This window comes from Equus quagga, chromosome 5, assembly GCF_021613505.1.
Source record: "Equus quagga isolate Etosha38 chromosome 5, UCLA_HA_Equagga_1.0, whole genome shotgun sequence".
NCBI lineage: Eukaryota > Metazoa > Chordata > Mammalia > Perissodactyla > Equidae > Equus > Equus quagga.
The window spans coordinates 11,530,375-11,657,133 of record NC_060271.1 but is presented as its reverse complement, the minus strand read 5'-3'; the positions used below and the strand labels follow the sequence as shown (position 1 = coordinate 11,657,133).

At 41.2% G+C, this 126,759-nt stretch overlaps 1 protein-coding gene and 2 pseudogenes across 3 annotated transcripts; 1 reads left to right on the top strand and 2 right to left on the bottom strand.

Annotated features, from left to right (window-relative positions):
* Positions 1 to 19,128: 19,128 nt before the first annotated feature.
* On the top strand, positions 19,129 to 114,124 carry LOC124239207 (cytochrome P450 4B1-like; annotated as a pseudogene).
* LOC124239851 (cytochrome P450 4A11-like) lies at positions 25,301 to 38,649 on the bottom strand. Of its 3 annotated transcripts, none has more exons than XM_046662222.1 (13): positions 38,421 to 38,649; positions 36,460 to 36,593; positions 33,948 to 34,089; positions 33,230 to 33,274; positions 32,624 to 32,751; positions 31,514 to 31,638; positions 30,981 to 31,135; positions 30,422 to 30,528; positions 30,145 to 30,335; positions 29,912 to 30,045; positions 28,926 to 28,990; positions 28,704 to 28,780; positions 25,301 to 26,274 (listed from the first exon to the last, which is right to left on the bottom strand). In XM_046662222.1, exons 1-13 carry the CDS (start codon positions 38,635 to 38,637, stop codon positions 26,106 to 26,108), a joined length of 1,689 nt encoding a protein of 562 aa, XP_046518178.1. In that variant the 5' UTR covers positions 38,638 to 38,649; the 3' UTR covers positions 25,301 to 26,105. The 3 variants fall into 3 exon arrangements, with proteins under 3 accessions (XP_046518178.1, XP_046518180.1, XP_046518179.1); XM_046662224.1 differs by lacking the exon at positions 38,421 to 38,649 and adding an exon at positions 37,778 to 37,809 and having other exon boundaries at positions 25,302 to 26,274; XM_046662223.1 differs by lacking the exon at positions 36,460 to 36,593 and having other exon boundaries at positions 25,302 to 26,274.
* LOC124239853 (cytochrome P450 4A11-like) lies at positions 78,041 to 86,774 on the bottom strand (annotated as a pseudogene).
* Positions 114,125 to 126,759: the final 12,635 nt, after the last annotated feature.

Here is a 126,759-nt window from a genome sequence, read left to right as displayed (position 1 = left end):
TATACCAAAATCTCATTTTAATAATACTAACTTAACTTTAATAGTATATAAACATTGTGCCCCATACATCTCTATCCATCTCATTTATGTGATTATTTTCACAGATATCTTTATTATTCTATGCCCATTAAATTAGATATATAATATTAAGAAGTTTTCCTCTTAAATTAAAAAGGAAAGAAAGAGAAATTAAAAACCAATAGAAAAGTACATTAATACCAGCTTTTATGTTTACCTATGAAGTTATCTTTACTGAATTCTTTAAACAAATGTTTTATGTCTTCAAGTTAATGTCTAGTGTCCTTTTATTTGAGACTGAATGACTCTTTTTAGAGTTTCATGTATGGCAGGTGCACTGGTAATAAATTCCCTCAGCTTTTGTTTACCTTGAAATGTCTTAATTTCTTCTTCATTCTTGAAGATTAATTTTGCCAGATATGAAATTCTTGGTTGATATTTTTTAAGGACCTTAAATACGTCATCCCACTGCGTTCTGGCCTTCATGGTTTCTGATGAGAAATCAACTGTTAATCTCATTGAGGATTCCTTGTATGTGATGTCACTTCCCTCTTGCTGCTTTCAAAATTCTCTGTCTTTGGATTTTTATAATTTGACTATAGTATGTGTCAGTGTAGACTCTTTCAGTTTATCCTTCTTGGAGTTCATTGAGATTCTTGGATGTGTATATTCATATATTTCATCAGATTTGGGAAGTTTGGGGCATTATTTCTTCAAATAAATTTTCTGCCTCTTTATCTCTCTCTTTCTTCTCCTTCTGAAATTCCTATAATGCACATGTTGGTATGTTTGATGGTTCTTATAGATCTCAGGCTCTTTTTATTTTCATTCATTTTTATTTCTGCTGCTCAGACTAGATAATTTCAAATGTCTTATCTAAAATCTCACTTACTGTTTCTTCTACCTGATTATATCTGCTGTTGAATCCCTTCAGTGAGTTTTTCTTTTAAGTTGTACTTTTCAGCCACAGGATTTCTGTTTGCTTCCTTTTTTATAGTTTCTGTCTTTTTATTGATATTTTCATTGTGCTCAGACATCATTTTCCTCATTTCTTGTAGGTCTTTGTCCACAGTTTCCTTTAGCTCACTGAACATATTTAAGACAGTTGATTAACATCTTTGACTAATAATTCCTATGTCTGGGCTTCCTCATAGATGGTTCTGTCATATTCTTTATTTAGTGCGAGTGGACAATGTTTTCCTGTTTCTTTGCACATTATGCCAGTTTTTGTTAAGAACTGGACATGCTTATTATTATGTTTCAGTAACTTAGAAGTCTAGTTCTTTCACTCTTCATTAATTGCTTGTATTTTGCTTGTGGATGGGCTGGAAACTTCTTTTTGTAACTGTTCCAAACTGTTTTTGCAAAGTGTGCATTCTTTGTTGTGTGTGGTCAGCCAGTTGTTTTCCATTGTCTCTAGTTAGCCAGGTATCTGACAAGTATTTTTTTAAATGTCTGGCTCACAAGATGGGGAGAAATAGGTCTTCTCATTTAAATCCCCTCTTAGCTAGGAAGCCACTTCAGCCTGTGGGGCCAAAACACTTTGTGCTGGTCTCTCAGCATTCATCAGCAGCCAACAGTAACCCAAACACATAACTCCTAACCTGGGAGGACAGGCCTTATTTGCCTACCCTGGTTCCAGTAAGCTGCCCTTGGAACATGTGCACTGTCAACACAGCTGCCTCCCCTGTGGTTGAGGAAAGGGAGGTGGTAGCCACTTTTGCAGGAAAACTGAAACTGACTGAAATTTACCAGTCTCTTCATCAAGCTCTCCCCTGGATGCTGCATGTGTTCTACCAGACTCAGAGTTCCAAAGTACCTGCTTCAGACAGCTCTTGCCAGTTCAAGTGTTGTTTCAGTGGCAGTATGGATTCCTGGAGCTTAATACTGTGCCATCTTCCCTAATGTCACTCTGGCAGAAGGTCATCTAAGCCCAAATATTTTCCTGCTTTTCCCATCTGAGAGAAAGCACAAAGCTGCCAAATTTCTTTTCATTGTGGAGCTCTGCATATCACGACCACTTCCTATGTAAATAAGAGTCAGAGGAAAGTTCTGAGAATATGAGATTTCCTTTTCTCAGTGCCTAACATAGTACTCACACATAGTAGAGCTGCAAAAATAAATGTCTACACCACATTTTCCTAGTGCTTCACCTTTCCAAAGCACAATCACAGCTACTTCTTAATTTATGAGTAAGGTGTTATTAAGGTTATTTTACAGACAAGAAAACTAGGGCCCAGAGATATTAATTGACTTTCTTAAGGTCACAAAGCAAGTGAGTGTCAGAGTCAGGACCAACACCTCAGATTTCTAACTGAAGTTTTGTTACTACATACCTATCATTTATTTACCATAATAGTATGTTCTCAGCATTGTACTAAATTAGCTACCTTTATACTTATACTACCCTGCCAGGTGGATGCTGGGAACAAGACTTGTGAGGAAGCAAGGGTGGCAGGAGTTGGGCAGGGGGAGAATATGGACCATGATGCACTTGAGACAGTTTCCACAGGCAAACTCATGATAAGCACTGAATCTGGGGTGTCAGAGTTGTCCTGAAAGGAGGTGAGGGGAATACAATTTTCTTCCTCCACAAAGACCCATCATGGGTTGCAGGCTACCCCTAAAGGATGAGTGTAAACTTGAGCAAGGCCAGTTCGTGTGGCCTAGGGAACTTCCCAGAGAGGAACTCTAATGTGAGACATTGACAGCTAATACTGCTGGCAGTTGGAGGAATAAGTGCCTGAGTCCTGAAGGTGGCTCTCAATGGTGTGTCATAATATCCAGTATAATCTACTCTGTTCACTGCTGGGATCCACTTGCTTCATACAGTAAATTCCTTGGGAAATTTAGAAGAGGAAGGCTAATGAGATGATCACTGGGGCCTCAAGGCTACAAACGATACTCATTGTCTCCCTCCTCTGCTATTCCTTCTATATTTCACTCATCCTCAGGTAACATTCCTGCTTGTGCAAGTGGTGTGACCCAGCTCCTTATATCTGAGAGACTGAGCCCCTGATCCCATGGCCATCTCAGGATGCCCTTGTCTATCCACTGTCATAATTGGGCAAGGGAATACTGAAAGATTTCCTAGTGGATCATTTGGTGGCCAAATTATATTGCCCTGCTCCCATTGTGAATAGCAGCCATACCTCTTGCTAGTGATCAGGGTCAATTACCTTTATAGGATGAGACTCCTTTCCTTGCCTGCTCTTCTCTTAGTACAAGGAACCTGACATAACTGGGTGGAAGCCGTAGCCTAATGTTTAATGGGACTTTTGCCACACCCCCTGGAAGAAATCTCTCCCTCTTGGGAAACAAGTCTTTAGAATCACAGAGCCTATTGTTGGGGGGTATGGGGAGCACTAATTTCCCAAAGTGGATCACTGAGAATGACGGTGAGCAGAATTAATTTTCTTTCCACCCTTTGGTTTTAGACTCATGTAGTCTATCCATTGAGAACACAGAACCATTAGGTCAAGGAGTAAGTTGTATTTTACACCCTGGAGATGGAGACCCATCTTCACAAGGGATAGTTCCCAAGTTGGAGCCTCAGTTATGCCTTGAAAGTGCCATTCCATAACTTTTCAGGACAGAAACTTTTTGATGGACAGTGTGTGATGGGTTAGTGGACCCATGGTTATGTGGTCACTTCAACATCTCCTTTGCTGTAAAGTAGGTCCTGTGGTCCAAGGTGATTTTTAAATTTTTTATTTATATATTTTTTATTGCAGTATCATTGGTTTATAACATCACGTACATTTCAGATGTACATCATTATATGTTGATTTCTGTGTAGATTACGTCGTGTTCAAAGACTAATTACAATCCATCAACACACACATGTGCCTGATGACCCCTTTCATTGCCTCCCTCCCCCATTCCCCTCTAGAAACCACCAATCCAATCTCTGTTTCTATGTATTTGTTGTTTTTATCTTCTACTTATGAGTGAGATCATATGGTATTTGACGTTCTCCCTCTGACTTATTTCACTTAGCATAATACCCTCAACGTCTATCCATGTTGTCAGAGATGGTTGAATTTCATCCTTTCTTATGGCTGAGTAGTATTCCATTGTGTATATATACCACATCTTGTTTATCCATTTTTCCCTTGATGGACATCTAGGTTGCTTCCAAGTCTTGGCTATTGTGAATAATGCTGCAATGAACATAGTGGGACATGTGTCTTTATGCATTCTTGTTCTTTGGATAAATCCTCAGCAGTGGAATAGCTGGATCATATAATAGTTCTATTCTTAAATTTTTGAGGAATCTCCAGATTGTTTTCCACACTGGCTGCACCAGTTTGCACTCTTACCAACAGTGTAACAGAGTTCCCTTTTCTTCATATCTTCCCCAATATTTGTTTCCTGTCTTGTTAATTATAGCCATTCTGACAAGAGTGAGGTAATATCTCACTGTAGCTTTGATTTGCATTTCGCTGATAATTAGCGATGTTAAACATCTTTTCATGACCCTGTTGGCCATCTGTATATCTCCTTTGGAGAAATGTCTGTTCAGATCTTTTGCTCGTTTTTCAATTGGGTTGTTAGTTTTTTTGTTGTTGAGATGCATGAGTTCTTTATATATTTTGGATATTAACCCTTTATCAGATGTGTGCTTTGCAAATAAGTTCTTCCAATTGTTAGGTGGTCTTCTCATTTTGTTGATGGTTTCTTTTGCTGTGCAGAAGGTTTTTAGTTTGATGCAGTCACGTTTGTTTATGTTTTCTGTTGTTTCCTTCCCCGGTCAGATATGGTATTTTAAAATATGCTGCTGGGACTGTGTCAAAGAGCATACTGCCTATGTTTTCTTCTAGAAGTTTCATGGTTTCAGGTCTTACATTCAAATCTGTAATCTATTTTGAGTTAATTTTTGTGTATGGTGTATGATAATGGTCTATCTTAATTCTTTTGCATGTGGCTGTCCAGATTTCCCAACACTATTTATGGAAGAGACTTTCCTTTCTCCATTGTATGTTCTTGGCTCCTTTGTTGAAGATTAGCTGCCTATAGGTGTGTGGTTTTATTTCTGGGCTCTCAATTCTGTTCCATTAATCTCTGTGTCTGTTTTTGTACCAGTATCATGCTGTTGTGGTTACTATAGCTTTGTAGTATATTTTTAAATCAGGGAATGTGACACCTCCAGCTTTGTTCTTTGTTCTCAGGATTCCTTTGGCTATTCAGGGTCTTTTATTGTTTCATATAAATTTTAGGATTCTTTGTTTTATTTCTGTGTAAAAAGTTGTTGGAACTTTAATAAGGATTGTATTGACTCTGCAGGTTGCTTTTGGAAGTATGGACATTCTAACTCTCTTAATTCTTCCAATCCAAGAGCAGGAATATCTTTCCATTTCTTTGAGTCGTCTTTAATTTCTTTCAACAATATTTTATAGTTTTCAGTGTACAGATCTTTCACCTCTTTGGTTAAGCTTATACTTAGGTATTTTACTATTTTTGTTTCTATTGTAAATAGGATTGTATTCTTAATTTCTCTTTCTGCTACTTTGTTGTTACTGTATAGAAATGCAAGTGATTTTTGTATGCTGATTTTGCATCCTGCAACTTTACTGTTTTCATTTATTATTTCTAAGACTTTTTAGGTGGATTCTTTAGGGTTTTCTCTATATGAAATCATGTCATCTGCAACTAGCGACAGTTTCACTTCTTCCTTTCCACTTGGATCCCTTTTATTTCTTTTTCTTGCCTGATTGCTCTGGCTAGGGCTTCCAGTACTATGTTAAACAAGCGTGGTGAAAGTGGTCATCCTTTTCTGGTTCCTGTTCTTAAAGGGATAGCTTTCAGTTTTTCTCCATTGGAAACGATATTAGCTGTGGTTTTGTCATATGTGGGCTTTATTACATTGAGGTGTTTTCCTTCTATACTCATTTCACTCAGATTTTTTATCATAAATGGATGCTGTATCTTGTGAAATGCTTTCTCTGCATCTATTGAGATGATCATGTGATTTTTATGTTTCATTTTGTTAATGTGGTGCATCATGTTGATTGATTAGTGGATGTTAAACCATCCCTGCATCCCAAGAATAGATCCCACTTGATCATGATGTATGATCTTTTAATGTATTGTTGTATTCTATATGCTAGTATCTTTTATGAATTTTTGCATCAAGGTTCATTAGTGACATTAGCCTGTGATTTTCTTTATTTGTGTTACATCCTTGTCTGGTTTTGGCCTCAGGTTAATGGATTCGTAGAATGAGATAGGAAGTTTCCTCTCCTCTTCAATGTTTTGAAAGAGTTTGAGAAGGATAGGTATTAAGCCTTCTTTGAATGTTTGGTTGAATTCACCAGCGAAGCCACCTGGTCCTGAACTTTTATATTTTGGGAGGTTTCTGATTACTCTTTTGATCTCCTTATTGACGATTGTTCTATTCAAATTCTCTATTTCTTCTTGATTCAGTTTTGGAAGGTTGTGCAATTCTAAGAATGTATCCATTTCTTCTAGATTATCCAATTTGTTGGTGTATAGTTTCGCATAGTATTCTCTTATAATCTTTTGTGTTTCTGATGTGTCCATTGTAATTTCTCCTCTTTCATTTCTGATTTTATTTATTTGAACCTTCTCTCTATTTCCTTGGTGAGTCTACCTAAACGTTTGTCAATTTTCTTTATCTTTTCAAAGAACCAGCTCTTTGTTTCATTGATTTTTTCTATTGCTTTTAGTCTCTATTTCATTTATTTCTGCTCTGATTTTTATTATTTCCTTCCTTCTACTGATTTTGGGCTTTGCTTTTTCTTCTTTTTTCAGTTCCTTGGGTGCACTGTTAGATTGTTTTTTGTGACTTTTCTTATATGCTGAGATAGTCTTGTACTGGTATAAACTTCCCTCTTAGAACTGCTTTTGTTGTATCCCATAAATTTTGGCATGCCAAATTTTCATTTTCATTTTTCTCCAGATATTTTTTGATTTCTCTTTTGATTTCTTCATTGACCCAACAGTTGTTCAGTAGCATTTGGTTTAATCTCCACATATTTTTTCGTTTTCCAGTTTTCTTCCTGTAGTTGATTTCTAGTTTCATACCGTTGTGGTTGGAAAAGATGCTTGATATTATTTCACTCTTCTTAATTTATTGAGACAATTTATTGCCTAATATGTGATCTATCCTGGAGAATGTTCTATGTGCATTCAAAAAGAACGTGTATTCTGTGGTTTTTGGATGGAATGCTCTCTATATACCTACTAAGTCCATTGGGTCTAATGTGTTATTTAAGGCCTATGTTTTCCTATTGATCTTTTGTTTTGATGATCTATCCATTGTTGTAAGTGCAGTGTTAATGTCCCCTGCTATTATTGTGTCACTATCTATTTCTCCCTTTATGTCTGTTAATAATCGCTTTATATATTTAGGTGCTCCTTTGTTGGGTGCATAGATATTTAGAAGTGTTATAGCCTCTGTTGGATTGTTCCCCTTATCATTGGTAGTGCCCTTCTATGTTTCTTGTTACAGTTTTTGTTTTAATGTCTATTTTGTCTGATATAAGTATTGCTACCACAGCTTTCTTTTCATTGTCATTTGTCTGGAGTATCTTTTCCCATCTCTTCACTTTCAGTTTGTGAATGTGTTTAGTACTGAAGTGTGTCTCTTGTATGGAGCATATATGTGTCTTGTTCTTTTATCCAGTTGACCATCCTATGTCTTTTGACTGGAGCATTTAGCTCATTGACATTTAAAGTAGCTATTGATAAGAATGTACTTACTGCCTTTTGTTACCTTTTTTCTTGATGTTTTAGTAGTTCTTCTCTGTTCCTTTCTTATTCTCTTGTTCTCTTCCCTTGTGGTTTGACACTTTTCTTTAGTATTATGTTTCGGCTCCTTTCTCAATTTTTTGTGTATTATTATAGGTTTCTGGTTTGTGATTACCAGGAGGTTCATATATAATAACCTAAGTATATAGTAATCTATACTAAGTGTTAATTTAAAATAGAGAGTTAATACTTAATTAAGTTTGGCCTCTTGCTAAAAGATCTATTCTTTTATTCCTTTTCCCCTACATTCTTTTTTTATTATTTTTTTCTTTTTCTCCCCAAAGCACCCCCGGTACATAGTTGTGTATTCTTTGTTGTGGGTTCTTCTAGTTGTGGCATGTGGGACGCTGCCTCAGCGTGGTCTGATGAGCAGTGCCATGTCCGCGCCCAGGATTCGAACTAACGAAACACTGGGCCGCCTGCAGCGGAGCGCGCGAACTTAACCACTCGGCCACGGGGCCAGCCCCCTTTCCCCCTACATTTTATGTTTTTGATATCATGTTTAACTTTTTTCTTTGTGAGTGTGTATCCATTACCCTTTTATCATGGAAATAGATAATTTTAGTACTTTTGTCTTTCAACCTTCATATTAGCTTCATAGGTGGTCGATCTGCTATCTTTACTGTATATATAACTTTTCCAGTGAGTTTATTGTTTTCTTTAGTATTTTCTTATTCCTATTTCTGGTCTTTTCTTTTCCACTTAAGTCCATTTTGTTCTTCATGTAAGGCTGGTTTATTGGTGGTAAACTCCTTTAGTTTTTGCTTGTCTAGAAAACTCTTTATCTCTCCTTCCATTCTGAATGATAAGCTTTCCAGGTAGAGTATCCTTTGCTGTAGGTTTTTTCCTTTCAGCACTTTAAATATATTGTGGCTCTCCCATCTAGCCTGTAAAGTTTCTGCTGAGAAGCCTTATCAAGTTTCCTTTGTCTGTTAACTTGTTGCCCTTCTCTTGCAGCTTTTAGGATTCTCTTTATCCTTGATATTTTAATTATAGCATGTCTGGTATGGACCTCTTTGGGTTTATCTTGCTTGGTGCTCTCTGTGCTTCCTGTACCAGGATGGCTCTTTCCTTCCTTAGATTAGCAAAGTTTTCAGCTATTATTTCTTCAAATATATTCTGTGCCCCTTTGCCTCTCTTCTCCTTCTGGGACACCTATAATATGAATGCTAGAGCACTTGATGTTGTCCCAGAGGTACCTTAGCTTGTCATCATTCTTTTTAATTCTTTTTGCTTTTAACTTGTCAGCTTGGATGATTTCCTCTAGTCTTTCATCCAGCTCACTGATCCATTCTTCTGTATCATCTACTCTCCTATTGAGTCCCTCTGGTGAATTTTTGATTTCCATTATTGTATTCTTCATTCTGATTGGTTCTTTCTTATATTTTCCAATTCTTTGTTGAAGTTCTCACTCAAGTGATCCATTCTTCTCCCAAGATCAGTAAACATCCTTATGACTATTAGTTTGTACTCTTTGGCAAGTAGATTGTTTATTTCTGTTTCATTTAGTTCTTTACTGAGGGTTTGCCCTATTCCCTCATTTTGAACATATTCCCTTGTCTCCTCATTTTTCCTCTTTCTCTGTGCTTATATCTATATATTAGCTAGATCAGCTAGCCTCCCAATCTTGGAGAGGTGGCCTTATGTAAGTGATGCTTTATGAAGTCCAGCAGTGTACTTCCCTGTGTCACCAATTCCAAATGTTCCATGAGTGTCCCCTGTGTGGGCTATGTGTGTCCTTCTTTTGTGGCATGGTTGCTTTTGCTGTAGGAGCATGGGGGACCTAGGCTATCCCCTGGTCCGCAGGTTGTAAGGCTCAGCCATGTGAGGCTGCTATGTTCCCTTCAGTCACTTTATCAGGTCGTGGGAGCCCCAGCACAGTTGGCTGCAAGATCTAATAACACATTCATGCTTCAGTTTTTCTGTTAAGTAGTTTTTCTGAGTAGGCCTCCAATGTGGCTGGTTGCCAGCCTCAGGGGCCTACAATTCCTGCAGGCCCCTGTCCTGCAAGGCGGTTGTCAGCTTTTTCAGGAGTGCAGCTGTGCAGGGCCAGTCCCAGGCATAGCAGCACACAATTGTTTCAGGTATTGGGAGGTAGGGCCGATCTCCTATGTGGCTGTTTAAGAAGAACAAGTCCTCTGCAGCTGACAGGCCCCATGGCCCACAGGCCTACACACCCCATCAACACAGTCCTGCCCCCTGTACACACCCCAACCCACTGATGTGGACCCCTTCACCCCACTGCAGAGGCCCCACACACCCTACCAACATAGGCCCACCCCTTGCACATGCCATGCCACTCACGCATGCCCTGACTCACAGAGGAGGACCCACTCAGCCTGCTCCAGAGGTCCCACACAGAGAACCTGTTAATCTCAACTTCATGTGCCTGATGTGCAGTAAGCCAAACAGTGAGACAGTGGTGCTGGAGAAGGAGAAAGGTTTATTTGAATTGACGAAGATGAGAAGGCAGGAGGGAGTGTGGGTTCTATCAAACCCACCTTAACAAGGGCAGAAGTCTGGGGTTTTATAGAGCAAGAGGTGTGGCAGGAGGAATTTCAGAGAAACAAAGGGGTAATTTGTGTTTCTTTCACTCCCAGTAAGCACCTGGACAATCTGACTCCTGGGCATCAAGGGCAGCTGGGAGCTGGCCATCTGGTGATCCTTGAAGGCATTCTTTCTTCTGTAAAGCAAGCTCATAAATCCTTGTGACCCTTGAGTTACCCCTCAGGTTAAACAGGAAAACAGCAAATTGACAAGATTAACTTCTTTTCATAACAAGGTCCAAAGGTAATCTTATTGAATATTTACAGTAACCCTTAGGTACCTAGCTTCAGTAGGGAAGGAAGAAATTTTCCTCTACTCTTTTAGATTCTTCTGGCTGGTCTAAGAATTAAAGACTCATGAGACAGATTAGACAGATTAACAGGAGAAAATCAAACAACGCTTAACAGCATGTATACTCGAGAGAGACGCAGCAAAACTGAGTAACACCAAAATGGCCGAAGCCCTCACCTTAAATACCATCTTCAGGCAAAGACAAAAGAGGATGTTGGGGGTAGTGGTTTGGGACTTTCAAAGGGGAGAAATGCAATTCACTGGAAGATTAAAGACCAAATGTTTGCTAAATAAATGTTTGCCATGCCATCACTGACTAATTGCCATGAGGAACTCAGGGGAGGTTTTTGAAGCAAACTGTTTCTCCAAATTGTTTTTTCTTTTTGTTATATTAAGAGAAGTAATCACCAACCACTCTGAACTAGACCAAGCCCTACCACAACAGCAATGCCTATGACTTTGCCTCATTTTTACTGCTAAGAACTCCACTCTGGGAGGAGCTTAGGCCTTATTACCAGAACCTGCAGTGTGTGTGAAAACATGTTTTCCAACTAAGTCTGAGCAAGGGAATACCCACCTCTCCCTTTTGAATATTCATTCCCCTTCCGAAATAAAAGGCCCCTGCTTTTCCATGCTGGGGGCCAGCCACGACTTTGGAAGTGATTCCATGTGGCATCCTATTTGCTTCAAATAAGCTCTACTTTGTGTGAAAACTAGTTCTGGTTGTGAGTCTCATTTTAACTCACCAGGAGGTGACCCCAATTTTGGATTGGTTTGTCTCTGCATGGTAATAATGCTGTGCGGGGACAAGGGGACGTGGAGAGACTCTTATCTCTAGGCCCTGCCTAGTCTCTGCCACCACACTTAGCCCAGATTCTTCATATTTATCCCTGTTGGGGGCTCTGTTCCTATTACAGGAAATTTAACTAAATCCTTTTAGGGATTTAAGGGGGAGGTAAAAAGAAATTTTCTGTCTTTTGTCTCTTAAAAAGAATCAGGCTAAAATAATCCTTATGTTAAAGAGACGCATTTTGGGGTAGCGAATTATCTTCCTCATCACGAACTGTGGCAGCCCCCACACCTCTGCATTCCTCCAGGGTTTAGGGCTTGGCACTTCTGCTCTCGGTCAGAGCCACAACTGAGCCTGAGAAATGGGGATGGAGGAGAGAGATTATTTTTTCTAATGTGAAGACGAGGAAATTGAGGTTCAGAAAGGCCAACCATTTGCCTGTGTCCATGTGGCAGTTCAGGAACTGAGTCGAGACTGGGCCCAGGACTTGTGCCTTTTCATTCAGGACATGATCAGTCCATACTGAATGACTGACGTTTGATTTCTAAGCCTGGCAATGACAGGATAGGACGGGAAGGAGGAGGACTTGTGGTGGAAGGAAGGGCCCAGGGCTGGGAAGAGCTGTCCATCAGGATTAACTTCTCCCTTCTCATCTCCAATTATAGTCTAGAGGCCCTGGAAGCATCTACCTGTGATCCTCAATTCTCAGAATGTGTCCCCTTGAGGCAGATTCATGTCCTATTCTTCTAGGGTCCCCCTCATTCCACTCTGGGGCCCAGGGAGGACTTTGCACATAGGTGGTGCTCATCCATATTGTTGGCCTGAGGTTGGGGCCACTGTGAGGGGTCCATGTATCTGATCTGTGTGTGAGTCTGTGTGTGTGTGTGTTGGAAGTGGGGGTGGGAGGGGGAAGTCCAAATCCCAGCCCCGGAAAGATGTTCTCCTGAGACTGCATGGGCCTCTTCTCTGGCCCTACTCATTGCTGGGACCATTCCCTTGCCCTTGTGCTGTGTAGTGAAGAGCCCAGGTCTGGGGATCTGGCTCATTTTCACTCAGCAGTGTTGATCATGGGCCTTCACTGTGCCTCCTCTCTGGGCTTTCCCTTTCCTTGTCAATAACATGGAGACAAGCCTTTTTATCTCGCTGGGTTAGAAGAGGATCAGAAGAGATCAAGCACAGGTGCTTTGCAACCTGCTGGGCAGATGGATGTCAGGTGCTAAAGGATTGTAGAGGGTTTCTTTCTACAAAACACCCTGAGGCATTTGCTTCCTTCCTCTTCTTCCTTCCCCCCAAATCAACTCAGTCTTTGGGAGCCAGATGAGGTGTCTCTTTTCCCAATCAACTAGCATTATCTGATAAATAGCTCTGAGTCTGGCTCTATGCTGAGGCCAAAGGAGGAAGAAACGAGATTAGAGCTGGCCCTAGAGGACCCTGGTCTGTAGGAGAGAAATAACACAGCAAAATGTTCCAGATCCTTGAGCCCGGGGAGGGGACGCTGAGATGAGTCCTTTGAGATCTGGAAGTAGCAGTCTGTGGATGTGCAGAAGGAAGAGTGGAAGACATTACCTGTGCAAAGGCACAGAGGTTGGAAAGAGTGTTGTGTGTTTAGGAAATAAGTTTGTTCAACAAATACTTGTTTCTTGAGGTCTTGTATGTGCCTATGTTACCAGCTTTGCACAGCTAGAGTGATGAGAGGAAGACAGAATGGAGAGGATGAAGCTGGAAGGGGGTAGAAGCAGATCACAAAGGACCTTGTAGGCCCTGTCTGAAGGCTTTACTTTATTCTGAAAGCAATGGGGGACCATTGAAAGGATGCCAGCAGGGGAGTGACAAGCTCAAATTCATGTGGTAGAAAGATCACTTTGGCTTTGGGTGGTGACTAGATTGGCAGAGACTTCAGATGATTTAGGGAGATCAGGACGAGGTGGAGGCAGCGACCCGGGCAGATGTTGGAGGAGTGAGGCAGCGAGACAGAGAGAAGTGAGAGGTAGAGCGGCTGTCTTGGCACCATGGGCACGGGAAAGGGAGACATTAAGGCCCCACCACAGCCAGACGTGGGGTGTCAGTGAGGCCCCCTTCATGCGCTAGGAAAAAAGGGGGCACAGGATTGCCCTGGGAGCTTTGTTACACTGTGGCATCAACATAGCTGGATCAGAGCAGAGTTTGGCAAAGTCACCTAAAGAGAGAAAAGGACCCTTGAGCCACAAGACTGGGTTGTAAGCAGCAGAAATGAATTTCTATGTTTAGGTGTAAACATGTGAGGATCTGAGACCCAGAAAGAGGAGGCTGAGGGGCTGGTGGCAGCTGTCTATCTCCGGGCATAAGAATGTTAGGTTCTGGATTTGGAGAGTGTCATGGCAGGACCCTCCTCATGAGAGCTGCTCCATCTTGCTCTCTTAGTTCCCGTTTGTGGATTGCAATGTAAGAATCACTTGTGGACCTGCAGGTGAGAGGGGCAGGATCCACAGGGCATCCCCCTTGGTATTGCTATAAATTATGGGGAAAACTCCATTCCATGTTTCTGGCTGGTATCAGGGTGGATTGTGTTTCCATTCCTAGGTATGGGAAGAGGGGTGGATTTGGGGGACAAATGTGCTATGTTCATGTTTGGAGATGCTGTGTCTGAGGGGTCTGGAGGGGTCACGCAGAGATGTCCAGGGGTGGTTGGTCTTGTTTCTGGAGCTCAGGAGAAAGATAAGTTGGGAGTAGCTGTTGATTTAGGAACCAGTGTCAAGTGGATGGGAAAGGAAGCCACAAGAGCTTGTCAGAGCCTATGGGGAGAAGGTACAATGTGGGAAGAGGCCAAGGGCTGGATTTGGGGGAGCCACAGTCTTTCATTAATTGATGATCAATGAGGAGCTCCTAGAGGGGGCATCTGGAGAGGTGAGAGGACATCTAGGAAAGAGAGGAGAATTGACTGTGTCACCGCATCTGGAAATCTTCTGAGCTTACCACCAATGAGGACACTGGTCCCCTTAGCAAGAGCAGTGTCAGAGAGGTGGGAGCTGAGGTGGGAAGAAGTGGAAACAGTGGAATCAGCTCTTTTGAGAAGTTAGGTAATGAAGGGAGTGTAAGCTAGAAGAGGAAGTGGAACCAAGGGAGATTTTGTTTTGTTTTCTAAGTGAGAGAGACTTGAACCTGTTTTAAATGCAGACGGGCAGGAGCCAGTGGAGAGGGTGAGGTCTGTGATGTGGGAGAGAGAGGGGCTGATTGATGGGTGAGGTGCTTGAAGGGAAGTTTGGAATCCAAAGGGATTGGCCTTGGAGAGGCCCTGGACGCCTCCTCTATGGGAACGGAAGGGAAGGTGAGGAGGCTGGGTGAGGGCAGTTGGTTCTTCAGTTCTGACTTTTAGATATTTCTTATCCAATGGCTTCTCATCTGTGAAGTAGAGCAAGGCTAATTTTCTGGGAGCCAGGAGCAGAGGGGTGGTGGGGACAGTTGAGGAAAGAGAAGGTTTTGAGTAGACATTGGCCAGTGCTACAGGGTTTTCTAGAAGTTGTTTCTACTGATCTCTGCTCAAATGTCACCTCAGAGGGGCCTTCCCTGACCCTTGCAGCCTCCGTCTACAGTAGCAGCCCTGCCCTTATCCTGCTGTATTTTTCTTCCTTGAGTTTTCCTGCCTGAAATTATCTTACTGGTGTATTTGATTCTTGCTGATTTCCTTTCTCCCCACCTGGAATGTAAGCTCAGGAGGGCAGAGCTTGTGTTGTTCCCACTGTGTTCCCCAGATCTGGCACCATGCCTGGCATTGAGATTAGGTGCTCATGCCCTTTTCAATATGTGAATGAATCCCTGCCGGACCCAACTCATGGCAGTAAAGCCGCTCACACAGGGTGAGGACCAATGTCTGCAGCCCCCTGGACCCTTGGGCACTTCTTAGGCCTATGCCCTCCTGTCTTTTAGCTGTTTGGCTGCTTCCTTGTACTCCCTCTCCAACCGGTCATCGCTGGGACTGAGTTCATCTTTGGTGCTGAAGACAGGGAGGGTTGGGGCCAGAGCATTCACTTTGGAACTGAAAGACCTGGACTCAAAACCTCTGTGACTTTAGGCAAGGCCCACTGTCAATCTTCAAAGACAGCACCAGTTTAAGAGGGAAGAATCCATCATTATTGGTCTTCGTGGTCAAGATGTCTGTTTTCCTGTTAGTTTATGAAAAGTTGTTTGCAAGTCAATATTTGTTTGGCCCAGTCTAAAGGTCTGGCCCAGTCCAAACTGTCCAAAGTTTCAAGGAGTACGACGTGCAGGCAGTTCCTCTGAAGTGGCTGCTCTGGCTCTATTTTCAAACGGCTCCACTCTGTCAACTTTTCACACCACCATCACTTCTTAGCCAATATGTGTGCCTAGGGGAGTCATGGTGACTCATGTCAATCTCACCCAAAGTCCCTCTGCTCTTCCTATTGAGCCAGAGGTTCCTTCTGTGTGTTGCATGTTCACATGTACATATGCAGTAGCACACGTCTCTGAAAAAGAGGCTGGAAGATGAAGCCACCTATTGGTCACTCCACTGTGGGAGGAGTCACTTCTCTGCTCTTTGAGGCATGACACATTAGATCCCCTCCCTCTAGGTTCCCATGGCTCTCTGCTCAAGCCCATAGTTGAATCCCCAAAAGTTTGTGTAAATTGAGTGCATTTTTTTCATTGATTTTTATGGTTATTTCAGAGATGCTGCTATTCTCAATTTTAGTTGGTTCTTCTTGGCAGGTGCTGCTAACCCTTGAGCTTTGAATACATGGCCTTGCTGTCCTTGACACTGGCTGGGGCTCACACACATGCAAAGTGCTGACCAATCTTGTTGGGGGGACAGTGACTGTGTGGTGGGGGAGATGACTGGGACTAGAGCCCCCAAGGGCACCTGAGGATGTCCATCCTGGAGGAGAGCAGACCCAGGAGGACCTGGCCCCTGATCCCCAATCCCTGCAGGACGTCCTGGGCTGTGGGAGCCTGTGTGGCCCCAGAGACAGACGGGAGACTTATGGGGGCAGCCACAGGCCAGTAGCTTTCTGTTCAGTGACCAAGAATTCTTTTAAAGAATTAAGACAGTCAAAAGGTGGCTGGGCTGTTTCAAAAGCAGTTTCTTGTCACCAGAGATATGTGAGCTCTTGAGGCAGGATTCACACATAGTTGAGGTGCTGGTTCAGGCCACCCTGGGTGCTGGGATTGGAGATGAGCATGAGTTGCCTGGAGGGAGCCCCACCATGATGAGCAAGAGGAAAGCCCTGCACTCTCCCCTCACTATCCATCTTTTTTTCTGAACTCCCATCCCCATTTGGGGGGCAGGTTTATTTTTCTTCTCAAGCAGCTGCCTAGCAGAGCTGTGGCTGAACTGACTGGCTGAGCAGGCAGCTTGTTTCTTGAAGACTGGCCAACTGACCTCCAGGTCAACTGACTGCTGGCCTGGGCAGGCTTGCTAACAGGGGAGGCAGCAAAAGAGCCTCAGTCAGTTTCACAGTCTACCTGACTCATGTGGGACAGCTCCCTGTGGTCTGTGGGCTGCACTGTTCTCACTTATGAAGATGGAGTGTGGTCCCACTAGGTGATGTTGATGTCTCATTCAGATCTGATTCTCGGAGCAAAGCTTACTCTGACTGTGGGGGAGAGGAGAAGAGGATAGTCACTTATGTTTGCTCTTGCCAATGCCTCCTGTTGTATGTTCTTGGTAGGACAACAAGGAGTGCAACTGTGACAGTGAGGGGGTGTGACAGGGGAGCTGAGCTCAGTGAATTACCTCCATGATTTTCTCTTTCCCTACTTCCTTCTTCCTGGAGAAAAACAAGCTGCCCCAGATGTCAGATCACTGTAGGGGTCTCAGTCAGGGCATCTGAAGACAGGTCTGAGGTACCAAGTTGTGTAACCCTGAGGAGCTGGCCAGGCAGTCATATGTCCCCAAGAGAGGATGCCCAGTCCTCTTGGAGAGGCTGCAGCTCCACTAGTGGGGCCAGGTGTGGAGAGCTGTCCTCACTCCTACCAGGTTCCTGGGACAATAAGGGCACATAGGAGAAAGCTGGCACAGGGAGGCAGGGGCCAGCTCAGGCTGTGAACATGTGGTCAGCGTGACATCAGGGTCTCCAGTCCCTGGCAGAGATGCGTCAGAGAGTTACACTCATGGCTGATGAGGAGGGGAGTAGATCTCAGATGAACCAGATCCACCAAGAGCTCCTTCCAACCCTGAGATCCTGTGAGTCTGGCTTCCCTGTGACTTAAGCCTCTCATTGCTCTCTGTCCAGTTGGGCTTCCCGGACCTGGGAGGAATGGAGAGCAGGGGAACAGCCATGGTGATCAGAAAGTTGGCAAGGAAAACCCAGGATGGCAGTTGGAAAAACAAGAGAGACACAGAGGGAAGAAGACATTTCCAGGGACACGAGCCAGGAAGGAGGCAGGAAAGGGAAGAGGTTAGGGACACCAGAAGGTTCCCCCTTACCAGTGGATGAGGATGAGATTCATCACTCTGCCATTTTTGACAGCTGTGCACAAGGGTAGTGAAATCTTTACAACTCCCTTGGATTGAACTCAGGATGCTGAGTTCAGAGGCTGTAAGGGAGGGGATCCATGGGTAGATTACACTGGCCTCTGCAGAAGGCCTGGAGGAGAGGAACCCCAGAGAAGGCACAAATGGGTGGCTGGAGACCAAAGCAGCCAGGCCCAAACCGCAGGGGCCTTGGGGAGGTGGCTTAGGCCAGACAGGATCCCTGGGGGCTATATTATCAGATGCCCTGTGTCGTTCCTCAAGGCTGTTTCCTGGAAGATACAACATGGATTAGTTGAGTGGATGAGGACTATGAAAGGGTGCTTAACAGGGAGGAAAAGGAGGACAAGCACTTGTGCAGACCACATCATGAATGGCACACATTGGATTGTGCAGTGCACAATTTAGGCAACTGAACACAGCATCCCTGACAGACTTCAATGTACAGAAGAGAGTGTGGGGCTCTAACCTGAGTTAGAGCGCTACTAACCTACAAGCATTGGGCAAGTCAGTTCACATCTCTGAGCCTCAGTTTTCTCATCTGTAAAATGGGAGTAATTATCTGTTCCACATTAGGTGCGTGAGGCAGTCTGTGAACTCGCTCACATAGAACCCGGCATATAGTAGATACTCAACACAAATCTGTCCCCTTCCATTCTCTACGTGAAGAGACAGAAAGTGGAAACAAGAGGTGAAACTGGACACTAGCCAGAGCAGGCAGACTAGGGCCTGCAGCAAAAACAAATGGAAATCTGCACTGCTGCTCCCACACAGGAAGTGCTGGTGGGGCCACCACCTGGACTGTGTCTGAGGCCCTGTGCAGAGCTCCACGGTGACCTGGAGATGCCACAGTGTGATCTGTGCACTTGGACTCACAGCCCAGAGGTGGAGGCAGGGGTCCTCGATGTGAATCCCAGCTCCATGGCCAACGAACCATGTGACCGAGCTTCCTTTCCTCATCTGTGGAATGGGAATTATGGTCGTGCCCATTTTATAGAATTTTCTGAGAATTAAAGGAAAGAATTTAATAGCAGGATTAACACAGTGTCTGAACACATTAAATGGTCAATGAATGTCAATGTTAACAGTATTAATTTTGTTTTGTTCTGGATGCAAGCAATTGTAACACCAAGCACAATGTGGATAAGGTCCCAGCAGGGCTGAGAAGCCCAGAGGAGGTAGAGATTTCAGTCACGGAGGAATGGAGAGGTTTCCAGAGAAGGGCATTCAAGCTGGATGTCGAGCAATGGGTGGATTTTCAGCAGGCATCCTGGCCAGAGGGTGTACGAGGAGCAAGGAATGGTCTAAGCAAAGGCACAGAGGTGATGCCACACCCAAGGAGCCCATCTTAGCTCTAAACATTCACACTCACAAGGCTACCATGGGCACTGTTATCATCAGTCTACTCCGAGGATCCAGGCTGCTTGCCAGCAAGGCTGGGTCAGGAGTTCTTCACCACATCCACACAGACATGGGCGATCCACACCAGTGGGTGTGGGCCCATCCTGTCTGAGAATCCCCATTCCCCACAAAATTCCAGTGCCCACTAACAATCCCAGGGTTCCTGCAGGGGCCACACACATTACAGGAGTCACCAAACTCAGGGAAGTCCAAAGCATGGTGTCCCGCTTATAGTTCATTCATGGTTCTTCCCAGTTCTGAAGTTATTTACCAGCCCGTGTTCATTTTTGCCATAGCCAAGTTGCTGAGTGTCAACTTAAAAAGCGAAATTGCTTATTTTATTGTCAAAATGAGTTTATTCAGGAATAACCAAAAGAATTGAGATTTGGGATGTGCATGCTATGGCACCATAGGCAAATTGAGAAAGCAAAGGAGGGAGCTGCTTTTATAGAGAAAAAGGGGGAGAAGGGAGTGGCTGTTCTAATGGAAAGTCCATTGAGGGGAAGTAACAGTTCAGGGCGGCAACAGCTTCTCATTGGCTGGGCTGCAGCATTTCTCACTGGCTGGGCTGTTGCCAGGTGGGGAGAGAAATCTTCCTTCAGTAGTAAGGTAGTTTTAGTTCCTGTCCGAGATGCAAGCATCCCTCTCTTCCTGGTTGGCGTAAGTGACATATGGGGTATGTGTGAGTGTTTCCCCTCCAGGCCCTCCTGAAGCCAACGTAGTTAAGGTTTCTTTGATTAATTTCCACACTAGCAAAATCGTTAACATTCTCCAGTTATCAGGTTTCTTGGGAGACGGAGTTGGAGAGTGTAACCCAAGGTCAGCTTCCCAGGGGACGGCAACAAGGTTTGGTTAGTTCTTACCCACAGGTGGAAGGATCTCAGGGCGTGTTCAGAGCACGTTCTCTAGTACAGTTTGGGGGCGATCGGGAGTAGGATGTGGCGGCAGAGGCAGGGAGGAGACTTGGAGGAAGGTGTTGGGAAGGGGAGGCTTGCAGGGAGGGAAGTCGAGGCTTAGTCTGTGCGGGATCCAGCGCTAGGTGCCTCCAGGCGTTATGTCACTCAGGGGCCTGGAATGCCACATGACGGTTATGGACTAGTTTGAAAAGAGGGACAGATATGTTAAATGAAAAGCAGAAGGTTTCAGAAAAGTATTTATCACACACTCTATCTACACAAAACTCCTCTGGGTGAGTAGTTGAGCTATAAAACCCCCACAGAGCACACACCTCCCTCTGGATGGTCCCTCCAATCTCATCTCAGGCCACTGTCCCACCAAGTGGCAGCTCCTGGAAGACCCCACACTCTTTCCCACCCCAGAGCCTCTGTGCCTGCTGTTCTCTAACTGGAAAGCTTCTTCCCTTACTCTTCACCTGGCCAGCTCCTTGTCATCCTTTGGGTTCCACCTGAAATGTCATCTCCAACAGGAGCTGTCCTGGATCACTCCATCTAAGCAGGTCTCCCTGTTGGTCTGTCTCATAGCGCAGCGTTTATTTCCTTCTTCACAGTCACTACTGTCTGTAATCATTTTCCCTAATTGTTTCCTTACTTATTATCAGTCTTCCCCAAGAATGAAAGGGCAGGACCTTGTCTGCTTCATTCCCCTGAGACGTCTAGACAGTGTCCTGCACATGCCAGGTCCTCAATAAAAATGTGTCAAAGGACTTCACAGAGGTGGAAGCGAGGTGTTTCTGTATTGCACAAGCTGGTATAATCTTTCTAATGAAAAAGCTTTAGTGCTGAAGAGAAAGCTCTTTCTGGCTGCAGTTTGGACAGAGGGTTGGTGGCAGGCAGGAGATGGGAGCAGCTTGGCCAGTTTGGGGTTGTTGAGCCAAGCTAAGTGCAATAAGAGGGTGGCTTGGGCTTAAAGCTGTGGCTCTGGGGCTGGAGAGGTGCCTGAGCCCAGAGACAGATAGATCCCAGAGATGGACAGAAGAACTGGCTGGGAAGGTATCCAGGCGGAGGGAGAAATGCTCCCAGGGCCTGCTGGGAAGCCTCCTCTCTTCCCAGCCCAGGGTGTTGTGGCCTGGCTGGTGATGTTGGGTTCCTGAATGGCTTGGAACTCTGTTGCCATTTCAGATCCAGCAGATGGGGAGCCTGGACAAGGTGGTGTCCTGGGCCCACCAGTTCCCCTACGCCCACCCACTCTGGTATGGGCAGTTCGTTGGCTTCCTGAACATCTATGAGCCTGACTATGCCAAAGCTGTGTATAGCCGAGGGAGTCAGTGCTCCTGAGATAGGGTGGGGCTTCCTGAGAACAAAGGTCTTAGGGCACCATGTGGGGAGGAACCCAGGCCTGCCCCCTGAGTCTGGGCAGCTGAGGTCCCCATCCTATTTATCAGCAAGCCTCCTCTGGGATCCCCCAGTCCCCAGCTGGCCTGAATCTTCTCGTTTTGCTGCAGATCCTAAGGCACCGGATGTTTATGACTTCCTCCTTCAGTGGATTGGTGAGTGGGCAACTGCCCTCCCAGCCCAGACCTTTGGAGCTGGGTGACCAGGATCCTTCCCTGCTTTGTCCCTCCCTGCCCTGTCTACTTAGTCAGTTATCCCATTAACCAGACTACCAGGCTCCCAAGGGCCCCTCCTAAGCTCAGCTGCTCCGTGGGAGACAGGGAAGGAGGCAGGAGATCTCCTGGCTGGTGGGGAAATGGGGCTCAGGTACCTTCTCCTTTCAGGTGAGTCCTTCTCTCAGGCAGAGCCAGGGCTCTGAAAATGTGTGAGTGTGCAGAACAGCTTCCTGGAGGAGGTGGCACTAGGTTGGTCCTAGGAGATTTTATGGGTTTTGGTGTCCAGGGCCGGGCATGAGGAAAGGAGGGGTGGTAGGACCAATGCAGGTGTCACAGAGGCTGTGAGGCTGTCTGGGTGGCTGGAAGGCAGAGCTGGGTGGGGATATGAGGTTGGGCAGGCAGGACATGGGTGGGGTGAGGTGGGATGGGGTGTGCTTGTTCCTAGGTTGCCATGGGTGGGGCAGGATTGTGTGGACTGACGGGCACTCCCCCTCCCATCCTTTCCCCAGGGAAAGGCCTGCTGGTCCTTCATGGGCCCAAGTGGTTCCAGCACCGCAAGCTGCTCACGCCTGGCTTCCATTATGATGTACTGAAGTCCTACGTCGCCATGTTTGCTGTCTCCATGCATGCAATGCTGGTGAGCACCCTGCCAGGCTCCTGGTGGCTGTGGCTGCTGGCCAGACCCTCCCCACCCGGTTTTCCCTGGGGGAGGGCAGTGAGGAGAATCCCTGAGGCCCTGAGGCCCCATTCTGCCTGCCATAGCAGTGCTGAGCCTTCTCCACCTGCCACCTGCTGAGTGCAGGTGCTGACCAGGTGCTGAATGTCCCAGTGGCCAGGCAGCCCTGGCCCTCGTCTCCACCAGGAGACCCAGCCCTCCCTTGCAGACCAAAGGGCCTCCGTGGGGCTCCAAGAACGCTCCTACTGTAGCAGATTTGAGGGCTGCCTGTATGTGAGGATATTAGGAAGGTCTTTCACACCTAAAATGTGTCTCCTCCTCATTCTCTGTCCCCCTCAACTGCCTAAAACAATGCCATTAGTGCCTCATCTCTAAAAGGGATGCTGGGGTCAGGGGGCAGGCTCAGGGTCTCAGGGCTGATAATCCCCAGAGGTTACCAGGGCTAGGATCTTCCCTTTGCAACAACTCCTCCCCAGCATGACTGCAGGCCTGACTTACTCACAGACTGTGCTGGGGAGCTCACCACCCCTCGGGCCTCCTTTTCCTGTCTATGCAGGCTGCCCTCACTGGGAGGAAGTGTCCTTGTGCATGTGCAAAGCCTGCCTTCTGGTCCCACCCTCTGATTTGCAGCCCCTGCCCACCCCCACCCTGACATTCTGGCAGAATGGAGGCCAGGCCAGGGACTGGGGGTGCATGTGAAGAGGACCGGCTGTGGGTTCTGGAGGGCAGGGGTGGGACACTCAGTCCAGCTGGCCCCTCACATTACCTTCCATCTCTGTGCCCCAGGACAAGTGGGAGGAGAAGGCTCGTGAGGATAAGAGCTTTGACATCTTCTGTGATGTGGGCCACCTGGCGCTGGACACGTTCATGCACACTTTGCAACTTTGGCAAAGCAGACACTGGCCTGGGTCACAGGTCAGGGGGCACTTGGGGCTGACCACACTCTCCACCCAGACCAGCTCCGAGGGGAGACTTGGCAGGACTCCTGGGCCATGGTCTGAGAGAACATAGGGTCCTGCCCTAGGTATCTCCAGGTCAGGAGGAGCTGGGCCTTGCCCCTGATGTGGAGATGGAGTCTGTCTTTAGTGGGGAGACTTAAGGACAGGGAGAGGAAGGCAGAAAGCACTGCAGTTGGGGAGGATTCTGGAATGGAACTGCTTGGCTTCTGCTGGAGGTCAGTGTCTGAGAGACCCTCCCTTTCTCGGCTGTGCAGGGACAGTAGCTATTACCAGGTGGTCAGCGAGCTCACTCTGCTGACACAGCAGCGCATCGAGTCCTTCCAGTATCACAACGACTTCATCTACTCACTCATCCATCATGGCCGCCACTTCCTGCAGGCCTTCCAGGTGGCCCACGACCACACAGGTGGGCCTTTGCCGCAGGGCCCACCCACAGAAAGCCCAGCTTCTAGTCCAGCTCCTCTCAGCCCCTCCAGGGTCTGTCCCTTTGCAAGAGCTTGGTTCCCCTTAGAGCTGAGGTTGGGTCCCCAGCCAGTAACACCCTGTGCTCTGGCCCAGACCAGGTCATCAGGGAATGGAAGGCAGCCCTGCAGGATGAGAAAGAGCAGGAGAAGATCCAGAACCAGCACCTGGGCTTTCTGGACATTTGCCTGACGGCTCGGGTGATTGCGCGCCCAGCTGAGAACTGGTCCCAGAGGGCCTGCGCACCATCCTCTGGGATGGGGCTCACTGGATAGCAGCAGGGGCGCTTAACCATGGTTTCCCCGTTTCTCCTGCAAACATGACCTGTTCCTTGTCCTGTGACACATAGCAGCAAAGTCTCAGAGGTGGGATGATTTGGGTGCGGCTTGCCATAGCATCAGGGAGAGATGTCCTAACTGGGACGTTTGGTCACATGCTAGAAGGCCTGAAGACCAACACTAGACTTCTAAGACTGCAAAGAATCTTAGCACCCTAGAATCTTAGAACCTTAGACTTTCTTCATTCTTGCATTCATTCAGTTGATCTTTTATTTATTCACTCCATAAACTCACTGAGCCCTACCCCAGGTTAGTTCCTGTGCTAGGGATGCAGAAGATGACAAATACCTGGCTTTGCACCCTAGACCCTTATAGGCTGGAGGAGGAGACAAGAGGTGGACGTTGACAGAGATCCCTTCCTCCACCAGGTGGCATTCTGTGTGTCAAGTGAGCAGAACTGACAGTAAGGGCTTGGTAAAGTTACAGGTCAATTGGCCTGAGGGATCAGGGAAGGCTTCCTGGAGTAGGAGACCAGGAGACTGGGAGAGAGGTCCTGACTACAGGCACTGGCTGGGCGCAATCCCCTTCAGGGAGGCAGATTGTGGCATCATAGCACAGGCAGAGGGCTGTGGGATGTCTGTCTATAATATCAAGGACCCTGGGCTGGGAAAGGCAGGAGGTGGGAGGGGGAAGGAACTGTGTGAAGAACCACCAGGAGAGCAGGGCTGGGTTGAGAGAGGCTGGTGGAGGAGTGCAAAGGGGCCCGGTACAGGGTCAGGACCCAGGGACAGGAGGACCAGTCCCCACAAAGTCCCCAACTGTGACGGGCTTGAAGAAGACCCTCCTCCCTCAGAGTAGCCGACCAGAGATGCAGGGGACTGCCAAGAGGTTGTCCTGTGGGGGAGGTGTCACTGTTTACTGCTTGGGATGTGACGTCCTCTCCCACCAGCCCAGCCATCTGCCCAACTGGGCTTCTCCCAGTCCCTCCTGGACAGACGCCCACACCTTGCCCTCTGAGGCAATGCGATATGACTGGCTTTGCTGGGGTCCTGGCACCACAGAGCAGATAAAATCTCCCTTCCTTGTCTCCTCTGTCTTCCCTCCCCTTCTCTCGCTTGTCTTCCATCCATCTCCTTCAAAGGGAAGACAAAAACTCCATGCAACATTGTGAAATTTATTACAGAATGTGGGAAAGAAAGAGAAGGTGTGTGAATGACAAATGGGTAGACATCTAACAGACAGAAGAGATCAGTTATTGGGAGGACAGAGAGATGGTAGTTACACAGTGACTCTGCAGGCTGAATACTGGCTCCCTGTGGTGTCCACGTCCTAATCCCTGGACCTGTGACTACGTCCTGTCTTATTTGAGTGGGCTGTGACCACAAAGGTCCTCATAAACAAGAAGGCCCGGTGAAGACAGAACGGAGAGACACTTGAAGATGTTGCTGCATCTGAATATGGAGAAGGCTTCAGGAGCCAAGGAATGCAGCTCTAGATGCTGGGAAGGCAAAGATTTTCTCTCCTAGATCCTTGGAGGTTGGGTGGCCCTGCCAACACCTTGTTTGCGTTCCAGCAAAGATATTTCAGACTTCTGACTCCAGAACCATAAGAGAATAAACTTGCAGTAAATTATTATAGCAGCAAAGGAAACTAACATGGGGATAGACAGGCAGACAGGCTAGAGGACAGGCAGGTGAGGAGTTGGGTGACAGTCAGAGCTGCAGGTGAGTCCGAGACAGACACACAAACAGGTAGGAAGCCTGGAGAGAATGAGAGAGAGAAGGGCAACAGTGTGATGGGCAGGAGGCAGGAGATCAGGTAGGCTGACAGGTGGGCAGATAGAAAGTAGGCAGTGGGCAGACAGGCAGGGGCAGGAGAGAGCGACAGGAAGACAGGATGGTTACAGGGGTGACTCAGAGCCCATCACTGTCCCCACAAGGGTTAGAGCAGCTTCCTGAGATGCAGGTGGATCCCATTCTTGGACATCAACACAATTCTTGGAATGGGAACAGGGACTCTGGAGGGATCTGGTGACAGGTCAAAGCGGAGCAGAGTCAGGGCCACAGCCACCTTCAACTCCTTCATGGCAAACTGCTTCCCGATGCAGTTCCTGGGCCAGGGAGGGAAATCAAAATGAGAAGTGGCTTCCAACTTTGTTCTGAACTGGGCAGGAATTGACTACTAAGCCCCAGCCAGGAACAGGGCATTCAGGGCCCTCCTGCATGTGGCCCAGCCCCCATCCCATCCCTCCAGGTCACACACCTCTACCCCAAGCTTTGGTTTGCATTCTCCACTTGGCCTCTGTCAAAGCCTACCTCTCCCCAAGGACTAGCTCCTAGGCGCTACCTCTGCTCTCAGCAGGCCTGAAATCCCAGTAGGTGAGGGTCAGCGCTCTAGTCACCAGTCAAGTCAAGCGAATCACCAAAAATATTATTATTAGTTTGTTCACTCCCTCCACAAGCAGTTTCTGGTTTCACAACTTGGAGAATGGGTCAGGGGAAGGTAGGCGACAGGCTGGGCCAGACTCTCTGATCCTCTACCTCTATGGGGACACACAGAGACCCTGATCCTCAGAAAGAGGACAAGATGGAGTTGTATAAGGAAGGCCAAGTGGCAACAGGGAAGCTTCCTGGAGGGTCCAGAGGTTAGTGACCCTCAGCCTGTTATACTATATGCCTCCAAATCAGTGGTCTAGACCCCTGCCTCCCCCTCATCCCCTCAGTCAACCAGCTTCTGTAGCCTTCCAATATAGTCCAGGAATGTCCCTCCTTGTCATCCTTCAGTCTCATCATCTGGACTTTCTGTCTGCCTGCCTCCCCTCCCTCTACACCAAGCAACACCCCAGCTCCGACCCTCCTGTGCCTCCATCACAGGAAGGACTTGTCCAGATTCCTCAGCTGGCACCAAAGCCCTCTATGGGTTGTTGCCTCACTCACCTCTTACCTGTCCAGCTCCACTTCCTAGCTCAGCTCTTGTTGAGATCGCTGAGAATGCCTCCCTCCACCTCTGCCTGCCACATGCTCAAGGCTAAGTCCAATGACAGCCGCCCTCACCCCTCTGCTGGCTCTACCTTTTCTTCCTCAGCCCCCAAGTCACCATGAATATTTTACTCAAGGACACATCACTGTCCTGTGCCCAGGACAGTGCCAGGAACATGGAGCATCCAGCAATCTGCTCTATGAGTGAATGAGTGACTGAAAGAATGAATGAATGAATGATGTGTGTCTTGAGTAGAGGTATTTGTTTCTTGACTATGAAGTCTTGGAGGCAGGGACAGTATCTTTCATCTCTGTGTTCCCATCTGCCAGCACAGGACTTGGCACACAGAGTTGGGCTTAGTACATAGTTTTATAACTGAATGAAGTTAATTGAATTGACCAAGAAAAAAGACTGAAAGGGAATGTAGACATTAATTCTGACCTAGGAAATGAGCTTTCTAATACTTTCCCATCCTCTAGTGGCAGCCACAGCCTGCAGCCCAAGTCTATGAGGAAGGACCAAGTTCTAGGTGAAAGCAATTCCTAGAGCCCATTTCTGGAAGAACAGCTTGCTTAAAGCCTGTTCTGTGAAAGTTGCTTCACCATTTGAAGAATTCATAGAATTATGGATTCAGAAAAAACTTGTTTCTAGTAACAACTTACAATGTTTGCAGAAGTTCCTGTTTCACAGGACGATTTCAGCAGCCCTGGAGGATTTTCACAGCAGCCGCTCTGGAGTGGACTTGTCCAGCTCAACAGCTGTCTCGAGTGTGCTTTAGATTTTACACATCAGGAAGCTTTCAAAGCCATGTGTTATACACGGAATAGTGGATCTTCTCTCAAAAGCAGTTGATTGTCCTCATTGTTGTGCTTTATGCCAACATAGGACCAAGGAGTCTCTGGGACTATAGTATATAGATCCAGTGTCATAAAGAAATTTTTCCAACTGGAAAAGTTGTCATGGTTATGTAAATATTAATATGCAGTCAAATTTTATTGGGATAGACTGCAAAAATAGAGATGACACACACTGGTGTGAAATTTTCTTCCAATGGCTACTGTAACCTTCCGTATATGTGGCTGAACACTTAGGACAAGGAAGGGGCTGGTAAAGTCAGCACACACAAACATCACTGAGACAGCGAGTGGAGGATCAGAGAATTACGGAGAAAAGGCCCTGAGCCAGACAGCAAACTTGGGAAGAGAGACACCACCTGTTAAGATTACTGATAATGGAGAAATGCAGACATCTGAATTTTAATTTTCATGAAAATTCTAATTCTGAAAATTCATACTCCTAAAGTGTAGAAAACACCAGAATACATCGAACTTTGGAACAGCCACAGTCACTGATTGTGGCAGCCATTGGGAAAGTCAATGGGTCAAAGTCCCTGTGGGGTGCCCAGAAATGCCACCTTTCTTGTGTGCATAGAGACACACCCCTCCTTCCCAATGCACCAACACACAAGGACATAACTATAGACACAATATGAATATAGGAGGTCACAAACATCGGGTGTGCAGGCAGTGACACTCCTCTCCCAAGTACAGGATACCTCACCTTGATCCTCCTGAGAAGGGCAGGAAAGCATGGCTGTGTTGAGTAGAACCTGGTGCAAACCGGGAAGGATCAAACACCTGCAGAGAGAGCAACAGGACCAAGGCAGGTGGGGTCAGGTCCCTCCTTCCAATCCACGAGGGGATAAGATTGCCAAAGTTGGGAGTGGGAAGAGGTGTTGGTCTGGAGAGATCATCCCATCCCTTCCTCCCATGCCCATCATACCTCTGGGTTCGGCCACACCTCCGGGTTGTGGTGAAGGGCATAAAAGGAGAGCGCAATCATGATTCCTGTGGGGCAGAAGGAGAAGAGAACAGAGTGATCATATACATGGGGTGGGTCCCTGTCCCTGTGGCAGGAGGGGGCATGTGCATGCAGGAAAGACATGAAAGCCACTTCCCATCACTCTGAGTGGAATGAGCCTGCTGCAAGAGAGGTGGGGTGGACACGGCAAAGCTCATGTGCACAGATTAGGAGGAGATAACCAGGACCCAGGATTGAGAAGCAAGAAAGAACTGGAGGCTAACTTTTTGGAGCAACTCAAGTGAAAACTCACATTTGTCAGGTGCCATCCATGAGCTCTTGGGGGATATGCATTAACCCATTCAATACTCACATCCACCCTCCAGGAAAGGCTCTCATAACCCCATTGTTCATATGAGGCACCTGAGCCTCATAGAGACTGAGTGACTTCCCTATGATCACACAGAAGGATGTAGCAGGGCTGAGGTTCAAACCCAATGGAAGGTGAGGTAAGGGATGGCCTGAAACCATGGCAGAAGTTTCAGATGTGGTCATCAGCTACTCTCTGCCATCAACCTGAGGGGTCTTGTGACTGGACCATCTGATCCGTGGCAGTGGATTCCCTGATCTCCCTCATTTTCCTAGATCCCAAAAGGAAAGAACCACACCTCCCACTACCCCTGTCTCATTGTTTCTCCAGACCTCACATCTCAGGGAATTTGAATTTTAGGGATAATTTCTGAACCAACATTCAGAGGGTAGTATTTCTATACTGAGATTTTGTTGGTCTCAAGGTCTGTGCTAAGCATTTCATACATCTCATCTGAACTACAAAGTAAGTATTGATTTTCTAGAGAGGAAAACAAAACAGAGAAAGTGCAGAGCAGCTCTAGGACATGTGGTTTCTGATCTTCCTTGTTTACAAACTTGCAGAGTGCTGAGGTTAGTGAGTGTGATGGACTGCATACCTTTGGGTAAGGAGCGTCCATCAGGGAAGGTGATGGGCTTGGTGAGCTCTCTGCCGATGGCTGGTACTGGTGGATAGAGTCGCAGTGCCTCCTTGATGCACATGGTGGTGTAGGGCATCTGGTCCAGGTGGTCCCTGAAACCGAAGCCCATCCTGAAGGGCGGGCAGGGTCTGGGCAGACCAGGGCCTTCTCTAGCTGAGTGTGCAGGGCTCTCCCGTCTCTTGAGCACTCACCAGCTGATGGAGGCACCATCTCCCAGGAGGCCCTGGATCTCCTCCCGGCACCTCTGCTGATGCTCGGGGTGCATGGCCAGAGCGTAGAGGATCCAGGAGATGCCACTGGCTGTGGTGTCGTGGCCCTCAAACATGAATGTATCCACCTCGGCACGGAGGTCCTCATCAGACAAACTGCTCCCATTCTCCATCTGGAGAAGGCACCGCGAGAGTGCCGGGTTTGCCCCATCTTCTGCACTCCTGGGTAAAGCCTCAGCCCTCTCCTACACACACTCACTTTGGAAAAGAGGAGGATGTCCAGGAAATCCAAGTGCCTCTTCTTCCTGACCTTCTCCAGCTCTCCCTCCTTCTGCAGGTGAGCCTTCCTCAAGTTTATCACTCGTTCTGTGGCAGAACAGTGGTTCTAAGGAAGAGCTGAGAGCTCTGGGTTCCCAGATACAGCAACCCACAACAGCCCCATCTTCCTGCTGCCCCAATCTGGGTGCCAGGTGGATCAGGATGAATGTTGGAGTGTGTGTGCACGTAAGGGATGAGAGCTCTTGCACCATCTGATTGCAGGTCAAAAATCCCCATAATAGCACAGCTCATGGAAACTTGGCTTGAATGCTGCTGAGCAAAGGGTTCACTTAGTCATCACCCATGTGGTGCACAGCACCTGGAACCCTAACATCACCAGGTTGGTGCCCAAAGCCTGCATCAGGGAAGTACACAGCATGAGTGTGTCCCAGATCTTGGAGGGGAACCAGGGGGCCTGGATCTACTTGAGGAGTCAGACCAGTCCCTTTGAAATGTGCCTGATGAAGGAGGGGAGTAGCCCAGGGAGCAGGAGCCAAAACCTGTGTGTTGATGGGCAAGCTGGGATGCCCGGTGGTTCCAGCGGCCATCAGAGGTCAGTCTGTAGATGGTGTCATTGTGGTAGAAGATATTTCTTATGCGGAAAAAAAACAGATTCTTCAGGTCCTCAACAGCCTGCATGTAGGATTGGGAGTTCCTAAAGGGAGAAGACGCAGAAGAGACTGGAGTAGAGGGAGGCCTCTGACCTGAAGGTGGAGCGGGGCTCTGGGTGGAAGTTTCCTTAATCAGTGGGGACAGGACACTGAGGCATTGGTCATTGTCATCTCACAGCCCTTGAGACCCTCAGTCCCTCATTATAAGTGGTGTGGTCAGCCAGGCTTCTACCTGTGCCAGGGGTCAGCGATCCACGGTTGGGTCAAGGTTTGATCTGGCTGGAATTTGAACTTGTCTTGAACTGTGGGCAGAATCTTGCTTAGTGTAGAGGTGAACATCTAAGTTGTCCCACTTGCTACTCAGGTAAGTCCACACCAGTAGGTAAGAAAGAAGACCCTCCAGCTGAAGGGCAATCACTGACCTGTCTGTCTGCACGCTGCCCTGGTGGCTGAAGGCACACTTCATGATGGTGTCCAGGGTCATCAAGGAGACATGTCCAAAGATCTCCAGATGTGAGTCCTGGCTGATGAGCTCCTCCCATTTGTCCTGCGGTGGGAGGGAGACATTCACTCTACTCTCTCCCTTAGGAGACTCATGATGACAAGGCCACGCGCTCTCTCTCTCTCCAGATATCCTGTTTAGAATCCCTCACTTTCCAGAACAGATGCATTAGAGCAAATTAAGAATGTAAGGCAAATGTTTGTAACATGAGGCCTATTTTCTCATAAACTTTTATTATATAACTAAACATTTCTGTTATAATAGTCTGAGTTAGTTTTGAATTTTAAGAACAAGTTACCATGATAACCACTTTGGGCAGAGCAGAAAACCTTCTCTTTACGGAGACAAAGGGGAAAACTTCTCTGTCACGGGGCTCAGTTAGACCTGATGGACAGGAGAAGTCCAACTTTATGGAGCAAACATGTCAAGACAAGAAAAATCCTAAGGGGAGATTACTGGGGCTCCCATGGAAGGGGCATCAAGGACATCAATTCCTTTCATTCGTCAAATGTTAACTGAGAAGACTTGGTGATAAATCAGAGTCCTGATGGGAGGTGAGGTCATGGTAGGTCCTTGCTCTGAGAGTATAATCCTGGACTCCATTTCCCTCCATGGAGCAGCTCAAAACCATGTAGAAGCCCTCGGCCCCAGGTCAGGGCCCACCTGAGTGACATCCTGGCTTGTCCATCCCACCACTGAAGCTGCCACTGCTCAGGTTAACCATGGTCAGCTTGTCCTGTTGTCCACGAGAATGACCTTTGCTCTAGTCCACCAGGATGAATTCATGGAGGTGAGAGGAGAGCAGACCTTGTATCCACCATGCCCTGCCTTTACCTTAGTGATGAGCAAAGTGTGGTTTTAAGCTGGTACCTGGATACCGTCCTGTCCAATTCACTTTGGGAGCCCTGTCTCATAATGTTATTCTGGATGCCTATGTCTGATGGATGTCTGGGGGACACATGTGTCTGGACTTGCCTCTGTGAGTTTTGCTGTGTGTGAGCATGTGCTGCTGAGAGACGAATGGCCTTACCAGCATCGCTCGGACAGAGTCAGCCATGAGCCCTACATAGGGCTTCAGGATGTCGTAGTGGAAGGCTGGAGTCAGCATCCGCCGGTGCTGGAACCATGTCTGCCCATTCAAGAGGAGCAAACCATACCCTGGGCCAGAGATGGGTATGTGGGGGGTGGGAAATGGGATCAGAACAACAAGTGGAGACAATTTGGGAGGAACCAAGGGTGTCAGAAGAAGGCTCATCATGGACAAAGGCAGGAAAGTCCAGTACATTTCAGGACTGAGAGTTTCTCATAATGGCTGGTACATAGGAAGTGATTATGACAGCTGTGAGATAAAGCTTGAAAAAGAGTAGGGGCAGGTCATAGATGGACTTCAATAAAAGTCAGGCTGAGATCCTTGGCAAGGACTGAGAAGTAATGTGGAAGAAGCTGAGCTTCAGCAGGCCTTTCACCACCATTAGGAAGGGGGAGGGTCTTGTTGCAAGAAGAGAAATGAGGCTTGATCCAGAGACAAGTGTGGTGACTTGGTAGCCAGTCACCTGTTGTTCTCTTTGAGTCCAAGAGATAGCTCTTGGCAAACAGAGCTGGTGGGTGGACCGCAGTCCTAGTTTGACATACTTACCAATCCAAGGAGCCAGGAATCTGTAGGTATCAAGAGGTTTGGGGTCTGAAAGGTAAGGAAGGACATTACAACAAGGTGCAGAGGACCAAACAATACCAGCAGCTCTCAGGAGCCTGCTTTAGTCCAGATCATGGGCTGTGATCGCTTCCTGATGATTATCAACTGCCAGTTTATCTTAACCACTGCCCATCTGCCTCCGCTCCCTGACTCTCTGTCCTGATAGTCACTATGGACTCAGGAAGGCAGACTCAGTGTCCCAGCAGCAAGGCACCCACAGGACTAGGATGTTGAATCTGCAAGAAACACTAGCTCTGTCCTCAGTGCCAAAGAAAACACAGAAGGCTGATTTTTCTGCAATTGATGGTGGCTTAGCCATCCCATGAGCCAGGACAGGCAACAGTTAGAGATGCCAAACCCAAGTCAGGGTGCAAAGGAAATTGTCTTTCATTCTGGGGCAATTTACATAACAGATCATCTCCATTTGGTTAAAAAGGAAAGAAAGAAAGAAAGAAGAAATAAGAAATTCAGCCCCACACTGCTCCCTAAGCCTTCAGTTTATGTAAACAGTGTTGGTCTTAGACTGGCGTCTGGCTGGAGGGTAGTTGGAAGAGGGTCAGGTATTGATGGCTGAACTGCCAGTCTCTTCTGGAATTTCACAGACCCAGGAGCATGGACACAAGAGGGAAGAGCTGCCCCAGGGTGTGGGTTTTGCTCTCACCTGATCTCCCCAGGATCACCTTCATGTAGTCAGGGTCATAGACCGTGAAGAGAACCTTGCTTCCCCATAACCAGTGAGGAGAGGCACGTGGGAATTTCTCTACCCTTTTCAGAAGCTCTGGTAGGTCCTGGTCCTCTTGTAACTGTCACAAAGGAAAATATGAATCAATAAAACCTTTCTCTTTAGCTCCAACACTTGGAGTGTTGGTGAAGGGCAGAATGGCCACACAGAGATATTTTTAGACGTATCAGCAGTGATTAGGAGTTTGGAGCCATTTCTGAAGAGCTGGGATCTGATCTGGTGTCTTGTTCTCTCACCAAGACTTGGCCTCAGTAGTGGACTCCATGGTGTACAAAATTTTGCACAGACTTATATTAGAGCTATTGGTTGAATTGCGTCCCCGTCAAATTCGTAAGTTGAAGTCCTAACCCCCAGTATCTCAGAATATGATTTTATTTGGAGATAGGGTTTTTATAGGGTAATCTAGTTAAAGTGAGGCCATTAGGGTAGGCCTTTATCCAATAAGATTTGTGTCTTTATAAAAAGGGAGAAACTGGGACACAGAGACAGACAATCATTGAGAGAAGATGATGTGAAGAGATGTAGGGAAGATACTGATTTACTAGCTAAGGAGAGAGCCTGTAACAGATGCCTCCCTCAAAGCCTGCAGAAGGAAACAACCCTACCAATACCTTGATTTTGGACCTCTACTCTCCAGAACTGTGAGATACTACATTTCTATTGTTTCAGCCACCCAGTTTGTGGTACTTTGTAATGGCAGCCCTAGGAACCTAGAACAATTATGGACTGCTCAAGGCAAACCTGTGTGAGGGATGGATGATTATGTGACCCTGTGTCACTAAAGAATGAGGAAACCCAGGTTGAAGGATATGCCCAGGTGAGCTGCGTTTCAGTCCAACCCTGCTGACCTCAAGGTATCCTTCCCCCAGGTTCCCAAGGCTCCCTGGGTGTCTCCAGTATCATATTTCAACTCAATGTTCTCATTGCTGTGCACTGTGTTGGCAAACTTACCTTTAATACCTGTGATCTCTGTGTTCTTAGAGCAAGCATAGAGCATGGTTCATAGGAATTATGCCTTATTTTTCAAAGAAGGAATAAGTTCATGAGGGAATGAATGAATACATGTAGGAAAGTGAATGAGTGAGTCTTCATTAAAATTCTTGTTGCAAGTAACAGAATAATCTTGAGCTAATGTAAGACAAGGAAAAGGACAACAAAGAATGCCGAGGACCCAAGGGTGCCTCATGGAGCCCAAGGGCATCTCATGGAGCCCAAGGGCAGGAGGCAGCCAGAGCGTGGAAGGGGCAGATGCAGGGACTGGAGAGCTGTCAGCACTGAGTCTGTCATTCTTCCTCTCTGTACACGCATGCATTCACTCTCCCAACAAATGTTTATGAAGGCTCTACCTTGTACCAGACATGTTTCTAGAAGGTGGTGATAAAGCCACCAACAAACACAAAACGGTCCCTGACCTTGTGGAGCTGGGTCTCCATGGTGGAGAAGGGCATTTTTACCCTTCTGGGGTTGGGACATTACCATCTACCACATGTCATGTGTGAGCGGCTCTGGGAATCCTATTCTGAGAATCGGATTGTAATATCATGGCCAAGGGGTCCCTCTGCTACAGTCAACTGTGTCTACATTGAATAGGGCTTTCAGGGTCCCATCCTATGTGGGGGAAAAGATCTCAGAGCAGGTGAACTGAGCAGACATCCCAAAATGTTCCCACTACAGTGAATGAGCAAATACATGAATGGGTAGATGAGCAGATGGATTAGCTCCTTCATTTATTTGACAAATGTGTATTGAATACTTTCTTTGGGTCAATCGACAGCCTTGTTGCTGGAGATTCAGCAGTGAGCAACACATATCTCTGCTACCATGGAGCTTATGTTCTAGTGTGGATGGGGGTGGGGCAGACAATCCTGCCCTTAACTGAGAAGTGTCCTGCTTGAATAACTTCAGAAGGCCCCTCTTTGGTCCAGGTCATGTACATCCCTGGGGCTGCCCTTCTTCTTTGATCCAGTGTAGAGACTGACCATTGGGAGCCTCTTACTACCCTAGCTATGTTACCTGGGCCTCTAGGATCCCCTCATGCTGGCCCAGCAGAGGCCTGGAGGACTGTAGTTCAGCACAGCAGCATGCCTTCTTTCTGATTACTTAGTGCCCAAGCCAGTCAGCTTCATGAAAATCCTGCTTCTGGGTACTGTCACTAGTTCCCGTAGGGACCCCAAGAAGCTAAACTGTGTTCTGCGTGTCCATTCTCCTCTCTGGGCCATTCAGGTGCCTACTGATCTGTCAGCCCTCCTGTCAATGGCTGGGTCTGCCATCCTTCCCTGAGAATGTCTGGCTACAGCCAGTTGAGACTCTTGTATAGGAGATGGTGCCCATGGTGGCAGTGGTACTAATGCTGTAGGGAAACACCCAGTGCCCATGTGGGCTCCAGGCTGGGGCCACTCGGCAGGCAGTGCTCCACTATAGCTGTCCTCACCTGGCTGTTCCTGGGAACTGCAGCCACAAAGGAATTTCCCCAAAGGGAGACACAAGGAGAGTAGGTAGACAGGAAATAATGGGCCACACAGGCCATTGCCAAATGTGCGGGCTCTGCTGACGGGGAAGCTACACCTGCAATAGAAGGAAGGACACAGAGAAATATGGGGCTGTTGGGACTATGTGGATCCCAAAGTTGTGAGTCCCCTTTCATAGTTCCTGCTGGATTTCGTCCCTATTTAATGCAGTGAGTTTGTTAAGCCTACAAAATGCTTGTCCTTCACAGGCATTGATATTATTTTAAATCATAGAAATTAGAGTGAGTGTAACTGTGGCCCTTGTCTGTGCCAGGCCCAATTCTAAGATTATAATAAGTCATTTGAGTACTATTAGTATCATCATCCTCAATTTACAGATGAGGAAACTGAGGCATAAAGCGGGTATTCAAAGTATGAGGCAAAGCTGCGATGTGAATCTAGGTGGATTGACAACAGAGCCCATATGCTGAATTGCCCCAAATTGTCACTTGACATCTGACCTGAAAGATTAGTTTCAAACTAATTACATGTGGCATTCTAATTCCAGACTCAGAAATAACAGAGGTATTGAATAAATGAAAATCTCAGACAGTATTATAAGCAAAGAAAAACTTGGCTGCAATATCTGTCAGGCCAGCAGAAGGTGAGAGGTGATTCAGCACCAGGAGTGTGTTAGTTATGTAAATAGAAATGATCTACTTCCTGGGTCTACCTATCATCTAATGACCATCCGTGTCATGAGAATGTCACTGGAGGAAACTTTAGGGGCTCCTTTGTCAAATCCTAGCCCAGGAATTTGACAACTACGTCAACAAAAGGTCACAATTTCCCCAATTCAGGAAATAATCTAGAGTCATCAGTACAAATTGCCTGAACAGACTGGGCTTTGGGTGTCTCTCTGTGGCTGATATAACAATTCCCGTCTTGGCTACTCTGCTAATAATCACCTTTCCTCCTTCTCTGAAAAGAGAGGAAGCCTCAAGTCTCTCCAACACCCTGCCTCCTATGTTCTGCACCCTCTCCCCACAGCGATCAGTGCTAACAGAGCTGGCTGGGGAGGCACGGTCTCTCACTCAACCTGCAGGCTGCTCCTTCCTCTGTCACTTCACACACCTGGGTGAGGCATCCCTATGTGTCAGGCTCTGTGCTGGGTACTGGGACACAGGAAGGGGGATGACATCCTCAGCCCCAAGGAGCTCACAGTGCAGGGGTTTGGGGATGAGAGCTGGGAGGCAAACAGACTCTGTTCAGTGGCACAACTCAAATGTCAGTGCTCCTTACCTGGGGCCATCCTGGAAACCTTCTCACTCATGTGTGCCAGCAACCTGTCAGGGTTTTATGAATGAAATCACCAGTCTGGAAAATTGCTCAGTCTCATGCACATCGAGCTCATTGTCCCCCTACACTTGACATCAACCCTCAGATCAGCAAGTGAGCTCTTTTCCTGTGACATGACACCTTCTTAGATTTCTGATTATCTTCTCCACAGACTGTGAACCCCACAGGGCAGGGACACATAGAGTGATGTTTGTGTTCCCAGGAAGGCTCAGGGCCAGACAGAGGGGTTGGGGTTGAGTGACTGGGGCAAGGAGGCATCTAGAAGCCTTTTCTGTGAGAACAGCTGAGGCTGCTCAGCCTTGAGAGGGAGGAGATTCAGGAAGGAACAGTCATTGTCCTAAAGTGCAGGGCTGTCAGATCAGCCTGCAAATCTACCTAAGGAAGGGAAGAACACCGGCACAGGCTCCCTGTGAAGGAGTGAGCTCCCCAGACTGGGCTGAGGAGCAGAGACCTGAGAGGGAAACTGGGTTCTCCCAGGGGACACATGCTCATCATACAACACGGCTTTGTCAGATGGACGTGCTGACCAGGCTCTCAGAGCCCCAGCCCCCTCGACCCTCCCCAATCCTGTCCCACTCGTTCCTACCTCCCGGCTGTGCCCGTAGAGCCAGTGGGAAGGAGGGCACGGGAACTCCTGGAAGGCTTTGAGCAGCCACTGTCTGCGCAGGTAGAGCTGGGCAGCCTTGAGCAGCAGCAGAACCAGGCCGAGCAGGGAGGCCACTTGCAGGAACCCAGAGATACTGCCCAGGGGTCTGGGGGTGCTCAGCCCAGAGACACTCATGGTGCAGAGGCTTCTGGAGCATTGACTTGCCTGACTGTTGCAACCTCCCCTGATCAGCCCAGCCCAAGTCAGTCAGTTGAGAATTGCCCCACCCACCTGTGGTGAGGGCAAAGGGTGAGGGCAGAGCTTAGACTTGGCCACCAGAGTTGATTAACTGTGGAGGATCCACCTTGGGAAACAGTGGGAGAAAAGCTTTCTCAGCTGACAGTGATAATGGCCATGTCAACTTTCCGCTCATCAATTTCCTACTCAAACACTTAATGTGCACCTACTATTTGCCAGGCAGGATGCTAGGTGCTGGGACACAGCTGCAAGCAAAACAGACATGAATCCTGGCATCGAGGAATCCACAGTCCATTTTACAAATGTTCAGTAGGTGAAGTTGGTTTATTTATTATAACCATTTTAGAGATGAAAACTAGTTACAGAGAAGTAAAGTAATGTGGCTGTCGGAAAACACTCAGGCAGAGCCCCAGCTGGGATTAGAACACTTCTCTATTGGACTCACAAGTGGCCTGTCTCAGCTGACTGCAGTTTTCCCTGGGGTTTGTCCCACTCCACTCTTCAGTGGTGACACAGGGCGACTGTGCCAGTGGATAAAGCACTGGCGTTGGACTCAGGAGGCTCAGCCCCAGGTTAGGCTCACTACATGCAAGCCAGCAATGTAAATTCTCTGAGACTCAGTTTCTCCTTTTGTAAGGGGGGATAATAATCCCATTCCTAAGTACATCCTAGGAATACTCATTTGTTCAGTCATTCATTCACTCAGCAAATATTTCGTGAGCAAACAGTCTAGGTAAAGGCAGAAATCTAACTTAGAAGAATAAAATATGCAAGGCCTGTACCAGAGGAATGAATAGTATACTGAGTCCACCCAGGGAAGGACAAAACTAAAAACAAGAATGGGGTCTTGAAGGATGTATAGGCCTTCATTAAGCGCAGACTGATAGAGAGAGAGAGAGATGAGCCCTGAAAAAGTCATGGAGATTATATGCAAAAGAGCAAGGGATGGGGACAAGTGAATCTTCAAGTCTCTCACCCGCACATTTTTCATGACTCTCTCCTTCAAGGTCATATCCAAGGCCCATAATTCAGAAGGTAAAACACAATATATTTCAGGAAGAATTCCTTGAAGGTAGCCTTTCAAGGGGCCATTTCTTCCTGACCTGCTCCCTCACCCATCTAACCTCTTACTCCCAACACTCTTCCCCTTTGCTCTACCTGATGACAGGTGACTCATCACACAATCCATGGGGCCAGAGTTCTTTTCTTTCTCCTCTAAATTCTGGGATCCTGTCCAAACCCCAGGCCATATAACTGCTCATTTCCATTCCTGCCACCCTTCTTCTACTTCTGCAGTTACTTTCCATTCCTTTCTGCTTCCACTCCAGGGACTCTTGGACCCTGGCTCTTTCCCTTAGTTGGCTCAGCACCAGCTTTTCACCCACAGCACATGGGGAAGTGGTAGTTTTGGAGTCAGAGGGTCTGACTTTGAATTCTGGTTGTAACTCTTTCTTTCCCTTGCTGAGTCCTCAGTTTCTTCTCTATAGTTGGGCTCATAATGCTTGTTAATAGCCAACAATCACTGGGCACTTGCTATGTTCTAGGCACTAAGCAAAAGACTTTATATGTTTCTCCCATAACAACCCACATAATAGATTTTTTAAAGAAGCCCCAATTCTAGGTGAGGAAACCGAGGCACGAAGAGGTTCGCAGCTTGCTCAGGGTCACCCTGTTGGTAAGAGGTGGAGCCAGGATTCAAACCGAGGCAGTCTGACTCCAGAGACTTTGCTGTTAACCATTAACGTAAAGAGATGATTATTGGGTTGAGCCTCCAGTCCATACATGGCAGCCTCTGAAATTTCCAGAGGGCATTTCCTGTTTGATTTGTTTTATCCAGTGTTTCCAAGCAGCAGGAGAGTTTCAGGTTATCAGCTCCACCTGTTGGCATAAATGCAAGCCCCACTATCCAGGGCTCTTATGAGAAAGTGTTGGGTAAACCATGTGGCTAAATGTAGCATTTGTTGAAAAGATGTTTATAGAGGATTTTTAATGATGTGAGAGAAGCTTAAAACAAAGTGATCAAAACAGAACGTACAATTGTGTGTAGAGTATGAGCCGAACTCTTAGAAAGTTGTGCTGGCCATGGTCAACTGTTATTAACCAGTAAGTATCTTTTCCATTCATTTGCTGTCCACACACACAAACCAAGGACTCCTGGATGGTGGTAACTAGGTCTAATATGTCGTTATGCTCCCACAGCATGGAACACAGGACTGTGCCTACTGACGGTGCTGAGAAATACTGATCTGATGACTGAAGGAAGGAGGGAATGAGGAAGACTTTGGACTGGTTAGATCACCATCTCCAACAGGCCAAGGTCAGTTTTAATGCCACATTTTAAAGGAAATTAATAGTCTCAGTGCTGGAAGGTTCTTAGTTCAATTTATAGGCAACAGAAAGGCAGAGGAGGGGGGCAGTCAACCCCCAGACTGGCAGCTTGAAGCAATTACTCCTGTGGGTACATCACCCCAGGCACTTTTCTGGGTTTGGTAAAGTTCAGTTTGGTGCTGATGCAATTTATCACACTTTGTTTACTTTTACTCCTCTACATAGACTGCATCTTCCAGGTAGAAGGCTTTTTTGTTAAAAAAAAAAAAAAAAAACCAACAGCTTTATTGAGATATAGTTTATATAACATTCAGTTCACCCATTTATCATCAATGGTTTTTGGTATATTCCATTCTTATTTTGTTTCAACTAGTAAAACATATATAACATAAAATTTGCCACTTTATTTTTCAGTATACAGTCCAGTGACATTAATTACATTCATTTTGTACAGCCATCACCAATAACTATTTCCAATTTTTTTTTTCTTTTTTAAAGATTGGTACCTGAGCTAACAACTGTTGCCAATCTTTTTTTTTTCCTGCTATTTTCCCCCAAATCCCCCCAGTACATAGTTGTATATTTTAGTTGTGCTTCCTTCTAGTTGTGGCATGTGGGATGCCGCCTCAGCATGGCCTAATGAGTGGTGCCATGTCTGTGCCCAGGATCCAAACTGGTGAAACCCTGGGCCACTGACGCAGAGTGCGCGAACTTAACCACTCGGCCACAGGCCGGCCCCCCCCAAATTTTTGCATCACTGCAAACAGAAACTCTGTAACCATTAAGCATTAATTTCCCATTCGGCCTTCCCACAGTCCCTCGTAATCTCCAATCTACTTTCTGAATTTGCCTATTCTAAGTCCCACATATAAGTGGAATCATATATTATTTTTCCTCTTGTGGCTGGCTTCTTTCACTTAGCACGATGTTTTCAAGATTCATCCATGTGGTAGCATGTACCAGAACTTCATTCCTTTTTGTGACTGAACAATATGCTATTGTATGTACGTACATTTTGTGTATCTATTCACCTACTGATGGTCACTTGGGTTCTTTGTACCTTTGTCTATTGTGAGGATGGCGCAATGAACATTGCCCTCCAACTATCTGTTTGAGACCTTGCTTTGAATCCCTCTGGGTATATACCTAGAGCAAAATTACTGGATCACATGATAATTCTATGTTTAGCTTTTTCAGAAACTGCCAAACTGTTTTCCACAGTGGCTGCACCATTTCACACTCACCGGTAATGCAGCTGAGTCCCATTTTCCTCACATCCATCCAACGTTTGTTATTTTCCATTTGTTTTTTTTTAAAAAAAAACATTAAAGCCATCCTAAAGGATGTGAAGTGGTACTTCATTCTGGTTTTAATTTACATTTCCCTAATGACAAATGATGTTGTGCATCTTTTCATGTGCTTTTTTCCATTTGCCTATCTTCTTTGAAGATGTGTCTATTGAGGTCCCTTTCCCATATTTGAATGGGTCATTGATTTTCTGTTGTTCATTTGTAGGAGTTCTTTCTAATTTTGATATGATTTGCGAAAATTTTCTGCCATTTTGTGAGCTTTCAACTCTTTGATTGATTTTTGTGTTCTTTTTTGTATAGGACATAAGATAAGGCTCCAACTTCATTCTTATGCACGTGAATATTGAGTTTTCCAAAATTGTTTGTTGAAAAGACTCTTTTCCTCATTAGATTGTCTTGGCACCCTTGTTGAATATCAATTGAGCATACATCTGAGGGCTTATTTCTGGGTCCTCCATTGTTCCCTTTTGTCTGTATGTCTATCATTATTCCATTGTCACAGTAGTTTGATTACTGTAGCTTTTGTAGTAAGTTTTGAGATCAGAAAGTATGAGTCCTCCAATTTTGTTCTTTTCCAACTCAGTGTTGGTTCTTTAGAGTCTCTTGAGATTCCATGTAAGTTTGGGGATGGATTTTCTATTTCTGTAAAAAAAATCATTGGAGCTTTGATAGGGATTGTATTGAATCTGTTGATCACTTTTGGTTGTCTTGTCATCTTAATGATATAAAGAGTTTCAGTCCATTAACATTGGATGTCTTTCCATTTATTTGTGTCTTCTTTAATGTCTTTCAGCAATGTTTCATAGTTTTCAGTGGACAAATCTTTCACTTCTTTAAATTTATTTTTACATATTTTAATTTTTTGATTCTATGTAAATGAATTTTTTAAAATTTTCTTTTCAGATTGTTCATTGCAAGTATATGGAGATAAAACTGATTTTGTGTATTGGTTTTATATCGTGAAATTTTGCTGAATTTGTTTATTAGCTATAAAATTTCTTGCTAATTCTTTAGGGTTTTCTACATGTAAGATTATATCACCTGCAAACACAGATAATTTTACTTCTTCCTTTCCAATTTGGATGCTTTAAATTTCTTTTTCTTGCCTAATTGCTCTGGCTAGAACTTCCAGCACTATATTAAATAGAAGTGGTGAAAGCACAGTGTCCTTATTTTTCCCAAGGAAAACAAGCAGAAAAGCTTTCAGTCTTTCACCAATGAGTATGTTGTTAGTTGTGGGTTTTTAATAAAAAGCCTTTAGCATTTTGAGGAAGTTCCCATCTCTTTCTAGTTTATTGAATGTTGTTATCATGAAAGAGTGTTGAGGTTTGTAAAATGCTTTTCAGCACCAATTGAGATGACCCTGTTGTTTTTTCCCTTCATTCTATTTTTGTGGTGTATTACATTGATTGATTTTTGCACCTTGAGCCACACTTGCATTCTGGGAGTATATCCCACTTGGTCAAGAAGTATAATCCTCTTTATATGCTTCTGAATTTGGTTTGCTAGTATTTTGTCCAGGATTTTTGCACCTATATTCATAAGGAATATTGACCTGTAGCTTTCTTTCCTGTGGTGTCTTTGTCTGGTGTTGGCATCAATGTAATGTTGGCTTCATGGAATGAGTCAGGAAGTGTTCCTTATTCTAGAAAGTTTTTTGAAGTGTTTAAGAAGAACTGGTGTTAATTCTTCTTTAAATATTTGATAGAATTGACTAGTGAAGCCATCTGGCATTGGTTTTTCTTATTTGGGAGGTTTTTGGTTACGTATCCAATCTTATTACTAGTTACAGCTCTGTTCAGATTTTCTATTTCTTCTTAAGTCAGCTTACTAGATTGTGTTTCTAGGAATTTGGCAATTTCATCTAGGTTATCTAATTTTTTAGTATATAAGTATTCATAATATTCTCTTATAATCCTTTTTAGTTCTGTAAAATCAGTAGGAATGTCCCCACTTTCCTTTCTGATTTTTTAACTTCAGTCATCTCTTTTCTGTAAAAATTCATTTAGCTAAATGTTTGTCATCTTGTTGATTTTTTCAGAGCCAATTTTTGGGTTTGTTGCTTTTTCATTTATTATTTAATTTCCTTTTATAAATTAATTATTTTTTTGTTGCAGTAACATTGAATTATAACATATAGCTTTCAGATGTACATCATAATATATTTCTAATTCTGTGTAAATTACATCATGTTCACCACCCAAAAACTAATTATAGTCCATCACCTCACATGTGAGCCTAATCACCCCTTTTGCCCTCCCCCCTCACCCCTTTCCCTATGGTAACCACCAATCCAATCTCCAATGCTATGTGTTTGTTTGTTGTTGTTTTTATCTTCTGCTTATAAGTGAGATCATATGGTATTTGACTTTCTCCCTCTGACTTACTTCACTTAGCATAACACCCTCAAGGTCCATCCATGTTGTCACAAATGGCCAGATTTCATCATTTCTTATGGCTGAGTATTAGTCCATTGTGTATATACCACATTTTCTTTATCCATTTGTCCCTTGATGGGCACCTAGGTTGCTTCCAAGTCTTGGCTATTGTGTATAATGCTGCAATGAACATAGGGGTGCATGTATCTTTATGCCTTTGAGTTTTCAAGTTCTTTGGATAAATACCCAGCAGTGGAATAGCTGGATCATATGGTAGATCTATTCTTAATTTTCTGAGGATACTCCATACTGCTTTCCATAGTGGCTGTACCAGTTTACACTCGCACCAGCAGTGTACGAGGGTTCCCTTCTCTCCACATCCTCTCCAATACTTGCTGTTTTCTGTCTTGTTAATTATAGTCATTCTGACTGGAGTGAGGTGATACCTCATTGTAGTTTTGATTTGCATTTCCCTGATCTCTAATAATGTTGAACATATTTTCAAATGCCTGTTGGCTATCTGTATATCTTCTTTGGAGAAATCTCTGTTCAGATCTTTTGCCCATTTTTTAATCAGGTTGTTGGTTTTTTGTTGTTGAGATGTATGAGTCCTTGGTATATTTTGGATATTAATCTGATATATGGTTTGCAAATATCTTCTCCTAATTGTTAGGTTGTCTTTTTGTTTTGTTGATGGTTTCCTTTGCTGTGCAGAAGATTTTTAGTTTGATGTAGTCCCAGTTGTTCATTTTTTCTCTTGTTTCCCTTGCCCAGTCACACATAGTTCTTGAAAATATGCTGCTCAGACTGATGTCAAAGAATGTACTGCCTATGTTTTCTTCTAGAAGTTTCATGGTTTTGGGTCTTACAGTCAAGTCTTTAATTGATTTGCGTTGAGTTTTGTGCATGGTGTAAGGTAATGGTCTACTCTCGTTCTTTCACATGTGGCTGTCCAGTTTTCCCAACAACATTTATTGAAGAGACTCTCCTTTCTCCATCGTATGCTCTTGGCTCCCTTGTTGAATATTAGCTGTCCATAAACGTGTGGGCTTATTTCTGGGCTCTATTATGCTCCATTGATCTATGTGTCTGTTTTTATGCAAGTACCATGCTGTTTTGGTTACTATGGCTTTGTAGTATATTTTGAAATCAGGAATTGTGATACCTCCAGCTTTGTTCTTTTTTTCTCAGGAATCCTTTGGCTATTCGGGGTCTTTTGTTGTTCATATAAATTTTAGGATTCTTTCTTCTACTTCTGTGAAAGATGTTGTTGGAATTTTGATAGGGATTGCTTTGAATCTGTAGATTGCTTTAGGAAGCATGGACATTTTAACGATGTTAATTATTCCAATCCAAGAGCATGGAATATCTTTCCATTCCTTTGTGTCTCCTTCTATTTCTTTCAACAATGTCTTATAGTTTTCAGTGCACAGATCTTTCACCTCTTTTTTAAAGTTTATTCCTAGGTATTTTATTCTTTTTGTTGCAATTGTAAATGGGGTTGTATTCTTAATTTCTCTTTCTGCTACTTCACTGTTAGTGTATAGAAACGGAACCGATTTTTGTATGTTGATTTTGGATCCCATGACTTGACTGTATTCATTTATTTTTTCTAAAGATTTTTTAGTGGATTCTTTAGGGTTTTCTTTCTATAAAATCATGTCATCTGCAAAGAATAACTGTTTCACGCCTTTTTTTCCAATGTGGATCCCTTTTATTTCTTTTTCTTGCCTGATTGCTCTAGCTACGACTTACAATACTATGTTAAATAAGAGTGGTAGCAATAGGCATCCTTGTCTGGCTCCTATTCTTAGAGGGATAGCTTTCAGTTTTTGTCCATTGAGAATGATATTTGCTGTGGGTGAATCATATATGGCCTTTATTATGTTGAAGTATTTTCCTCCTATACACATTTTATTTAGAATTTTTATCATAAATGGATGCTGCATCGTTTCAAATGCTTTGTCTGCATCTATTGAGATGATCATCTGATTTTTATTCTTCATTTTGTTAATGTGGTGTATCACATTGATAGATTTGCAGATGTTGAACCATCCCTGCACCCCTGGAATGAAACCCACTTGATCATGATGTTTGATCTTTCTAATGTATAGTTGTATTCGATTTGCCGGCATTTTGTTGAGGATTTTTGCATCGATGTTCATCAGTGATATTGGCCTGTAATTTTCTTTTTTTGTGTTGTCCTTGTCTGGTTTTGGTATCAGGATGATGTTGGCTTTGTAGAAGGAGTTATGAAGCCTCCCCCCTCTTCAATTTTTTGGAGGAGTTTGAGAAGGATGGGTATTAAGTCTTCTTTGAATGTTTGATAGAATTCACCAGGGAAGCCATCTGGTCCTGGACTTCTATTTTTTGGGAGGTTTTTGATTGCTGTTTCGATCTCCTTAATGGTGATTGATCTATTCAAATTCTCTACTACTTCTTGGTCTAATTTTGGAAGGTTTTATGTTTCTAGGAATTTATCCATTTCTTCTAGATTATCCTGTTTGTGGGCGTGTAGCTCTTCATTGTATTCTCTTATTATTTTTTGTATTTCTGAGGTATTCGTTGTAATCTCTCCTCTTTCATTTCTGATTTTATTTATTTGGGCCTTCTGTCTTTTTCTCTTGCTGAGTCTAGCTAAGGGTTTGTCAATTTTGTTTATCTTTTCAAAGAACAAGCAATTGGTTTCATTAATTTTTTCTATTGATTTTTTAGTCTCTATTTCTTTTATTTCTGCTCTGATTTTTATTATTTCTTTCCTTCTGCTAATTTTGGGCTTTCTTTTTTGTTCTTTTTCCAGTACTTATAGATGTGCTTTTAGGTTGTTTATTTGGGATTTTTCTTCTTTGCTGAGGAAGGCCTGAATTTCTATAAACTTCCCTTTTGAACAGCTTTTGCTGTATGCCACAGATTTTGGCATGTTGTATTTTCATTTTCATTTGTCTCCAGGTATTTTTTCATTTCTCCTTTGATTTCCTCATTGACCCAATCATTGTTCAGTAGCATTTTGTTTAATCTCCACATTTTTGTAGCCTTTCTGGTTTTCTTCCTGTAGTTGATTTTTAGTTTCACACCTTTGTGGTCAGAAAAGATGCATTGTATTATTTCGATCTTCTTAAATTTATTGAGACTTGTTTTGTGGCCCAATATGTGATCAAGTCTGGAGAATGTTCCATGTGCATTTGTAAAGAATGTGCATTCTGTGGTTTGGGGATGGAATGTTCTATATATCTAAGTCCATCTGGTCTAACGTGTCATTTAAGGCCAGCGTTTCCTTATTGATCTTCTGTTTGGATGATTTATCCATTGGTGTAAGTGGAGTGTTATAGTCCCCTACTATTATTGTGTTACTGTTTATTTCTCCTTTTATGTCTGTTAATAATTGCTATATAATTTTAGGTGCTCCCATGTTGGATGCATAGATATTTACAAGTGTTATACCTTCTTCTTGGATTGTTCCCTTTATCATTATGTAGTGCCCTTTGTTTCTTCTTACACTTTTTGTTTTAAAGTGTATTTTGTCTGATATAAGTACTGTTGCCCTTGCTTTACTTTCTTTTTTTCCCCCAATTTCTTTTTTTTATTGAGTTAATGATAGGTTACAATCTTGTGTGATTTCAGTTGTACATTAATGTTTGTCATTCATGTTGTAGGTGCACCACTTCACCCTTTGTGCTGACCCCCCACCCCACCTTTCCCCTGGTAGCCACTAACCTGTTCTCTTTATCCACATTTTTAAATTCCTAATATGAGTGGAGTCATACAGAGATTATCCTTCTCTAACTGGCTTATTTCACTTAACATAATTCCCTCAAGGTCCATCCATGTTGTTGCAAATGGGATGATTTTGTTCTGTTTTGCAGCTGAGTAGTATTCATTGTGTATATATACCACAACTTCTTTATCCATTCATCTGTTGATAGACACTTAGGTTGCTTCCATGTCTTGGCTATTGTAAACAGTGCTGCAATAAACATTGGGGTGCCTCAGACTTTTGGAATTGCTGACTTCAAGCTCTTTGGACAGATACCCAGTAGTGGAATGGCTGGAACGTATGGTAGTTCTATTTTTAATTTTTTGAGGAATCTCCATACTGTTTTCCATAGTGGCTGCACTAGTTTGCATTCCCACCAGCAGTGTATGAGGGTTCCATTCTCTCCACAACCTCTCCAACATTTGTTACTAGTAAATTTAGATATTTTTGACATTCTAACGGGTGTAAGGTGATATCTTAGTGTAGTTTTGATTTGCATTTCCCTGTTGATCAGCGATGATGAGCATCTTTTCATGTGCCTATTGGCCATCCGTATATCTTCTTTGGAGAAATGTCTGTTCATGTCTCCAGCCCATTTTTTGATCGGGTTGTTTGATTTTTTGTTGTTGAGTTGTGAGAGTTCTTTATATATTATGGATGTTAAGCCTTTGTCAGATATATGACTTGCAAATATTTTTTCCAAGTTAGTGGGGTTTATTTTTGTTTCAATCCTGTTTTCATTTGCCTTGAAGAAGCTCTTTAGTCTGATGAAGTCCTATTTGTTTATTCTTTCTATTGTTTCTCTTCTCTGAGAAGACATGGTGTCCGAAAAGGTCCTTTTAATACTGATGCCAAAGAGTATACTGCCTACGTTTTCTTCTACAAGCCTTATGGTTTGAGGTCTCACCTTTAGGTCTTTGATCCATTTTGAGTTTATTTTGGTGAATGGTGAAAAAGAATGGTCAATTTTCATTCTTTTACATATGGCTTTCCAGTTTTCCCACCACCATTTCTTGAAAAGACTTTCTTTTCTCCATTGTATGCACTTTGCTCCTTTGTCGAAGATAAGCTGTCCATAGATGTGCGGTTTTATTTCTGGGCTTTCAATTCTGTTCCATTGATCTGTGCACCTGTTTTTGTACCAGTACCATGCTGTTTTGATTACTGTAGCTTTGTAGTAAGTTTTGAAGTCAGGGATTGTAATGTCTCCGGTTTTGTTCTTTTTTCTCAGGATTGCATTAGCAATTCGGGGTCTTTTGTTGCCCCATATGAATTTTAGGATTCTTTGTTCTAATTCCGTAAAGAATGTCATTGGGATTCTGATTGGGATAGCATTGAATCTGTAGATTGCTTTAGGTAGAATGGACATTTTGACTATGTTTATTCTTCCAATCCATGTACATGGAATGTCTTTCCATCTCCTTATGTCCTCATCCAATTCTCTCAGAAAGGCCTTGTAATTTTCATTATATAGGTCCTTCACTTCCTTAGTTAAATTTACCCCCAGGTATTTTATTCTTTTTGTTGCGATTGTGAATGGTATTGTGTTCTTGAGTTCTTTTTCTGTTGGTTCATTACTGGAGTATAGAAATGCTACTGATTTATGCAAATTGATTTTATACCCTGCACCTTTGCTGTAGTTGTTGATTACTTCTAACAGTTTTCCAATGGATTCTTTGGGGTTTTCTATATATAAGATCATGTCGTCTGCAAACAGCGAGAGTTTCACTTCTTCCCTCCCTATTTGGATTCCTTTTATTCCTTTTTCTTGCCCGATTGCTCTGGCCAGGACCTCCAGTACTATGTTAAATAAGAGTGGTGATAGAGGGCATCCTTGTCTCGTTCCTGTTTTTGGGGGGATGGCACTCAGTTTTTGCCCATTGAGTATGATGTTGGCTATGGGTTTGTCATATATGGCCTTTATTATGTTGAAGTAGTTCCCTTCTATGCCCATTTTGTTCAGAGTTTTTATCATAAATGGCTGTTGGATCTTGTCAAATGCTTTTTCTGCATCTATTGAAATGATCATGTGGTATTTATTCCTCAGTTTGTTGATGTGGTGTATCACGTTGATTGATTTGCAGATGTTGAACCATCCCTGTGTCCCTGGTATGAATCCCACTTGATCATGATGTATGATCCTTTTGATGAATTGCTGAATTCTGGTTGCCAAAATTTTGTTTAGAATTTTTGCATCTATGTTCCTCAGTGATATTGGCCTGTAGTTCTCTTTTTTCGTGGCTTCCTTGTCTGGCTTTGGTATCAGCATGATGGTGGCCTCATAGAATGTGTTAGGAAGTGCTCCATCCTCTCTAATTTTTTGGAATAGCTTGAAAAGGATAGATATTAAATCCTCTCTGAAAGTTTGGTAGAATTCCCCAGGAAAGACATCTGGTCCTGGGGTTTTATTCTTTGGGATGTTTTTGATTGCTGTTTCAATCTCTTTCCTTGTGATTGGTCTGTTCAAATTGTCTGCTTCTTCTTGAGTGAGCTTTTGGAGATTGTAGGAGTCCAAGAATTTATCCATTTCCTCTAGGTTATCCATTCTGTTGGCATATAGTTTTTTGTAGTATTCTCTTATAATCTGTTGTATTTCTGCAGAGTCTGTTGTTATTTCTCCTCTTTCATTTCTGATTTTGTTTCTTTGAGCTGTCTCCTTTTTTTTCTTTCTAAGTCTGGCTAGTGGTTTGTCAATTTTATTTATCTTCTCAAAGAACCAGCTCTTTGTTTCATTGATCCTTTCTACCACCTTTTTCGTTTCAATAGTATTTATTTCTGCTCTGATTTTTATTATTTCTCTCCTTCTGCTGACTTTGGGCTTTATTACTTCTTCTTTCTCTAGTTCAGTTAGGTGTAGCTTAAGATTGCTTATTTGGGATTTTTCTTGTTTGTTAAGATATGCCTGTATTGCAATGAATTTTCCTCTTAATACAGTTTTTGCTGTATCCCATATGAGTTGGTATGGTGTGTTATCATTTTCATTAGTTTCCAGGTATTTTTTGATTTCTTCTTTAATTTCTTCAATGATCCATTGCTTGTTCAGTAGTGTATTGTTTAGTCTCCACATCTTTGTGCCTTTCTCAGCTTTTTCTTGTAATTAATTTCTAGCCTTATAGGATTATGATCAGAGAAGATGCTTGTTATTATTTGAATTTTTTTTAATTTGTAGAGGCTTGCCTTGTTTCCCAACATATGGTCTATCCTTGAGAATGTTCCATGTGCACTTGAGAAGAATGTGTATTCTGCTTTTTTAGGGTGAAGTGATCTATATATTTCTATTAAGTCCAATTGTTTTAGTTTTTCGTTTAGCTCCACTATTTCCTTGTTGATTTTCTGTCTGGATGATCTGTCCATTGATGTGAGTGGGGTGTTGAGGTCCCCTACTATTATTGTATTGTTTTTAACATCTTCCTTTAGTCTGTTAATAGTTGCTTTATAAACCTTGGTGCTCCTATGTTGGGTGTATAAATATTTATAAGCATTATTTCTTCTTGATTGTGTCCCTTTGATCATTATATATTGTCCTTGTGTGTCTCTCTTTACCTGTCTTATTTTGAAATCCACTTTGTCTGATATAACAATTGCAACACCTGCTTTTTTTCCCTTGCTATTTGCTTGAAGTATTGTCCTCCACCCCTTCACTCTGAGCCTGTGTTTGTCCTTGGGGCTGAGGTGTGTTTCCTGGAGGCAACAAATTGTTGGATCTTGTTCTTTAATCCATTTTGCCAATCTGTGTCTTTTTATTGGAGAGTTCAATCCGTTTACATTGAGAGTGATTATTGATGCATGTGGACTTAAAGCTGTCAATCTGTTGCTTATTATCTGGCTTTCCTGCTTTTCTCTTCCTGTGTGCTTTATCATACCCATTTGATACTACAATTTCTTATGCTAAGTTTCTTAGATTTTTGCTTATTTATGTTTTGTGTCTCTGTTCTGTTGTTTAGTTTAGTGTCTACCCTGAAGTTTGTATTTAGAATCTCGTGTATAATATAGTCTATTCTCTGGTGGTCTCTTACTTACTTGGCCTAGAGTAATTTAGTCCCTTTGCTCTTCCCCTCCTAAATTATTATTTTCACTTCTTGTTCCAACTTGTGTTATGAGTTTGTAGTTAGAGTGATAAGATCGTCTTTGCTTTGGTAGTTTCCTTACCTTTATCCTAATGCTATAGTTGAATATTTGCTATCCTATTCTGGTTCTATTTATCTGTCTCCCTACTCTGTGGTTTGTGACCCCTTTCTCCCTTTTTTCTTTTTCCAGGTATGAGAGCCTTCTTGAGGATTTCTTGTAGTGGAGGACTTTCAGTTACAAATTCCTTTAACTTTTGTTTGCCTGGAAAAGACTTCATTTCTCCCTCATACCTGAAGGATATTCTTGCTGGATAGAGTATTCTTGGCTGAAGATTTTTATCTTTTAAAGCTTTGAATATGTCACTCCATTCTCTCCTAGCTTGTAAGGTTTCTGCAGAGAAATCTGCTGAAAGTCTGATAAGGGCTCCCTTCTAGGTAATTCTCTTATTTCATGCAGCCCTGAGCATTCTTTCTTTGTCATTCCTTTTTGCCATTTTTACTACTATATGCCTTGCAGTAGGTCTTTTTACATTGACAAATCTAGGAGATCTGAAAGCTTCCTCTACACACATTTCTCCCTCAATCCCTAGATTTGGGAAGTTCTCTTCTATAATTTCTTTAAGCACACTTTCTGCTCCATTTTCCTTTTCTACATTCTCGGGAATTCCTATGATCCTTAAATTCTTTCTCCTCATTGAATCTGCTATCTCTCTAATACTTTCCTCATTCCTTTTAATCCTTAGTTCTCTTCCTTCCTCTGTCTGGAGCATTTCAGCCTGTCTATCTTTAATTATGCTAATTTGCTCTTCTATGGAGTCTACCCGGGCATTCAGGGAATTTGTATTCTGTTTTATCTGGTCCATTGTGTTTTTCATCTCTAGTAATTCTGTTTGATTCTTCTTTATGATTTCAATCTCTTTCGTGAAGTAACTCCAGAACTTGGCTTGTTTCTCTATCTTTCTCTCTACCTCATTGAGTTTTTTGATTATAGCTGCTCTGAACTCATTTTCATTTAGTTTACCTAATTCCAAGTCCTCAGGACTTCATTCTATGTTTTTATTGTTTTCCTTCTCGTCCAGGGCTTTTATAAATTGCTGGATGGTAGAGGAGCAGTTTTTCACATGGTGGTAGAATTAGGTTGCAGTTACCGCCTGTCGCCACTAGATGGGGGTCGAGCGCCGCGTGTTCTGAGCTCGCAGCCTTTGGGCAAGCTGGCGGTGCCTAGTGTGCTTTGCCGGCGCGGGGGTGGGGTGGTTTCTCTCTCCCGCTGACCTGGATTCGATCAGTTCTGTTCTCTGGTCTCCCGCCCTGCTTTTATGGGGTCCCCGTGCACAGAAGCTTTCCCCCATCAGCGGGTTTCCACTGTACCAGCGGCGGGAGTCCTAGACGATCCCCTGGTCACGCGGCCCCTCCACCGCTCCTTCCCGGACCCGCACGGCAATCCCGTTTTCTAGGGGATGGAGCGATGTTCTCTCTTACCCTGTTCCAGCACCTCCGAGGTGGGCAGTAGGGGCTCCGTCTTCTGTCTTTTGATACTGTAGGTCTCTGAGTCCTGGCATTAGGTTCATTAGCTGAAATTCAGGTGTTTTTTTTTTTTCAGTCCTTTGTTGTACTTTGGAGGGGAGAGAGTCCCGGGTCAGCTCACCCCGCCATTTTGCTCCACCCTTGCTTTACTTTCTTTGCCTTTTTCATGGAATATCTTTTTCCATCCTTTCACTTTCAGTTCGTGAGTGTCTTAGGTCTGAAGTGTGTTTCTGTAGGCAGCATGTACATGGGTCTTGTTTTTTTATTCCACTGGCCACCTTATGCTTTTTTTTTTAGATTTTTAAAATTTTTCTCTTTTCATCCCCAAAGCCTCCTGATACATAGTTGTGTATTTTCAGTTGTGGGTCCTTCTAGTTGTGGCGTGTGGGACGCCGCCTCATCATGGCTTGATGAGCAATGCCATATTCGTGACCAGGATTTGATCTGGTGAATCCCTGGGCTGCTGCAGTGGAGCACGCAAATTTAACCACTTAGCCACAGGGCCGGCCCCCACCCTGTGCCTTTTGATTGAAGCATTTAGTCCATTGACATTTAAAGTAGCTATTGATAAATATGTATTTATTGCCATTTTGTTACTTTTTTTTCTGGGTGTTTTAGTAGTTCTTCTCTGTTCCTTTCTTCTTCTCTTGCTCTCTTTTCTTGTGGTTTGATGGCTTTCTTTAGTGATATGTTTAATTTCTTTTGTCTTACTTTTTTGTGTACTTATTACAGGTTTCTGATTTGTGATTACCATGAGGATCTTATATAATATTTTATGTATATAACAGTCTATATAGAATTGATAGACTCTTTAGCCTGACCTCTTTCTAAAAGCTCTACTTTTTCACTCCCCTCCTCTCATATTTTATTTTTTGAAATCATATGTAGTCTCTTGTTTAGTGCGTCTATCCATTACCCTCTGATCATTGAAATAGGTGATTTTAGTACATTTTTCTTTTAGCATTCATATTATCTTCACAAGTAGTTGATCTGCTACCTTTACTATATTTTTACCTTTACAAGTGATTTATTGCCTGGGGTTTTTTGGGGGGTTTTTTTTTGATAATTTTTTAAATCTCTATTTGTGGTCATTGCTTTCCCACTTGAGTAAGTCCCTTCAGCATTTCTGGTAGAACTGGTTTCTTGGTAATAAACTGCTTTTATTTTTGCTTGTCTGGGAAGCTCTTTATCTCTCCTTCTATTCTGAATGACAACCTTGCTGGATAGAGTATTCTTGGCTATAAGTTTTTTCCTTTGAGCACTTTAAATAGTCATGCCACTCTCTTCTCGCCTGCAGGGTTTTGTCTGAGAAGTTGGCTGAAAGCCTTATGGGATTTCCTTTGTATGTCACAGGTGGCCTTTCTCTAGCTGCTTTTAGGATTGTCTCTTTATCTTTAATTTTGGACATTTTAATTATAATGTGTCTTGGTGTGGACCTCTTTGGGCTTATCTTGTTTGCAGCTCTCTGTGTATCCTGTACTTGGATGTCTGTTTCCATCCTTAGGTTAGGAAAATTTTCATCTAATATTTCTTCAAATAAATTTTCTGCCCCTTTGTCTCTCTCTTCTCCTTCTGGGACACCTATAATATGAATGTTAACGTGCTTGATATTGTCCTAGAGTTTCCTTAGATTGTTCTCATTCTGTCTAATTCTTTTTTTTTTTTTTCATGTTCAGCTTGGGTGATTTCCTCTAGTCTTTCATCTAGCTTGCTGATCCATTCTTCTGCATCCTCTACTCTGCTATTGAGTCCCTCTAGTGCATTTTTCATTTCCAGCGTTGTAGTCTTCATTTCTGATCGGTTCTTTTTTATATCTTCTAGTTCATTGCTGATGAACTCATTGTGTTCATCCAGTCTTCTCCTAATATCTGTGAGCATCCTTATGAGATTTGGTTTAAACTCTTTGCTGAGTAGTGAGCTTATTTCTGTTTCATTTAATCCTTTTTTCTGGGGTTTCATCCTCTTCCCTTGCTTGGAGTGTATTCCTTTGCCTCCTCATTATGGCTCTTTCTCTGTGCTTATTTCTATGTATTAGCTGAGTCAGCTATGTCTCCTGATCTTGGAGAAGTGGCCTTATGTATGAGACACCTTATGAGGCCCAATAATGTGCTTCCCTCTCATCACCAGTCCAAATGATCCAGGAATGACCCCTTTGTGGGCTACTTGTGTCCTTCTTCTGTGTCAGGGTTGCTCTTAATGCAGGTACCCAGGGAATCTAGTCTTTCCTTCCCTGGCCAGCTGTTTGTAAGTCTGGTTTGGAGAGCCTCAGCATCATTGGCTACAAAATCTATCAGCACACTCTTTTTGCAGTTTTCCTCTTAATGGGGTTGGTACCCAGTGTAGCTGGTTGCTGGGCTCAAAGGCTTACAGTTGCTGTAGTCCTCAGGCCTACAAGGCTGTTGTCAGTTCTCTTAGGATTGCAGCTGAGTGGGGCTAGCCCTAGGCATGGGAGCACTCAATTGTTTCAGGCTTTGGAAGGTGGGGCTGATCCTGTTTATGCCTATTTGTGAAGCACAGGTCTTCTGCTGCTGATCAGCCTCACCCCCCCACAGGACCACACACACTGTCAACACAGTCCTGGTCCATGCACACTTCACAACTCCCTGGAGCACACCCTGATGCCCCACTGCTGAGGCCCCCACCTCTCCACCAGTGCCACCCACAGTTCACCAGGTCCTCACACAGTCCTTGCCCCACAGAGGTAGACAGACCACCTGCCTCTAAAGGATCAAGGCACCTAGTCAATGCAGGCTGAAAAGTAGCCTGAGAACTTGCTGTTGGGTGGGGCGGGTCCCTGGGGCAGGCTACCTGCCCTGGCTGAACTGGATTAAATCTGTGCTCTAGTGGGTGTGGCCGACCCCTGGGCTAACAGGCCAAGGGAGGAACCTCAATGGAGTCCACTGGGGTCTGTGTCAACATGCCTGAACCTGGTAGAACAATGGCCCCCACCAGTATCTCAGTCTCCAGAGAGGTCCCTCCTCTCGCCAAGATGCCCCAGAGCCCACCAGGTGAGTCTCGTTTCACCAGAGGGCTGTCAGCCTCTTCTCTGGTGACTTTAGGTTGCTGAAATGGTGAGTTTGTGCGTGGGCGCTTTAAGACCCAGGTCCTTTCAGCTTTTGTCTGATAGCTTTTCTGGGAGTATCCTTGCTGTAGTTAATAGCCAGCAAATCCAGACAGTAAGATCCTCATCTCAGTTGTGCTGAGTCTGAAGGATGCTCATAGCAGTATCGGCACCCACTCAGGATCTCACTCCTCCAGAGAGGGCTGCATACCTTAGGGTGGTTCCCGCCTGGTCAGCTGAGAGGTTTGCTGCCCCTGAAGGTGGCATTTTTGCTCTCCAGCAGGAATTTCTGCCTCTTCCACCTTAGTCAGGACTGTCCCTTGTTGCAGGGGTTCTTTTTATCCAGTTTTCAGTTTTCTATCCAGGGTAATTTTTCCAAAAGTAGTTGTAACCTGGTTGTGTTCGTGGGGGGAGATGAGTTCAGAGTCTGCTTATGCCACCATCTTGACAATATCTCTCCTATTTTGGCCATTCTAGTAGATGTGTATTGGTATCTCATTGTTATTGCTTTTAAAATTATTTTGTCATGGTCACATTGGTTTATAACATTGTGTAAATTGCCGGTCAACATTATTACATTTCAGACTTTGTATAGACTGCCTTGTGTTCACCACCAAAAGTCTAGTTTCCATCTGTCACTATACGTATGTGCCCCTTCACTACTTTCACCTTACCCCTACGCTTGGGTTACTTCCAAGTCCTGGCTATTGTGAATAATGCTGCACTGAACATGGGGGTGCATATATCTTATCAAATTAGTGTTTTCATGTTCTTTGGATAAATACACAGAAATGGAATCACTGAATCATATGGAATTTGTATTTTTATTTTTTTGAGAAATCTCTACACTGATTTCCATAGTGGCTCAGGGTTGCATTTTTATGGACAGTGAATGAGGTTTTCCTGTTCTCCACATCCTTTCAACACTTATTTCTTTTCTTTTTAATAATAGCCCTTCTGAAGGTTTGAGGTGCTTTGTCATTGTAGTTTTGATTTGCATTTCCCTAATAATTAGTGATGTTGAATATCTTTTATGTACCTGTTGGCCATCCATATATCTCCTTTGGAAAAATATCTGTTCTTACCATTTCTTTTATTGAGTTGTTCACTTTTTTGTTGCTGATTTTTATGAGTTCTTTATATATTTTGGAAATCAACCCCTTGTCAAATATATGATTTGCAAATATTTGTTCCCAGTTGGTGGGTTGTGTTGTGATTTGTTGAAGGTTTCCTTGGCCATACAGAAACATTTTACCTTGATATAGTCCCATTTGTTTATTTTTTTGTTTCCCTTGACTGAGGAGACTCTGTATTCAAAAAGATACTGCTAAGACCAATTTCAGAGAGCATGCTGCCTATGTTTTGTTCTAGTTTATGGTTTCAGGTCTTACATTCAAGTCTTTGATCCATTTTGAGTTATTTTTTGTATATGATGTAAAAGAATGGTTTGCTTTCATTTTTTGCGTGTGACTGTCTTGTTTTCCCAGCACCATCTATTGAAGAGACTTTCCTTTCTCCATTGTATGTTCTTGGCTCCTTTGTCAAAGATTAACTGCCTTTGGATGTGTGGTTTTATTTATGGACTCTCAATTCTGCTCTGTTGATCTGCTTTTGTGCCAGTACCATGCTAATTTGATTACTGTAGCTTTGTAGTATATTTTGATTCAGGGAGTGTGATACCTCCAGCTTTGTTCTTCTTTCTCAAGGTTTCTTTGACTCCTTGGGGTCTTTTGTTGTTCCATATAAATTCTGGATTCTTTGCTCAATTTCCATGAGAAATGTCATTGGGATTCTGATTGGGATTGCATTGAATCTGTAGATTGCTTTAGGCAATATGGACATTTTAACTATGTTTGTTCTTCCAATCCATGAAAATGGAATATCTTTCCATTTCTTTATGTTTTCTTCAATTTCTTTCAATAATGTCTTATAGTTTTCAGTGTATAGGTCTTTTGCCTCTTTGGTTAGATTTATTCCTAAGTATTTTATTCTTTTTATTGTGATTGTAAATGGGAATGTATTCTTGATTTCTCTTTCTGCTAGTTTGTTATTGGTGTATAGAAATTCAACTGATTTTTTATGTTGGTTTTGTACGCTTCAACTTTCCTGCATTCGTTAATTGTTTCTAATAGTTTTTTTGGTGGATTCTTTTGGGTTTCCTATATATAGAATCATATCGTGTCATCTGCAAGGAGTGGCAGTTTTAATTCCTCCTTTCCAGTTTAGATACCTTTTATTTCTATTCCTTGCCTAAGTTCCATGACTGAAACTTCCATTATCATGTTAAATAAGAGTGTCAAAAGTGGGCAGCCATGTCTTCTTCCTGTTCTTAGAGAAATAGCTTTTAGTTTTTCACTGTTGAGTATTATATTGGCTGTGGGTTTGTCACATATCACCTTTATTGTGTTTAGGTACTTTCCTTTTATACCCCTTTTATTGAAAGTTTTTATCATAAATGGATGTTGGATCTTATCAAATGTTTTCCTTGCATCATTTGAGGTGATCATATGATATTTACTCTTCATTTTGTTAATCTGGTGTATCACATTAATTTCTGGATGTTGAACTATCTCTGCATTATTGGAATAAATCTTACATGATGGTAGTGTATGATTTTTTAAATCTATTCTTGTATTTGATTTGCTAATATTTTGTAGAGGGCTTTCACATCTATGTTTATCACTGATACTGGCCTATAATTTTCCTTTTTTGTGTTGTTATTGTCTGTTTTTCATAAGAGGATAATGTTGGTCTTGTAAAATGAATTAGGAAGCATCTCATCCTCTTCAATTTTTTTGAAGAGTTGAGAAGATAGGTCTTAAATCTTTGAATGCTTGGTAGAATTCACCAGAGAAGCCATCTCATCCTGGAATTTTGTTTTTTGGAAAGTTTTTGTATATTATTTGAATCTACTTGATATTGGTCTATTCAGATTCTCTATTCCTTCCTGATTCAGTTTGGGGAGGTTGTATTATGAGATTCTATGAATGTATCCATTTCTTCTAGGTTATCCAATTTGTTGATTTATAGCTTTTGTTTTGCATTCTCTTATAGTCTTTTGTATTTCTGTAGTATTTGTTGTAATTTCCCCTCTTTCACTTCTGTTTATTTATTTGAGCATTCTCTCTTTTTTCCTTATTGAGTCTAGCTAAGGTTTTGTCAAATTTTTTGTCTTCTCAAAGAACCAGCTCTTAGTTTCATTGATTCTTTCTATCATTTTTTAAATCTCTATTTCATTTATTTCTCCTCTGATTTTTATTATTTCCTTCCTTCTACTGACTTTGGGCTTCATTTTCCTTCTTTTTCTCATTCTTTTATGTATGTTGCTAGATTGTTTATTTGACATTATTCTTGTTTCTTGATGTAGGCCTGTATTGCTATAAAGTTCCCTCTTAGTACCACTTTTGCTGCACCCCTTAGGTTTTGGTATGTTGTGTTTTCATTCTCAATTGTCTCCAGGTATTTTTTTTAAATTTCTCCTTTGATTTCTTCATTTCTCTAATAGTTGCTCTGTAGCATGTTTAGTCTCCACATATTTGTGACTTTTCCAGCTTTCTTCTTGTAGTTCATTTTGTTTTGTACCGTTGTGGTCAGAAAGGATGCTCGGTATGATTTAAATCTTTTTAAATTTATTGAGGCTTTCTTTCTCAAAGTGTGGTCTGTGTTTGAGAGTGTTCCACGTGCATTTGAGAAGAAGGTGTGTCTGCTGCTTTGGGTGGACTGTTCTACACACACATCTATCAAGTCCATCTGACCTAGTGATTCATTTAAGGCCACTGTTCCCTACTTGACTTTCTCTCTGGATGATCTATCCATTGATATTAGTGGGGTACTAAAGTCCCCTACTGTTACGTGTCACTGTCACTTTCTCCCTTTACTTCTGTTAATAGTTGCTTTACATACTTTGGTGTTTCCGTGTTAGGTATTAATATTAGCATTAATAAGTGTTGTGTTCTTGGTGGAACGTCCCTTTTGTCATTACGTAATGTCCTTCTTTGTCTTTTATTATCTTTTCTGGCTTGAAATCTGTTTTCTATGTTATAAGTATGGATACATTTGTTTTCTTTTGGTTGACATTTGCTTGGAGTATTGTCTTCCATTCCTTTCATCTTTCCATCCCTCATTTTCCACTGTGAACCCATGTCAGTCTTTAGAGCTGAGATATGTCTCCTGGAGGCAGCAAATTGCTGAGTGTTTTTTTTTTAATCCAGCCAGCCAGTCTGTGCCTTCTGATTGGTGAATTCAGTCCATTTATATTTACATTTGAGGTGACTATTGATATATGAGGGCTTAATTCTGCCATTTTATCTTTGTTTTCTGGTTGTTCTATATTCCATTGTTTCTTTTACCTTGTATTTATGTTTGCCATTTAAGTTTGGAGGTTTTTTGTGGTGGTTTTCTCAGTTTTATCTTTATAATTTGTGACTCCATTCTGATTCTTTGTTTTGCAGTTACCATGAGGTTTGCAGTTACCAAGATCTCATAAATGAGATAGTCCTTTTTCAGCTGATACCATTTCATCTCCGTTAGCCTATGAAGGGTCTGTCCTTTTCCTCTTCCCCTTCTATGATTTTGTTGTCACAAATTATTCTGTTTTATTATGAATTTGTGACCAGATGGAATTGATGGCATTATTTTAGATACTTTCTTTCCCTTTAGGCTTTTTTTTTTTTTATAATTGTTTACTAGCCAATTCTGATATTGAGTTGCAATTTTCTGATTCTGTCTATTTACCAGGTTGCTGAAAGCTTTGTAAACCTTTGCCTTCTTTTTCTGGTAGGAGGGCTCCTTTCAACATTTCTTCTAGGGCAGGTCGATTCAGAATGAACTCTCTCAACTTTGTCTGGGAAAACTTTTATTTCTCCTTTATATCTGAAGGATAACTTTGCTTGATAGTGTATTCTTGGATTATTCTTTTTGTCTTTCAATATTTTGAATATTCCATTCTCTCTTAGCCTGGAGGGTTCCTGCTGAGAAATCTGTTGATAGCCTGATGGGAGTTCCTTTGTACGTTATTTTCTTTTCTCTTGCTTCCCTTGGTGTTATTTCTTTGTCATTGACTTTTGATAGTTTTAATATTATATGCCTTGGAGAAGGTCTTTTTGTGTTCAGATAATTAGGAGTTCTATTAGCTTCATGTACTTGGATAGCCAGTGTCTTCCCTAGGTTTGGAAAGTTCTCAGCTATTATTTCTTTGAATAAGTTGTCTGCTCCTTTCTCTCTTCTCTTTCTGAGACACTATTATCCCTATGTTACTCTCCTAATTGAGTCAAATGTTTCTCATAGTATTTCTTCATTTTTTTTGAATCTTAGTCCTCTCTCCTCTTTGACCTGTTTCACCTAGATTTCTGTCTTCAAGCTCACTGATTCTCACTTCCATATGGTCTGCTCCTTCTTATTGTTCTCTACTTTATTTTTCATCTTATTAGTTGTTTTCTTCATTTCCAGAATTTCTGTTTGTCTTTTTTTTTAGACTGTCACTCTCTTTGGTGAAGTACTCCTTCTGTTCATTAATTTTTTTGCTGAGTTCTAAATGTGGCTGTCTGAGTTTTCTTGCAACTCATTGAGTCTCTTCATGACAGTTATTTTGAATTCTCTGTCAGTTAGATTGTAATCTTCTGTGACTTTGAGTTTGGTTTCTGGAGTTTTCATTTTCTTTCTGTGCTATTGTGTTACCATAGCACAGTAGTTCTTCATGGTACTTGATGAGTTGATCATCTGCCAGCTCATTTGTGGTAGTAACCACCTTTCTTATTTGGGTACGGCCTTGGTTACTTTGATTCTAAGCTGCTTCTGGTTGTGTTTGAGAGCCTGCACTTTCCACCCTCCACTGCCCCTGCTAGGGAGATCATCAGAGCCTTCCATGTGCTGTTTGTGCCTCTGAGGTTGCTGGTCCCTTGCTGCTTATGATGTTGCTTCAGTCTCAGGTGTCACCACTGAGTTCATCAGGCTGTGAGCATTTCTGCTGCTTTCAGGGTTGCGTGGGTTTCATGTTCTCTCACTGGCTCTCCATGGGCTCAGATGCTGCTACCCAGTGCAGCACCCATGCTACTGTTCCTGGGATGTTGGGAGTTGCTGGCTGCACCACTGTCAGGGGTGCTGGGTTCATGGATGTTGTTCTTGCTGCCAGTGGCTTAGGTTTACAGGGACGTATCTGAAGCCTCCATTGCTGTTAGAGCCAGTGTTAGAGGTCCTGCCACTGGGGCTGTGTCATGGGTTCTGCTGTGGTTCCTGAAGCCTCAGGTCTCAGGTTTCACCTGCTATTGCAAGGGGGAGCAGATGCTAAGTAGGGAGTGGTTGTCATTGCTGGTGCTTATGCAGCCTCTGATAGGTGGAACAAGCCAGTGTGTTTGAAAATTCAGGTCAGAGCACCCTGCCCCACCCAGGAAAATCCACGTTTTGTATAGTATCCCCAGTGTTGGAAAGAGTGGGAGCAGGGACTGAGCTGTGAGTGCCAGGTCTGCCCCTGCAGCTTCTGTTTGCAGTCAGGTGTGCCTGTGTGAGTACCTGCATTTTGGATGGCTGCTGGCAGGGAGAGGGAGGAGGTTGTTCCCCTAGTTCTACTGCCTCCTGGAGTTCAAGTCCAGCCATCCTCAGACATATAGATGCATGGATGTCTTAGGCGTTCTGTTGTGCCATGTAAGGAATCTTTCATTGGTCAGTGGATGTCCGGTTGGTTGTAAACTTAGAGGGGAGAGACAAAGGGAATAACTCTCCACCATAATGCTGACATCAAAATCATCATTGTGGGGGCCAGCCCCGTGGCCAAGTGGTTAAGTTCGCATGCTCCACTTCAGTGGCCCAGGGTTGCACTGGTTCGGATCCTGGGCATGGACATGGCACTGCTCATCAGGCCATGTTGAGGTGGCATCCCACATGCTACAACTAGAAGGACCCACAAAGAAAATAATACAACTATGTACTAGGGGGATTTGGGGAGAAAAAGCAATAAAAAAGATTGACAACAGTTGTTATCTCAGGTGCCAAACTTAGAAAAGAAAAAAAAAAAGAGGTTGCTGCAGTCATCCAGGCATGAGATGACAGTGGTTTGAAAAACATTCATCATTGCTTTTAATTACGTCACCCTCATGACATATGATGTGGAGCATCTTTTCATATGCTTATTTGCTATCTGTATATCTTCCTTGGTGAGGTGTCTGTTGAAGTCTGGTACAGTTTTTAATCTGGTTGTGTTTTTTTCTTATTGTTGAATTTTAAGACTTCTTTGTATATTTTGGATAACAGTCCTTTATCAGAAGTTTCTTTTGCAAATATTTTCTCCCAATATGGAGCTTGTCTTTTTATTCTCTTGACTGTGTCTTTTGCTGAGCAGTTTTTAATTTTAATGAAATTCAGCTTATCATTTTTTTTTTTTTTTGCTCTCTTATGGATTATGCTTTTGGTGTTGTATCTAAAAAGTCATTGCCACACCCAAGGTCACACAGATTTCCTCTGTTATTTTCTAGGTATTTTACTGTTTTACAGTTTGCATTTAGGTCTATGATACATTTGTGCTGGAAAAGGAAAAGACTATCCCTTCTCCATTAAATTGCTTTTGTTCCTTTGTCAGAGATCAGTGGCTGTATTTGTGTAGGTCTATTTTGGGGGCTTCTATTTTGTTCCGTTGATCTATTTGTGTCTTTTTTCACCAATTCCAGACTGTCTCAATGACTGTAGTTTTAGAGTAAGTCTTAAAGTCGGGCAGTCAGCCCTCCAACTTTGTTTTTCTCCTTAAATAGTGTTTTGGCTCTTCTGGGTCTTTTGCCTTTCCACACAAACTTTAGAATCAGTTTATTAATATGCACAGAATAACTTGTTGGATTTTTTTTTCATTGCATTGAATCTCTAAGTCAGGAAGAACATAATATTGACTCTTCCCATCCATGTACATGGAATATCTCTCAATTTATTTAGATCTTTTTTTATTTCTTTCATCAGAGTTTTGTAGTTTCCCTCTTATAGGTCTTGTACATATTTTATTAGATTTATACCTATGTACTTCTTTTTTTGGTGTTAGTGTAAATGATATCACCTTTTTAATTCCGAATTCTAATTATTGATTGGTAGTATATAAGAAAGATTTTGACCTTTGTATATTCACCTTGTATCCTGCAACTTTGCTATATTTGTTTCCTAGTTCCATTTCATCTAGGTTGTGAAATTTGCGGGAATAGAATTGTTCATAATATTTCTTTATTATCTTTTTAATGTTCATAGCATTAGTAGTGATGGCCCCTTTTTATATCTGATGTTATTAATTTTTATCTCTGTCCTTTTTTTCTTAGTTAACTTGGCAAGAGACTTATCAATTTTATTGATCTTTCCAAAGAACTAGCTGTTGGTATCATCGATTTTATCTCTCTTTTTTTGTGAAGAGGATTGGCCCTGAGCAAACATCTGTTGCTAATCTTCCTCTTTTGTTTGGGTAAGATTGTGCCTGAGCTAACATCTGTACCAATCTTTCTCTATTTTGTATATGAGATTTTATCTCTTGACTTACTATTTTCAATTTCATTGCTTTCTGCTCTAATTTTTTAAAGTGTTTTCTTTTCTTTTCCTTACTTCACATTTAATTCATTCTTCTTTTTCTAGTTTCCTAATGTCAAAGCCTAGATTATTGAATTTAGTTCTTTCTTCTTTTCTAATATATTCATTCAATGCTACAAATTTCCCCCTAAGCACTGCTTTCACTGCATTCCACAATTTTTATCAGTTGTATTTTAACCTTTGTTTAGTTCAAAATATTTTGAAAAATTCTCTTGAGACTTCTTTCTTGACCCATGTGGTATATAGAAGTTTACTCTCCAAATATTTTGAAGTTATACAACTATGTTTCTGTTATTGATTTCTGTTTCATTGTGATCTGAGAGCATACTTTGTATGATTTCTGTTACTTTACAACTTTGGGTATGTTTTATGGAATGTGGTCTCTCTTGGTGAATGTTCTGTGTGAACTTTAGAAGAAGGTGTACTGTGCTGTTGTTGGATGAGGTATTCTATAGATGTGGATTAGATCAAGTTGATTGATGATGCTGTTCAACTCAACTATGTCCTTGCTTGTTTTCTCCCTGCTGGGTCACTCTCATATGATGGAAGGGCATTGAAGTTTCCAACTATAAGAGCAGATTCATCTATTTCTCATTATAGTCCTAGTAGTTTCCACCCCACGTATTTTGACACTCTGTTGTTAGACACAGTCACATTAAAGCTTGTTGTCTTCGTGGAAAATTGACCCCTTTATCATAATGTAATGCCCTTCCTTATCCCTAATAATTTTTATTTTTCCATAATCTGTTCTGTGTGAAATTAATATAGTTACTCCAGATTTATTTTGGTTAGGTAGCATGTTATATCTTTCTCTATGCCTTTACTTTTTAAACATTTTTTTGGTGAGGAAGATTGGCTCTGAGCTAACATCTGTTGCCAACCCTCCTCTTTTTGCTTGAGGAAGATTGTCACTGAGCTAGCAACTGTGCCAGTTTTCTGCTGCTTTATATATGAGAAGCCACCACAGTGTAGCTTGATGAGGAGTGTGTAGGTCTGCTCCTGGAATCCTAACCCACACACACTGGGCCGCCAAAGTAGAGCATGTGAAATTAATCATTACACTACTGGGCTGGCTCTTATCCCTGTACTTTTAATCTATATGTATCTTTATATTTAAAGTGGGTTTATTGTAGAAAATATATTGTTGGGTCTTGTGTTTTTATCCACTCTGACAGTCTCTCTCTTTTAATTGGTGCATTAAACCATTGATGTTTAAAGTGATTGTTAATATAGTTGGATTAATAGCTACCATATTTGGAATACTTGCCATTTGTTTCTCTGTAAAAAATATCTTCCAGTCTTTTTTTCCTTCTCTGGTTTTAATGGAGCATTTTATATAATTTCACTTTTATCCTTTCTTAGCATATAAATTACGCTTATTTTTAGCCCATGAGTTTGCAATATATATTTACAACTAATCCAAGTTCATTTTCAAATAATACTTACAAGTACCTTATAACAGAGTATTCCCAATTCCCAATTATTCTCCTATCCCTTATAAAATTGTTGTCATTTATTTCACTTATCAATAACCTATAATCACTAGACACATTGTTGTTATTATTATTGTGAACAAAGTGGTATCTGTTAGATCCTTTAAAAATAGGAAAAATAAAAGATTTTATTTTGCCTTCATTTATTCCTTCTTTAAGGCTCTTCTTTCCTTTGTGTAGATCTAAGCTTTTGACCTATATCATTTTTCTTCTTTCTAAAGAACTTCTTTTACTATTTCTTGTAAAGCCAGTCTAATGATACAAATTCTCTATTTTTGTTTGTCTAAGAAAGTCTTTATTTCTCCTTCACCTTTAAGGGTAATTTTGCAGAATTCCAAGTTGGTGAGTTTTTCTGTCAATACTTCAGGTGTTTTACTACACTCTCTTCTTGTTTGCCAGGTCTTTGGAGAGATGCTCAAAGTAATTCTTATCCTTCCTCCTGTAAATGTAAGGCATTTTCTTCCTGTAAACATGACATTCCTGTAACTTTCAAGATTTTCTTTTTGTCTGTGATCTTCTGCACTTTGAATATGATGTGTATATGTGTATTTGATTTATTTGATTAGAAGCTGATAGTCTCGGGATTTTTAAAAGAATTTCCCAGGATCAATAGTTATTTTCCCCTTGTCATTTCTTACTTTTATATTTGTGCTTTCTTCCTTTTTTTCTGATAAAGTGTACTAGTATATCTGTTATGGATTTTTTTGAAAGAGCCAGTATTTCGATTTCTTAATTTGTTTTACTGTTTTCCTGTTCTTTACCTTATTAATTTTTCTATTTTCTTTATTATTTACTTCCTTCTACTCTCATTTGGTTTACTTTATTCTTCTTTACTAGTTTTTTAGTTAGGATTTAATGTACTTATTTTCATTCTTATTGATTTTTTTTTTGCTTTGTTAATTTATTTGTGTGTGAGTGGTGTGTGTGACTTTTTAAGTTTTTTATTTTTATAGTTGTGGTAGAATACACATAATGTAAAATTTACCATCGTAACCGCTTTTAAATGTAAAGTTCAGTGGTTTTAAATACGTTCACATTGTTCTGCATTCATCACCACCATCCATCCCCATAATTCTCTTCATCTTGTAAAACTGAAATTCTATACCTATTAAACAATAACTCTCCATTCTCCCTTCCACTCAATCCCCGGCAACAACCATTATACTTTCTGTCTTTATGATTTTGACTATTCTAAGTACCTCGTATAAGTGGCATCATATGGCGTTTGTCTTTCTGTGACTGGTGTTTTCATTTAGCCTGTCCCCAAGGTTCATCTGTGTTGTAACATACATCAGAATTTCCTTTCTTTTTAAGGCTGAAAATATTACATTGTATGTATATACCACATTTTGTTTATCCGTTCATCCATTGATGGATAATTGAGTTTGCTTCCATATCTTAGCTATTGAGAATAATGCTGATGTGAACATGGGCGGACAAATATCTCTTTGAGACTCTACTGTCAGTCCTTTTGTGTATATACCCAGAAGTAAAATTGCTGGATCATATGATAATTCTATTTTTAATTTGTTGAGGAACTGCCATACTGTTTTTCATAGACTGTACTAGTTTTCACTTTCACCAATGGTGCACGTGTTCTAATTTCTCCACATCCTTGTCAACACTTCCTAGAGGGTGTGAGGTGGTATCTCATTGTAATTTTTACTTGCATTTCCCTAGTGATCATTGATGTTGAACATCTTTTCATGTGCTTATTGGCCATTTGCATTATCTTCTTTGGAGAAATGTCTATTCAATTCCTTGGCTTCTTTGTGAATAGGGTTGTTTGGTTTTTGTTGTTGAGTTTTAGAAGTTTTCTATATATTCTGGATATTAATCCATTACCAGATATACGATTTGCATATATTTTATTTCATTCTGTGGGTTGCCTTTTTACTCAGTTGCTACTATCTTTTCATGCACAAAAACTTTTAATTTTCATGAAATCTGATTTTCTATTTTTTTTTTGTTGTTGTTACCTGTGCCTTATGTCTCATATACAAGAAATTCTGGCCAAATTCACTATTGTGAAGGTCTTGTCCTATGTTTTCTTCTAAGATTTTTTTTCATATTTATTGAGGTCATAATGATTTATACCATTGTGTAATCTCAGGTGTACATTATTATTATCAGTTTCTGTTTAGACTGCATCATACTTACCACCAATAGTATAAATTTTATCAATCACCATACATATGTACACCCTTAACTCTTTCTCCCACCTCCAGCCCCCTTCCCCTCTGATAACCATTAATCTGTTCTATTTACCCATATGTTTGTTTATCGTCTATATATGAGTGAAATCATATGGTGTTTGTCTTTGTCTGGCTCGTTTTGCTTAACATCATACCCTCAAGGTCGACCATGTAGTTGCAAATGGAACAATTATGACTTTTTTATGATTGAGTAGTGCTCTATTTTATATATATACACCATATCTTCTTTATCCATTCATCTGTTAATGGGTATTTAGACTGCTTCCAAGATTTGCTATCATGAATAACGGGGTGATGAACATATCTTTTCGAATTCTTGTTTTCATATCCTTTGGATAAATACACAGAAGTACAATAGCTGGATAATATGGTATTTCTATTTTTAACATCTTGAGAAATCTCCACACTGTTTTCCATTGTGGCTACACCAGTTTGCATACCCACAAGCAGTGTATGAGAGTTTCCTTATCTCCACATCCTCTCCAACATTTGTTATATTTTTATCTTGGTAACCATAGCCATTCCGACTGGTGTAAGGTGATATCTCACTGTAGTTTTGATTTGCATTTCCCTAATAATTAGTGATGTTGAACATCTTTTCATGTGCCTGTTGGCCATCTGTATATCTTCCTTGGAAAAATGTCTGCTCACATCCTCTGCCCATTTTTAAATCTGATTGTTTGTTTCTGGTTGAGTTGTATGAGCTCTTTATGTATTTTGGAAATTACCCCTTATCAGATATATGATTTGCAAATATTTTCTCCTAGTTGGTGGGTTGTATTTTTGTTTCCTTCATGTTTCCAGTGCCTTGCAGAAGCTTTTTAGTCTGATGCAGTCCCATTTGTTTATTTTTTCTTTTATTTCCCTTGCCTGAGGAGTCATGATATTGGAAAAGCTGCTACTAAGACCAAAATCAAAGAGTATACAGCCTATATTTTCTTCTAGGACTTTTATGGTTTCCTGTCTTACATTCAAGTGTTTAATTCACTTTGAGTTAATTTTCATGTATGGTCTAACATAGTGGTCTACTTTCATTCTTTTGCGTGTTGGCTGTCAGCTTTCCCAAAACAGTTTATTGAAGAGACTTTCCTTTCTCCATTGTATGTTCTGGGCTCCTTTGTCGACGATTAGCTGTCCATAGATGTGTGGTTTTATTTCTGGTCTTTCAATTCTGTTCCATTGATCTGTTTGTCTATTTTTGTGCCAGTACTGTGCTGTTTTGATTACTATAGCTTTGTAGTATATTCTGAAGTCAGGGATTGTGATGCCTCCAGCTTTGTTCTTTTTTCTCAGGATTGCTTTTGTTGTTTAGGGTCTTTTGTTGTCCCATATAAATTTTAGGATTCTTTGTTCTATTTCTGTGAAGATTGTCATTGGGATTCTCATTGGGATTGCATTGAATCTATAGATTGCTTTAGGTAAAATGGACATTTTAACTATGTTTATTCTTCCAATCCATGTGCATGGAGTATCTTTCCATTTCTTTATGTTTTCTTCAATTTCCTTCAATAATGTTTTGTAGTTTTCAGTGTATAGGTTTTTCACCTCTTTGGTTACATTTATTCCTAGATATTTTATTCTTTTTGTTGTGATTGTAAATGGGATTGTATTCTTGAGTTCTCTTTCTGTTAGTTCATTATTACAGTACAGAAATTCAACTGATTTTTGTAAGTTGATTTTGTACCCTGCAACATTGCTGTAGTTGTTGATTACTTCTAGTAGTTTTCTGATAGACTCTTCAGGGTTTTCCACATATAAAATCATGTCATCTGCAAACAGTGAGAGTTTCACTTCATTGCCTATTTGGATTTCTTTTATTTATTTTTCTTTCCTAATTGCTCCGGTCAAAACCTCAAGTACTATGTAGAATAAGAGTCGTGAGAGTGGGCACCCTTGTCTTCTTCCTGGTCTTACAGGAATGACTTTCAGGTTTTCCCTGTTGAGAATGATGTTGGCTGTTGGTTTGTCATATATGGCCTTTATTATGTTGAAGTTATTTCCTTCTATACAAATTTTATTGAGTTTTTATCATAAATGAATGTTGGATCTTGTCAAATGCTTTCTCCACATCTACTGAGATGATCATGTGGTTTTTATTCCTCATTTTGTTGATGTGGTGTATCACATTGATTGATTTGCAGATGGTGAACCATCCCTTTGTGCCTGTTATAAATCCCACTTGATCATGGTGCGTGATCCTTTTAACATGTTGCTGTATTTAGTTTGCCAGTGTTGTGTTGAGGATTTTTGCCTCTATGTTCCTCAGCAATATTGGCCTGTAATTTTCCTTCATTGTGTTGTCCTTGTCTGGCTTTTGGGTCAGAGTGATGTTGGCCACATAAAGTGTGTTAGTAAGTGTTCTAGCAACTTCAACTTTTTGGAATAGTTTGAGAAGGATAGGTATGAAATCTGAATGTTTGGTAGAATTCTTCAATGAAGCCATCTGGTCCTGGACTTTTATTTTGGTGGATGTTTTGGATTACTGTTTCAATCTCTTACTTGTTATTGCTCCATTCAGCTTCTCTATTTCTTCTTCTTTCAGTTTTGGGTGGTGTATGAGCCTAAGAGTTTATCTAATTCTTCTAGATTGTCCAGTTTGTTGAAATACATTTTTTCATAGTATTCTCTTATAATCCTTTGTATTTCCATGATATTCATTCTAATTTGTCCTCTTTAATTTCTGATTTTATTTATTTCAGCTGTCTATCTTTTTTTCTTAGTGAGTCTGGCTAAGGGTTTGTAAATTTTGTTCCTCTCAAAGAACCAGCTCTTTGTTTCATTTATACTGTTTTTTGTTTTTATTTGATTTATTTCTGCTCTAATTTTTAATATTTCTCTCCTTCGGCCTACTTTGGGCTTTGTTTGTTTTTCTTTTTATAATTCTGTGAGCTGTAGCTTAAGATTGCTTACTTGAGATTTTTCTTGTTTGTTCAGATGGGTCTGTATTGCTGTGAATTTCCTTCTTGGGACTGCTTTTCCTGCATTACATATGAGTTGGTAAGGTGTATTGTCATTCTCATTTGTCTCCACATATTTTTTTATTTCTCCTTTAATTTCTTCAATGATCCATTGGTTGTTCAGTAGCATGTTGTTTAGGCTCCATGTATTTGTCACTTTCACAGCTTTATTTTTTTCAGTTGATTTTTAGTTTCATAGCATTATAGTCAGAAAAGATGCTTGATATGATTTCAATCTTCTTAAATTTATTGAGGCTTGCCTTGTTTCCCAACATTTGGTCTATCTTTGAGAATGTTCCATGTGCACTTGAAAAGAATGTGTATTCTGCTGTTTTTGTATGGAGTGTTCTACATATATCTATTAAGTCCATCTGGTCTAGTTTTCATTAAAATCCACTATTTCCTTGTTGACTTTCTGTCTGGATGACCTATCCAATGACGTAAGTGGGATATTAAGGTTCCTTACTTTTATTGTTCTGTCATTAATATCTTCTTTTAGGTTTGTTAATAGTTGCTTTATGTGCTTTGGTGCTCCTCTGTTGGGTGCATATATATTTATATGTGCTATGTATTCCTGGTGGAGTGCCCCATTTATTATATCCTGCCTCTCTGTCTGTCACTGCCTGTTTTACCTTGAAGTCTACTTTATCTGATATAAGTGTGGCGACACCTGCTTTCTTTTGTTTGACATTAGCTTAGAGTATCATCCTCCATCCCTTCACTCTGAGCTCTTTGTTTTTAGAGCTGAAATGTGTTTTCTGGAGGCAGCATATTGTTGGGACTTGTTTTTTAATCCATCCAGCCATTCTGTGTCTTTTGACTGGAGAATTCAATCCATTTACATTTTGAGTGATTATTGATGTATGAGTGCTTAATGTTGCCATTTTATCACTCATTTCCTGGTGGTTCTGTATTTCCCTTGTTTCTCATCCCATGTATTTCAGACTACCAAATCAGTTTTGCAGTTCTCTATGATAGTTTTCTCTTTATTTTTCATTTTTGTCTCTTTTTTGATTATTTGTTTAGTGGTTACCATGATGTTTGTATAAAAAAATCCCATGGATGAGATAGTCATTTTTCTGATAGCCTATTTCCTTAAACTAAGCCAATTCCCTTTCTTTCCTCTTCCCCTTCTAAGTTATTGTTGTCACAACTTATTCCATCTTGTGTTGTGAGTTTGTGGTTAAAATGAGGTGATTATATGTATTTTTTATGTTTTCCTTCCCTTTATCTTTAATGTTATAATTAAATGTTTGCTAACCTGTTCTGATAGAGAGCTGCAATTTTCTGATTTAGTCTGCCTATATATCTCCTTGCTCAAATCTTTGTACACCCTTTCTTTTTACAAGTATGAGGACCTTCTTGAGCATTTCTTATAGTGGGTGGGGGGGTCTTATGGTGATGAACTCCCTGAGCTTTTGTTTATCTGCAGAAGGTTTTATTTCTCCATCATATCTGAAGGATATTTTTGCTGTACAGAGTATTCTTGGCTGAATATTTTTGTCTTTCAGAATCTTGAATATATCATTCCTCTCTCTCCTAGTCTCTAAGTTTTCTGCTGAGAAGTCTACTGAAAGTGTGCTGGTGCTTCCTTTGTAAGGTATTTTCTTCTACCTTACCGCCCTGAATATTTTTTCTTTGTCATTGACTTTTACCAGGTTACTACTATACGCCTTGGAGAAGGTCTTTATACATTAATATAATTCAGAGTTATATTAGCTTCTTTTACTTGTATTTCCAGCTCTTTCCCGAGGTTTAAGAATTTCTCAGCTATTATTTCTTTGAACAAGCTGTGTGCTCCTTTCAACTGCCATCTCCCACTTGAATACCTATAATCCTTATATTGCATTTCCTAATTGAGTTGGATATTTCTTGGAGAATTTCTTCATTTCTTTTTAGTCTTAATTCTCTCTCCTCCTTCATCTGAAGCATTTCTATATTTGTGTTCTCCAAAGTGCTATTTCTGTCCTCCACAATATCAGCTCTGCTATCCAGGGAGTTCTTTTTTTTTTTTTTTTTTTTTTTACTTCATCTGTTGTGTTTTTCATCTCCAACATTTCTGATTGGTTCTTCTTTGTAGTTGCAATCTCTTTTGTGAAGAATTCTCTCTGCTCATTAGTTTTGTCCCTGATTTCATTGAACTGTCTGTATTTTCTTGTAATTCATTGAGTTTTTTATGATATCTATTTTTAATTCTCTGTCATTTAGATTATAAATTTCTGTGCCTTCAGAATTGATTTCTGGGTGCTCATCATTTTCCTTTTGTCTGGAGTATTAATAGATTTCTTCACACTATTTGATGGCATGGATTTGTGTCTTAATATTTTAATAGTATCTGTTTGCAGCTTCCACCTGGTGCAAATGTGGGGAAGTTAAGAGCTGTGTATTCTGAGCCTGAGGCAACCCCTTGCATCTGTGCCTGTCTTTTAGAATCTATGCTGATAGTGCCTGTCTGTGATTGCCAGTTCTCTTGCTCACAGCTGCTGCTTTTCTAACCCATGCATGAATGCTCTGGCCTATTGACTGAGCTGGAGTGCCAGGTGGGGGTAGGGGCACTTTCTTTCACCTGTGTGATCCTGGGAGCATTCTTGCTCTGCTCTTGCTATCTCGTCTCCTCAGGTGCTAGCTTGATGAAGATATCTGCACAATGTCGACTTCTGTGTGGGGCTTTCCCATGGGCTGTGAGGGAACTTGGAGAGTGAAACTGTCCCTGCAGAGAGCTACCCCTCCCCCTCTTTTCTTAGAGCGACAGGCAGTCTCACACCTTGTGTCACTGCCATTGGGGGAGGGAGAGGAGATCCCCTTATCTCCTTCCATTTCCTCTGGGGGGGCGTCAAACACCTCCACCTTCAGATGTATGGCTGCGTGAGTCTCTCAGATGTCTTTTGTATTGTGTGAATGTCTTCTGTTGGTTTATGACTATCTTTTTCATAGTATCTTGGAGGGGAGAGACAAAGGGAAGAACTCACTCTGCCATGATGCTGACATTAGGATCTAATTAGATATTTTCTCTTGATTAGGATGGATGTATATACAACTCAAATATTTACATTTGTCATTCTTTTTTGGACTATGTACAATGTGATAACAATAAATAAATCTTTTCCAGGTGAGAAAGCAAAGTGCAGAGGATCTGTTAACTACCATTGATTGTAATGAGAGAAATGGTAATAATAGTATGGAGAATAAATTATTTTTATTCTGTAATGTAGCCTTGTAGTTACAGTTAATGAAATTTTCATATAGCATTCTGAGAATATATAAATCTTTTGGACAGATAATAAAACCGTGCTGCAAAGAGCAATTTCTGGAAAAGGTGGAAAGTTGTTCAACATCTCCATTTGGCTCCTTTCTAGCCCATTTCTGCATTGAGTTAAAATTCCCCTCTTCTTTTTGTAGCAGGGTTGAGGTGGACAGCATCATTTTTCTTAAATATGCAAAGTGCCAAGCTAAGCAGAATTATTCTTTTTATTCTGGATGTGAGGAGGAAAGAGTCCAAAATTAAAATTTCACATTAACTAATGGCTGAATCCTGTATTTAAAATAAGTTATTAGGAAAGCAAACATAAATACAATAAAGCAAATAGACAAAATACATGCAGTCATTTTAGTGAACCCACCTGACCAGCTAGCATGCAAATAAAAACTTTATTCTTCTTCTACTGGCGCTTCACACTTGCTGTGTGGGGCAAGTTCTTTTCATCTCCTGTGTGTAATCTTAAATTAATCTCATAGAGTTCTCATCCATTTAAGTCACAAGAGCAGTCTCATTTCAGTAATTAAGTGTCTGGCCCAGTGTCATAATAAAAACGTCAAATTATCATCTACTTGGAGCATCTCCCCCGATCCAGCTCAGTACTTCTTTGGGTCTGGAAGCCACTGATGTGTGAGGGGTTGGGGTTGGCTTCTTCTTACTCTCCAGCTCCTCCCATTCCCACTAGCTGCTGTTTCTGAGCTTTCTAAAACTGGTCCCAGGATGGAAAGTAGATAAGGAGAAAGGAGCTGCTGCTGTTGTGATCTTGCTCTCTGACCTTGGTGGATAGTCACTTCTTTCTTTTACTCTTGATGGGAGCGTCTGTGTGTTTCTTGGAGATTCCCTCACTGGGACTTTGCAATGGTGATTCATGGGGCAAGAGAATTCTTGTCCTAGGTCCGAGTTCCTTTCAAGCTGCTTTTGCAGCTCTCTCTCCTGTGGTTTCATTGGCTCACATAACACACTGGAACATTCCTGCCTTTCCCTGCTGCTCACCCCGTCCCTCTGTCTATTCTCAGTCACAGGCTTACTATCAATCCTATGATCCCCAAACTTCAAAGTGCACGTGTCAGATCATCTAAGTGACCCTTCTGAAGACCCCTTGGCTTAGCATGGTGAGGAACACCCTCCTCCATTCCTCACCTTACTCTGGCATTCCTTTAATTTTTGTTAAATGATTTATTTTTCTCAAAACTCTTAAGCCTCCTCTTTTTAATCCTTAGCCATTGGTTACACATTCTTGATTTATATGATGAGCTAAAGTTTGCAAAGCTGGTTTTCAGAAATATCCTTAGCAAATCCTTTTCCATTACTTTAGCACTAACCTCACTTTATAATAAGGATATTTGGCACCTGTTTGGCACCTGGGAATTGAGCTGGCTAATATGCTCATGTCATCTAGTGGGAGCCACATGACTTGTAGCCAATGTCTATGAGGAAGGACTCAGTCCTGAGAGAAACCAAATCTTAGAGCCAATTCCTGGAAGAACAATTGCTTAAAGCCTGTTCTCTGAAAGGTGATACACCAATTGAAAATTTCACATATTGTGGATTCAGGAAAAAAACATTTCTAGTAGCTACTTACATAGTTTGTGAAAATTACTATTTCATGGGATGATTCCAGCACCATTGGAGGATTTTCACAGCAGCTACTCTGGAGTGAACTCACCCAGCTCAACAGGTGTTTCAAGTGTGCTTTAGATTTTACACACCAGGAAGCTTTCAAAGCCATGTGTCATACATGGAATAGTGGATCTTCTCTCAAAAGCAGTTGATTGTCCTCATTGTTATGCTTTTTTGCCAATGTTGGACCGTGTAGACTCTGGGACTATAGTATTAGATCCCATGTCATATAAAGAAACTTGCCAACTGGAAAAGTTGTCATGGTTATGTAAATATTAATATGCAGTCCAAATTTTATTGGGATAGATGCAAAAATAGGGAAGAAACATATAGGTGTGAAGTTTTCTTCCAATGGCTACTGTAAACTTCCTTGTATATGGCTGAACAGCTAGACAAAGAAGGGGCTGCAAATTCCAACACACACAAACATTACTGAGTCAGTGAGTGGTAGATCAGAGAATTAAGGAGAAAAGGGCCTGAGCTGGACTGTGAATGTGGGAAGAGAGAAAACCACCTGTTAAGGTTACTGATAGTTGAGCAAAGCAACCATCTGAAGTTTAATTTTGTGAAAGATTCTAAGTTTGAAGAGTCAGACTCCTAGAGTGGAGAAAACACCAGAATACACTGAACTTCAGAACAGCACTGACACTGAATTGTGGCAGCCATTTGGAAAAATCAGTGGGTCAAAGTCCCTGTGGTGTTTCCTGAAATGCCACCTTTATTTCGTTCACAGATATCCTTCCCTACACGTTGACATACAATGGCATAACTGCACACACCAATATGAACATAAGACATCGCAAACATCAAGAATGCACCCAGTGACACTCCCCTTGCAAGTACAGGATGCCTCACCTTGATCCTCCTGAGAAGGGCAGGAAAGTGTGGCTGTGTTGAGTAGAACCTGGTGCAAACCAGGAAGGATAAAACACCTGCAGAGAGAGCACTAGGGGTGGGGCAAGTGGGGTCAAGCCCTTCCTTCCAATCCATGACAGGACAGGACTCCTGGAGGTGGGAGGGAGACATGGCATTGGTCTGGAGAGATCATCACTATTCCTCCTCCCATAGGCCATCATATCTCTGGGTTCAGCCACACCTTCAGGCTATGGTGAAGGGCATTAAAGGAAAGCAAGACTATGATTCCTGCAGGGAAGAAGAAGAAGAAAGAAGTCTGATCATACTCATGGGGTGAGTGAGGCCCAATGCCTCTGCCACCAGGAGGCGTGTACATGCAGGAAAGACTGGGAGCCACTTCCCATCACTCTGAGTGGAATGAGCCTGCTGCTAGAGAGGTGGGGTGGACATGGAAAAGCTCATGTGCACAGATTAGGAGGAGATAACCAGGACCCAGGATTGAGAATCAAGAAAAAATTGGAGGCTTACTTTTTGAAGCAACTCAAGTGAAAATTCACACTAATCAAATGCCATCCATGAGCCCTTGGGAATATGCATTAACACATTCAATCCTCACATCAACCCTCCAAGAAAGTCCCTCATATCCTCATTGTTCAGATGAGGTACCTGAGCCTCAAAGAGACTGGGGTACTTGCCTATGATCACACAGCTAGGATGTGGCAGGGCTGGGATTCAGACCCAATGGCAGGTGAGTCAAAGGGTGGTCTCCAACCATGGCATGGTCTCAGATCTGGTCATCAGCTGCTCTCTGCCATCAACCTGAGGGCTCCTCAGAGACTGGACCATCTGATCCATGACAGTGGATTCCCTGATTTCCCTCATTTGCCTAGACCCCATAAGGAAAGAACTACATCTCCCCCAACCCCTGTCTGTCTCTCCAGCCCTCACATGTCAGGAAATTAGAATTTTAGGGCTAATTCCCAGCCCACATTCAGAGGCTAGCATTTGTTTGTTGAGCTTTTGCTGGGTTAAAGTTCTGTGCCTAGCATTTCCTAATTACAAAACAAGGATTGATTTTCTTGAGAGGAAAACAAGAACCAGAGAGCTTCAGAGTTGCTCTAGCTCACATGGATTTCTGATCTTCCTTGTGTTCTCACAGAATGCTCAGGTTAGTGAGTGTGATGCAGTTCACACCTCTGGGTAAGGAGCATCTATCAGGGAAGGTGATGGGCTTGCTGAGCTCTCTGCCAACACCTGGTACTGGTAGATAGAGTCACAGTGCCTCCTTGATGAACATGGTGGTGTAGGGCATCTGGTCCAGGTGGTCCCTGAAACCAAAGCCCATCCTGAAGGGCAGGCAGGGTCTGGGCAGTCCAGGGGCTTCTCTAGCTGAGTGGGCAGGGCTCTCCCATCTCTTGAGCACTCACCACCTGATGGAGGCGCTATCTCCCAGGAGGCTCAGGATCTCCTCCCAGCACCTCTGCTGATGCTTAGGGTACGTGGCCAGAGCATAGAGGATCCAGGAGATGCCACTGACTGTGGTGTCATGGCCCTTGAACATGAACTTGTCCACCTCAGCACGGAGGTCTGCATCAGACAAGCTGCTCCCATTCTCCATCTGGGGAAGGCATGGCAAGAGTGCAGGGTTTGCCCCATCTTCTGCACTCCTGGGCACATCATCAGGCCTCTTCTACCACACTCACTCTGGCAGTGAGGGGGATGTCCAGGAAATCCAAGTGACTCTTCTTCCTCCTGACCTTCTCCAGCTCTCCCTCCTTCTGCAGGTGAGCCTTCCTCAGCTTGATCACACAATCTGTGCCAGAACAGTGGTTCCCAGGCAGAGCTGAGAGGTCTGGGTGCTCAGATGCAGAAACCCACAGTAGCCCCATCTTGCCCCTGCCCCAATCTGGGTGCCAAGTGGATCATGACAAGTATGTGAGTGGGTGTGCACATCAGGGGTGAGAGCTCTAGCATCATCTGATCACAGGTCAGGCCTCCCCTCTATTTAATAGTGCAGGCCATGGAGGCTCTACTTGAATGCTGCTGGGAGGGGTCACATTCAACCATCACCAATATGGTGACACTTGTGAACCCCTGCACAACACCGGTCCCCCTAAAATATTGTTTACTACCCCCCTACACTGGGGCATTACCCAGCATGGTTGTGTCCTAGCTCCTAGAGGGGCAACAGGGGACTGAGCTCTGCCTGAGGTGTCAGGGGTAGTCCCCTTTGGAGGTACCTCATGAATAAGGGGAGTAGCCCAGGAGGTAGAATCCAACCTGTGTTTTGGGCAAGTTGGCAGGTCCAGTGGTTCCAGCAGCCAGCAGGTGTTAGCCTGTTGATGATGTCATTCTGGTAGAAGACATTCCTCACCCATGAAAATCAGACTGTTCAGGTCCCCAATGACCTGGGTGTAGGATTGCAAGTTCCTGAAGGGGAAAGATGAAGAAGAGACTGGTTTGCAGGGAGGCCTCTGACCTGGAGGTGGAGTAGGACTCAGGGTGGAGGTTTCCTCAGTCAGTGGGGACAGACCACACTGAAGCATTGGTCATTGTCATCTCACAGACTTTGAGACCCTCAGCCCCTTATTATAAGTGGTGTGGGCAGCCAGGCTTCTACCTAAACCAGGGATCAGGGATCCATGGCTGGGTCAAGTTTTGATCTATATGGAATTTAACCATTGTTGGGGGCTCTTGACAGAATGCTGTTTTTTGAGCTGTAGACATCCAAGCTGCCCTATTACCCCTCAGGTAAGTCCACACCAATGGGTAAGAAATAAGACCCTACAGCAGAAGGGTTATCATGGCCCTGTCTGCTGCCCTGGTGGCTGAAGGCACACTTCATGATGATGTCCAATGTCATCAAGGAGACATGTCCAAAGATCTCCAGAAGCAAGTCCTGGCTGATGAGCTCCTCCCATTTGTCTTGTGGTGGGAAGAGGACATTGACCCTCCTCTGCTCCCCTAGAAGGCCTGTGATGACAAGGTCATGCTCTCTCTCTGTCTTTCTAAATATTCTTTAAGGATTTCCTCACTTTCTAAAAAAGATGCATTACAGCAAATAAGACTATATGCAAGTCTTTGTAATGTGAGGCCTATTTTCTCAGATACTTTAAAAAATAATTAATAATGTCATAATAGTCTGAATTAGTTTTAAATTTTAGGAATTAGTTACAATGATAACCACCTTTTGGCACAGCAGAAAACACTGTTTCTCAGGGGACAGAGGAAGAATCTTTTGTGTTCTGAGAGCTGAGCTAGAACTTAGGGACAGGAGAAGTCTAACTTCAGGGAGCAAACGAGTCAAGGCAAGAAAAATCCTAAGGGATGTGTACTGGGGCTCCCAAGGAAGGAACATCAGGGACTTCAATTCCTTTCATTCCTCAAATGTAAGCTGAGCACAGTTGGTTTGAAATCACAGCCCTAATGGGAAGTGATGTGATGGCAGGACCTGGCTCTGAGAGTGTTGACCTGGTTTCCATTTCCTTCTAGATAGTGGCTCAAATCCATGTAAAAGCCCTGGTCCCCTGGCCAGAGCCCACCTGGGTGATATCCTGGCATGTCCAATCTGCTGCTGAGGCTTCCACTTCCCAGGCCAACCAGTGTCAGTTTGTCTTGCTGTCCAGTGGAAATGACATTTGCTCTAGTCCACGGTGCTGAAGATGTGGAGGTGTGAGAAGAGTGAACTCTGTTATCCACCATAGCCCTCCTTTCCCTTGGCAATAACCAAGTGTGGATCCAACCTGGCTTGTGAGTACTCTCCTGTCCCATTCACTTTTGGGGAACTCTGTCTCATAATAAGACCTAAGTGCATTATTTTGGGTGGCTGTGTCTGACTGATGTCTGAGGGGCACATGTCTGGACTGGCTTCTGTGAATTGTACTGTGTGCATGCAGGTGAGAAAGGGACGGACTTACCAGCATCACTCAGTGTTGGCCATGAGTGCCACATAGGGCTTCAGGATGTTATAGTGGAAGGCTTGGGTCAGCATCCACTGGGGTTGGAACCAAGTCTTCCCAGGGCCAGAGGAGTAAACCATACCCTGGGCCAGAGATGGGAGTGTGTGTAGGAGTGAGAGACAGGATCAGAGGGATGACTGGGTAGAAACTGGGAGTAACCAAGGGTGTCAGAAGAAGGCCCATCATGGGCAAAGTTAGGAAAGCCAGTAAATTCCAGGACTAAGAATTTCCCCAAATGGCTGGTACATGGAAAGTGATTATGACAGCTGTGAGTTAAAGGTTGGAAAAAAGTAGGGGGCAGCTCATAGAAGGACTTCAATAAAAGTCAGGCTGAGACCATGGTGAGTACTGAGAAGTGATGTGGAAGAAGCTGAACTTCAGGAGGGCTCTCACCACCATTAGGAAGGGGGAGGGTCTTGTTACGGGAAGATAGATGAGGCTTGATTCAGAAAGGAGGGTGGTGACATGGTGGACAGTCACCTGTTATTCTCTGTGAGCCAAAGATACAGCTCTTGGCAAACTAAACTGGCTGTGGACTGCAGTCCTGGTTAGACATACTTACCAATCCAGGGATCCAGGAATCTGTAGGTACCAAGAGATTTGGGGTCTGAAAGGTGAGGCAGTGCATTATAGGAAGGTGGAGGGGACCAAACAAGACCAGTAGCCCCCAGGAGGCAGCTGTAGTTCAGACCATGGGCTACATCCCTTCCTGATGATTATCAGCTGCCAGTTTCTCTCAAACCACCTTCTATTTACCTTGCATCCCAGATACTCTCTGTCCTGATAGTCACTATGGGCTCAGGAAGGCAAACTCAGAGTCACAGCAGGAGGGCACCCACAAGACTAGGATGGTGAATCTGTAAGAAACACAGGCTCTGTCCTCAGTGCCAAAGAAAAGACAGAGGCCTGTGATTTTCCTACAATTGGTGGTGGCTTAGCCATCCCATGGCCTAGGACAGGCAACAATTAGAGATGCCAAACCCAAGTCAGTGTGCAAAGGAAACTGTCTTTCAGATCTGGGGCAATTTCCATAACAGATCATCTCCATTTGGTTAAAAAAGAAAGAAAGAAAGAAAAGAAAAAAGAAATTCATCCCCACACAGCTCTTTAAGCCTTCAGTTTAAGTAATGATTGTTGGCCTTAGGCTGGCTTGTGTATTGATGGCTGAACTGTCAGTCTCTTCTGGAATTTCATCGACTCAGGGGCGTGGACCCAAGAGGGAAGAGCTGCCCCAGGGTGTGGGTTTTGCTCTCACCTGATCTCCCCAGGATTGCCTTCATGTAGTCAGGGTATAGACCTCAAAGAGAACCTCACTCCCCCATAAGCAGCGAGGAGAGATACACAGGAATTTCTCTACCCTTTTCATCATCTGTTGAAGCTCCTTATCCTTTTGGAATTGTCATCAAGTGAAAGATAAATCAATAAAATCCCTCTAGTCCCCGTGTTGGAGTGAGAGTGAAGAGTAGGATGGGCACAGGGAGAGAGTTCTAGATCTATCAGCAGAACTAAGAGTTTAGAATGTTTCACATGACCTGGGCTCTGCTCCAGACTTTGCTGGCTGTCCAGGTTTTGTCCTAAGGCCGGATTATGTCTCATTGTTGGCAAAGCTATGGGCCTTCACTCCAGACTGCCTAGAGAAACTTGGTCAGGGATGGACTCCACAGTGTAACACATGTGGAAGTCATTACATTTACATGAATGATTTGTATGACAACATGTATCACTTGGTAAGCAGTTTTGCTGTACACTTTTGTTTATTTAGAGAATATGATGGATTATATTTAAAATTTAAATTTATATATTAATTTTATTTTCCCATATTGGTTGTTATATATTTTCAACATTATCCCAGTGTTACCATCATATTGTGTTTTTGTCGTTCCTCAGGACAGAAATCAAGAGAGAGAACAAACGGAAGTAGAAAAATAAAAGTTTATTAGCTTGTGTACAGGGGAGGCACAAGGAAGCCAGTGCATGAAAGAAAGGGGCAGGTGACTGGCTCATTAGGTAGCAGGTTTGTGGGGCTTCTATTAGGCAAAGGTTAGGGAGGAGGGCCTTGTCGTGGGATGTAGAGGTGGGGTTGTTCTGTGCCTGCGCTATTGTGCAGCATGCTACTACATGCAACGTGTGTATCACTAGCATGCTAGCTCTCCACCCCTGGGGGTGATTTTTACCATGCTGATGGGGCTAGGGTCACCTTCTGTAGACTCCTGGGTGCTAGGGTGCATGTGTAAGCCCAGGAAAGTCCAGAGCCTAAGCAATGTGGATCTTGGTGGTTTCTGTCTGATTGTCCCAGCTTGTTGATTGGTTAGTGGCCTGATCTTATTAGGCCAGGGGCTTTGCAGATGGCCCTGTCTCACTAGGCTGGTTCCTGTCTCACCAGCATACATGTATATGTTTGTTAATATAAAATAGTGTTGGGATATATATGGCTAAGTGAAAACATTTAATACAAAATTATGTGTATACTGTTATTTTACATATTGGATATGCACACACTTGTAGAATAAAGTCTGGATGTATCCATATGAAAATGGTGTTGAATGAAGATTTTGATTTGGGGGTTTTTAAATCTCCTTTTCCCTTAACAAGAAAAAGAAACTTTTGTGAGCTTCCCATTGTCTACAGCACTCTTTTTAAACTCCTCAGTGTGGATCACAAAGGACTTTGCTTTCCAACTTTACATTCTCTGTTCTTGCCTCTTGCCATGCTGGCTATTCCACCAGGACCTGTTGCTCCATCCCCAAGATGCTGCTGCCAGTGCTCCTGACACCAGCTAACCCTGCTTACCCTTGTAGGCCTTGGCACACATTCTTTCCTCTACTTGGAGTGCCCTCCTCTTTGATACAGAGCCACTGCCTCTCCTCAACTTTTAAGACAGCTTTGTTTTATCACCTCTGGAATTCTGGTAGGTATTTGCTCCTGTAAAAGTTCCAGTTAGTCACCTCTTCTTTATTTCAACTGCTTCTATGTAACTGAAAGCACCTATCTGCTACATTGCTATCCAATCTCTGTCTACCTCCTTCTGACAATCAGGATTCACAAGTTCTGAGGCAACCTGCCTTTCTGTGGGACAGGTTCCTTCATTCAGCACATATTCATTGAGGATTTACTATGTTCCAGGCACAGGTTTAAGTACTGAATTAGAATATGACTATAGAATCTTACCTGTTTGGAGCTTCTGGCCCAGTTGGAGAGACAGAAACATTGAGGCCATGACATACAGAATAATTAATGCTGTGATGGAAGGAAGCCCAAGACTCCAGGGAAGCTTTGGGGAAGGAGGGCCTAACTCAGAAGTGAACATGAGAAAGGTCTTCCTCATGTACTTGCTCACTCATCAAGTCATCATTTACCAAGATGCTACTGGGTTACAAAGATGAATCAGAGGTGATCTCTCCCAGAAGGAGCTCACAGCTATGACACTGCAGACAAAAATAGCTGAATAACACCAGCACTGCTTTATGAGAAGCAGTGTTTGTGGGGAAAAGGGTTGTCTCCCCTGCTCCTGGGAGACCCAGAAAGACATCTCAGAGGAGGTAGTTTGGGCTGGACCTTGGTAGATGGACATGTGAGGGACAAGATCATTCTGGGTAGAGGGCATAGTGTGAGCAGAGACCCAGAGGCTGGAATGCACAGGGAGGTAGGGAGGACAATGAGTAACTTAGGGTCAAGCAAGAGATTAGGAAGGAGAAAGGAGAGAGGTATTGGGGCCAGCCCATATGCGACTTTGTCTGTTTCAAGTTCCCATCTTTGACTCCACTCTACTATAATCATGTTGCCTCCATCTCTGAGGAAAGAGGCATCTCAGCTCTCTGCAGCCTGTCTTTTCCTCCTAATGTTTGTTCACCTCTGTGCCAGGCTCTGTGCAGTATAGTGAGGTGAGGGGGATTATATGCTCAGTTCCAAGAATTCACAGTCCAGGGTATGAGGGAGGAGAGCAAGCAGGCAACCTCATCCTGTTAATGGTGCAACTCAAATGTCAGAACTCCTTACATGGGGCCATCCTGGAAACCTTCTCTCCCATGTGTGCCAGTGACTTGTCAGCATTTTAGCACTGAAATTATCAGTCTGGAAAATCCCCCAGTCTTGGGCAAACCAAGTCAGTTGGCCCATTGCATCTGACAGCAGCCCCCCAGCCCAACAAGTGAGCTTCTTTTCCTGTGACCTGACACCTTCTTAGATTCCTGCCTATAATCTCCACAGACTGAACCCCATGGGGCAGGAATCCATAGAATGATATCTGTGTTCCCGGGCAAGCTCATGGCCAGGCAGACGGGATGGGGTCGAGTGACTAGTGCAAGGAAGCATCTAGAAGCCTGTTCTGTGAGAACAGCTGAAGCTGCTCAGCCTAAAGGGGGGAGATTCAGGCAGGAACAGTCATTGTCCTAAAGTGCAAGGCTGTCAGTCAAAGGAAGTGCTCAGGCTTCCTGTGAGGGAGTGAGCTCCCTGGACTGGGATGAGGAGCCGAGACCTGAGAAGTAAGGCTTTTCCCAGGGGCCACGTGCTCATCACACAACACGGCTTTGTCAGATGGACCTGCTGACCAGGCTCTCAGAGCCCTGGCCCTTCCTACCTCCCGGCTGTGCCTGTAGAGCCAGTGGGAAGGAGGGCACGGGAACTCCTGGGAGGCTTTGAGCAGCCACTGTCTGCGCAGGTAGAGCTGGGCGGCCTTGAGCAGCAGCAGAACCAGGCCGAGCAGGGAGGCCACTTGCAGGATCCCAGAGATACTGCCCAGAGGTCTGGGGGGGATCAGCCCAGAGACACTCATGGTGCAGAGGCTTCTGGAGCACTGACTTCCCTGACCGTTGCAACCTCCCCTGCTCACCCCAGACCAAGTTATTTAAAAGAGATTTTCCCCACCCACCAGCAGTGAGAGTGAAGGGTGAGGGCAGAGCTTAGATCTGGGCCACCACAGTTGATTAACTGTGGAGGATCCACCTTGGGAAACAGTGGGAGAAAAGCTTTCTCAGCTGACAGTGAAAATGGCCCAGTACATATCGACTTTCCACTCATCAGTTTCCTACCCAAACATTCAATATGCACCTACTGTTTGTCAGGCAGGATGCTAGGTGCTGGGACATAACTGCAAGCAAAACAGACATGGACTCTAACTTCAAGGACTTCACAGTCTAGTTTACTATATTCCAATAATGTTCATTCAGTAGCGCTTTTTTATCACATGATCAAATGGAATTCTTAATTTGATATGCACATTCAGACCCTAATATCAGCCAATCTTTCAATATTTTACTTTTATATCTTATTACAATACTAATTTTAGTTACCACTATCAACCTCTTTCAACTATTGGATTAGAAGGAGTGCAAATTATGTCATTTCTGTTAACTTGATGGTGGTATGGATGAACCGATACTAATCCAGCAGTCCTTGGAGAACTTTTTTATAATTACATTGGAACAATTGACTTCACAATGCAATAGCAATAGCACGATTCCTTCTCCATTCAAATGCATGAGAATTTCAGCAAATTCTTATACTATCTTAATTATGTTGTTTTCCCATTAACAGGTCTACTTTTAACTACAACCAGAAAATCTGCACAATTGGTACTATTTCTCTCACTTCCTTCATCTATGAAGGCCAATGCCTTCTAGGATCTTCAGTCCTACTTCACTGAGTACTATAGTTGTAGCAGGAGTACTTTCACACTTCACTTGGGAGCCTGTATACATTGTTTACTGCAACCTGTTCTTAAACACAAAATATTTTAAAAGCAACAGCTTTCTCTTGACAAACCTTCGTCCAGATTTACCAAGAAAAAAAGAGATGACTCAAATGAATAAAATCAGAAATGAAAAAGGAGACCTTATAACCGATACCACAGAAATACAAAGGATCATAAGAGACTGCTATGAACAATTATATGCCAGTAAATTAGACAACCTAGAATAAATGTATAAATTCCTAGAAATATACAACCTACCAACACTTCATCATGAAGAAATAAGAAATCTGAACAGACTGCTTACTAGGAACGAGATTGAATTAGCAGTCAAAGGCCTTCCAACAAACAGAAGTCCAGACCAGAAGACTTCACTGGTGAATTGTATCAACAATTTAAGGAAGAATTAATGCAAAACATTTAAAGAAAAATTATTTCCAATCATTCTCAAACCATTCCAAAAAATAGAAGAGGAGGGAATACTTCCAAACTCATTTTACAAGGCCAGAATTGCCCTGATACCAAAACCAGACAAAGGTGTCACAAGAAAGGGAAATTGCAGGCCAGTATCCCTGATGAACATAGACACAAAAATTTTCAACAAAATGTTAGCAAGCTGAATTCCAGAATACATTATAAAAATCATTCATCATGATCAAGTGAGATTTATTCCAGGGATGCAAGGACAGTTCCATATCCATAAATCAACTAATGCAATACACCACATTAACAAAACCAAGGATACAAATCATATGGTCAGGTCAATAGATGCATACAAAGCATTTGACAAAATTAAACATACATTTATGATAAAAACTCTATTGGGTGGGTATACAGGGAGTATACCTCAATATAATAATGACCATATATTACAAACCCACAGCTAACATCATACTCAGTGGTGAACAGCTGAAAGCTTTTCCTCTAAGATCAGGAACAAGACAAAGATTCTCACTCTCACCACTTTTATTCAACATAATATTGGAAGTTCTGACCAGAACAATTATGGAAGAAAAAGAAATAAAAGTCATCCAAATTGGAAAAGAAGAGGTAAAACTGTCACTGTTTGCAGATAACATGATGTTATATATAGACTCCACAAAAAATCTGTTAGAACTAACACGCAAATTCAGTAAAGTTGCAGGATACAAAATCAATATACAAAAATTTGTTTGGTTTCTATACATTCTATAAATGTTGGGTTCATGTCTAATAATGAACCATGAGAAAGGGAGATTAAGAAAACAATCCCATTTACAATTCTATCAAAAAGAATAAAAAACCAAGGAATAAATTTAACTAAAGAGGTGAAAGACTTGTACACTGAAGACTATAAGACATGGATGAAAGAAATTGAAGAAGATGCAAATAAATGGAAAGATATTCCATGCTCATAGATTGAAAGAATTAATATTGTTAAAATGTCCATACTATCCAAAGCAATCTACAGACTTGATGCAACCCGTATCAAAATTCCAATGGCATTTTTCACAGAAAAAGAACAAACAATCCTAAAATTTATATGAAGCCACAAAAGACCCTGCATAGCCAAAGCAATATTGGGAAAGAAGAACAAAGCTGGAGACATCATTCTCCCTGATTTCAAACTATATTATAAAGCTATAGTAATGAAAACAATATGTTATTGGCATTAAACCAGACACATAAATCAATGGGACAGAATAGAGAGCCCAGAAATAAACCCACACATATATGGCCAATTAATTTACAGCAAAGGAGCCAAGAATAAAAATGGGGAAAGGACAGTCTCTTCAATAAATGATGTTGGAAATACTGAGCAGCCACATGCAAAATAATGAAACTGGACCATTATCTTATATGATACACAAAAATTAACTCAAAATGGATTAAAGACTTGAACCTAAAACATGCAAACATAAAACTCCTAGAAGAAAACACAGAGGGTAAGATCCTTGGCATCATTTGGCAAGTATTTTTTGGATTTCACAGCAAAGGCAACAGAAGCAAAAACAAATGGGACCATATCAAACTAAAAAGCATCAACAAAATGAAAAGGCAACCTATGAATTGGGAGAAAGTATTTGCAAATCATATCTGCTAAGGGGTTAATATCCAAATATATAAAGAACTTATACAACTTGATAGCAATAAAAACCCAATCTGGTTAAAAAGTGAGCAGAGGGGAGGGGGTGGAGCAAAATGGCGGGGTGAGCTGACCCGGGATTCTCTCCCCTCCAAAATACAACAAAAGGTTGGAAGAACTGAATTTCAGAGAATAAACATAATGCCAGCTCGTTAGAGACCTACAATACCAAGAAGGTGGAGATCATAAACCTTGCTTACACCCTCGGAGGGGCTGGAACGGTAGGAGAGAACATCGCTCCCTCCCCTAAAGTCTGCGATCGCTGTGGCACAGGTCGGGAAGGAGTGGGGGAAGGGCCGCGCGACCAGGGGATCATCCAGGACTCCTGCCACTGATTCAGTGGAGACCCGCTGATGGGAGGAAAGCTTCCGTCCACGGGGACCGCATAAATCAAGGGCCTTGGGAGACCAGAGAACAGAACTGATCTGAACCCAGACCGGCGCATGTGAGTAACAACCCCTCCCCCCCAGCAAAGCCAGTGGGCGCAGCCATCTTGCTCCAAGGGGGAGAGCTCATAACATGCTGCTCTTGACCCCCATCTTGTGGTGACAGGCTATAACTGCAACTGAATTCTACCACCATGAGAAAAAACCGCTCCTCTACCATCCAGCAATTTATAAAAGCCCCAGACCAGAAGGAAAACAATAAAAACATAGAATTAAGCCCTGAGGACTTGGAATTAGGTAAACTAAGTGATAATGAGTTCAGAGCAGCTATAATCAAAAAACTCAATGAGGTAGAGAGGAAGATAGAGAAACAAGCCAAGTTCTGGAGTTACTTCACAAAAGAGATTGAAATCGTAAAGAAGAATCAAACAGAATTACTTGAGATGAAAAACACAATGGACCAGATAAAACAGAATATGGATTCCCTGAATGCCCGTGTAGACAACATAGAGGAGCAAATTAGCATAATCGAAGATAGACAGGCTGAATGGCGCCAGACAGAGGAAGAAAGAGAACTAAAGAATTAAAAAGAATGAGGAAAATCTCCGAGAGATAATGGATTCAATGAGGAGTAAGAACATAAGGATCATAGGAATTCCCGAGAATATGGAAAAGGAAAATGGAGCAGAAAGTGTGCTTAACGAAATTATTGAAGAGAACTTCCCAGATCTAGGGATTGATGGAGAAATGTGTGTAGAGGAGGGTTTTAGATCTCCTAGATTTGTCAATGTAAAAAGAGCTACCCCACAGCACATAGTAGTAAAGTTGGCAAAAAGGAATGATAAGGAAAGAATACTCAGGGAAGTAAGGGAAAAAAAGAGAATAACGTATAAAGGAGCCCCTATCAGACTGTCAGCAGATTTCTCTACAGAAACCCTATAAGCTAGGAGAGAATGGAGTGACATATTCAAAGCTTTAAAGGATAAAAATCTTCAGCCAAGAATACTCTATCCAGCAAGAATTTCCTTCAGATATGAGGGAGAAATTAAATCTTTTCCAGACAAACAAAAGTTAAGGGAATTTGTAATCAAAAGCCCTCCATTACAAGAAATCCTCAAGAAGGCTCTCATACCTGAAAAAAGAAAAAAGGGAGAAAGGGGACACAATCCACAGACTAGGGAGACCGATGGATAGAACCAGAACAGGATAGCAAATATTCAACTATAGCATTAGGGTAAAAATAAGGAAACTACCAAAACAAGGACGATCTTAGCACTCTAACTACAAATTAATAAGACGAGTTGGAATAAAAAATGAAAATAATTATTTAGGAGGGGAAGAGCAAAGTGTCTAAATCAGTATTGGTCAAGTAAGTAAGAGACCACCAGAGAATAGACTATATTATACACGAGATTCTAAATACAAACTTCAAGGTAGACACTAAAATAAAGTACAGAACAGAGTCACAAATCATAAATAAGGAAAAATCTAAGAAAACCAGCATAAGAAATTGCAGTATTAAATGGGTAGTCTAAAGCAAACAGGAAAAGAAACACAGGAAAACAAGATAATGAGTGACAGATTAACAGCACTAAGTCCACATGCATCAATAATCACTCTCAATGTGAACGGATTGAACTCTCCAATAAAAAGACACAGAATGGCAAAACGGATGAAAGAACTCGATCCAACAATTTGTTGCCTCCAGGAAACACATCTCAGCCCCAAGGACAAACACAGACTCAGGGTGAAGGGGTGGAGGACAATACTTCAAGCAAATAGCAAGGAAAAAAAGGCAGGTGTTGCAATTCTCATATCAGACCAAGTGGATTTCAAAATAAGACAGGTAAAGAGAGACACAGAGGGACAATATATAATGATCAAAGGGACACTTCATCAAGAAGAAATAACGCTTATAAATATCAATGCACCCAACACAGGAGCACCAAGATTCATAAAGCAACTATTAAAAGACCTAAAGGAAGATGTGAAAAACAAAAGAATAATAGTAGGGGACCTCAACACCCCACTCACATCAATGGACAGATCATCCAGACAGAAAATCAACAAGGAAATAGTGGAGCTGAATGAAAAACTAAAACAATTGGACTTAATAGGCATGTATAGATCACTTCATCCTGAAAGAGCTGAATACACATTCTTCTCAAGTGCACATGGAACATTCTCTAAGATAGACCATATGTTGGGAAACAAGACAAGCCTCTACAAATTTAAAAAAATTGAAATAACAACAAGCATCTTCTCAGATCATAGTGCTATAAGGCTAGAAATTAATTACAAGAAAAAAGCTGAGAAAGGCACAAAGATGTGGAGACTAAACAACACACTACTGAACAAGCAATGGATCATTGAAGAAATTAAAGAAGAAATCAAAAAATACCTGGAAACAAATGAAAATGATAGGATGCCATACCAACTCATATGGGATACAGCAAAAGCTGTATTAAGAGGAAAATTCATCGCAATACAGGCACATCTTAACAAACAAGAAAAATCCCAAATAAGCAACCTGAAAGCATACCTAACTGAACTAGAGAAAAAAGAACAAATGAAGCCCGAAGGCAGCAGAAGGAGAGAAATAATAAAAATCGGAGCAGAAATAAATACTATTGAAACGAAAAAGGCAGTAGAAAGGATCAATGAGACAAAGAGCTGGTTTTTTGAGAAGATAAATAAAATTGACAAACCACTAGCCAGACTTATAAAGAAAAAAAGGGAGAAAGCTCAAATAAACAAAATCAGAAATGAGCGAGGAGAAATAACAACAGACTCTGCAGAAATACAACAGATTATAAGAGAATACTACAAAAAACTATATGCCAACAGAATGGATAACCTAGAGGAAATGGATAAATTCTTGGACTCCTACAGTCTCCCAAAGCTCACTCAAGAAGAGGCAGACAATTTGAACAGACCAATCACAAGGAAAGAGATTGAAACAGCAATCAAAAACATCCCAAAGAATAAGACCCCAGGACCAGATGGCTTTCCTGGGGAATTCTACCAAACTTTCAGAGAGGATTTAATACCCATCCTTTTCAAGCTATTCCAAAAAATTAGGGAAGATGGAACACTTCCTAACACATTCTATGAGGCCAACATCACGCTGATACCAAAACCTGACAAGGACACCACGAAAAAAGAGAACTACAGGCCAATATCACTGATGAACATAGATGCAAAAATTCTAAACAAAATTTTGGCAACCAGAATTCAGCAATTCATCAAAAGAATCATACATCAGGATCAGCTGGGATTCATACCAGGGACACAGGGATGGTTCAACATCCGCAAATCAATCAAAGTGATACACCACATCAACAAACTGAGGAATAAAAACCACATGATCATCTCAATAGATGCAGAGAAGGCATTTGACAAGATCCAACAGACATTTATGATAAAAACTCTGAACAAAATGGGCATAGAAGGAAACTACCTCAACATAATAAAGGCCATATATGACAAACCCATAGCCAACATCATACTCAATGGGCAAAAACTGAACCCCATCCCCCTGAAAACAGGAACGAGACAAGGATGCCCTCTATCACCACTCTTATTTAACATAGTACTGGAGGTCCTGGCCAGAGCAATCAGGCAAGATAAAGGAATAAAAGGAATCCAAATAGGGAGGGAAGAAGTGAAACTCTCGCTGTTTGCAGACGACATGATCTTATATATAGAAAACCCCAAAGAATCCACTGGAAAACTGTTAGAAGTAATCAACAACTGCAGCAAAGTTGCAGGGTATAAAATCAATTTGCATAAATCAGTAGCATTTCTATACTCCAGTAATGAACCAACAGAAAAAGAACTCAAGAATACAATACCATTCACAGTCGCAACAAAAAGAATAAAATACCTTGGGGTAAATTTAACTAAGGAAGTGAAGGACCTATATAATGAAAATTACAAGGCCTTTCTGAGAGAATTGGATGACGACATAAGGAGATGGAAAGACATTCCATGTACATGGATTGGAAGAATAAACATAGTTAAAATGTCCATTCTACCTAAAGCAATCTACAGATTCAACGCCATCCCAATCAGAATCCCAATGACATTCTTTACAGAATTAGAACAAAGAATCCTAAAATTCATATGGGGCAACAAAAGACCCCAAATTGCTAAAGCAATCCTGAGAAAAAAGAACAAAACGGGAGGCATCACAATCCCTGACTTCGAAACATACTACAAAGCTACAGTAATCAAAACAGCATGGTACTGGTACAAAAACAGGTGCACAGATCAATGGAACAGAATTGAAAGCCCAGAAATAAAACCACACATCTATGGACAGCTTATCTTTGACAAAGGAGCTGAGGGCATACAATGGAGGAAAGAAAGTCTTTTCAACAAATGGTGCTGGGAAAACTGGAAAGCCACATGTAAAAGAATGAAAATTGACCATTCTTTTTCACCATTCACCAAAATAAACTCAAAATGGATCAAAGACCTAAAGGTGAGACCTGAAACCATAAGGCTTCTGGAAGAAAACGTAGGCAGTACACTCTTTGACATCAGTATTAAAAGGATCTTTTCGGACACCATGCCTTCTCAGAGAAGGGAAACAATAGAAAGAATAAACAAATGGGACCTCATCAGATTAAAGAGCTTCTTCAAGGCAAATGAAAACAGGATTGAAACAAAAAAACAACCCACTAACTGGGAAAAAATATTTGCAAGTCATATATCTGACAAAGGCGTAATATCCTTAATATATAAAGAACTCTCACAACTCAACCACAAAACATCAAACAACCCAATCAAAAAATGGGCTGGCGACATGAACAGACATTTCTCCAAAGAAGATATACTGATGGCCAATAGGCACGTGAAAAGATGATCATCATCGCTGATCATCAGGGAAAGGCAAATCAACACTACACTAAGATATCACCTTACACCCGTTAGAATGACAATAATATCTAAAACTAATAGCAACAAATGTTGGAGAGGATGCGGAGAAAAAGGAACCCTCATACACTGCTGGTGGGAATGCAAACTGGTGCAGCCACTATGGAAAACAGTATGGAGATTCCTCAAAAAACTAAAAATAGAACTACCATACGATCCAGCCATCCCACTACTGGGTATTTATCCAAAGAGCCTGAAGTCAGCAATCCCAAAAGTCCCCCAATGTTTATTGCAGCACTGTTTACAATAGCCAAGACGTGGAAGCAACCTAAGTGCCCATCAACAGACGAATGGATAAAGAAGATGTGGTACATATATACAATGGAATACTACTCAGCTGCAAAACAGAACAAAATCATTCCATTTGCAATAACATGGATGGACCTTGAGAGAATTATGTTAAGTGAAATAAGCCAGCGAGAGCAGGACAATCTGTGTATGACTCCACTCATATGAGGAATTTAAAATTATGGACTAAGAACAGTTTAGTGGATACCAGGGGAAAGGTGGGGTGGGGGGTGGGCACAAAGGGTGAAGTGGTGCACCTACAACATGACTGACAAACATTAATGTACAACTGAAATTTCACAAGATTGTAACCTATCAATAACTCAATTTAAAAAAAAAGTGAGCAGAGGATCTGAATAGACTTTTTTCCAAAGAAGACATACAGATGGCCAAGAAATACATGAAAAGGTCATCAACATCACTAATTATCAGAGAAATACAAATCAAAGCCACAATGAGATATCACCTCACACCTGTTAGAATGGAGATGACCAAAAAGACAAGAAAATAAGTGTTGGCAAGGATTTGGAGAACTCTTGTGCAGTGTTGGTGGGAATGTAAATTGGTGCAACAACTATGGAAAACAGGATAGAGGTTTCTCGAAAAATTAAAAATAGAGCTACCATGTAATCCAGCAATTCCACTTTTGGATATTTATTCAAGGGAAACAAAAACACTACCTTGAAAATATGCAAGTACTCCCATGTTCATTGCAACATTATTCACAATAGCCAAGATATGGAAACAACCTAAGTGTCCATCAACAGATGAACAGATAAAGAAAATGTGACATATATATATAGGAATATTATAATATATAATATAATATACAGGAATATATATAATTTATTATTATTCAGTAATAAAGAAGAAAGAAATCTTGCCATTTGCAACAACATGGATGGACCTTGAAAGCATTATGCTAAGTGAAATAACTCAGACAGAGAAAGACAAATATCATACAACCTCACTTATATGTGGAACCTAAAAATCCAAAAAAAACTGAGCTCAGAGATACAGAGAACAAATTGGTGGTTGCCAGAGGTGGGTGGATGGAATGGGTGAAGGGAGTCAAATGGTACAAATTTTCAGTTATAAAATAAATAAATCATGTGTGTGTCATGTACAGCATGATGACTATAGTTATCAATACTGTACCACATATTTGAAAGACAGAAAGAAAGTAGATCTTAAAAGTTTTCATCCCAAGAAAAAGAAATTTTAGTGGGCCAGCCCCGGTGGCCTAATGATTAAGTTCAGCCTGCTCCACATCAGCGGCCCAGGTGTGATTCCTGGGCATGGACCTACACCACTCATCAGTCAGTGGCCATGCTGTGGCAGTGCCTCACCTACAAAAAGAGGAAGATTGGCAGCAGATGTTAGCTCAGGATGAATCTTCCTCAGCAAAAAAGAGAAAAGTTAACTATGTATGGTGACAGATGTTAACTAGACTTATTATGGTGATCATTTTGCCATATATACAAATATTGCATTATTGTGTTGTAACCTGAAACTAATATAATGTTATACATCAATTATATGTCAGTTTAAAAAAAGAAAAAAATTGTTGCTTTCTCAATCTCCTATCAACTAGGCTTAATAATCATAACTATTGGCATAAATCAGTCATACCTAGTATTTAAAAATAACTGTACATGAGCATTCTTTAAAGCTATATTATTCTTATGCTCTAGATCCATTATTCAAAATTTAAATGATGAGCATGAACTTCAAAATCTAAGATCATTTAAGCTCTGGCTTTTGCTACATCTTCCCTAAATATTGGAAGCCTAGAACTATCAGATATACCATTCCTGACAGGCTTCTATTCTAAAGAAATGAAAACAGAATTAAGGCCAACTTTTCAAAAGTGCTTTATATTAGATCAATGAAGTAATCTTAATCTAAATAATAAACATCAGCCCTGCCCCAAAATTGGGCTTATTAAATTGGGAGAACCTGGTAATTGTGTAAAACTTAAACCTTTGTAATCAGACATGCACCTCTTCTTCTTGACAATATGTTCATTATTAATAACATATCATTAGTTATTCCTATTTAATTAGCCATAGCATTCTTAATATAGTTGTATAAAAAGTTTTAGGTATACACAACTTCAAAAAGGAATTAATGCTACTGACCCTTATAATCTACTATAACCAATTGCCAAAGCCATAAAACTATTTTTAAAGAATCATTATAACTGTGAACTTCCTCTTTATCAATATCACTGCATGAATTCTATTGTTTATCTTAATATTAACACTACAATTCCCTTACCTATTCCATATCCACTATTTAAGATAAACTTAGGGATAGTGTTTATTCTGTCAATATCGAGCTGGCTGTATACTCCATCCTAAGATCAGGAGGAGCTTCACATTCAAAATATGTCTTAAATTGGTACATTAGGAGCAGCTGCACAGTTTCATATGAAGTAAATTAGCAATCATCTTATTATCAGTTACATTAGTAAGTGGGTTATTTACACTATTTAGCTTTACCATTACTCAAGAATGTTTATGATCAATTTTCCCATCATGGCCACTTACAATAATGAGATTTATTTCAACTTTAAAAGAAACTAGTTGATCTCCCTTTGACTTAATTGAAGGGGAATCAGAGCTTTAATCTGACTTTCATGTTAAACATGCAGCTGGACTATTTGCCTGTTCTTCTTAGCTGAATATGCTAATATCATCATGATAAATACTCCAAGAGAAATTTAATTTTTAGGAGAATTTCATAACGTTTATATTCCAGACATTTACATAATTGTTTTTATTTTATTCTATTTTGAGGAAGATTAACCTTGAGCTAACATCTACACCAATCCCCCTCTTTTTGCTGAGGAAGACTGGCCGTGAGCTAACACCCATGCCCATCTTCCTCTACTTCATATGTGGGATGGCTACCACAGCATGGCTTGACAAGTGGTGCATAGGTGCACGCCCGGGATCTGAACCTACGGACCCCGGGCCACAAAAGTGGACCATGCACATTTAACCACTGAGCCACCGGGCTGGCCCCTGATTTTATTTTTAAGACTTTACTGTTAACAATTCTATTTGTATGTAACCTACTATTTCATTATGGCCATCTCATACATTTCCCATGAAAGGATTTTTTGGCCCTAACCTTAGCCCTACGTATGTGACATGTTTCAAGCTGCATTATATTATCACAATCCCACCACAATCACAAAAAAAGAGTTATTCTAGTTTTACACCAATGGCATTTAGGTGACATTTTGGGCATGAGTTAATGCCGTAAACGGTTGAGGCTTTCGGAATGTTGAAATGGGGTGAACGTATTTTGCATGAGGGCAGAACATAAATCTTTGAGTGTCACAGGGCAGACTATAGTAGGCTGAATAATGACCTCTAAAGACCTAATCCTGAGAATCTGTAAGTTTACATTATTTGGGAAAAGGGCCTTGGCAGATGTGATAACTTAAAGATCTTGTGCTGGGGAAATTATCCTGGGTTATCAAGCTGGGCCCTAAATGCAGAGAGAGATTTGACACACACAGAGGAGAAGACAGCATGAAGATGGAGCAGAGGGAGATCTGAGATGCTGACCTTAAAGACTGGGGAGATGCAGCCATAAGCCAACGATGCTGACAGCGGCAGGAAATGGATTCTCCAGTAGAGCCTCTGGAGGGAGCATAGCCCCACTGACACTAGTTTTGGTCCAGGATACTGATTTCAGACTTCAGGCCTCCAGAACTGTGGGAGGATAAATTTCTATTTTAAATGACCATGTTTGCGGTGATTTGTTACAACAGCCTTAGAATTTTTGTACCAGAGGTGGGGATGTTGCTGTAACAAATATCTAAAAGTGTGGAAGTGGCTTTGAAGTTGAATAATAAGTAGAGGCTGGAAGAATTTTGAAGGACACAATAGAAAAAGCCTAGACTGCCTTAAACATATTATTGTAGAAATATGAACATCAAAGATGCTTTGGTGAGGATTCAGACAGAAGTGTGAAGCATGGAAAGAAATGCTTATATTATCTTAGAGAATATACATATCATCATAACAGAAGGTTGGTAGAAATGTAAACATTAAGGGCACCTCTGATGATGGTTCAGAAGGAAATGAGGAACATGCTACGGGAAACTGGAGAAAAGCAAACCTTGTTGTATAGAGGCAGGAAACTTAGCTGAATTATGTCTTACAGTTGTGTGGGAAGAAGAACTCATAAGCAATGAGCTTGGATATTTAGCTGATGAGATTTCCAAGCAAAGTGTTGAAGATAACACATTCAGCATTTTGATTTGGGAGATTATCCTGGATTATCAAAGTGGGCCTTAAGTGAAATCATTTGTATCCTGATAAGAGCAACAGAGGGAGATTTGACACATACACGGGGAAGGCCGCATGAAGACAGAGTGGAGAGAGATTTGAAGATGCTGACTTTGAAGAATGGAGATATGTGACTATAAGACAAGGAATTCCAGCAGCCACCAGAAGCTGGAAGGATCAGGCAATAAATTCACCCTAGATTCCAGAGAAAGTAGGGCCCTGCCAATACTTTGATTTTGAACCAGGAATACTTATTTCAGACTATGGCCTCCAGAATTATGAGAGATTAAATTCATATTGTTCTAAGCTAGCAGATTTCTGGTAAATTGTTAAAGTTGCCCCAGGAAACTAATATAGGTGGGCTAATAATCCTTTCTCTGAATACCTATAGAATTATTCATTCATTTGCTCATTCATTCACTCAAAAATATCTTTTGAGCTCACAGTTTAGTGCCTGAAGACAGACAAATAAATTAGTACAAAAAATATGATAAAGGATGTACTGAAGGAATGAACAGTAGGCTTAGGGCACCCACAAAAAGAAAGAATAAACAAATAAAGAGATCTTGAAGGATGGATAGAGCAGCATTGGCAAATACCAGAAAAAGGAAAGAGGGCTGGCAAATCCATGGATGTCATACACGAAAAGCAAGGGATGGGGCCACGTTCATCTTTAGCTCATTACTTCTTTCACTTTTTTGTGGTTAACTCATTCAAAGTCATGTCCAAGGCCCATAATTCAGAAGGTAAAATACAATATATTTCAGAAAGAATTCCTCGGAAGGCAGCTTTCCAAGGGGACCTATTTCCTCTGGACCTGCTCCCTCAACCATCTATCCTGGACCCTGAACACCTTTCTCCTTTGCCCTACCTTATGACAGGTGAGTCATCACACAACCGATGGGGCCAGAGTCTTATCTTTATTCCCTAAATCCTGGATTCCTGTTCAAAGCCCAGGGCACACAACCACTTACATCCAATCCTGCCACCCTTCCCCTAGTTCTGTGGTAACTTTGCACCCCCTCACCCCAGCCACAGGGACTCTTGGGCCCTGACTCTTTCCCTTACTTGGCTCAGCACCAGCTTTTCACCAACACCACCTGGGCCAGTAGTGGAGAGGGATTTGGAGTCAGAGAGCCTGGGTTTGAATTCTGGTCGTAACTCTTTCTTTCCCTCCCTGAGTCCTCACTTTCTTCTGCATAGTTGGGCTCATAATGCTTGGTAATAGCTAACATTTAGAGAGAACTTGCTATGTTCCAGGCACTGAGCAAAGAACTTCATATGTTTTCTCCCACAACAACCCTACACAACAGATTTTTTTTAAAAATCCCCGACTCTTGGTGAGCAAACTGAGGCCCAAATAACTTTCCAGGGATCATCTCCTGTTTGCTCTGTTTTATCCAGTGTTTCCAAGCAGCAGGAGAATGTTCCAGGTTGTCAGCTCCGCATATTGGCCTAAATGCAAATCTCACTCTCCAGGGCTCTTGTGACAAAGTGTCAGGTAAACCATGTGGCTAGATGTAGCAGCCATTGAAAATGATGTTTATGGAGGATTTTTAATGATATGGGAGAAGCTTAAAACAAAGTGACCAAACGGGGCTGGCCCCGTGGCCGAGTGGTTAAGTTCGCGCGCTCTGCTACAGGTGGCCCAGTGTTTCATTGGTTCAAATCCTGGGGGCGGACATGGCACTGCTCATCAAACCACGCTGAGGCAGTGTCCCACATGCCACAACTAGAAGGACCCACAATGAAGAATATACAACTATGTACTGGGGGGCTTTGGGGAGAAAAAGGAAAAAAAATAAAATCTTTAGAAAAAAAAACAACAAAGTGACCAAAGCAGAATGTACAACTGTGTGTAGAGTATGAGCTGAACTCTTAGAAAGTTGTGCTGGCCGTGGTCAACAGTTATTAACCAGTAAATATCTTTCCCATTCATTTGCCATCCATACACCCAAACCAAGGACTCCTTGCAGGTGGTAACTAGGCCTTCTGTGTCCTTATGCTCCCACAGCATGGAACACAGGACTGTGCCTACTGTGGTGCCACGAAATCCTTACTGATCTGATGGCTGAAGGAAGGAGGGAATGAGAAAGACTTTGGACTGGTTAGATCACCATCTTCAAGAGACCGGGGTCAGTTTTGATGCCACATTTTAAAAGGAAATTCATGTTCTTATTCCTGGATGGTTCCTGGTTCAGTTCATAGGCACCAGAAAGGCAAAGGAGGGGGCCAGTCAATCCCCAAGCTAGCAGCTTGAAGAGATTACTCCTGTGGGTCGATCACGCAGGCACTTCCTGTTTTCTGAGTTTGATAAAATTGGGTTTGATACTGATGCAAATTATCACATTGTGTTTAATTTTACTCCTCTTCGAGGACTGCATCTCCCAGGTAGGAGCCCCCTTATTTAAAAAAAAAAGCCTTATTGAGATACAATTTATGTACAATTCAATTCATTCATTACATCAATGGTTATTGGCATATTACATTCTTATTTTGTTTTAATTAGTATAATATATATAACATAAAATGTGCTGCTTTAACCATTTTTAAGTATACAATTCAGTGGCATTAATTACGTTCACTTTTCTATAGCCATCAGCACTACCCATTTCCAAAATTTTTGCGCTTCCCATTCTGCCTTCCCACAGCTATTGGTAATGTCTAATCTACTTTCTGTTACGAATTTTCCTTTTCTAAATTCCACATATAAATGGATCATGCAATATTTTTCCTTTTGTTTCCGGCTTCTTTCACTTAGCACAATGATTTCAAGTTTTATCCATGTTGTGGCATGTATCAGAACATCGCTCCTTTTTATGACTGATTAATATGTCATTGTAGGTATATACCACATTTTGTGTACACTTGCATCTATTGATGGTTACTTGGGTTTATTGTACCTTTTGTCTATTTTGAGTAAGGTACAATGAACATTGCCCTGCAACTATCTGTTTGAGTCCTTGTTTTGAATCCCTCTGAGTATATACCTAGGATTGGAATCACTGCATCACATAATTCTATGTTTAGCTTTTTAAGAAACTGCCAAACTGTTTTCCATAGTGGCTGCACCATTTCATATTTACCAGTAATGCAAAAGAGGCCCAATTTCTCCACATTCTGCCCAAGATTTGTTTTTTTCCATTTCTTTTTTTAAAAAAATAATTATAGCCACACCACTTCGCTGTGAAGTGGTACCTCATTGTGGTTTTAATTTACATTTCCCTAATGACTAATGATGTTAAGCATCTTTTTGTGTGCTTTTTGCCATTTCCAAATGGCAATTTGGAGAAGTGTCTTTGGAGATGTGTCTATCAAAGTCCCTTGCTATTTTTGAGTGGGTTGTTGATTTTTTATTGTTGAGTTGTAGGGTTCTTTTTAATTCTGATATGATTTGTGAATATTTTTTCCTATTCTGTGGGCTGTGTTTTAACTCTTTGATCCATTTTATGTTCCTTTTTCTATATGGTGGAACATAGGGTCCAACTTCATTCTTCTGCCTGTGAATATCCAATTTTCCCAGAGCCAATTGTTGAAAAGACTGTTTTTCACTCATTGAATTGTCTTGGCACCCTTGTTGAATATCAATTGACTATATATGGGAGGGTTTATTTCTGGATTGTCTATTCTTTCTTTTTGTCTATATGTCTATCCTTATGCCATTATCACTGTGGTTGGATTACTATAGCTTTGTAATTTGTTACACATTTATTCTCTTTTAAGTTAGTTTTGATTCTTTGGAGCCCCTTGAGATTCCATAAAAATTTTGGGATGGATTTTTCTATTTCTGTAAAAATGTTATTGGAGTTTTGATAGAGATTGTATTGAATTTGTAGATCGCTTTCAGTAGTACTGTCATCTTAATATTAAGTACTTCAATCTGTTAACATAGATGTCCTTCCATTAATTTGTTCTTCTTTAATTTATTTCAGCAATGTTTTATGATTTTTAGTGTACAAGTCTTTCACCTCTTTGTTTAAATTTATTGTTAAGTATTTTTTGATGCTATTGTAAATGGATTTTTAAATTTTTTTTCAGATTGTTCTTTGCAAGTATACAGAAATACAACTAACTTTTGTGTCTTGATTTTATATCCTGCAATTTGGCTGAATTTGTTTATTAGCTCTAAAACTTCTTGTTGATTCATTAGGGTTTTCTACATGTAAGATCATATCATCTGCAAACACAGATAATTTTAATTCTTCCTTTCCAATTTGGATGCTTTTAATTTCTTTTTCTTGCCTAGTTGCTCTGGCTAAATCTTCCAGTACTACATTGAATAGAAGTCATGAAAGCACAGTATCTTTGTTTTTCCTGATCTTAGCAAAAAGCTTTCAATCTTTCACCATTGAGTATGTTGTTATTTGTTGGTTTTTCATAAAAAGCCTTTAGCATTTTGAGGAAGTTCCCTTCCTTTTCTAGTTAATTGAGTGTCGTATAATGAATGGATGTTGGATTTTGTAAAATAATTTTTCTGCATCAGTTGAAATGATCATATGTTTTTCTCCTTACTTCTTTATTATGGTGTATTACAGTTATTGAATTTTGTATCTTCAACCACACTTCCATTCTGGGAATAAATCCCACACAGTCAAATTGTAAAATCCTCTTACTATGATGCTGAATTTGGTCTGCTAGTATTCTGTTAAGGATTTTTGCATCTATATTCATAAGGAATATTGACCTGTATCTTTCTTTCCTTGTAGTTTTGACATCAAGTTAATGTTTGCTTCATGGAATGAGTAAGGAACTACTCTTTCCTCTTCAACTTTTTGGAAGATTTTGAGAAGAACTGGTGTTAATTCTTCGTTAAATATTTGATATAATTCACCAGTGAAGACGTCTTGTCTGGGCTTTTCTTACTTGGGAGGTTTTTGATTACTGATTCAAAATCATGGTAGTCACAACTATATTCAGGTTTTCTATTTCTTAATCCAGTTTGGTAGATTGTGCTTTTGGGAGTTTGTCAATTTCATCTAGGTTATCTAATGTTTTAGTATACAACCGTTCATAGTATTCCTTACAATCCTTTTTAGTTCTGTAAAATCAATAGTAATGTCCCCACTTTCCTTTATGATTTTGTAACTTGAATCATCTCTTTTTTTTAGTTGATTTAGCTTAAGGTTTCACATCTTGTTGATCTCTTCAAAGAGCCAATTTTTGCTTTTGTTGCTTTTTCTCTATTGTCTTTTTAATCTCTACTTTATTTATCTCCCCTCTAGCCATCATTATTTCTTTCCCTCTGTTAACTTTGGGTTTAGCTTTTTCTAATTCCTTAAGGTGTACAGTTACATTATCGATTTGAGGTCTTTCCTCTTTTTTTAAAAGTATATGATTACAGTTATACTTTCCCCTCCTATTGCTACTTTCCCTACATTTCATAAGTTTTGACATACTGCATTTTTGTTTGTCTCAAAGTACTTTCCAATTTCTCTTGTGATTTCTTTTTTGACCCATTGGTTGTTTAAGAGTGTGCAGTTTAATTTCCACATATTTGTGAATTTTTCAGTTTTCCTTTGTTACTGATTTCTAGTTTCATTCCATGTGATTAGAAAATATTCTTTGTATTATTTCAATCTTTTAAACTTATTAAGACTGGTTTTGTGGCCTAGGAAGTGATCTATCTTGAAGAATGTTCCATGTGCACTTGAAAAAAAATGTGTTATTAGATGGAGTGTTCTGTACATTTCTGTTAGGTCAAATTGGTTTATAGTGTCTTCAAGTCCTCTATTTTCTTATTAATCTTCTCTCTGGTTGTTCTATTCATTATTGAAAGTGAGTCTTGAACTTGCCAACTATTACTGCAAAACTGTCTATGTCTTCCTTCAATTCTGTCAAATTTTGATTCATATATTCTCAGGAGCTTTTGTTAGGTGTGTATATGTTTATAATTGTTATTTCTTCTTTCTGTATTGAAACTTTCATCAATATATATTGTCCTTCTTTGGCTGTTGTAAACTTTTTGGTTTCAAAATCCATTTTGTCTGACAATAATGTCACCACTAAAGCTCTGGTCTGATTTCTATGTGCATGGGATATATTTTTCATTCTTTTACTTTGAACAGATTTGTGTCCTTATATATAAAGTGTGTCTCTTCTAGAAAGTGTATAATTGGATCCAGTTTTTTAAAAAATATCTAATTTGTCAGTCTCTGTCTTTTAGTTGTAGAGTCTAATCCATTTATATTTAATGTGATTACTTATAAAGAAGGATTTCTTCTGCCATTTAGCTCTTTGTTTTTTGTGTGTTGTATGTGTTTTGTGTTCCTCATTTTCTCCATTACTGCCCTTTTTTTGTATTTAGCTGATTTTGTGTGTGCGCCTCTTTGATTCCCTTCATCTTTCCTCTTACGTATATCTTAATTTATTTTCTTAGTGGTTTTCTTGGGGCCTACAATTAACATCTTAACTTATAATGAAATCTCATTTGAGTAATACTAACTTAGTTTTAATGGTATATAAACATTGTGTTCCTGTACATCTCTATCCCCATGTCTTTCATGTGATTGTTGACACAGATTATATCTTTATATATTGTATGCCTATTAACATAGGTATACAATTTTAATAAATTTTCCCCTTAAATTAAATAGGAAAGAGAGAGATTACAAACTAATAGAAAAGTACATTAATACTGGCTTTTATGTTTATCTATGAAGTGACTTTATTACTATTCTTCAACAAATGTTTTATGTCATTGAGTTACTGTCTAGTGTCCTTTTATTTGAGACTGAATGACTTTTCTTAGTATTTCATGTAGGGCAGGTTCATTGGTAATAAATTCCCTCAGCTTTTGTTTGTCTCAGAACGTCTTGATTTCTTCTTCATTCTTGAAGATTAATTTTTCCAGATATGCAATTCTTGGTTGGGGCAAGACAATTCTTTCAGGACTGTAAGTACATCACCCCACTACCTTCTGACCTTCATGGTTTCTGATGAGAAATAAACTGTTAATATCATTGAGGATCACTTGTATGGTATGAATCACTTTTTTCTTGTTGCTTTCAAAATTCTCTGTCTTTGGGTCTTTATAATTTGACTATAATATGTGTCAAAGGATGGGATGGCTTTACTTGTCTGCTGTTCTCTTGGTACAAGGAACCTGAAGTAACTGGGTGGAAACCATAGCTTAATGTTTAATGGGACTTTTGCCATGCCACCTGGTAGAAATATCTCCTATTTGGGAAACAAGTCTTTAGATTCAGAGAGCCTATTTTGTGGGTATAGGGAGCACTATTCCCCAAAGTGGATCACTGAGAGTGATGGTCAGCAGATTCAACTTTCCTTCCACTCTTTGTTTTCTAGACCCATTTAGTCTATCCATGGAGAACACAGAACAATTCGGTCAATGAGTAGGTTGTATATTACATGCTGGAGATAGAGCCCCATCTTCACAAAGTATTATCTCCAAGTGGAGTCTCAGGTGTGCCTTCAAAAGGCCATTCCATTACCTTTTCAGGACAGAAACTTTTTTGGTTGGAAGTATGTGATGGACCTGTGGATCCCATGGGTTATGTGTTCCCTTCCACACCTCCTTTCCTATAAAACAGGTCCTGTGGTCCAAGGTGATGTTATGTGAGATCTTCTCTTAGTAGGTCAAACACTATGTAAGCCCTTGGACAGTGGTGTTACCTGAAACCCTACAGGCAAGAATAGTAACTGGAACTTGGCCAAACCCACTTAAGATTAGTTGTGTCTCATCCAATGTGTATTTTCTTCTCAGAGAATGCTGCTGTTTCCCAGATTTAGCACTGGCCTCATTTGCTGGCATGTTGGATGTTTCACAGTGACAGTAGCTAAGTCAACCCCAGTGAGTAGGAAGGTGCGCATGTTATCGGGCCCCTTCATAGCCTCCATCCCTGCCACTATGGCTACTATGCTCATGGACCCTTTGTGACAGTGCTGGGACATGTGATGACAGAGACTGGCTGATGTTAACTGAGTCACTTTATCTACCAGGATTTTCATACCTCTTATGTGATAGAAACACTTGGGTGACTATTAGGAGAAGTACAGAGATCTGCATACTTCATGCCTAGTGCCATTTTTCCCCTCTACATGCCTGATTCCCAGAATCCCTTGTCCCCTACTTTGTTTTTTAAAATTTTTATTGTAGTAACATTGGATTATAAAATTATATAATTTTCAGATGTGCATCATAATATATTTCAGATTCTTTGTAGATTACTCATGTTCACCACTCAAAGACTAATTATAATTCATCACCACCCATGTGTGCCTAATCACCCCTTTCCCCTTCCTCCCTCACCTCTTCCCCTCTGGTAACCACCAATCCAATCTCTGTTGCAATGTGTTTGTTTGTCATTGTTTTTATCTTCTACTTATGAGGGAGATCACATGGTGTTTGACTTTCTCCCTCTGACTTATTTCACTCAGCAAAATACCCTCAAGGTCCACCGATGTTGTCACAAATGGCCGGATTTCATCATTTCTTATGGCTGAGTAGTAGTCCATCATGTATAAATACCACAAATTCTTTATCCATTCGTCCCTTGATAGGTACCTAGGGTGCTTCCATGTCTTGGCTATTGTGTATAATGCTGCAATGAACCTAGGGGTGCAAGTATCTTTATGCCTTTGTGTTTTCAAGTTCTTTGGATAAATACCCAGCAGTGGGATAGATGGATCATATGGTAGCTCTATCCTTAATTTTCTGAGGATACTCCATACTGCTTTCCATAGTGATTGCACCAGTTTGCACTCCCACCACTGGTGAACAAGGGTTCCCTTCTCTCCACATCTCCTCCAACATTTGTTGTTTCCTGTCTTGTTAATTATAGCCATTCTGACCGGAGTGAGGTGATACCTCATTGTAGTTTTGATTCGCATTTCCCCGATAGCTAATGATGTTGAGCATCTCTTCATATGCCTGTTGGCCATCTGTATATATTCTTTGGAGAATTCCGTGCTCTTGGATTGGAAGAATTAACATCGTTAAAATGTCCATATTTCCTAAAGCAATCTATAGATTCAACACAATCTCTATCAAAGTTCCAACAACATTTTTCACAGAAATAGACCAAAGAATCCTAAAATGTATATGGAACAACAAAAGATCCCGAAAGGCCAAAGGATTCCTGAGAAAAAAGAACAAAGCTGGAGGTATCACACTGCCTGATTTCAAAATATACTACAAAGTCATAGTAACCAAAACAGCATGGTACTGGCACAAAAACAGACACACAGATCAATGGAACAGAACTGAGAGCCCAGAAGTAAACCCACACATTTATGGACAGCTAATATTCCACAAGGGAGCCAAGAGCATATGATGGAGAAAGGAGAGTCTCTTCAATAAATTGTATTGTGAAAACTGGACAGCCACATGCAAAAGAATGAAAGTAGACCATTCCCTTACACCATGCACAAAAATCAACTCAAAATGGATTAAAAACTTGAATGTAAGACCCGAAACCATTAAGCTTCTAAAGAAAACGTAGGCAGTATGCTCTTTGACATCGGTCTGAGCAGCATATTTTCAAGTCCCATGTCTGACCAGGCAAGGGAAACAAAAGAAAAAATGAACAAATGAGACTACATCAAACTAAAAAGCTTCTGCACAGCAAAGGAAACCATCAACAAAATGAAAAGACAACCTAACAATTGGGAGAAGATATTTGCAAACCGTCTATCAGATAAGGGGTTAATATCCAAAATACACAAAGAACTAATACACCTCAACAACAAAAAAACCAACAATCCAATTAAAAAATGGGCAAAAGATCTATTTTTTATTGCTATATGTTTTTAAGCCTATGAAGGTTTCCTTTGTTCACTGATTAAATATATCCCATGGATTTTGCTTAACAATTATTTCATTACTTCTCTTTCAGAAATTCTGTAATTTCTGTTTGTATTTCCTTTTCACTCAAAAGGTATTTAATAGAAGGCTTATAAATTTCTAGGTGGAAAGGATTTTTTATTTTTTTAAATTTCTAGTTTTGTTGCATTGCAATCAGAGAGCATTGTTTGTAATATCTCCCCTTTATGGAACTTATTAATGTTTTCTTTGATTTAATATATCATGAATTTTAAAAATTTTCCATGTGCTCTTGAGAAGAAAATATATTCTCTCTTATTAGGAATGGTGCTTGATATTTCTCCCCATATGTTCTGCTTTATTATTTTGCTTATATCCTCTATATCTTATTTTTGGCCACTTGACCTGTCCAGGCCTGAGAGTGGTATGTTAAGGACCCCTATTATTAGTGTGACTCTGCCTATTTTTTTTTTGCATCACCTGTTGTTTCTGATTTAAATAGGTACTGCTGTGTTCTTAGTGTGTATATATGTTCATAACTATTGTGTCTTGTGATATCACAACATTTAGCATTAAAAGGTGGTCTTATTTAATGAGGTTTTGATCAAATTCTACTTTGTCTGATATCAGGATTACCACACCTGCTTTCTTGTCATTTCCCCTTGCCTGGTATATCCCTGTCAATGCCTTTATTTTTAGCCATTTTGAACTACCTCATTTTATGTGTCTTTCTTATATGTAGCACATAGTTGAATTTTGCTTCTTGAGCCAATTGACAATCTTTTTATTTTAGTAGGCAAGTCATTCCCACTTATTTATTGAAATTGCTGACATGTTTGGTCTCAACACTGTCATATTATTTTGTTTTACTCCATGTATTCTGCTATAATTAGTGTGTGTATTAGTTTCCAGGGCTACCATAACAAATAACCACAGACTGGGTGGCTTAAAACAACAGGAATTTATTCTCTCACAGTTCTGGAGCCTAGACATCCAAAATCAAGGTGTTGGCAGGTCCACGACCCTTCTTGAAAGCTCTAGGGAAGAATCTTTTGTTGCCTCTTCTTACCTTCTGGTGGTTACCAGTAATCCTTGGCATTCCTTCGCTTTCAAATGTGTCACTCTCATTTCTCCCTCTGTCTTCCTATGGTTATCTTGCCTCCATGTGTCTAAGTCCATTTGGGGTACTATAATAGAATATCACAGAGTGGGTGGCTTATCAAGAGCAGACAGTTACTTCTCATAATTCTGGAGTCTGGGATGTCCAAGATCAAGTTAGCAGTAGATTTGGTGTCCTCCAAGGGCCTGCTTCTGTTTCACATCAACTCTCTTCTCACTGTGTCTTCACATGGCAGAAGGGGTTATGGAGCTCTCTCAGGTCCCATAAGGGCACTAATCCCATTCATGAGGCCTGTGCCCTCATGATCTAATCACCTCCCAAGGATCTCACCTCCAAATACCATCACATTGGGGATTAGATTTCAACATACAAATTTAGGGAGAACATGAACTTTCAGTGTATAGCAATGTCTGTGTCCAAATTTCTCTCTTATTAGAAGGCTACTACTCATTATGTTAGGACCCACTCTAGTCCAATATGGCATCATCTTAACTTGATTACACCTGTAAAGACCCTATTTCCAAATAAGGCTACGTTCACAGGTTCTGGGTAGATGTGAATTTTGGGGGGACATTATTCTACCCAATGTGCTGTGGTTTTTTCTCTATGTGGTATGTCTTTGCTCTTTTCAAACGTAGTATCTTGTGACATTTAAGAAGGTGTATATTTTTGTTCTATGTCTACAGTAGTACTTAGTCCTTTCATAGATCCTTAATCCCACTTTTCCTTATTTAATCTTTTGCTATCTCATTGGTCAGAACTTTTATTGTGGTAAAACACATGCAAAATAACGTTTACCATCTCCCTCTTTCTTAAGTGTACAGTTCAGGGCTATTTAGTACATTCACACTGTTGTGCAACCATCACCACCGTCCATCTCCAGAACTCTTTTCATCTTGCAAAGTTGAAGCTCCATACCCACCAAACAATAACTCCTCACTCAACTCCCCCCTCAGGCCCTGGTAACTACCATTCTACTTTCTGTCTCTGAATTTGACTAGGTACTTAGGTACCTTGTATATGTGGAACCATATAGAACCATAAAGTATTTGTCCTTTGGGGACAATGGTTGATGGTCTGTCAGTTTTTAATGACATCTTGTGATTTTCATCTCTAACCTGCACAACATTAGTTTTCTTATTCTACTTTCCCCTTTCTCCTCCATAATCCTTGTGTTATTAGTTGCATTATTTTCACTTTTAATATTTATGTATTATTCTTCTGCCCATGTCCCTATCATTATTTTAGTCTGAGATCTAGAATTAAATCTAAAAAGTTTCCCCAGTCGTCTCTTGGTTGGATGAAGCTCGTCCACTAAAGATTCCTCAGGATGGGCTCATGAGCATAGTGTTTTCTGAGTTCCTGCAAGTTGATAACTGTTTTTTGGTACACTTGGCACTCGAAGAACAATTTTGCTGGATATAAAATACTTATCTAACACTTTGTTTCCTTGAGTTTCTTGAAAATTCTCTAATCTTGCCTTGATTTCTTTATTGTTCTTATGAAGTGTGATGCTAGCCTAACTTTCTTACACATAAATGTCATTTGGTCTTTTTGTCTGGAGTCTCTGAGGATTTTTGTTTCTCTATCTTTAATGTTAAATAGTTTTACTAGGATATATATTGAAATTGGTTATTATGTTCCAATTTTTGAAGGCATAAGATGGGCTCTTTAATATGTACAATCAATTTTGTCTTATTTTTGTTAAGTTTTGTGGATTATGTTTTAAATATTGTGCTCCAAATTTTTGTTTTTTCTTTTAGCCCTTCCAATTATACATTTTTGGCATTTCTTTGCCTGTCTTCCATTTTACTCTATTTAATTTGATAATTTTCCATGGAAATGAGATATTAGCCTGAGGAAGAAAGAAGCATTGGTCACTTGCACCTCAGTTTGAAATCATCTTAATTATATTACCTATCTAGTTATATAGATATATTTTTGGTCTGTCATGTTTGCGTTTGGATCTTTGATCAACAGTTGCCATTTGATGGGAAAGTAAATGTCTGCAAAAATTAAATCTATTTAAATATAATACACCCACTCTTACCTCAGGATATTAGGCAAGATTTGAAGTCATTCATGGGCCATGGCTTGCTCCATAATTTATTTTACTTTAATTGACTTTGCTGTCACTTTAGTAAAGGGGAATTATTATTCTACCCCAGAAAAGGCAATCCATGATAGAAAGAAATCCCTCAAGGATCAGAAAAGGAGGGATAACACTCAGATGAGGAGTTACCAGAATTTTCAGGATGTTGTCCTCTATGCCCAGGTAAATCTTTCAAATTTCAAACTTCAAAGCCTGTTCATGTATCTCTCTAATTGTGTGAGTAGGTAGATGAATGGGGAGAAGGGGAAACACAAGCAAAATTGATCACCTAAATTTGACAATTCTTTGAAATTGTTCATTTGGCTCTATACAGTTTGAGGTAAAGATAGAATTCTGCAACTTTCTCACTTGAGGGAGGCAAAGAAGACTAAATTTTCTACTACTTTGACAGGATTTTGTGATTATCATAAAGACATATGGTAGTTCAGGAAAGCACAGGAGAACAGGTCATAAGATAAGCTGGTAAGATGTTGACAGGGAGGTGCTGGAAAATCTGGATAAATCGGTCAGGATGAATCGAGGAACTCTTTGCAAGGCCTGCTTTCCTTATCTAACTTTGGTTCTCAGTTATGCTCTCATCAAAGCGTGGCTCATAGTATGTATTTGTTGAACTGAACTAAAATTCAAGCACTCATTTGAAATTCTAATTTTTTCCCAAAACTATAATTTTGATTGGGACTCTAAACATCTATAAACTGACATTGCATAAAAATATCTCTACTGTACTTTCTAGGCTGAACACTTCTCAGACACTGACCTGTAGTCCGAGGTGAACACATTTATGTTTGGAGGGCATGACACCATGGCAGGGGCATTTCCTGGCTCTTCTGCCACCTGGCTTTGAACCCTGAGCATCAGGAGAGATGCCAGGAGCTCAGGGACATCCTGGGAGATGGTCTTCCAACACCTGATAAGATCTGCATCCCTAAACATTTAATCCTAGTTCTCCTCCTGGGACTTTGCTTTAGTCTTTCCTTTTGTACCTTGGTGATTGTAGTGCATCAGAATACGTTTATGTGGAAGCAAAAGAGGCAGGCAACCACTCTTTTCCTTTTCTAGAAGGCCCCAAATTATCCTTTTGTCTTTTGCAAAAGATGTTCACTCATCTGTAAGTTGTCTATTTCATCATTTTTCTAATCAGTGTTCTGTAAAGTGTCCTATTGCTTTCTTTCCCCCAGACTCTGGTGCATTGGAAATAGGGACTTGATCCTTAGACTTGTATTTAGAGCTTGAATGGTTGGGCTCAAGTGGGCTCCTCTTCTGAGGGACCTGAGTGATCATCTGCATCATTTAAGCCTCATTGTGGACATTCTCTCCCATCCCCTTGTTCACTCCTCAGGATTGGCTTTGGACTTTGGATATAGTACTGAATGATACACATTGTAGTTGAGTTTAGCAAATATGGACTGAGATATATTAAGTCCTAAGGCAGTAAGAAAACGTGCAAGATTTGGTGTAGATCTTGCCCTCAGTGAGCTCACACTCCAGTACAGGAGCCAGGCCCCCATACACGTAATTGCAGTGCTGGCTCCACAGAGACTTAGAAGACAGGCCCTAACCTGGACTGGGAGGTTTAAGGAGACTTCCTGGGAGAGCTGACATTAACTGCCTCTTACAGGATTGGTGGGAGTTAGCCAGGTGAAAACCTCAACTCCATTTTGCTAGACTTTGAGTATATCTTGCTGTTAATGAAGCCCAGGTTATGGATTTGCCTCTCAGACATGCTGTCTGCAGAAAGATTACATGTCCCTGATATAAACCACACTCTTCACCCAAGCTCGATATTTCTCATATCATCATTTTGCTGGGCAGAGGGGCAGAAAGATAGAAATGCTAAGGGTGACCCAGTCCCATGACTAGTGGGAAAACACCGTAGTTCAAATGCAAAGGTCAACTCAGTTAGAACATTTTTAAAGGAAAATTTTAATTAATGTATGTATAGCAGAGATCTCACTTTCTTATGAGGAAACAATAGTCATTTCCTACCATATATTAAAGGTGTAATCTATGTAACACAGAAGGCAATGTTGATTAGACATTTTTTATTCATTCATTGAATTTGGAAACACTGTATACCTCCCAACATTAATTAGATATTTTAACCTTGATTAGGATGGATATATATACAACTCAAATATTGACCTTTCTCATTCTTGTTTGGCCTCTGTTAAATGTGAAAATAATCAGTAAATCTTTGCCTGTTGATAAAGCAAAGGTCAGAGGATCTGTTAACTACCATTTAGTTTAATGAGAGAAATGGCAAAATATTATAGAGAATAAAATATGTTTTTATTCTATAATATGGCCTTATAGTTACATTTAATGAAATTTGTGCATAGCATTCTGAGAATTTGTAATTCTTTTAGACAGACAATAAAAACACAATGCAAAGAGCAATTCCAGAAAAAGTTGGAACGTTGTTCAACGCCTCCATTTGGCTCATCAGCCCATTTGTGCATTGAGTTAAAATTCCTCTCTTCTTTTTACAGCAGGGCTGAGATGGACAGCATCGTTTTTCTTAAATATGCAAAGTACCAGGCTAAGCAGAATTATTCTTTTTATTCTGGGCTTGAGGAGGAAAGTATTCAAAGTTAAAATTTCACATTAACTTATGGGCAAAGTCTACATTCAAATAGTAATCAGAAAAGCAAATAGAAATACAATAAAGCAAATATACTGAATACATGTAGTCATTTTATTGAACCAACCTGACCAGCTAAGATGCAAATAACAAACTTTATTTTTCTCCTGATGGCACTTCACACTTGCTGTATGAGGCAAGTTCTTTTCATCTCCAGGGTATAATCTTGAGTGAATCTCATAGAGTTCCCATCCATTGAAATCACAAGAACAGTTTCATTTCAGTAATTAGGCTGTGTGGTCCAATGTCATAATAAAAACTTCAAATTCTCATCCACTTCGAGCATCTCCCTCCATCAAGCTCAGTACTTTTTGGACCTGGAAGCCAGTGGTGTGGGAGGGGTTGTGGTTGGCTTCTTACTTACCGGCTCCTCCACTACCCAGTACTTGCTGTTTCTGACCCTTCTAGAAATGATCCCAGGAAGGAGAGAGGATAAAGAGAAAGGAACTGGTACTACTGTTATCTTGCCCTCTGAGCTGGGTGGATAGTCAATGGTTCCTTTTACTCTCAATGGAAGCATCTGTGGGTTTCTTGGAGATTCTCTCATTAAGACTTTACAATGGTGAATCAAGGGGCAAGGGAATTCCTGTCCTAGGTCAGAATTCCTTTCAAGCTGGTTCCAGAGCTCTCTCTCCTGTGGGTTCATTGGCCCACAGGATACACTGGGACATTCCTGCCTTACCCTGCTGCTCTCCCCTGCCTGCATGTCTGTTCTGAGTCACAGCTTTACTTTCAGTCCTATGCTCTCCAAACTTCAGGAAGCACATGTCAGATCATCAAGTGATCCTTCTGAAGCCATCCTTTGCCTCACATGTGATGTAGAGCACCCTCCACAATTCTCCACGGCATTTGGCATTCCAATAATTCTTTTTAATGAATGTTTTTCTTCCCTCTCCAAACTCTTAAGACTCCTCTCTTCAATTCCTATACATTCTTGATTTATATGATGAACTAAGGGGTTCAAAACTGGTTTGCATGTGACAACAATAACTTAGAAGGGGAAGAGGAAAAAGATGGAAAGTGCTTAGACTAAGGGAATAAGAGGCTATCCGAAAATGGACTATCTCATCTATGATATGTTTTATGCAAGCTTCATGGTAACCACAATTAAGAAATAAGAACTGAGACACAAATGATAAATAAAGAGAAACTGAGAAAACCATCATAGAGAGCCACCAAACTGAATTGGCAGTCCAAAATACACAGTTTGAAAAACAAGAGAAATACAGAAGAACCAGAAAATAAGTGATAAAATGGCAGCATTAAACCCTAATATATCAATAATCACTCTATATGTACATGGATTGAATTTTCCAATCAACAGACACAGAGTGGCTGGATGGATTAAAAAATAAGAACCAACCATACGCTGCCTCCAGGAAACACATCTCAGCTCTAAAGACAAACATAGGTTCAGAGTGAAGGGATAGAAGATAATACTCCAAGCTAATGGTAAACAAAAGAAACCTGATGTTGCCATACTTATATCAGAAAAAGTAGACTTCAAGATAAAAAAGGCAATGAGACAAAGAGAGGTAGTATATAACGATAAAAGGGACACTCTACTAAGAGGACATAACACTTATAAAATATATGCACATGACACAGGAGCCCCAAAGTACATAAAGCAACTATTAACTGACCTAAGAGGAGACATTAACAGCAACACAATAATAGTAAGAGACCTTAACGCCCCACTTTCATCAATGGATAGATCATCCAGACATAAATTCAACAAGGAAATAGTGGAACTAAATGAAAAACTAGATCAACGGGACTTAATAGATATATATACAGAACACTCCACCAAAAATCAGGAGAATACACATTCTTTTCAAGAGCACGTGGAACATTCAAAAAGATAGACCGTATGTTGGGAAACAAGGCAAGCCTTGATACATTTAAGATGATTGAAATCATATCAAGCATCTTTTCAGACCATAATGCTATGAAAGTAGAAATCAACTACAAGAAAAAAGCTGGGAAAATGACAAACATGTGGAGACTAAACAACAGGCTACTAAACAACCAATGGATCACTGAAGAAATTAAGGGAGAAATCAAAAAATACCTGGAGACAAATGCAAATGAAAATACATCATACCAACTCATATGGGATGCAGCCACAGTGATCCTAAGGGGGAACTTCATAGCAATACAGGTTCACCTTAACAAACATGAAAAATCTCAAATAAGCAATATTAAACTACACCTAATACAACTGGAAAAAGAAGAACAAACAAAGTCCAAAGTCAAGAGAAGGAAGGAAATAATAAAAATTAGAGCAAAAATAAATGAAATAGAGACTGAAAAACTCTAGAAAGGGTCAGTGAAAGTAAGAGCTGCTTCTTTAAGAAGATAAACAAAATTGACAAACCCTTAGCCAGACTCACTAAGAAAAAAGATAGAAGGATCAAAAACAATAAAATTAGAGGGCTGGCCCCGTGGCCGAGTGGTTAAGTTCGCGCGCTCCGCTGCAGGCGGCCCAGTGTTTCGTTGGTTCGAGTCCTGGGCGCGGACATGGCACTGCTCATCAGACCACGCTGAGGCAGCGTCCCACATGCCACAACTAGAAGAACCCACAACGAAGAATACACAACTATGTACTGGGGGGCTTTGGGGAGAAAAAGGAAAAAATAAAATCTTTAAAAAAAAACAATAAAATTAGAAATGAAAAAGGAGAAATTACAATGCATACCACAGAAATGCAAAGGATAATAAGAGAATAGTATGAAAAACTATATATCAACAAATTGGATGATCTAGCAGGAATGAATAAATTCTTAGACTCATACAACCTTCCAAAACTAAACCAAGAAGAAATAGAGACTCTGAATAGACCAGTCACAAGTAAAGAGATTGAAACAGTAATTAAAAACCACCCAAAAAATAAAAGTCCAAGACCAGACGGCTTCTCTGGAGAATTCTACCAAACATTCAAAGAAGTTTTAGTACCTATCCTTCTCAAACTATTCCAAAAAGTTGAATAAGATAGATCACTTCCTAACACATTTTATGAGGCCAACATCACCCTGATCCCAAAGCCAGACAAGACAACACAAAGAAGGAAAATTAAAGGCCAATATCACTGATGAACATAGATGCAAAAATTCTCATCAAAATATTGGCAAACTGAATAAAGATCAAAATGATCACACACCATTATCAAACGGGATTTATAACAGGGATGTGGGATAGTTCAACATCTGCAAATCAATCAATGTAATAGACCACATTAAAAAAAATGAGGAATAAAAATGACATGATCATCTCAGTAGAAGGAGAGAAAACATTTGACAAGATCCAACATCCATTCATGATAAAAACTCTGAATAAAATGGATATAGAAGGAAAGTACCTCAACATATAAAGGCCATGTATGATAAACCTGCAGCCAACATCATAATCATTGGAGAAAAACTGAAACCATCCCTGAGAACAGATTCAAGACAGAGTCACTCTTGCCACTCTTATTCAACATAGTACTGGAGGTTGTAGCCAGAGCAGTTAGGTAAGAAAAAGAAATAAAATGTATCCAATTGACAAGAAAGAAGTGAAACTTTCACTTTTTGCAGACAGCATGATTTTATATATAGAAAACCCTAAAAATCCATCAGAAAACTGTTAGAAATAATCAACAACTATGGCAAAATTGCAGGGTACAAAATCAACTTACAAAAATCAGTTGCATTTCTATACTCTAATAATGAATGAACAGAAAGAGAACTCAAGAATACAATCCCATTTACAATCGCAACAAAAAGAATAAAATATCTAGGAATAAATTTAACCAAGGCGGTGAAAGACCTATACAATGAAAGCTATAAGACACTGTTGAAAGAAATCGATGATGATATAAAGAAATGGAAAGATATTCCATGCACATGGATTGGGAGAATAAACATAGTTAAAATGTCCATACCGCCTAAAGCAATCTACACATTCAATGAAATCCCAATCAGAATCCCAATGACATTCTTCATGGAAATAGAGCAAAGAATCCTAAAATTCATATGAGGCAAAAAAATAGACCCCAAATAGCTATAGCAATCCTGAGAAAAAAGAATAAAGCTGGAAGTATCAAATCCCTGATTTCAAAATACACTAGAAAGCTATAGTAATCAAAACAGCATGATACTGGTACAGAAACAGACATGTAGATCAATGGAAAGAATTGAAAGCCCAGAAATAAAGTCACACATCCATGAACAGCTAATCTTTGGCAAAGGAGCCAAGAACATACGATGGAGAAAGGAAAGTCTTGTTACAGGCTCTTAACATCAGTCCTGATATCAGTTCCCCCACATTGAACCCAGCATATACGGGGTTAAAACTAAAACCCACCACCCCCTTTCCTGCTTCTCTAGCTCCACTCATATGTAAATACCTGTTTCTCTAAACTTGGACCCTTTGAGCTTTACAACTAAATGGGAGTTACAAATTGTTAAAAGCCCAGGTGGCCTGGAGTTGGAGGCACACTAAAGTTTAGCTAATCATGTGTCCTTGAGTTTGCCAGGAAAGCCGCTGTCTCAAGAGCATCAAGGAGCGGAGGCTTCCCAGACCTCAACTCCTTGACTCCTGGCGCTTGAACCCGCCTCAAACAAGAAGAGGAGACAACGGCGAAGGACGCCCACCTGCCATCCTCCTATCTCACCATCCCCGCTGCCTTGCTGCAAGCAGCCTTTCAAGGCCAAATGCAGGCTGGTGGGAAAGCGCCGAGCTGCACAAGCTACATGTTCCCCCCTCCCATACCCAAAACCCCAAATAAAAATCCCTACCCATTCCTCATCAGGGAGCTAGCAATTTTTGAGGCATGAGCCCTTGCTTTGCTCCCTGTGCCTGGCATAATAAAAACCTTTCCTCTTCCACTCAAGACTCTGTTCTCGTTGTCTGGATTGGCATCGGGTTCAGAGACCGAACTTTCAGTTACAGTCTCTTCAATACATGGTGTTGGGAAAACTGGACAGCCACACGCAAAAGAATAAAAATAGACCATTATCTTACACCATACACAAACATTAACTCAAAATGGATTAAAGACTTGAAGGTAAGACCTGAACCCAAGAAACTCCTAGAAGAAAATATAGGCAGTGCACTCTTTAACATCAGTCTTAGAAGAATCTTTTTGAATACCGTATCTACTTAGGCAGGGGAGACGAAAGAAAAAATAAACAAGTTGGACTTCATCAGACTAAAGAGCTTCTGCAAGTCAAAGGAAACCATGAACAAAATGAAAAGACAACCCACCAACCGGGAGAAAATATTTGCATATTATATATCCTACAAGGAGTTAATCTCCAAAATATATAAAGAACTCATACAACTCAACAACAACAAAAAAAACACAAAGAACCTGATCAAAAGATGGGCAGAGAAAAGAAGGTATGAACAGACATTTTTTCTAAAGAACATATATGGATGGCCAACAGAAACATGAAAAAATTTTCGACATCGTTAGTCATCAAGGAAATGCAAATCAAAACTACAACGAGGTATCGCCTTACACCTGTTAGAATGGCTATAATTACCAAGCAAAAAAACAACAAATGTTGGAGATGATGTGGAGAAAAGGGAACCCTCATACACTGCTTGTGGGAATGCAAAGTGGTGCAGTCACTAAGGAAAACAGTATGGAGATTTCTCAAAAATTTAAAAATAGAAATACCATATGATCCAGCTATCCCACTGCTGGATATTTATCCAAAGAACTTGAAATCAAAATCCAAGGAGACTCATGCACTCCTGTGTTCATTGGAGCATTATTCACAATAGCCAAGACATGGAAGTGACCCAAGTGCCCATCTACTGATGAATGGACAAAGAAGATGTGGTATATATATACAGAATGTAATACTACTCAGCCATAAAAAAGATAAAAATTGTTCCATTTGCAACAAAATGGATGGAACTTGAGGGTATTGTGTTAAGCAAAATAAGCCAGACAGAGAAAGATAAACACTGTATGATTTCAGTCATATGTGGAAGATAAACAAATATATGGACAAAGAGAACAGATTAGTGGTTTCCAGAGGGGAAGGGGGTGGAGAGGTGGGCAAACAGGGTAAAGGGGCACATATACACAGTGACTGACAAATAATAATGCACAACTGAAATTTCACAATATTACAAACTATTATGACCTCAATAAAATAATAATAATAATTTAAAGAAAAAGTAGCTTTCAGAAATCTTGTTAGCAAATCCTTTACCATTAATTTAGCACCCTCATTTATAATGAGGATATTTGGCACCTGTTTTGTTCCCCTTCTTCTAGGACTTCAGCTGATCTGAGGCAGAAAGAGTCTCATTTTAACATTCTATTACATAAACGAATTGGCAAAATAGCTTTAACCTAAATATGATACTTACCAGGAGCAAATATCAAATAGAAAAAAATATGTCAGTATTTACAAACTGGATATGGAGTCTGAGTTCCCTTTGTCCTCCTTTGTCCCTCCTTTTTCCTCACTGGGACCACCTGGGTGAGATGTCATATACCACAATGTGCTTCAAGGAGTCACTCTGATTGGCCCCTCCAGTCCATCCATTTCCAGAGAACTCAGCAAGCTCATTAACTTCCCAGATGGATGCTCCTTGCCTGCAGGTCTTTGCATTCTTTTCCTAAGCGATTTCTAGAAACCATGGGATCCTGGGGACCACAGTGACGAAGACCAGTAGGTTTCTCAACCCTTGGAGGAGTAAAAAGACAATCCCAAGGACAGCTGTCTTAGGGTTGGGCATCTATTAAGAGTTCAGTGGGTTACATCTTGATCATACATGGGTTTCAGAGACTTTCCCAAAGGCACAAAACCATTTGCAGCAAAGCTATGCCCAGAACCCATGTCGCCAGAATCCCAGCCCAGGATTTCTTCCCTTGTGGGACATTGTTTCTCAGTTAATTCTTGTTTGGCTGAGTTTGAGACCCAGGTGAGACTTCATGGGGGATGAGCACCATTGTGTTTATCTAGAAGACCCAAGGAGGGTCATTGGCTTCATCATCATAATAATATCACTCTTATAAGTATGCAGCATGTAATAGTTTACAGACAGCCTTCAAACAAATTCTGTCATTTCTTTTCCCCTTGGAAGACGATCTGAGCAGATACTACGGAGTGCTTGGCAATTTACAAACTACTTTCAAATACTTTTGGTGTAGCCAAAACCCACTGGGGGATACGAATGTGCAGATGAGAAGAGCTAGAACTTGCACAGAGGTCCTGCACCCAGAGCCCAGTGTTCTTCACTGGGAATCAGAGGGGTCATGTGAGACAGACTTCAGTCATCTGTGTCAGTGTTCTATTGACTCTTGCCCTTGGAAACAAGCTGACAGGATTGCTTCTGGCAAACACCGTCTGTCACTTATTGTAGCTTTGTTGACATATCCAAAATTAATTTACCAGAATTATTTCTGATAAACAAAAATCCTCAAATTCTCTCTCCTCTTTTTTTAAATATGCAAACTACATGGATATTTGCACAAATTCCCCAGCACCAACAGAAAATTGTCATTGGATCTGCATGATGGAATTACGGTTGTGTTCTTATGCACCCAAACTGTCTCCAGTACATTCCAGTACATTATAGTACATTCATAGATATATAAGTAATATCCACAAGTAGCAGAAAAGGTAAGCCTGGTTATCATCTTGACATAATACCAACAGCTCCTTAAGATAGAATCATGTATTAAACAGATCATTGCTTTGAATACTAAGGTGCTGCCAAGTCTCATCTTCCCATGAGTCCTTCACTGCTGGCATCAGCTACAGCACACAGGGAGCTGCCAGGAGCTATCTCTTTCCCTTCAAGAAAAGTCTTACTGAAGAGCCATATAACTGCAGCCCACAATGTGCTTCTTCTCCTGCAATTTCTTTATTTCCTTACTTTTTCAGGAATAATATGGTTGTCAGTATTTGTGGTCTTCGCTGCAGCCCTGCCGTCTGTGAAAACCAAAATGTATGACTATCTTCCATGTAAACACGTCAAAGAACTAATGCTGTGTGAGTCACTTTTTGTTAGTTATACATGGAAGTGGCAAATGACACAAAGCAAACAGAATTAAACACAAAAACCAAAAATGTGAAACTTTTCCACCAAAGGAAAACTGTCCTCTTCCCTTATTCATACTTTATCTTTGCTTTGAATGAACAGATTGCCATAATGCCACATAATCTGCTCTAAATCGCCACAGTCTGTACAAGAGTGGATATAGCTTATTTACTTAGTAAGCTCTACCCAAGCATTGACCTAGATATGTGCAAGAGTGTAGACTCTTGGTAATTCAGGCAATACAAACTCCCTTTGCTGGATGTAACAACCAGGATTCTGTCAGGAAATGATGGCACACACAAGTTGGACAATGGGACACAGGAGAGAGACTGCTACTGGGAAAGGCCATCAGACGGGAGTGTGGCTTCAGTACAGCCTGCAGCCAACCTGAGGCAGCCTGGTAGGGAGGAGCCCAAGGAATAAATAAGCCAACTGCTCTCTCACCCTCCCTCCAGATCGCCTATCAATGTATTTTATTGGACAAACCAAACAGGAAACCATGTGGGTCAGCTTCTTGGAGCTCAGAACATAGTGGAAAAGGGAGGAGAGAGGATCTCAAAAGGCTAAAAGAAGTTGTGTGTAGCATACCTGAGTGCCTTGATTCAGTGTTCTTGAAACTTTAAATACTCACAACACGTACAGACACTTCCTTTTACTCAAGCTGCTAGGGCTTAAGATCTGTTACTTGTGGGTCCACTTCCAATGGGAAGTTGGACCGTGTGTCTCAGTAACAACTGATCACATAGTCATTTTGGTTTCACTTCTAAGTGCACTCTTACCTCCAAAGTAAAAATAATTCCACTGGCCATTGTATTTCTGCTTTCCCTTTACTTAGCCTGGGTAGCAGACTAGTCCACAGGGAGGTCAGACAAGGTCTGCAGGTCTAGAGTTGCTCTGTGCAGTGTGGTAGCCATTAGCCACACAAGGCTACTGAGCACTTGAAACATGGCTAGTTGGAACCGAGATGTGCTAGAAATGTGAAATATACACTGAATTTTGAAGATGAGAAAAAAATGCGTGAAAGGTGTGAAAAAATGTGAAATATTTCCTTAATAATTATTTATATTGAGTACATATTGAATAATGATATTTTCTGTTAAGTAAATTCTATTATTAAAATTAATTTTCACCTTTTTAAAATATGGCTACCAGAACATTGGAAATTACATATATGGCTTACAGTATATTTCTCTTCATCAGTGCTAAGTAGTAGCTTAAGAAATGTGTTAATGGTGTTTTGGGGATGGTGGTGGGGTTGCCCTCTCATCTCAGGTCTTTAACTTTCTGAAGTTCTCTTGGAAGAATTCTGATCAGAGACACCCCCACTCCTCCTTACCATTCTCAGCTGGACCAAGATGTGGACAATATGAAATTGTTGAAAATACACAAAAACGTTTACTTGGGAACAGCTTTCTCCTTCTAGCCCCTCAGCTCTATAATTTCACTTATGGAACCGTATCTTCTCACCTGATTGTGAGGTGGATCTTGGTGCCTATTTGAGCCTCTGAAAAGGCCAGTTAGTTTCACAAAAGACAACACCCTTCTCTATCACATCCTGTACAGCCGTGCCTCTGAAAGCCATCCCAGGATGCAAGCTGTTGCTCATAGGCTCAATGCAGTCCACCCCCAATGCAGGAGAAATAATTCTTTTCCTTTTAATTTCACCTATATTGAGGTATAATTGACATATAAAATTGTAAGATATTTAAAGTGTACATCATGGTGATTTGATGTACACATATGTTGTGAAAGGATTCTTCCCCATCTAGTTAATTAACACATCCTTCAACTCATATATTTATTTTTCTGTGTGTGTGTGAGAACATTTAAGTTCTACTTTCTTAGCAAATTTCAATTATAGAATACAGTGTTATCAACTATAGTCATGATGTTTTACGTTGTATTCTCACAAGGGACACAAGGAGACACAATTCTATGAGCAATGCCAAGTGTCACCTTGTTTAGGGAGGGCGTCATGTTGGAGCCTCCCAGTTCCCATTCTTGTAGGGAACAATGAGTCCAAAGCCCAGAAGTTTCTGTGGCATTTACTGTGAAACTGTTGCTTTACTGTGAACTTCAGACTTGTTGTCTAGTATCTTATTAAAGAGTCAGAAGAAGCAGCATTTCTTCAACTAACTCTTTCTTTCCCCCAGTGTTTTCAGGGACTGCACTGAGCAGCATTTTGCCATGGCTGAGTTAAAGGTGGCCATTGCTTTGATTCTGCTCCACTTCAAGGTGACTCTAGACCCCACCAGGCCTCTTGTCTTCTTGCCCAGATTATCCTCAAGCCCAAGCATGGGGTCCACTTGCACCTGAGAAACTCCCCTAATGTTAGAGCCCAGGGTACAATGATTATAAATATTTTGTTTTAAAGTAAATTACGGCTAATGATCCAAGGAAATGGAGAGGAAGCAAAGTGTGGTGGGAGGGCTAGGGGGTGGGATGGGGTCTCTGTGGAGCTTTACATTATCCAAAAACATTTCTAGGTGACACACATTGTCACCTAGATCTATTTCAGTATGACTTTGGGAGATTTTTTAAACATTTTCTGTTTGATTCTGGCTACTATTAATGCTAGATACAAGAATTTTGCTAGGTGAATTACATATATTTTCCGTTGTCTTTTTAATATCGTTTTTAGAATTACAAAACAGGTGAAGGTATGCTCACGGTAAGGGATTTCCAACACTAGAAAAGTATGTAGAGTAAACAGTAAAAATCCCACTTCTCATGGCCCACATCTCCCCATCCTGACGAACCTATTGCTTTTCCTAAAGCAGAATAGCTTGGCGTGCGTTCTTTCAGACTTTTTCCTGTACATTCATATGCACATATGTATTTATGTACTCTTATAGATGGGCTCATATCTATATTTTTCTTGCTTTTTTCACTTAATAAAAATACATCTCATTCCTAATCATGGCTTCATGATATTCTGTAATATGGTTGTACTATAATTTATTTAACTATTTTCCTATGGGATAGTTATTTGTAGGTTTAAGAACACACTTAGTCCTCTGTGTTTATCTTTGTTTTGTTCTCTTATTTGTACGTCATCTGTGTTTATTTTACTGTGGAGTCATTTCTTTTCCTTATTGATGAGTTCTTTACATATTGTGGATAATAATCCCTGATTGTAACTTTTCTTTGTAATTTTCTCCCACTAAACAGTAAAAAAATTTCTACTTTTTTAAAACTGTATTTATGGTGCTTGTTACCATATGGAACTTCTACATTTTCATGAAGTAAGATATATAAACTTTTCTTTATGGTTTCTGGGTTTTGAGTCTTGGCTAAGAAAGCCTTCATTTGGAATATT

What these genes read in the sequence shown, in the direction of transcription:
- LOC124239851 (XM_046662222.1), bottom strand. Translation starts at nt 38,637, where the DNA reads ATGCTCCAGAAGCCTCTGCACCATGAGTGTCTCTGGGCTGAGCACCCC. An exon ending in GCTTGCCCATCAACACACAG is followed by an intron (nt 30,529 to 30,980) that starts GTTTTGGCTCCT and finishes GTTCTGCCACAG; the next exon opens with AACGAGTGATAAACTTGAGG. An exon ending in ACATCCTCCTCTTTTCCAAA is followed by an intron (nt 30,336 to 30,421) that starts GTGAGTGTGTGT and finishes TGCCTTCTCCAG; the next exon opens with ATGGAGAATGGGAGCAGTTT.